Source organism: Macaca fascicularis, chromosome 8, assembly GCF_037993035.2.
Source record: "Macaca fascicularis isolate 582-1 chromosome 8, T2T-MFA8v1.1".
Taxonomy (NCBI): Eukaryota; Metazoa; Chordata; class Mammalia; order Primates; family Cercopithecidae; genus Macaca; species Macaca fascicularis.
In genome coordinates, this window is record NC_088382.1 from 89,384,274 (window position 1) to 89,528,452 (window position 144,179).

Sequence of the window (144,179 nt, forward strand, 5' to 3'; positions counted from 1 at the left end):
ATGTAGTTTTCACTCAAGTAATCCTTGGTGCTTCTCAAATGGCCCACTCAGTTTACTTTTATACATTATAAGGGATGCATGCTGGAAATAATTAATATATTATATTCTTCATATATTAGTTATCTCACCATGAAGGGTACTAAAATAAATAATCCAGAGACACCTGTTGGGCTCTAGTACCAAAAAAGTCCTCTCCTTTCTTAAGCAGGAATTACAATTCCTGAATTCCCTAACTGTGTAAAACCCTTCTCATTATAGGTAAAAGAAAAAGCTATGATTTGTGGTGCTTATCCCCTAAAGTGGAACCCTGTCATAAGCCCATTGCTTTTCTTAGCATGTCTCTTGACTCTGTTAATTCATGTTTGTTTGCACGTGATAGTGGCAGCAGCTTAACTACTTGAAGCCTCAATAGAAAGTGTTCTGGCCTCACCTCTCATACCATGACTCCCTAAGAGAGTGCAAGCCTCATTACTTTAAAATAACATCCAACACCTCCTAGCCAAACTTATTCCCACTTATAAATTTTTACTTTGCTGATTCCCATATAATAGTCAACTGTTGCTCCAATCTAAGAGCAGCTACCTTACTTTCTCTTCCTGGTAAAGATAAACTTCATGACTATTTAACTGTTTTTGATAATGCCCTATCCTGACTTGACTAATGTTTTCCTAAAAACTTCAGTATGTTTTTGTTGATGACTCATGTCTTTACAATGGTCTCTGTATATTTTGTGGTAGGCACTCTGTTACAGAAGCTCCCTTATTTAAAATTTTAAGTTAACATGCCTTAGAAGTTGTTCATGATTTCAGCTTTGTTGCAGGTTGGGTTCCTGAGAAACAAAATCTAAGACAGAGATTAGTTTGTGTAAGACATTTATCAGAGTGTACACTTGGGTTCAGCACCTCTGGAAGGGAAATGGAAAAAAGGCAAGATTGGACAGAGGATAAGATTGGGCTGTGATGCATTCTTAACCAAGACCTCAGGCAACCCTATGGAAAGCTCTGAAGCTGGGATGACCTTTCAGAATTATTCCCCATTACAACAAGAAAATCAGGCATTTTACTCCAAATCAATCAGTCACTGGAGGTAGGCTTCCCCTGAAAAGAGAGCATGACCTTGGACAAAACAAGTGGAGAGAGCAATTTCTAGGAAAAGTTGATGGCTGAGGGCCTAGGTCCTTCCGTCCTAATGAGGAATGCAGCTGCCACATTGCAGTTTCTCCTATAGGCATGACATAAAAACAGAGGTTTTCTAACTTCTTGAGATACCCCAATCAAACATAAGGAAAGAAATGACTTATTAGAGGCAGTTCTACATACAAAGGAAGTCTTAAATATGAATTAAAGCCCACACTTCTGATACTAAAAGGATTACTTTATCCATAACAAACTACAATGCACAAAGCAGTTCTGTGAGGGTCAATTTTATGTGTCAACTTGACTGGGATACAGGGTCCCCAGATGCTTGGCTAAACATTATTCTGGATGTGTCTGTGAGGGTGTTTCTGGATAAGTATAACATTTTAATCTGTGGATTCCCACCAAAGAGGGTGGGAATCATCCAATCACTTGAAGGCCTAAATAGAACAAAAGGCTGAGCCCTCTCTGCCTTATGGTCTTCAAGCTGGGATGTCAGCCTTCTGTCTTCAAACTTGAACTAGAACTTATACCATCAGCTCTCTTGGTTTTCAGGCTTTTGGATTCAGACTGAAACTTACACCACTGACTCTCCTGCTTCTTAGGTCTTTGAACTGCAGAGCTTGGGTCCTCAGTCTCCATCATCATATGAGCCAATTTCTTATCATAAATGAATGAATTAATTAATTAATCATATTTTTAGATATGGAAATATATGTATAATATATATGTGGTATTGGTTCTATTTCTCTAGAGAACTCTAACATAACTCCCTATTGATTTGTATATTCTTGGTGTTAAAAGAAAGCTTCTCCTCTAATTTCGTGACTCCAAAAGTACTTATTCAAAAATAACAGTCTTTCCCTCCAGAAAAGAAATCTCAGCATTGTCTAATGAACAGTGATGTATTTGGACATTCCCAAGACATTTACTCAATGGCACCCAAGTATATGTCCAGTCCTTCGGTGCACATGCTACATGAAATACCCACAATGGCAAAGGCAAATTGGTTCAAACTTTTCAAAAATATTTATAAAGACATTTCCCTTGAAAGATTCATAGGCGACCAAATCTTGCCTTTTCTGTAATTATAACACAGGAAAAATTGTAAAGGTAGAACAAAACTCACAACTCCACTTCAAGGATAATTTGAGTAGTTACAAATGGATTTATTTACTTACCCAAATCACAAAGCCTTTAAGCAGGCTTTAAGTTTTATGGTTAGATTGAAGCTTTCCCTTGCTGAAAGTCTAACATTTAAACTTTGCAGAGAGAGAAAGGGAGTTGTGTACAGCTGTGTACTTTATTTCCGTCTTTACAGGTGAAATGCTTAAGGGGCTACATAAAGCTTTTCCTTTAAAACAGTACCTTCATTGATTTCACTCTCAAAGTCCTTAAAGTGTAAAATGATATTTTATTTTTTATATAAACATTAAATAAATGTTAATGATTTCTATATTTCTATTTTGAAAAAATCCAAATTTATAGGAAATTTATATGAGCAGTTTAATGAATTCCTATATGACCTTCACCTACATCACATTTGCACATTACTTTATATTTCTCCTTCTTTCTGTCTTTCTTTTATATACATTCATATATTCATATAAATAATAAAGTTATTATTGCTAATGTTCATTGCTATTACCAATGGTTGCAAACGTCCCAGCCTTTATTCCTAAGTACTTCAGTGTTTATCTTCTGTAAGAATAGCAACATTTTCTTACATAAACCAACATACAGTTATCAAGTTCAGAAAATCTAATATTGATATAATATCATAATATAATACACAGTTAGCATCCCAATTTCACCAATCATCCCCAATCTTTATGTGGTTTCTTTTTCTTGATCCAGAATCCAATCCAGGATCATCTATTGCAATTAGTTATCATCTCTCTTTAGTTTCCTTTAATCTGTAATAGTTACTCACCTTTCTTTGCTTTTATGACATTGATATATTTGAAGAGTACAGGCTAGTTGTTTTGTGGACCTTCTCTCAATGTGAACTTCTCTGCTGTCCTGTAACAATTTGTTTTTGCAAGTTTGGCAGGAATACCACACAAGTAATATTGCTTCCTACTTGGTGCACCTTAATGCCGAGAGGCACATGATGTTAGTTTATCACATTACTAGTGATGCTAACTTCAATCACCTGGCTCAGATGGCATCCACAAGATTTCTCCATGTAGAATCATCAATATTTTCTTTGTGATTGATAAGCAATCTCTGGGGAAGTCCTCTGAGACAATGTAATTATCTGTTTCCCATCAAACTTTCACACAGTAGTTTTAGCATTTGTTAATGATTCTTTCCTGAGTCAATTATAACTATAATAGTTGCATAATTTTTTAACTATCTTTTCTTCTATGTTTATTACGTAACGTTATATCATAATGAAGAATTTTTCCTTCTCTCCCATTTATTTATTTAGCTTCAGCATAAAGCCATAGATTCTTATTTTATTCAGTGGGTTACCAGACATTAGTTATATTTCTGTTGATGGTTAGACTGTCCTATAATAGATTTAGCCATCAAGAGACCTTCAAGCTGGTTCTTGTGACCTTTAAACAATCTCCATTGTTCTAGAAATTCCATACTTTTGGGCACAGTAAAATGCTTCAGACTCAGGTTGAGCTTTCTGTCTTAGCTCTGGATTCGGCTATGGCTTCAAACTATTCAGAAACCATTATGTGGTTTATTTAAGTCTACCCAGAGTGTTTGTTCTCTACAGTTATATCAATAACTTTTGTCCCTTCAATATGCTCCCTTAGGAACTCTTTTTCCTATGTAATTAGATGGCCTTCCCATGTTGATCACATGAAAATGTGACCTATACTTTGACAAGATCATCCTGCCTTTCCAACATTCATCTTGCCCTAGTTTCTTTTAGTGGAGAATGGTATTTCAAAAACAAAATCTGGATGCCAGTTGTGCTCATTGTACCAAGGTGTAATTGTTTCTAAGCTCATTCAGTGAATAGAGCTAAGAAATATAGACTTTTATTATAAATGGGATATCCTTCAAATCATGAATTAAGAAATATATTTATTATTAAGAAATATATGTGTGTGTATGATTCTATCTCTAACTCCAATCTAATGCCACAAGATTCTTTCCTGCTTTCCCCAATTCCATATATGTACCTTCTTCTTCCCCAGTGAGAACACTGGCTCCCAACAATGAGATTATGTTTACCCACTTTCTTAATCCCACTAGATATATAAAATAGTTCTAGAATTTCCACAGCCATACTATACACACAAGAAACTATTAAAGAGTGTTCAAGATTTTTTTGCAGTTTTTTTTTGTCTTTAAGGGTATGTAGCAAAGCACTGTTTAAAAGTATAAACTAATAATATTTAAAATCATAACAATTAATATTTACAGAAGAATTCAATATATCTTATCTAAAATTTCCACCCTAGCCTTAATGATAATGTAATCTACATCACAAAATCCCCCTAAATTCTCACTTTCCTTCTGACCACATTACCTTATTACGTTCTGATCTTGTCAGGTGTTTTCAAAATCTAATGTCATACACAAGAGTCATACCTAAGAGTTACAAACTGAATTTCCTAAAGAGACACCAATGAATACACCCCTACAGAACATACAACCAGTAGACATTATATAGGGAAAGACACCAGTGAGAGTCAGCCTTAGAATTATATTGAAAAGGGCCATTTCAAGTGTTTCAAGCCACTACTGCTGCTTGTAAACTCCAGAATACAGGACCCATGGACTTACACTTCTTAATGCAAACATATTAAGGATCTTACAACATGAATATTCAGCCCCACTGGAGATCTAACCCTGAGCTCACTAAAAGGTCTCCAAAGTAAGAAACTTACAGAGGTAGGTCATTCAAACAGACAGTTTCCACCACTGCCAACACTGCCAATTGCACAATTTTTTATATGGCTCAGGCACTTCTAAAAAGTGTTAACTCAAACACATCTATTCCACATGCCTCAACTCTAGGTCCCTCACAGTTGCTGTTACTTGTATATCCAGAGCCTCAAAGTCACCTATGGGATGTCAGGATAGCAAGGAACAGGTGACTAATAATGCAACTTATCATTGAACTGTTTTTTCATGAATTAATTCAGAAACTTCACAACTTGTTTAAATTTACCTAGAATGTTTGTTCTTTGCAATTAGACCAAATGCATTAAGGTGGCAACTGATAACAACTGATTATTTTTATGTCCCTTCTATATGCACCCAAAAGATTATTTTTCCTATTTAATTAGATAGGTCTTTCATGCTAATGACATTGAAATGTGGCCTATTCTTTGTCAAGATCATCTTTGTAAGGACTAAAAAAAATTCTACTATTTCTCACATTTTGTGGGGAGCCTGACATGGTAACTTACCAGAAAATATACAAGACACCAAATATCACTAGCATTTTTTCCTTAGACTGAAATGTGTGATCCGCATTTATAACTAGAACCAAAAAACAAATAATGCAGCTCAAGTTTGAGAAGTCCAACCAACCAGCATAAATGTATTGGCTAGACTAATCTAACTAATAAAATTCTTCCTAACTATTTACAGGTCAACCATCTATTGAGTCAATACAGTAACCAATACCTGGATAAACACTTCAGGAAAAGTGGAGGCATTAATTTGATTTTTAAAAAAAGAAACATAAATAAGGTTGCCCAAACTAATCCATGGGACTTGTTCTTCTAGTTGGTTATAGGCCATTTTAAAACTAAATACAAGACAGGATTTCGAATGTTTCTCTTGACATTTATGATGGTCCTCATACCTTTTGCATTTTCTTCTGAATGAGATGCAATTACTTAAAAATTACTATACTGCCATTATGCTAGGCTGACACTCAGCTATATCTGAATCTATGTAGGCTGCTATGACAAAAATACCATAAACTTTATAGCTTTTAGACAACAGAAATATACTTCTCACAGTTCCCGAAGGCTAAGAATTCCAAGATCAAGGTGCTGGCAGATTTGATTGCTGGCAAGGGCTTGTATTCTGGCTCATACATGGCATCTTCTAGCTGTATCCTCACTTGTGAAAGGAGCCAAGGAAGCTTTCTGGGGTCTTTTGCATAAGGTTATTAATCCCACTCATGGGGCACCCCTGCTTATGACCTTATCACCTACCAAAGGTGCCACCTCCTAGTACTATCACCTTGGAGGTTAGGATTTCAACATATGAATTTGAGGGGGGTCATAAATATTCAGTTCATTGCAATTCTGCGTCAAAAAGACTGAAGCTATCACAGCTCACTAAGCAGACTTTAACTAAAAGAGGAACAACGTTACTATAGTAGAGAAATGGTACACTCCTAGCTTAACTAAGGTGAAGGGCTCAGCAGAAGTCCAGCAGAGTTCAACAGCAGCCACACCCAGAAATAAAACATCACTTTCTGTCACTTTTAGTAACAAGATTTCTCCAAAAACTCATATAAATAAAGTTCCCTTCTCTGATAAATGCCAGTCTGCTTTGGGAAAATGCTCTCCTTGATAGGTTTTCATTAATCAGCTTGCCCATGGACAAAAAACAATATTTCACTGTTCCTCAGGTTGCTGTAGGTTTTGTTTTTATAACTCCCCCCTTGCCTTGGTTTTATGACTGATCTCCAGCACATGTGAATAAATATCAGCCATGCTTTTAATTAAACTGAGTTATTCTTTGGTGAGATTATCCTGAATTTAATCAAGCTTCAAAATTGGCTTTCGTTTGCAGAGGGCAGGAATAAGTGACTACATCGGAAGTAGAGAGTCACATCCAAAATGTAGGAAAGTTTATAGGACAATTGACCCAGTTTCTACAAAAAGCCAATGAAGGGAATTTTAAAAATGAAGGGAGGATTGTACCAGATTAAAAGAGATTTGAGAAACACAAAAGTGAATAGAATATGTGGACCATATTTGGGTCCTGTTTTAAACAAAGCAACTGTATTCTTGAGACAATCATTAAAATGCAATTATAATTGTTAAGTATTTTAATAGAATTGTATTTATGTAAGAAAGGTTCATGCTTTTAGAGATACATGCTTAACTACAAAGGGTGAATTTAAATGATGATTGTCACTTCCTTTTAAAGATTTCAGCAAAGATGAAAAAGGAAAAAGAAACAAAAGCAATAAAGTTTTGGTAATTTCTTAACTTGACTAATACAAGTTCATTATTTGCTCTCTTCTATCCATTTGAAATAGTTTATGACAAAAATATAAGTACAATACTTCTATATTTTGATGTAAATGTTCAAGTTATTGAAATCCTCTTTCCAAAAGAGGACATTTCCTGTACATTCTAAATAAACCCAAATAACACATCTGCAAATCTCTGGGAAATTTCTTTTCTGCTGCAATAGGCAGCATTTGCCACCTAACTGCACATTGCTCTGTTTTTGCTGAACTGAACTAAAAAGATAGGTGTTGTTCAAGGAGTAATCAAACCAAAAACAGAAAAAGCCATTAAATATGTGACAAGAAAAAAAAAAAAGGAGTGGAATGGGGTTCTGTTGTCTACAGTTGAGTTCAAGTCTAATGTGTCTTTTTCTTCTTTTTCTTTTTCTTTTTTCTTTTTCTTTTTTTTTTGAGACGGAGTCTCTCTCTCTCGCCCAGCCTGGAGTGTAGTGGCATGAACTCGGCTCACTGCAAACTCTGCCTCCTGGGTTCACACCATTCTCCTGCCTCAGCCTCCTGAGTAGCTGGGACTACAGGCACCCACCACCACAACAGGCTAATTTTTTTTTTTTTTTTTTTTTTTTTTTTTTGTATTTTCAGTAGAGACAGGGTTTCACCGTGTTAGCTAGGATGGTCTTGACCTCCTGACCTCATGATCCTCCCGCCTTGGCCTCCCAAAGTGCTGGGATTACAGGCGTGAGCCACCAAGCCTGGCCAAGTTCAAGTCTAAAGTTACTGTCAAATTAAATTTTTGATGAAATTTTTTTAAAAAATACTACCTACATCCATCAATTCAATTCCACTTGATAAAACAGCAGGATGGGGGTGGTGGAAGTTCAGAGGGTCAGAAAATTAGTTAATAAATGACTAATGGGAGAATCTCCCAGGAAGGAAGTATAATAAAATGCTTTTGCTTTTCTCTTCCCTACATCCTCGTCCTCCTCTTTTTAGCTTGATTTAGAAAAATAAGGTTCTTAGGCAACTAATGTTATTGTACATATAATGCAATCCTCACAGTAGGGGTTCTGTTTAAAAAGTAAAATAAATTGAGGCTTGTGGGATAAACAGAGTGAGTCACCCTTCTCCTAGATTTCTCTTCCAGGCACTTCAGCGTTGTCTCCACTGTTTTCTCATTTGAGGGTTGTAAACTAAGATGCTGAGTGAAATCTCAAGGGGAACCAACTTCCCAGCTTCAGTGGTGTCTAACTAATGTTCTCCCTGGATTCAAGCTGTAAATCAACTCATGGAGAGAAGGAAAAAGTTAGTAACAGTAATTGCTGCCAAGATAGTGAGTAGTTTTCAACATTATCAATGTAATGTAAAGATTCAGCTCATTAAATTTATATCAAGCCCTTCTTATGATTAGAACAAGTTTATTTCCAGAAAAGTTCAATTATAAAACTATCAATAGGATTTACTAATTTCAGTAAGTCATTTTGCTTCAGGGTGAATTATACCAATTATTAATACATACAAGTCCCATTTGGACATAAAGAAGACCCTAGGTAGATAAAAGAAAACAATAATTAACTAATAATTGTTCATTTTTAAATAACCAATTTTAGAAGAAAACAATAAAGTATGTTTGTTCTGTACTTCAGAAATAACTCTAACACACTGGCAAAATCCTGAGCAATACAGAGCGCACTGCTAATAAAGAACACTAGCTCTCCCTCCTTGGAATGACTTTCCTTTTGAATAAACCGTATTAGACAGTTCTATTAAAGGACATATGATCCTTTTTTTATTAATCCTTTTTTTCCATTAATCTATAAGAATTTAAACATGGCAAAATAATCAAAATGTTAATAAGTCAACCATTTTTTCATGTGTGATTATTTTAGATGCATCTCTAAATATCTTCAGCTGTAACTATTTTATATCCTAAATTTCTAAACATCTAAAAAAAAATCAGTGGATTTTATCTCTCATACTTCTTTTATAATCAACCGAGGTCAGATCAAAACAATTAATTTGACCTTAACAATGTTTCTCTTATCACACTAACTTTTAATAATCACTTTAGGATTCTTTCCCGGGCACTTGATTATAAATAGCAGAAAATCATATGACTGTGTTAGATGGCATCAGCTAATCCTCCAAAGCAACTGTTACTCTCTGGTTTGGAAAGAAATCAACACCTCAGGCCTCCTCACAGAGATAATACACAATAGGCTGTAACCCACAATAATTAAAATTTCTGTTAGCAAGTCTTTGATTTCGACAGCTCCAGCTTACTGCTGTTAGAGAAAACAAAATTAACAAAATTAACAACGGCTATCTACTGTTGTGAGCTCCACTCATTTAGGTTCTTTGGGAATAGGGCAGGATATAAATAAATAAACACTGGTAAACAGCCTAATACCTGCTCCCAATACAAGCTAAGCAAAGGAGGTTAGAAGTATCAATATGGTTTCACTGGATTCAGCCATCTTGAATCATTTTCGACAGTGTATTATTTATTATTTCACAAAGTGTTTTTAACTATCTACCATGTGAATCATGAAACCAACCACTAGGAAGGGTATAAAGATATACACTACTCATTCTCTACCCTTCAAAGGTTTAAATGTATTGGAAACACTAAATATAGTCATAGTACTTAAAATTACTAAATATCCATGATGGCTTAGACAGTTCATACAGGATAACCCTTCAGTCTACCCAAATCCCTGCAAGACAGATACTGGTTGTCCTTAGTTTACATTGTGCAAATGTAGTACCTATTCTTTGAGTGTCCACCCATTCCCATCAAAACCATTTGCTTCAGGAAAAGCCGATCTCATCTCCAGACCTCTGGTGCCAACTGTATCTCTATGGTTAGATAAAACAGCAAGTGCACTTTTATTATTAGAGCCAGTTGGGGTTATTTTTTCAAATTTTTTCAACAAAGCGTGATCCAAAATACACAAGATCATATTCACTGCCCCAAATTAATATTTTCTTAAAGAGATACGTGTTATATTTTCCTTCACCTTCTATTTTTTAGACGTTAAGGAGAAGCTTGGCTAGCATCACAAAAGTCTGAAACTTCATCAAATAAATTATTGTTGAATAAATTAGCTGAACAAATGAATGAATAAGTGAATAACATATTGAATATGAAATAATTTTTCTATTCATATTTTGCCCTTACTTTCCCATGTGAATATGCATGATAGCATATTGTAATGATAAAAGAAAACAAAAAACAATTTGATAATGGCACAGCCATTTGAATTTATTTGGTTTTTCTTAGCTGATTGACAATTTTGCCTAACATCTTTTTATTCTATGGTAAACCATATTAACCTACTCTCTTCTCTGTTTGACATTATTTAAAAATAATTCATAACTGATGTTAGGTGGCTAACACCTAGAAAATCAGAAATAGAAAAGAGTCACACATGTGACACTTAGGGCAGTAGAATGAGGGTTCTGTTTTCCTCATAGTGATCAAAAGTGCAATCGATTTCATTCAGCAGCCAACTACAGTTGTTAAAGACATTAATGCTATGACTTAGGGCCCTTATTCTCCAAAGAAGCTGAAGAATGTATAGAGATGACACACAGCCTGAGGGGAAAGGGTGTGGTGGGGAGAAGAGAAATACTTTGAAGATATTAGTCACACAAACATGCTGAAGATCCTTCACCTCATAAGTGATAACTACTCCAGTGAGAGGTGATTAACTCTTACATTTAAAGTGGGAAATGCCTATATATACAGAGAAAATGGTTATTTATTTCCGGACCCTGTCAACTTCCATATCACTCTCTTGCTGTGTCATAGTCACAGACCTGTTCAAAGACAGGAACTGTAATTTCTAATCTTCCTGTTCAAGAAATAATTTTATTGATCTCCACTTCATCTTTTATTTTCCCCATGATTCAGCAGGTCAAAATTGTTCCAGTTCCAGTAGCATCCTATCATTCAGCAAAATGTCTATGAGGTTAAAATGTCTTACAAGTAAGTAGGAGGTGAAGAAATTTATTTCAGCACCAAGGAGAGTGCCCTGCTATTTTCAAATGGTTTTATGTGTTTGAAACTGTGTATTGTTCCAGAGGACAGGAAAAAAAAATTGAAATGTGATTGGACAGAAAGCTGCTAAAAGCTTATTTTAATAAAAAGAAAAAAAATCTATTCATTTTTCTGAAATTAAAAACTCGCCAGGGTTTCATACCTGTTCATGATTGCAACAATGTGCTCTTCTTTCAGCTTTCAAGTATGTCAGAATTAGCGATTCTTTGCTTATTTTTCTAATATTAAAATCAGTTTCTGAATGGAATTAGACTGGCTCAATAAAGTCACAGAAGTGTTAAATTAGCAGTAATTAAAAGCTTCATGCAGCAACTACTAAACTTTTTCTCACCATTTTCAGAGCTGTGCACAAGGTAAATGCCTCAGTATATATTTAAGTCAAGTGAAAGAGAACAAATGAATGACTGGCATCCATTAAGTGAGAAGGAGGGACTAATGAATGCCTTGTTTGTAATGAAAGTCATTTTTTGCAACTAGTCTCAAAGATCCTCACATACGACATTGCTCAATCCAAAACTTGAACACATCTTTCCTGGGCCTACATAAATGTAGTGTCTCTGGATCTCAGAAAAATAATGCCCCGGACCACACCTTTCATCTCTTCTAAGTTTTCCATGTAAAGCATTCTCCTTAGAGCCCTGGAAAGGTTACTAAAATTTTGACCCACTTAATCCTACACCTTCAGGGCAACATGGCATTCACCTGTGGTTTCCTTAATGCCCGAACCAGTCAGCCAACCTGGTTCTGCCCTGTTAAGAAATGGACAGGACGCAGGCCCCAGAGGTTAAACTTTCCTCCTCTTCCCCCATGTCCCCAGGTGGACCATAATTACCATCCCTATTCTCAAGCAACCAGGCAGCCCCTTCCTCTGTGCCAAGGAAAGAAAACACCATGCTTCCCTCTCCTGAGAGATCTTCAAGAGTTTAGAGATGCCTAGGTCCAGCTGTGCTAAAAGATGAAGGACAATAATGCAAGTCTGCTCTGAGCTGCCACCATAGCCAGACATAGGGTAGCCCTGAAAGACTAGAACCAAGGACAGAGCCAAAGGTGAAAGAAAATATGAAAAAGTGAAAACACAGTGTTTAAACAGAATTTTCCAAAAGCCTGCATATATTGAGGACTTCTCAAGCTTCTGAATCCTTTTCCATTGAATTGTGCAGTGGCACATGTATGAGCAAAGTCAAGACTCCTGGCTCCTAGGTAGGCACAGCCCAGTTCTTAGCTCCTAGGAAGCTTCAGGGCTTAAAGCGCCACTCTACTTGGACTGTACTATCAGGCCCCCAAAATGGGGGGAGCCGCCAGGGAAGGACTGATTTCCATTTCAAACTGCATTGTGGTACTTTGTACTCCAGCACCATTGGCCGATCAATATTTAATGCTTGGAGATTCTGACTCTGCGGGAGTCATGTCAGGGGACCTTGGGAGCCAATCTGCTTGAGCTTCTGAGTGATAATTATTCATGGGCTCCTGCCTCTTACTCTTTCTCTAGCACGGTCCCACTCTGCAGACTCAGTGCCTTATTCAGTCTTCTCTCTCGCTCTCTGCGCTGCTGTAGCCGGACCCTTTGCCTTCGCCACTGCTCAGCGTCTGCACATCCCTACAATGGCTAAAACAGCAATGGGTAAGGCACTGCGCCTCGTTCTCCGTCGGCTCTACCTGGAGCCCACCTTTCTTGAGCTCTAGAAGCATTCAGAGATATTTTATAAAGAAAAAGACGTTAATGGTAACACAGGACCAGGAAGGACAGGGCAGTTCTGGGGGAGGTGGGAGGACAGAGAAGAGGTCTATGGAAATCTAAAGCGAAGAATTTCTTTTAAAAGGTAGAAGCAGGTAAGTTGCTCTCCTGTGGGTAGAGAATTTATTCTGTTTCCATATTTAAAAATTAGTACTCAGTCCTGAGGGGAGGAAGCTACCTTAACTGTTTGCTTTAAATGGGCTTAAGGGACGTTTTGGAAAGTGCTTTATAAAGACCTTTTTTTTTTTTTTTTTTTTTTTTTTTTTTTTTTTTTTTTTTCTTCTCTAGTTTAAGAAGAAAATAGGGAAGGGGAGAAGGGAAGGTGGGAGAAAGGAAAAAGAAAATTGCAAAGTCAAAGCGGTCCCATCCCGCTGTTTGAAAGATGGGTGGGGACGGGGGGAGGGGATGGAAAGAACGGGGCACATTTTACGGTATTGTCTGGTCAGAGAAACCGCTAGTCCTGGGGTGCGGTGCAGGGAGGTAAGACGGCAGGGGACAAGGGTGGGGGCAGGACCTCCGCTCCTTTGTTTTAGGGCAAGGGAGGGGAAGGAGAGAGGAAGTCGCGGAGGGCGTGGAGGGCGCGGGTGGGCAGCTGCAGGGGCGGGGAAGCGCGCGGTGGGGAGGGTTGGAGGGACAGCGGCTTCGAAGGCGCTGGGGTGGGGTTTCTTTGTGTGCGGACCAGCGGTCCCGGGGGGAGGCACCTGCAGCGCGGGGCGCACAATGCGGACAGCCCCACCCAGTGCGGAACAGCGCAGCCCCGCCCCCCGCCCGGTGCTGCATCTTCATTCGAAAGGGGGTCGGGTGGGGAGCGCAGCGTGACACCCAGAAGCCCAGCCCTGCGGGGACAGCGGCGCCACGCCCCGCGCTCCGCGCTCCCTACTCCCCGCCGCGGCTTCCAAGAGAGACCTGACCACTGACCCCGCCCTCCCCACTCTGGCCTCATTGTTCTGCTTTTGAGAGAGATGGGAAAAGTGGGTTAACATTTTTCTTTTCGGAAGCACATTACATAGAGTGTTTAGACATAGACACAGATAAAGGGTTCTTTGGAGACCTTTGATCGTTTGCGGGAAAAGCTTCTGGAACCTAGGCATGTGTGTGTATAATAATAGAGATGACATGAAACCGTAATATAAAGCAAAAGAGGTCAAAGTCTTAAGTTGAGCCACGCGAAATTTCCGTTTTGTGGGTCAGACAGTGCCAAATATCGGCAATTTCATAAGCTCAGAGAGACAGACAGTAGAGACACAGGATGACCGGAAAAGATTCCGGATTCAGGGCCTTCATCCGCAATTGGCCTTGTGCCTTGAATGCCCATGGTTCTGGCGCTCAGTGGCCCCGGGGTGGACAGGCAGGGTGGGGCCTGGGGTCCTGTGGCAGCTGGAAGCACGTTTCCCCCGGGACTCGGTTGCAAGATGCGGAGACAGGGAAAGCTGCCGAAAGAGCTCCATCTGCGCGGCTCCGCCCTGCCCCACCCTCCGCACGGAGCTGGGGAGACCTCAGGCTCCGAGACTGGCGGGGAAGAGGAATATGGGAGGGGCAGTTGAGCTGTATGCAGTCCTGGAACCTCTTTTTTCAGTCCCGCAGTCCACAACGGTCCAAGCACCCCCTGATGTGCACAGACCCCCGGCGTGGCTCTCAGCCCCAGTACCGAGCTCGTCCCAGCTGAGCGGGTGGCTCTGCAGAAAAGCTGGCTCGAGCCCCTCCCGGCCACACAAAGGCGCGGCCCCACCCAGCCCCGGTGCGAGACCGCAGAGGTGACCCCTTCCCAGGGATTCAGGGAGGGCTCTCTCTTCTTGCCCACCCACGGTCCGCGGAGCTGGGGGCTTTTTTCCCCCAGCCCGAGCCCACCGCCCACCTCTGTTCTCTATGATTTTCCAGAATGGAGACCCCCCGAGGGGCTTCTGTAAGGAAGACCCTCGCTCCTCCAGCGGGGCGCGGCTCGGCCCTACCCCTCCCAGCTGAGGCCCAGAGCCGCCTACTGCTGGCCGGGTGGGGGCGCACGTGGGGATTGGGTGCGTGGAGCGCAGCCAGCCCTGCAGAGTTCCGCGCCGCGCCCTGCGCTCCCCTCCCCGGAGCTGGGCGCTCGCCCCCGCGGTGCAGCCGGGGAGACTGGTTTCTGCGCAGTGTCCTGAGCTACCCCAGCTTTCCACAATTCGCAGTTCACCCGCACGTCCAGAAAGGTTCTGAGAATGGGTGGTGGGGGCGATCTCGCTTCGCTTTCTGCACCCCTCAGAAAGGTTTCCGCTGCGGGCTAGCGGCTGCAAACTCATCGTCATCATCAGTATTATTATCATTTAAAATCATTATTATTATTTGATGATTCAGTAGCCTTATTTGTTCTCATTTGTTCAAAAGGGACGTGGATTGCTCTTGGTTAAGGATTAACCCTTGTTGCGTTCACTTTGCTTCCTCCAAATTGCCCTCATCCCTTTCCCCCACAAAAAGGAAATTTTGTCTCCAGATGTTCATTTTAAATTATAAAGCAAATATATTTTTGCTTGCTGCCAGCATTATGTATGTTCATGTGGCTAAGATACATGTGCAGGTGCTTGCTAAGAGCAGGGTTTGTGTGCCAACGATTGCTGGAAAATTCTCTGCAGAGAATTGTTTGTGGCTGCAATGGATGAGAATATACATATATAATTGAGATGTTGTGATCTTCAACATAAGGTTATATCTATAAATATATAAATATAGCTTATGCACAAAATTTTAATTTTCCCCGCGAAACTATTCTTCCAACTGCCGATTCTTGATACAGCCTCAATCCTACACAGATACATGGATCGTGAAATGGTAGCCTCCATCCCAATAAAAATCCCACCCCAAATACGACAAACGCAACGATCCTTTCTGGCCATAATTTAACTGCATTTGCAAATCATGAAAAGAACACTACTTCTGCAGTATTAAAATAATAGATTTTGAAATTAATTCCAATTTCAAAGACAATCAATTAATTATCAAGGCGCGTGCTTTTTTCCTGATTCATTAAACAATTACGTATTCAGCATGATTGTAAGAGGTGCATATAATACTCCCCATTATCTTTTCTAATGAAGTGGGCACCTTCTGAATGGATATATAAGTAACTAGAAATGAAAAGCTGAGGATTTGGTCAGGATTTCAGGATAAAGCTGAAAGAAATGGCAGTAGTTTATCAATTAATCTCATGTATTTAGTTTATACCAGGTGAGTAAGCTGAGCCTGCAGTACTCTCTGACCCAGTGTAACACGTCGCAGGTAGCTAGAATGACAGGATAAATTAATAGACCTGGTGGTGTTTGTCTACGCATGTTAACATTCTCTGAAAGTATCTTTTAAAATGATAATTAAGATTGGACAATTTGTGCTATTAAAATCTAGAACTTTAGTCATAATTCACAATGTTTTTACAATAATGTGACTTACAGATTTATAGTAAATTTTTCTATTCTAAAACAGAAATGAGTGTTTTTATTGTTAGAGCTATTACCTCGTTAATATTTTTAGCAAACTTTTATTTGTCGCATTGAAAGCAGTTTTAATTACTTTGGGTTTTTATTTTTCAAATTACTAATGGATAGACTGTGGAATAAGCATTTGATCATTTGGCACAATGTGACTTCCCATCAAATAGCTCATGCTCAGTGATTAAAAAATGCTACAAGAGGCTACATTTTACTCAGATTCAGGAAATATCCTTTCAGAGTGCCACAAGGCTGATTCATATAATAAAGTAGTTTTCTTCCCTATAATTTAAGATCAAGTAGTTACTTAGGTATGTAAATACCTAGCAGTATTTAAATACCTATTTAAAACAGAATTTTAAAGTTAAATATGTACAACTAACAATGAAGTGGAAGATTACACTGTTATCTGTACAACTAACAATGAAGTGGAAGAATCAATTACATATTGAATGGAAGATTTTCTCATTGATAAATTCAGACCATCTTTAGGAAAATTCCGGATTTATCAATCACCATTATTTTTTACTTCAACTGAGTGTGACTGATCATATGCTCAGGCTACCTTGCTAGCTCATTGCTCACAAGAGCCAGAAAAAAGCTGGCCTCCGAGCCCGAGGAAGCTCAAAGCACAAACCTAGGCCTGGGCGTGGCCACCGGGAGCTGCTGATAGCGAACCCCAGCTCACACCAGTTTCTTTTTTGGTCGTGGGAAGAAAAACACATATTATCCTGTTGTCACAAGATCTGTGACCTTATATGAAAAATTCTAGAATTTTTTCATTAAAAAAAGAAAATACTGAATTAGCCAGTGACCTAGATGTTTTCAGAACCTAGACTGGTTCTGTCAGTTGGAAAACCTCGGTGTCTGCATTAACTTTTCACCACACTAGAGGGCAATCATGTTCTCTAAAAAAGTAGATGATTGATGTAAACCTAGTTCCAAATATTAATTGTTTCATAAAATCTTTTCTTTTACCAGGAACATTCAAGTGTTTATTCAATAAGCTGATGCCATGCTTTACCCTAGTGGATGAACAGAGCTTGTGCAATTTTCAAGGAGACAGGATGAAATTAGTGGTCATAATCTGAAAGTAGATACAGGCCCTGGTTAATAATTCCCTGATGGTTTTACTTCTCAGTTTTATTACATTGTTCCTATAATACCATTTATGTTACTTCTGAGATTTTGTAGTGGATAAATAGTAGAAAAATGTCAGTAGTAATAGCAAAATTATTTAGCAGCCGAATATTTTAATGCTTAAAAATAAAGGAATAAATTAAAGAAAATCATTGTTTACTTCTTCATCGATCTGAAATGTGCCCCCTGTTCAGAGCACATCTGAATATCAGAGTCTCCACCTGCAGAGAACATGCAGGTTAGTGAGTAAAACAGGCAGGTATGTGATACCGAGGAGGTGTACCAAAAACTGACTGCTATTATTTTTCCCATCTTCTAAGTCTGTCTTTCTTTTCCGTTTAAAGATACTTTTTAGAATCAAATCCAACGTGATTTCAATTTAATTTTATCAGATTTCAACGATTATTGAGCATCTCCTTGTAGTGGTGTTCTGTTTATTAGAAAGTCGATGTTAATTTTAATGAAGTAAGAAGAAATATAAAGCATAAAGTAATTTGGGGTATCATCAAAAATGGATTTTTTAAATGTATGCATTGATAGAATTATTTTTCTATTACATTTTATGTAACTCTAATCCATCTGTAAAATATTTAATAGTGTCATATTACTGTGTTCCTCAAACTTTGATGTGCGTATGAATTACCTTTGATTTTCATTAAAATGCAAATTCTGATTCAATACATCTGACTTGAGGCAGACATTCTGTCTTCCGAACAAGCTCCCAGATGATGCTGATTCTGACCACCAAACACATCAGTTTTAGGGATATTAACTTGTAATATACAGGTACCCCTCATAGTAAGCTCTGGTATTATGCCTTAACATTTTTAAATCCATGGCAATCTTTACAAAATATTTTACTTCTGAACTCATATACCTAGGGATTTTATTACTCTGGGAATTATGTGTTCTGCACCATCACTCTCTCTTAATTGGATTTTTAAAATTATATTCATATTGCAGGACTCAGCAGAAGACCTTCGAGATAAAGGTAGAAAATAAGAATCTGGTTCTCTGTGTGAGCATGTGAGAGAGAGAGAGAGAGAGAGAGAGAGAAAGAGAGAGAGAGAGAGAGAGAGAGAAAGTCTGCCTAAGAAGAAATGAATGTGAATGCGCCTTGTGGGACAGTTGACAAGAATGATAAATCAATAATGCAAGTTTACTATTATTTATGAATAGCAATACTGAAGAAATTAAAACAAAAGATTGCTGTCTCAATATATCTTATATTTATTATTTACCAAATTATTCTAAGAGTATTTCTTCCTGAATGCTATGTGAGAAAATTCTTCAGAATTTATTATGACTGTATATTTGAAAAGAGTGTGTTTTCTTCTGCTTATCTAAGTCAATAAAGGATCTTCATTATTCAATTCTAACTTTCTAAGAAAGTCAACTTACAGATAAAAAAAGAGGATCTTCAAGGAATAGAATCAAAGACATAGTCAGGTCTCCCATGCAGTGACTGGCTGACCATGCAGCCATCACCACCTTTCTGGAAATGTTATGCTGCAAAAATAATACGATACCTGAAATATCTCAAATTAAAAATATAGCATTTCCCAAATAGGGCACTAAAAACATGATCCCAAATAAAACTAGCTTCAGGGTTTGCAGAATATACTGTTACTCAACACAAAGTTGGACTAAGTCTCCAAGTTAGCCATTCAGTTGTTAACAGTTCATTTCAGGGTCTCTCAGAAGCTGGGAAACTTTCCATGTTTGCAATTTCTTGTACATTGAAGGAAAGGAAGACACACTAAGACAGCATTACAAAAGTAATTCATGTTTTAAATGTTAAATTCTGGCAGTCGGGCATGGCTATCTGTATAACCTCATTTGGAGATGACAAAAATCTAAACTTGAGGACCTCGAGCCAATAAGTCTTCCTATTTCTTTACTCGAAAATTTTCCTGCAATGGTGCTTTCTTTCAACAGTTTTTCTGGTGTATTCATATATTCCAGATTCTCTATGGGAAGTAACTTTTATCGATTGATTTAACCCTTGTATAGCACATATAACATGCAAGGCAGTGTTCTAAGAACTTTCCACATATTAACTGTGTTAACCACCTAACAATCCTAAGAAGTAGGTTCTATTACAGATACGGAAACTGAGGCACAGAAAGTTGAAGTATCTTACTCAAGATCACACAGTTAGTCAGATCCAGAATTTGGGCCCAGGCCATCTGGCTTCGGAATTTATGTTTCACCAAATCCTGCTAGTCTCGTATCTGTTCCATGTTAGAGGTGCTCCCACTGCAGAGGTCACACCTGTGATACCACCATTTTATTTAAACAGACCTGAGATGGTCTTCTCCTTTCTGATCACAGACTCACCTTGAAGAGAAAATACTTCCAAATTGATGATTAGTTTTAACAGCTTATCTGGAGCTTATTCAAATAATTGTCATGATTTAGGCTTTGGGAGAAAGAGCTATGAGGCCGTGTGGGTTGTAATGTATGAGACACGTGGCATTCTGCAGGCTCAGCACAGCATCGATTTCTGGCATGAACACACTCTGATGACCAGTTCCAGAAATAACGTTGACTTAATCCCCTCAGTCCCATCACAGTTAGCACATTTCAGAATGGCTCCTTAACTACTTCCATAGGCCACAAATATTCAGTTTTAACATTTTGTTGAATAAAATAAATTTACACATGCACATTTAATATAACAGATATTATTTCAAGATTTTCTTCATATTATTACCACCGAAGCAGGCAGGCAGCCAGGAGAAAACCGTAGGAAGGTTCTGAATCCCTTGTGAAACATTTTTAATTATCTTTTAATAAAGGAATCAGGCCCTGTCATTTGTCAAGGAGACATTTGCAGTAGTAAAACTTGTGTTTATAATAACCATTTTTATTAGTCATGATTAAAGATAACATTTTGTGTACATTTGTTCTCACAAAACACTTTTATGTGAATGTAAAGGTTAATTAATGCATTTCAGCAATCATTTTGCTAGTCATCTGGAAATATAGCTTCTCTAGGAATTGTACTTAGAGAAGGAGTCACATATTATACTATAAAACGGTAACAAAAATATTTTAAGTTTTTCCTCACTTGTTGTTGACTTCCAGAGTAAAATATTTAATACTCTGGAAAATTGTAGGTTTCAAAATTTATTTATGGCAAGAAATAGATAATTACAGTTCTCATAGAGCACATTTAAAGTAATTTATTTTTATAGAGCAAGAATATTGCCTAGGACTGAATTTTTTTTTACAAAGATTGTAAAACAAGGCCTGCAAGAGTGCCTATTTAGCAGTTATTCTTCTGGAGTAATTATATTTTGGATGTTGGAGTTTGTACATTATCCATTAGGACAAGTACCCAATATAACAATAGATCATCAGGATAATAAATCTGTCTATCTTTTAGTTGTAAGTCTTTATATCAGGATAAAGAGAATTGAGTAAAATTTATCTAAACCTAGTCCCACAAATACTTTTACAAGAGAGCGTGTTAAAGTGTAAATTAAATTTTTATTAGCATTCTACTCTGTCTTTTGGAAGATTTTTTTTTTTCCCTGTGAAATGCAGCCATAAAGTTTAACTTCCATTAACAAAGCTGCTCACGGTAAACCTATTATAATAATAGTTTTCCAGTTTGGGCTTCCTAGTGAGGAGCAACCTAACTCACATGAAACAACCCCAATTTATAATATATTGACTGTTACAAAACTGAGACCAGAAAATCCCATCATGATGGTACTGTTATCATTTCTAGACTCTCAGGGGAAGAACATCAATCATCTCAGACACTGTTAAGATAGACTTATTGCAGCCTCCTTGGTAACTCTGCTTCAGAACATAATTATTTTTATTACTGCAGAGTTATTTTTATTTCCAACAAATGTATCTACTGTTATTATTTCAGTCTTACAGCTTTATCTGAGAATTTCCAATTAGTACCCTTCTCATAATTCAAATACATGAAAAATTACCAAAGTTGTTCTAGTCTTTTGATGACATATTACATGATCCTGCACTTTTGTCACTTTAAAAATTATCTTTTTATTCTACTTCTGATGATTTTTTTCTTACATAGTTTTTAAAAAGGAGCAGGCAAGCATAGAAGACTAAAAAATGTTCGAAAGAAAAATTAAACTGCATGATCTATCTATATGGGACCTTGCCTTTTTTAGAAAACATTCACCTGCTTCATCCTTTTTAATCTTCATATAATCCCTCTGAGATGGGCATAGTACACAAGTTGTCTTATTTAAAGATTGGTGAATTTAAGCTCAAATAATTTATTCAGTGGCAAGCCTCAGAGGCAGACTCGGGATACAGATCTAATGTATATTATATATATATAGTAATATATATGTATTACATATAATAAAGTTGTATATACTATTTACCTATTATAAAATATTTATATGTAATATATAAATATGTTATATATCATGTATGTGCCTATTTCATACATATATACACATTCATACAAAATAAGGTTTAGCACTGCCTCCACTGTCCTGTCATAAAACATGCACAGTGAGAAAAGCCACACACTAGGCATATTTGTCTTCAGTTTAAAGTAATTGATAGTGTCACTAACTAAAGTAAAATGGATTGGAGCACCAACTTTGTTCTGAAGCCTGTGCTAGGTATTACGAGAACAAAAATAAAAATGTTCCTCACTCTTGGTGGATTTAGTCTTTTGCAGAAAAAAAAAAAAGATCCTGTACATGTCAAATGTATAACTATAAATGGAAGTCACCATCTCACAATTTCACCATCTTAACAGTTTTATTATACTGCCCTACAATATTACAAGATAGTACATAATGATACACTAGCAATATCAACTAGGAAGTACTAAGATCCACCAAAAGGCTGAAAAATTTAAATATTTAATGAGTCCATCAACCAATCTGGCCAGATAATTCTTTAATTAAAATGCCTCCCAAATTTTACTGAGAATCAGCAGTGTTTGAGGAGCTAGCTTCCACCCCCAGAGGTTCTCACTGCATGGGTCTGAAGCAGGTCCCATGGATTTGCATTTCTAACAAGCTCTCAGGTGGTGCTGATGAGGCTGATTCCAAACCACACTTGGAGTAAACCTAAAATAGCAGTGACCTGTAAGGTCCCCAGGCAGCAGGCCAGAACAGCATGTGAGTTACCTCCTCTCTGGAACTCTGCAACAAGGCATCAAGAGGTCAGAGCCTAAGTTCCCATCAGCTCTGCCTTTCTCCACCAGTGCTGCTGGTGCTGCATGGAAGCAAGAGCCCAGAAGGGATTCTGAGTTTTAGTCTTTACTCCCGCTGACTCACCTTGGTCAGGTCAATTTTTCTCTCCGTTCCTCTAATTCAGCATCTGTAAAATAGCCATGTGAACTGCCTTGTCCATATCAGAAGGTCTTTTTCAGACTCAAGGAAACAAATGTGAAAGTGATTACTGTCTGTCAAGAATATATACTATATATATATATAAATGCAAGAAGTTGAGTTTTTAAATTGTCATTAGATATAATATAAATACCCATGTGCATGCATTTAGAATGAGTAAAGAGGGAACAAGGAGCACAATCAAAAACTGAGTCATTTGCTTTTTGAAAAATACTTTCTAAGTAATGAAAAGTGAAAGAAAATGTTACTTGAGTCCCTCTGACAACAGCATCAGACATTTTGCAGTTCTTGTGATTAGAACCCACCTGGCCAGCCCTTCTTCCTCCTAAAGAAGAGCCTTCTTCTTCTTAAATGAACGTTGGCTCAGAAGAAGCAATTAACTCATCCATCGTTTTATTATAGTCAGTCCACACCCAACTTTTCCCCAACTCAATCTGCTTTAAGGGAAGGGTGGTAAGTGGTGGCCCAAGATGGCAGTCATCAAGCTTAGAGAATCTCTGGAAGCAGGTGTGCCCCCAGCAAGTAGACACTGAAAATAGGAGAAGGCTGATAAGCCAGAGATAAAACTCAGTACTTACTTTGCTTCTGGTCCATGTCTACCCCTTCCTGGCACAACCTTGACACTCTACCCTCTGGGTCCACCTTCCTGAGATGGTACAAACTCTGCTTAGACAAAGCAGCCCATGTCCAAATATGTTAAAGTTTAGTTTAAAGCTGCGTTCAAAAGTTAAAACAAAAGTGTAAAGCACTGTGCAATTAAAAGTAATCAGCTTGTCTTGGAACTCAAAAGAATGTAAAATCCTATGAAAATTAAAAAGCCGTACCACAAGTTCCCCCCAAAAGTCCTTAGGTCAGTAACTGTTCCTGTTACAGGTAAGAGAGAGCTCTAGTGGATTAGAGGCGTGTGTGGGTATCCAGTGGGCATGGTTTTGAACCATGCTCCACTACTCACTATCTGAGAATTCTTAAGCAAATTTATTAATCATTTCTATATTACAATTTTCTCAGTTATGAATAGGAAAACAACACCTAAATCACATGGTTGTTAAGTAAGCAATTGATTGTTGAGCATTTGGTAATCAAAAATATTAATCCCCTTCCCTGATTCCCTAGGTAAATGATGAAAATACTAAATAAAAATAATAAAAATTTAAAGTAAACATCTCAATTCTTATACTTCATTAATTTCTACATGTATTACAAACCTAGAAATTACTTGGAATTGAGGAAATGATTACTGCTCAATAATTCTCCATGGTAGAGGGAGAGTTGGTATCAATCTATCAGACAGCAGCCAATGTAGTATATCTCCAAGGAAAAATCCATTCTACGCAGTGCCAGAATTTAATAGTTAAGCATTTTATCTTGGTCACAGCACAATAAGTAAGATGGGTATTTAAAATAAAAGTATATTTATCTTGCATATATTTCTTATTTCATGTTTCCCTGTCATATTTTATATGTCACCCTACTTCAAATACCTATATGCCTTCAATAAAACTGAGCCTTCTTGCTTACCCAAGAAGGTTCATCATTCAGTAGAAATAAAAAATGACTTTAGAAATATTAAAATATAAAAGTCTACACTGAGGTCTTTTGAATGCAGGAAAAAGAATTATATCACACACACACACACACACACACACATATACATGCACGCATGCATACACACGCACAGAACCTCTCGTTCTTTCTTAACATCTTATCAATCCATAAGGTTTCACTCCCACCCCATATCACCTGACTGTGCACAATATCTCATTGCCACCTCCCAGTCTCCTCCATGCCTGGCACCCTCCTGGCTCTCCTGCTTCCACTTTAAACACCCTTCCTTCAGCTAGATCTTTTCTTTCAGGGATCCTCCAGTTACTTTCTTATCTGGATCAATTTAGCCTTCCTCTTCTTCACCCATTAGAGGATGAGCACGACAAAGACACTTGAGTCAAATAATACAAACAGAATATACCTTAGAGGAGTGTGGTGACGAAAAGGATATGGATACTTAAGAGTTTAGGACTATTATCTCAACCACACATGAAAGCAACGCCTTTACAATCAATAGTGTTTCAGGTACCAATCAATAATCTGTTACTGCTATTTTTAAAATCTATAAGGTATCAGTAAAATGTAATTACTAGAGCAACAAAGATATCTTGTGGAATAAAATTAGTATTCATCTAGCATCTGAGTACAAAGGTTTAAGGGAGGATAACTACCAATAACAAAGCATTTTAAGCATTTTGTTTTGCCTCCAAAATATCAAATCATGTAAATGTATGGTACATAAACCAGGAATTATATTTATGACATAGCTGCAGACATATTAAGAGAAATATGTGCTTATACTTACTAGTATAGTACAGTTCTTTTTCATATTAGATACTGTTGATGATAATCTGCATATAAAAATCCTCAGTATTTTTTCACATTTATAAGCCATAAAATACAGGTAATAAAATATGTTCTACTCTCTCATAAACATGGAATAGTGACAAAGGAGGAGCTTTATATGAAAGCACCATTACAATTTAAACTCTCACAAGGTCATAATATATTGCACTAAGCAGGAAAGTTCAGCTTTGAAAAAAATGTAGGCATTTCTCTTATTTAAAAAAAAAAAAAATTCTAATGAGGTTCTGGAATGCAGAGCCAAAGCATAAAGGTGGAAATAAAAGAATTGCAAGTCTTAGGAACCAAAGACTTGGTTGATGATGTTTTTCAAAAAAGGTTTTGTGGTAAAACAAATAAGGTAAATGAAATTCAGTATTTAGGATGAAAAGTTTTTCTAACTTCAGAAACAACATTGAAGAAATATTGAACTAAGCGGCTTTGAAGGAATCAGATTCCATTTGTTGAAATTTTTCTGAGAATGAATTTTTTTAAGACAGTGTACACAGTTACAGTGTGTATTCGTTATGGATTGTGGCAAGCTGTATTACAACTTACCCAAGGTAAGAAATAAGGAGGCCGGGCACGGTGACTCATGCCTGTAATCCCAGCACATTGGGAGGCCGAAGCGGGCAGATCACGAGGTCAGGAGATCCAGACCATCTTGGCTAACACGGTGAAACCCCGTCCCTACTAAAAATACAAAAAAATTAGCCGGGCATGTTGGCTGGTGCTTGTAGTCCCAGCTACTCGGGAGGCTGAGGCACGAGAATGGCGTGAATCCGGGAGGCGGAGCTTGCAGTGAGCCGAGATCCAGCCACTGCACTCCAGCTTGGGTGACAGAGCAAGGCTCCGTCTCAAAAACAAAAACAAAAACAAAAACAAAAACAAAAAAAACTGGACTTTGTGTCCAGCTTGCATAGCTGAAAAGAATAAAAACAAAAACCTGTCCACTTAAACTCATTGCAAAAAGATGTCACTCCTACAAATAACAAAGAGCCATGAAATTATTCTATCCAGAAAACTATATGTTTCATCCCTTTGGATAAATTTTAGAAGTGAACTACGAATACATACGGTGAGGATAGCCAGCTAAAAAGTCAAGGAGGATTTCTCAAATTTGCTGCTCAGAAAGATCATGCTCTCCACAAAACAAATAATAGCAGGCTTTCCAAGTCAACCTTGAATCCAGCTTTCCTTGATCTTTCCTTCTTGTGAACTCTCACAAGTTTACTATCTAACAATGAATTTGACTACTAGCCATATACCATCTTGTAGCAATATTTGTTATCATGTCCCTTGTTATTTATCATTCACCTACCCTGTTTGAGCCAGCTACAAGTCACATGTCCCATGCACTTTTTCCTGTTTGATTTTTATAGCACTTTGAGACATGTCTCATTATTCCTGATTGACAGGAAAGAAATACAGAAGCCATGGAAAGTTGAGTGACTTGCTCCTGATCACAAATGTGGGCCAGGGAAGAGCCAAGTTTCAAATCTAATGCTCTTTCCACTGCACTCTAGATTCCTCATTTTGAACTTCTTTTTTTTTTTTGCACTATAGACTTTTTTCCACATTTTGAACTATTTTTTTATTTTTTTGCACTATAGACTTTTTCTTTTCTCTTATACCCAACTATACTAATGACTTCTTTTAGGCTAGAAACTTGTTTCACTTACTTTGTCTTTCTTCGCATTGCTGCATTTTTTACCAACATGTATTGGGTACTTACTGGGTCAAGTACTGTGATTGTGCCAAGTATCTTATAGGAGGATTATCATCCTCATTTTTACAGGTGAGAAAGGAAAGGAGGTAAAGTCACAGCCGACGAAAAATGGTAGCACTAGGATTTGAAACAAATCAGTCTGACCCAAGTTGACCTCGTTAAACACTGTACACATAGTCTTTAAGAGACATAGTGAGAGCTCTAACTGTGTTTGGTGATTTGATTATTATGACAAAGTAAGAGAAGCAGGGAGAATTATAAGAAATAAGGCTCCACAACACTTGGCTATAGCAAAGCCCCTTAAAACTTCAAAAGGTCACCCAAAGAATAAAGAACAGGCAGGGCTCGGTGGCTCATGCCTGTAATCCCAGCACGTGGGAGGCCAAGGTGGGTGGACCACCTGAGTTCAGGAGTTCGAGACCAGCCTGGACAACATGGTGAAACCCAGTCTACTACTAAAAATACAAAAATTAGCTGGGCGTGGCGGTTGCCACCTGTAATCCCAGCTATTTGGGAGACTGAGGCAGGGAGAATCGCTTGAACCCAGGAGGTGGAGGTTGCAGTGAGCCGAGATTACGCCACTGTACTCCAGCCTGGGCGACAAGAGCAAAAAACTCTGTCTCAAAAAAGAAAAAGGATAAAGATCAATTTGGAGAAATTAATGCTTATTAGCAATGTCTTGTACAGCACTTCAGTTTCTCAATACATTATCTAACTCAATCCTTACAACAATACCCTATCCCCATTTTGTGGATAAATATACTCATGTTCAGAAGGTTGAATAAATTATCTAAGATTGAATAGTTCCTGACCTAGAGCTCGAATCTTCAGTTTCTATCATATTCTTGCCCTTACCCTGGGGTAACTAATATTCACTCACTAGTATAGGAGCTCAAATAAGCGAGAGAACATATAAATGAAGACAAAGGAGACATTCACCTGCCTTCTCTTTTCCTTACATAGAGAAGGTTGATTATCTGCTATTGTGAAGTTTGCCTTTTGAAGGATAGAAATGAGAATACTTCCTTAAATTTTGCCTCTACGCCAAGAAATTAGAGTGGTACCACCAAGTAGTTCCATTTTCAAACTATCACTGTAGCTAAAGCTGTGTGGTGAGGGCCAAGGAAGAGAAGAAGTATTCCTGCACTTCAAAATGCACAGAAATACCAGCCAGTAGCATAATATAAAGGAATTTAGTGGACAGAAGAGTTGACGTCAGTCTGGCTCCAGGTAGGCTCTTAACCCCTACCCTACACTTCTTCATGGGGAAGCCAACTGGGCCACTGGAAGATTCAGCAGCTACCATTTGCAGCTAAGGGACAGCCCCTCCCTGCTTAGCAACCAATGAATATGCATTTATGGAACACCAGCTAACTGCAACACACACTCGTCGGTACGAGGGAAAATACAGCAAATGTTAAAGGAGATGCCTTCCCTTGCCCTCAAGAAACTTAAGTATAGTTGCAAGGAAATGATTAGCAGCAAACAAAGCCATAGAGAAGTAAGGGCTAAGGTCTGTGAAACAAGCCTGGAAAATAACCTTGTCCTTGAAAAAAACAAAAAGAAAGAAAGAAAGAAAAGAAACTCCAAACCCCTTGTGATGGAAACCATTAAGTTTGCTTCACTTCTGTTTTTAGGAAAATACAAACCCAGTCTTAATGAACCTCAAGGCCACAACTACTGGAGACATTTAGGAATTGTTACCACATTCTAATCTATATATCCTCTGTCTGGCCCTTCCTGTTATTATTTTGTAAAACTTTTGAAGATCTGAGCAATGTTTAAAACCAAGAATCCCACCTTTTTTTATAAGTAATATTTAGGCTGAATAAACAAGAGAAAATAGGACATAAAGGGGAGCTAACATTGTGCCTTCATTTATAATGTATTCCCAAGTTGTGAGTTTGGTTTATCAGCAATTTATCATGCCAAATTCCAAGTCATATTTATCTATGCAGATCAAACACTTGATTCTATTTTTGCCTTAATTTTTGGGGGGGTATGTTTATGACCAAGTCATATGGTATTTTCTGTGACAGATAAAATGCACAGGTTATTCCAATCTGACTCAGCCAGTCATAGCAACATGTAGTCCTTCTCATGTCTTAAGAATGAGTATCAAGGATTCAAATGGAGTTCCAGATGGTATCCAAAAAGCTTATATTTTATGCATCACTTATTCTGTCTAACAGTAGAAAAAGAATATTTGAAGCCAAAAATAGACCTTGCATGTAGTATGTGGAAGAGTAGAAATTGCCCTGATAGTTTAACAATTTGAAATTTGAGACATTAATTGTTTTATGAAGCATTCGTCACGTCATATATAATATTTTATGCCTATCATATATATACTTATTATGAAATATAAAGAAATTATGCATTCTATCTAACTAAGACTTTGTATCCTTGACCAATATCTTTTCATTCTACCACCTCCACCCTAGCCCCTGGAAACCACCCTTCTACTCTCTGCTTCTACAAGTTCTACTTTTTTACTGAGATCACGCAGTATTTGTCTTTCTGTTCCTGGCTTATTTCACTTGACATAATGTCCTTCAGGCCCATCCGTGTTGTCACAAATGACAGAATTTCCTTCTTAAGGCTGAATAGTATTCCATTGTGTATATGTAGCACATTTTCTTAATTAATTCATCTGTTGATGGACACTCAGATTGATTCCATATCTTGGCTCTTGTGAATAATGATGCAGTGAACATAGGAGTGCAGATAATCTTTTTGACATACTGATTCCACTTTTTTGGGATATATACCCAGTAGTGGGACTGCTGAATCATCTAGTAGTTTTTTTTATTTTTTATTTTTTATTTATTTATTTTTTTTTTTTTTTGAGACAGAGCCTTGCTCTGTCGCCCAGGCTGGAGTGTAGTGGTGCCATCTAGGCTCACTGCAACCTCTGCCTCCTGGGTTCAAGTGATTTTTCCTGCCTCAGCCTCCTGAGTAGTTGGGATTACAGGCACATGCCACCATGCTCAGCTAATTTTTGTATTTTTAGTAGAGACGGAGTTTCACCATGTTCACCAGGCTGGTCTCGAACTCCTGACCTCAGGTGATCCATCCACCTCAGATTCCCAAAGTGCTGCAATTACAGGCGTGAGCCATGGCACCTGGCCTACTAGTTCGGTTTTTAATTTTTTGAGGAACCTGCATACTGCTTTTCATAATGGCTCTAGGAATTTACATTCCACCAGCAGTGCCCAAGGATTCCGTTTCTCCACATTCTGGCTAACCAATCTCCTGTCTTTTTGAGAACAGACGTTTCAACAGGTGTGAGATGATATCTCACTGTGGTTTTGATTTGCATTTCCCTGATGATTAGTGATCTTGTGCCTTTTTTCATATAACTGCTGGACATTAATATGTCTTCCTTTGAGAACTGTGTATTCAGGAGAAAATAACCACTTCTCAAAGGAGTTTTATTTCAAAGTATCCAGGAAAAAAAAATTTAATGGAAAATTTATCCTAGAGTAAGTTGTCTTTTATATTTTGACCCTATTTGTAACATAAATTGGATGACAAAAAACTGGAATGCAAAGGCTTCAGGAGGATTACTTACTTACATTGTATATTGCCTTAGGTTCTTCGCAGAAAATTATACTCATTAAAGTTCAAGGCTATGATGTGATAAAACCTGTTTCAGGAAATGAGTCTACATCGCAAATCTTGAGGAAGTAACATTTGAGTTTCAAAACAAAAAAGCAATTTTCAATGTCATATCTAGGTTAACCCAAAAGATTTATTTCACCCTATTTAGCTGCCTCTGAGATGGATGCTGAAGATAATTACACTGTGGAACAAACAGTACGACGCTTCACACTCACCTCACAGGCTCTCTTATTCCCACGTACTGCCAGAGATACTCCAAAATAAAATCACTGCAACCTTTTGTGTAACATCAGGCAGTTATAAACCTTGACAGTATTATTTTCTATTTATATATAGTATATGTTATATTTTACAAGCATAAAATATAACATATTTTATAAATATAAAATAGAATATATTTATTCTATTCTCTTTGACACAAAGTGACCATAAGACATATTACTTAAGTATGACTAGCAAAATCATGGGGCTTGTCATTCAGGTGGAAACTCTTACCTAACTGTTCAGTTTTTGTTCACTGCACCATTTACATAAGGCAAACTAATGCCACAAACTGTGCAAAACAATGCACAGTGTTTGAATGAGTGGCTAAAATAAAACTCTAATGAATGGGGTTTGCAAAATGCAACTTTGAGGACACTGTTGAGTAAATGCTACACACTGCACATTTTACAAAATTTCATTGAAGAACACGTGGATATTCTTTTTAGGATTATGGAGGGAAGCAAAATTTCGGCTCCTACATGCAGCTTTTGTGGCCTTTGTCTGAAATAGTTATTTTCCATTAATTATTCAGATATCATTCATTTCCTAAGACAACATTTAGGGAGACTGCCTTAAGTACAATTTGTCCACTACCCAGATAAGAATTCTTTTTGGTGGAATGTTGATAAATATTACTTGGCAGTAACACCAAGTTAAAATATTTGTTTCACAGTTGATGTTAATAACTATTATACATAAAGTGAATTTTACAAGGCATACTCAGATCTAAAACAGCAATATGGAGGCTCTTCAAATCCATTGAAACTTTATACCAGCCTATGGAAGTAAGGTTTTTATGCAAATTCTCCAAGAAATATGCTCTGAACTTTTAATTCCTTAGATTAATAGAGGAATTATATCATGATATAACTAATAGGTTTGTGGTACATATTGCTGCTGCTTTAATCTAACTCCGTGTCTTCCCACTGTTCTATATAAATTAGATATTTCATTATCTGAAAACAGTCAACCCTATCCCATGGTGATAGCTCTAGGACTCCTTTTGAGTTCATTAAATCTGTATTCTCAGTCTCCCAACTTCTGGTTAATTCAAGCAGAAAAGTCAACTAGCCCATGAACTGAAATAGTGTCATCTGAATATTTTTTTATTTTGCAGTGTGATAAAAGTCTCACACTTTTTATTTCTAAAAGTTTCTGCTTTCATTGAGAGCATAATAGGCAATCCACCCTTATGTAGTCTTATATACAAAGTCATAGTCAGGCTAAATTCAAACACCCATGTGAGATAGAAGCCAAGGTTTATTTTCTGGAGAAAAGCCACACATTACAACAAAGTGAACAATGAAGCCAGCATCCTTATCACTGGTGACCAAAACATTTGTGACTCTGGGCATTGGCCCCACAAATGCAATAATCATTCTGCATAGGAAGTAAGTTTTGCTAATTAAAAATGGATCTAATATATTTTCTACTCTTCAGCCAAGAATTAAAAAGTAATAGTGAGAAATTTAAATCACTTGGGGGCTACATTGAGCCATTTTGGAGAAACAGTTCAGAGAATGTCATGGCAGCCTCAAATTGCTGCTCAGGAACAGCCCAGCTCAGAAGATTGCAGGAAGGGAAGAGCATAGTCATTCTTACGTGAGAACTGTCCTTAACCAGATGAACAGACTCTCCATTTTTCACCCTGGCTTTGTCTCATTTAAGTCCCAACCAATCTACCTATCATTTTAGGTTTTACTATCTGGTAGTATTTAGGGGCTTGGTGGGGGAGGGAACCCTCAATACTCAGAATTAGACTTGGTGATAAAAATCTTGACACATAAACAGAATAAAGGGCTTTCATTACTCCTTTAAACCACAGTGTCATTCAGTCTCCAAAAAGGACTGTAAGAATTTCTTTCATCAGGGGAAAGAAAAAAAGGACAAGAGCCTGCATGATGTAACGGAACTCTCATTAAACACAGCAGGAGCTTTAACTGGAATCCAGGGTAAGGTGAGGTACCAGGTTAGAACAATTTACTGCTTCTATTACAATTTTGATCACAAGGACTGATTCATGTCATCTAGTTTCTTTTCCTTGTCACTATCACTGGTGCCAAGAATACATCAAATTGAAATTTAAGAGCCTCATATGTTTCTGTATAACCCAGTGATGGGTTGTACTGCTTTGACCTTCTTAAATGTCCCTTTATTTGATTTGATATCTATTCCCATAGAAAAACTATAATGCTTTGCTCGGTCAAAATATTAATCTTTCAAAACCTCCCTGGCTTAGAAAACCATAATTTCTGTAGAGAGAGACGGGTAGAATGTGGACTGAATCTAATTTTATTCTAAAGCAATTAGCATTACATCATCATAGCAGAAATATCTAGAATATTACCTCATGTCAGTGATCTTCTGAGATGTTAAAATGGAGTATTTAAAAATCTGAGTTATTTCTTTTTCTTTTTAAATGTTACATCATTAATTACATATTCATCAGCCAAAATATTTTATGCTCCGAATTTGAGCCGATATAATATGTAAGAAGTGTTCAAAATGAAATTATTGGCTGGGCGCGATAGCTCATGCCTGTAATCCCAGCACTTGGGGAGGCCGAGGCGGGCGGATCATGAGGTCAGGAGATCGAGACCATCCTGGCTAACACGGTGAAACCCCGTCTCTACTAAAAAATACAAAAAATTATCTGTGCATGGTGGTGGGCGACTGTAGTCCCAGCTAGTCAGGAGGCTGAGGCAGGAGAATGGTGTGAACCCGGCAGGCGGAGTTTGCAGTGAGCCGAGATCGTGCCACTGCACTCCAGCCTGGGCATCTCAAAAAAAAAAAAAAAAGAAAAAGAAAAGAAATTATTTTAGTCTATTTTGTCTTTTAAAAAGAATATCACAGGGATGGACCTCCCAAAAGGATTTTTAAATGGGATTACATATCTGACTTTTAAAAAAAAAATCTGACCTTGAGTTATAGTGCCCCAAAGTAAGCAAACTTCCAAACACACACAATATGATCAGAATTGAGTTAAAATTATCATCAGGGGCTTAATTTCTGAAATTAAAAAGGAAATGTTATTTCCTTATGGAAAAAAAAAAGGAACCAAAAATGAACTGCAAGGTAGCTGATTTCTGTCTATGTTAAGACTTAGGTAATGGGAGAAAGAGAAAAGGGAGGACAGAGTTAGGAGAAGAGCAGGGTTTAACAATTGCAGGTGCAAGACTCAGGTGTTTTTAGAACCCATTTGCAGAGAACCCTGTTCCTCCCATTAACTGCTGCCGTTTTAAATCCTGGCACCAGCTCTGAGGACTGCAGGGTCCATAGCCAGTGCCCCACCCTACCCAGTTTAAAGACACCACTGCCTGGAAATGACAGGGGTTTTTTTTTCCTAAGGAAAGAAGTGCTTTCTGCCACTGTATATATAAGCTGGCAAGCTTCAAATAAAGTGCTTTTGTCCTTTCTGTCTATCAGAAACCGTGCAAATCGAATTGCCGTAAAACCAAGGGCAAGAGACCTCTATCCTGCATTCTTTAGCATCTGATTTTATCCTTTACTTTATCCCCAGGCACTTTTCAAAAGGAAAAAATGAGGTTGCATTTAAATTGAGTATTTAGGACTTGCCGAGAAAACCTCCCACTAGGCTAATATGATTGCAGGGAAAACAAGAGAAAGGAAAAGTGGAAAGGGAATGTGCTAACAGATCTGGGCCTCATCAGCAGAGCCGTCCTGAACACAAGGCCATGGTCAGCCATCTGGTCCTGCAAACGACGTTTTCTTTACGGTCATTAAGAACACCAATGTGTCGGGACACAAACAAGTATTCCTTTCAGAGATTATGACACATTTTCTCCCAAAGTAGTATATTAATGACATTTCCAGGGCATTCTTTACTATCTTTTATATGTGATCAGGAAGTCTAATACATATCGCTACTTCTTTTACAAAACACAGCATTAGCCAAAACTAAGGTGTCAAATAAAATTTTGCCTAGGATGAATAAACAGAAGAAATTCTTATGATACTGCACTATCAATTCCAAATTAAATAACAACAAAATGATAAGTGTTAAAATTCATGTTAATGGTTGTTCCCACACAAGCCGGAAAAAAAAAATCTTTCTGAGAAGTCTTTCACGAGTTAATCCTACCTTTCAAAGGGTTCAGTGGCTCCAAACTCAGTTACTGTTTCCTATCAGTTCTTCTTTCATTAAGTCTCTTCCCTTTTTTTTCTCTTTGCACTATTTCCCTTAGCCAGGTACATAACCTGATGTGCCTTATTCGTTTGTGTCTTAAGTTTGTTTCCTGATGACATACCTTTCCAGCAATGCCATCTGGGGAGTTTGGGCAACTGTACCACGTTAGGAGGAAACCCTTCTTCACAGGAGAGTGTGCCTTTGCTTCAGGGAAGCAATCAGGATTTACTTGGACTGTGGTTGCAGCTCACTTTTAAGGATCTCCCTAGAATGCAAGCAACTCATCAATGAGAATCTGTGCAGTGGCTGTCACTGGGTAGCATCATGCTATGTGGAGTCATAGCCTTTGATACAAATAACAGTAAAGATAAGAATGCTATTAAAGGAATCACCCACAGAGGTTAACTGGGTATTGTCTCCAGACCACCTTGAACAAGAAAGAACATTTTTATCAGTCATTTTCTTAGTTTTAGCTGCTAAAACAAAGTACCATAGACTAGGTGGCTTATAAACAACAGAAATTTATTTTTCACAGCTTTGGAGACTGGAAGTCTGCAATCAGGCTACCAGAATGATCAGATTCTAGTTAGGGCCCACTTTGGGCTTGCAGACTGCCAATTTCTAGTTGCATTTTCATGTGGCAAAAAGAGATTGAGCTAGCTCTCTGGTCTTCTTATAAGGACACTAATCCCATTCATGAAAGCTTCACCTTCATAACCTAATTACTCTCCAAAGACCCCACCTCCAAATACCATCACATTGGGAATTAGATTTCAAATACAAATTTTGGGGGGACACAAATATTCATTCCATAATAGTAATGATTATTCATTACACATAGGGCTCTAAATGTGCTGGCTCCTGACAATTTTTACTCTAAACTCTCTTTATTAGCTTGTCAAGCATAATTAGGGCAGTGACCTTAGTGAAAATTATTGAATTTCATTTCCTAAGGACAGATATTGAGGAGTTTTTCTTCACTAAAAATTCATGTTCTGCTACAGCTTTCATCTGTTCCTATTTTGTGAGATGGAAAATCTTTTATTTTATTTTTATGTTTGGATTGACCCTTCTTAATAAAGTCAGCATGTAATATGCTTCATATGCTTCTAATATGTGCTTAATTTTGCAAAATGTTTTGGATACCAGATTGCATTTCTCTTCCAAAAAAGGTACCAGCCTACAAAACCTTGCTGTTATTGTTTTCAATTAGTTCATGGAATTAAATGTATTAAATCACCAAATGTTTTATCCTCTGGCAGAAATTATGATTCTCACTGAACATCCATATGAATCTGGATCTGGCTGGGCCTTTATTAAGTGACACAATTTCACTAACCGAATAAACAAATGATACAAAGAAATTTGGTTTAGCCTTCTAAAATTCCAATGGTGTTCAATAAAGTATCTCAGAATGGGTGTTCCAGGACTTTTATGGCACAAGACAAAATGTATTGCTTATTTTAAGAAAATAAGCTAAATAATGAGGAGATTCTTTTAGCAGATCCTCAGGATGTGCTAGGTTGAATCATAGGCAAATGATATTTGATCTTTGCACCTGTTAACACATTGAACCTCACCCTAGAAATGTAGAGCTAGAAGAAAGCCTTCTGGCAGTTTTAAAATAGATTGATTTACTGCAATTTATCCAGAAGCTTCACCGTTTTCACTGGCTACATGTGACTTTGGCCTCTGTGGAGCTATATCCTCATTTGTAAAATTGGTGGTGAGGTAGGTGGACAGTTGACTAAATAATCTCTTAGAATAATTCTAATATCTGTGGATCTAAAGCATCCAGGGGTTGAATATGTTTCTTTCTGGCCAAGGAAAGATGGACCTGTCAATAATACCCAAACTCATCTTCCGAAAATCCTCTTTCCCAAGATACCCACTCTCCCTTGGGTTATATTACTGTAATGACCAGAAGCCCCTGCCAAGAGGCAACTGTTAACCTGGGAGGTCTATATTTTAGGTCACAGCCATCTGCTTATACTTTCTCACAAGTTAGTGCACAGTATACCCATCATTTTCTTCCCTTTTCCTTAATTTATTAATTTTACTAATTGCATAATTAATAAAGATAAGAAGATTTTACCTGCTTGCCCCCATCTGGTAGTTTGCAGATACCTGGCCTGATGACAACAGACAGTGATGAGATACTCACCAAGTTTACTGGGGCAGGAGGCCTCCTAGAGGGAAAATGAGAAAATGAAATGGGGAAGGGGAGTGAAGGACTAAGGAGGTAACAATCTGGACTCTCGCAACTGCATGGCAAGATTGGCACCCAAGCTGGATTGCAAGGGAGGGAAGGAGATCCTTATCAGACGTAATCAGAGCTCAGATCCAGGGCTTTGGTGTGTGTAGAAAGAGGGAAAGACAAAGAACTTAAAACAGAGCTGCCATTTGACCCTGCAATCCTATTACTTGGTATATACCCAAAGGAAAATAAATCCTTCTACTAAAAAGACACGTGCGCTGGTATGTTCATGGCAGCACTATTCACAATAGCTAAGACACGGAATCAGCCTAGGTGCCCATCTATTTAGGTTGGATAAAGAAAATGTGGTAAATATACAGCATGCAATACAACATGGCCATGAGAAAAAATAAAATCCTGTCCTTTGCTGCAACATGGATGCAGCTGGGATCCATAATCCTGAGTGAACTAACACAGGAACAGAAAACCAAATATAGCATGTTCTCACTTATAAGTGGGAGCTAAACACTGAGCACACATGGACATAAATACGAGAACAATAAATTCTGTGGACTACTAGAGGGGAGAAGGAGAGAGGTTTGTAAAACTACCTATCAGATACTATGCTCAATACCTGACTGATGGGATCTGCACCCCAAACATCAGCATCAGTAATATTCCCATGTAAAAAGACTTCACATATACCCCTTGTATCTAAAATAAAACTTGAAATTAAAAAAAAAAAAAAAAAAGAGGCTGGGCATAGAGGCTCACACCTGTAATCCCAGTACTTTGGGTGGCAAAGGTGGGCGGATTGCTTGAGCCCAGGAATTCGAGACCAGCCTGAGAAATCTGGTAAAACTCTGTCTGTACAAAAAATACAAAAATTATCCAGGCATGGTGGAGCGCACCTGTAGTCCCAGCTACTGGGGAGGCTGAAGGGGGAAGATCACTTGAGCCCAGGAAATGGAGGTTGCAGTGAGCTGAGATCACACCACTGCACTGCAGCCTGGGTGACAGAGCAACTCTGTCTCAAAGAGAAAGAGAGAGGAAAGAAAAAAGAAAAGATGGACAGATAAGAAAATGCCCTTGGAGATTAAGAGAAAGCAGCAACATAGGACCCTGGATAATGTGTTTGTTTAATAACTATCCTGACGAGTTCTCTGACTATTCCCAAATGAGTACGAGGCAATTCAGGCTGAATCAGCAGATGAGCCCTCCAGAATCTTATTTATGTACAACAGACCTGCATGCACATTTACTAGAATGAGCCCCTCTCTCTGGTAGTCATGTCTGTTTCCACTGATTCCATCTGTTTCCTCTCTCTCCCTCCTATCCTGCTAGATCTTAATTCCTTCGACCTTCCCTGTTTTTCTAAGTCCCTTTCTTTCCCTTGTTATTTAACCTGCTATACTATGCAATTCATGTCCTCTGCAATAAGGAACATGCACTTCAGAGTTCTGTTGACATCTTGTATTCATTTATATTTAGTGAAAGAATGCAAAGGAGTCTACCTGGCAATATTCACTCTGCAGGAAGCAATAATTATTATTCAAATTAAAAGAAGCAGTAAAGGGAAATTCAGAAAAAGTGAAATATACTAATCTTCAGCTTTTCATTTCAGCCTACAAGGAAAAAATGAAGGAGCTGTCCATGCTGTCACTGATCTGCTCTTGCTTTTACCCGGAACCTCGCAACATCAACATCTATACTTATGATGGTGAGTTACCTATGATAGACATGCCCCTGCTAGCTAGATCATTAAGAAAGGTTGATATATATTTGTTTCTCACAACTCCTGATATAATCACATCAATATTTTGTAGATCTCACTATTGACTTGCTGTGTCTAGCTATTATGTCCAATTGATTACCTATTGCTCAAAACAGTTTGAATTTGGTGCTAATAACAACACATCAATGTCGGTTAAGAAATGTGGATGGATTCTTATTAACAGCCACATACAGCATATCAGCATCCACAATATGTCTAAGGCCTTTCTTTGCAAATAATATAATAGGCTAAGACATAATTGGAGAAGATCATAATTTATAAGAAAATGCTTTATACTTAGAAAACTCAAGAGAAAGAATCAACAACCATCACTGTTTTTGCTTTATTGTAGTCTTTATATAGTTTCTATATTTGGTGTATACATGTCAACAAGCTAATGATAATAATAATAATAACTGACTCAATAAATAAAACTGACTTACAACTGAGGCCCTAGATAAAGAGGGTCTGAAAAGAAAAGCCTAAAGAATTAGCATGGCAATTAACATTATTGAGGTGCAACTCTTTAGTTTTGATTTATCCTGATTCATTTTGCTTACTTCGGCTCTGCCACAATCCACATGACATTGGGCAAATGGATACTTGGATTATCTGAGTCTCATTTAACTCTAGCATCTTCTTCTTGAGGTTGTTGTGAGATTTAAATGGTTTAATGTAAGTCAAATACTCAAAGCCAAGCCTAGCTCATTATATCACTCTACAATGATAGCTATCATTATCAACATCATCCTTACCTAATTGAGTCAATTTAACTAAAATATTTTATACAGTTCTATGTATCTTAGATATCCCTAAGGCATATTTTGCTAACTCTCAGGCTCACAATTATTTTTCTTTTCCACATATGTAAAGAAAGACATTAACGACAAGACAAACTGACCTTGTGGCAGTTAACCCCTTCTGTGCCTTTAAAGCCTATTCGAGGACTCAAAGGCATTTTCCTTCCAAAGTTATTCTATCATGGCACAAAAATCATAAATGCTAGTTAACTGTTCCATAAGGAAGTGTCCTCCATGTGAAAGGAATTCTGTCTCCAAACAAAACATTCATTAGAATGCAGGGCCAATGCCTACTTTGTACAAATTCATTCGGTCAGCAAATAAATTAGACAGATCTTTATTATTTGCTAGATGTAGCTGTGACGAAGGATCCAGCTATGTTTCTTACAAGACTCTAATGTCTAACTATGGATTGTCATTGAGGATCCAGAGTTCAATACGGCGTAGTCCTCACCTTCAAAGAATTCAGGGCTTAGTAGAAGAGTCTTACATGAACGACCAGAATGTAGAACACAGAGTGGTTAGGACAAAGGAGCCAGGGATGGTTTTTGCTCGGTTAGGGATTGAAAAAAGGGGAAGAAAAAATGTGAAGTTATGTGTGAGCTGATTCTTGAAATAAGCTGTTTTTATTTGCCTGTGTTCTCTCATAATCCTTTTCCACAGGCTTCTATAATTTTTATTGAGCTATATTTAAAGTTGAAGTTGAATAGATAATTCAACAGTGCTTGTAAACTGTGCTTCCTAAAAGAGTCTGTAGAGAATTTGAAATTTCTGCCGTCTTTAACTTGACCTGATATTTCTACGTTGGATAATAATGTGACTTGTTTATTACAGGCAAACATTATAACAAGAAATTATTATTATTGTTTACATTTGTAAGCACTAAGTATTTGGCTTGTGCTTTGCATTCAGCATCCTTTATCTTTTAATCTTCACAACCACCTTAGAAAGAAGGTACTCTTTTTACTTCCATCTTTTAAATGAGGAAACAAAAGCATAAAGAAGTTAATTAACTTACCTAGTGTCAAACAGCTATTAAGAGGGGCTTACTATTTGGATGCAAATATAGGCAGTTCTAATTCCAGAGCCTCTAACCTAAGCCATTTAAAACACTATCACCTTATCAAATAAGCTGTTTTTATTTGCCCATGTTATCTTATAATCCTTATCCATAGGCTTACATATTTTTTATAAAATTGTATTTAAAATTTAACTATAATCTTGGATGCCATCAGGAAAATGAAAAACATTTTTACATTTGTGAAGGAAAAAGCCCACATCATTTTCAATATACTTATTGAGTTAGTTTTATCTAGACTATCTATTAGCAGCTAAGGATCTGAGGTCAAGTCCTGCCAGTCTGGCATTTTACTTGGCCACAGCCTCTACATGCACTAACCAGGCTGCTAAAAGAACATTAATGGGGACATAACCTGCTGGCTTGGTTGCCACAACTTTAAAAAGATATTAATAAATTAGAGAGCACTTAGAGGTTAGGAAATAATACGGTGGTAAAGATCTAGAAACAGTGTCATTCTGGGGCACTTGAAGATGTTTAGCCTGGGGGAACAACTTGAAATGGAACATAACTGTTTTCAAATACTTGAAAACTGGTGGTGCACCACAGAGAACGGCCTAATCATGGGTAGCTTCACACCTCAAACAAGGATCAGTGGGCTAAAACCAGAGAGATGGAGTTTGGTACTCAAAAAATGCTCATCTGAAATTGAGGGCTGACCAACGAGGTTCTTTTAAAAATCATTATATTTTACTAAATTGTGAGTTCTGTAATTATAAATGTCCTAGCAGGTGCTAGTTATCATCTTTTCTATTATAAATTATACTATTTTATATTATAATTTCTATTATGCAGGCTTAAAACATAAGAGTCTGATAATCTGCTTATCTTTAATACATAAGCCACTGATAGAAAAAAAATGGCTAACCATTCTTCACTTCTTTTTCTTAATTGACAAATAAAAATTGTATATATTTGTGGTATATGGCATATTTGGAATTATGTATATATACATTAGAGAATGGCTAAGTCAAGCAAATTCATGTATGAATTACCTTACACACCTATCATTTATTTGCGATGAGAACAAAAAATCTACTCTTTCAGTGATTTTCAAGAATACAGTACATTGTTATTAACAATAGTTAGCAGGTTGTACAATAAATCTCTTGTGGCCAGGCGCAGTGGCTCATGCCTGTAATCCCAGCACTTTGGGAGGCCAAGGCAGGCAGATCACGAGGTCAGGTGTTCAAGACCAGCCTGATCAACATGGTGAAACCCTATCTCTACTAAAAATACAAAAATTAGCCGGGCGTGTTGGTGAGCGCCTGTAATCCCAGCTACTCAAGAGGCTTAGGCAGGAGAATTGCTTGAACCTGGGAGGCGGAGGTTGCAGTGAGCCGAGATAGCACCACTGCACTCCAGTCTGGCAACAGAGTGAGACTCTGTCTCAAAAAAAAAAAAAAAGAAGAAGAAGAAGAAGAAAAAAGTATCTTGCATTTGTTCTTCCTGTTTAACTGAAATTATGTATTCTTTGACCAACATCTTCCCAGTCTCCACCCCTATCCCCTGGTAACCACAATCCTACTCTGCTTCTCTGAGTTCAATTTTATGAACAGTCCACATGTAAGTGAGATCATATGGGATTCATCTTTCTGTGCCTAGCTTATTTCACCTAGCATAGTGTTCTCCAGGTTCACCCATGTTATCAAAAATGACAGGATTTCCCCCAACTTTTTAAAGGCTGAATAGTATTCCATGTGTATGTGTACAAATTAGATTAGTCAATGTTGCCCCTCCCTCCTCCACCACAGTGGCTCTTTCCCTGGCTCCTAGCTCCAGCCGAGGTACACTAGAGGAGGATATTCTAAGCAGCAACAACACAGGAGCAAAGACATTACAATGGGGTGTTGGCTTATTGCCCCCGTTAGACTGTAAGCATCTTGAAGACAAGGACCCCATCACAGAGTGATGCTGTCATCCCTGGAGTGGACACTGTGCATGATTGATGACTGGAAGCAATGAATATACAGAAGGGCAAGACAGAAATCAGCAGGATGCTTTGCATATCAGCAGTGACTTTGCCAAATATGCCCAACTGTTCAGGGAGTTATATTGGTTCTAACGTAGCTCCTGTGATTCCTAAGCACAGGAATGGTGATAATACATATAATGGTGTATGCATATATATTCATATCTATATAATGATATCTCATTATATGTGAGAACTGGAGGACTCCGTTATTTTTCTCGTCTAACCAAAAAGTGCCTACAGCTATGATAATTTCCAAAAAAAATAAATCTGTGCTGCTTGATTTTCATGCAAAGCTCATATTTATTCAAAAGGGAAATAAAGCTTAATTTAAAATCAATTTAGGCTAGGTTTTTCTAAGTATGCTTACCATTATTCAACTCCCTATAGGTATTGTCAAATTTCCCAATATTGTAAATATTCTGTTAAAATATATCCATAGTTATACTAAAGACAGAGAGGTCTTATATGTTCTAAACAACACAGAGTAAATGCTCATAAACAGCATTTTATTCCTATCTCCCAGAATAACAACACTACTTCCAATTGCTAGAATCTCAATTATTAAAATAAACCCATGCTGCAAACTTTATATGCTTAACATTTCTCAAATGTTCATTTTTCAGATATGGAAGTGAAGCAAATCAACAAACGTGCCTCTGGCCAGGCTTTTGAGCTGATCTTGAAGCCACCATCTCCTATCTCAGAAGCCCCACGAACTTTAGCTTCTCCAAAGAAGAAAGACCTGTCTCTGGAGGAGATCCAGAAGAAACTGGAGGCTGCAGAGGAAAGAAGAAAGGTAACTTTTTCCATAGGTTTTCCTTCACTCTCTCCCTCCCCTGCTCCTCCCTCTCACACATGCGGGCACACACATACAGAGAACAATGACAGCTGAACCTGCACCATCCCAACATGTATAGGTTTTCAGTAAACACAGAGCCAGGCTAGTTGGGGTAAAAACTGTAGATAATATGCTAATTTTAGGCTAGCCAAACCAGAGCTCTCAGAAACCCAAAGAGCTTCAGTGCCCTAGTGCCCCTTCCCCTATACTGAATCCCCTTATTACAAAAGCCTCCCTTCCCTAGTCCATCAGGCAGACGCACTGTAGAGAAAACACAGCCCTGTCAAACTCCAGTGGTGGGGAGGGGAAGGAGTGCTGCTTCCTCCCTCTCAGGATCTGTGTCACCCCCTGTGTCAGGCGTGGTTTTCCTTGGAATTACAAATTACCAGATCTTCCCTCCAAGATCTTTCCTGCCCGGATGCTGTTCTCTTGTTCTCTTGGCCACAGGGTAAGGGCCAAGAGCTTGCCCCTTTCCTCCTCAGAGTCCCACTGCCTGCCCTGGAAGTTGGTCCTTCCAAGATCAGGACCTTCTCTGAGAGCTTTGAATATGTTCTTTATCTTTTTCTAAGCCTTGATGATTTTTTTTTCTCTTTTTGCCATTGGTCCCTGCTTGTATTAAAGAGCTTTCCTTTTGCCAAATTTTTAATTTTCCATAATCACATGGCTAAGAAGAGCCAAGGATATTAATATTTGAGAACATTCAGGTATCCTAGGGACTCTGTACACAGACAGAAGTTGTCTGAATGTGCCTGTTCCAACCATGTGGTTATGGTAGTTAATCCCATCAAGGTACTCTTGATCATCCAAAAATGGAATTATTTTAGGTAATTAATCTCCTACGTTGTATTTCCCATTACTTTTTATGATACAATTTTAGAATCAGGTAATCACTAAGAACATGTTCCCTGCTTTTATGATGTTGTTTTTTTGATGTTTTCTGTAATTTTATATACATTTTATATACTATGCATCTGTATAGTTTTCTGTGATAGAACACTATGCTAGGTGAAATAAGCTAGGCACAGAAAGACGAATCCCATATGATCTCTCTTACATGTGGACTGTTCACAAAATTGAACTCAGAGAAGCAGAGTAGGATTGTGGTTACCAGGGGTTAGGGTGGAGACTGGGAAGATGTTGGTCAAAGAATACATAATTTCAGTTAAATAGGAAGAACAGTTAAATAGAAAGTTTTATGATGTTGTCTGTAAAAAGTCAGCCAACACTTTGGACACTTCTATGTTGGATAATTAAAAAGAGAATGAAGATAGTCCTTCTCCTAAAGATTGAATTCTCCAAGAGAGAATGCAGGACAAACACAGATGTGCTGTGTATAGTATATGTGCATATATACACACATATATGTACACAAATATGTGTATTATCAAATAATAAAGCTCAAACGTTAGAAATCCTTAGATTAAATTTTCTAAACAAGAAAACACTAATATTTGTAGTTGAAAAAAAATCCTCCTATGATGTGTAACATGCTGATCTCAATTTTTACCTAAGAGTGATGTTCTCCAAATGTCTGATGAGTATTTCATATATATATATATAAAATTACAATGATAATTGGTATATAGAGATATCTATATTATAGATATATTATATATAGCTATCTCTATATATTAGATATACCAATTATAGATATAGATATAACAATGGTAACTGGTATATATGTGATGTGTATATGTGTATATGTATACTGTAATTATATATTAATATTGTATACATATACCATAATTATATATTAATATTGGTGTGTGTATGTGTGCATGTGTATATATATATAAAATACTAGTTATCATTGTTCTAGATTTAAAAAGCAGGAACCTGAGCTACTAACTCAACTATATATATATACAGGAAGTAGTTGCTTTAAAACATATCAGTTTTTTGTTGTTATTTATAGTTTATTCTCATAGTAAAGCTAAAATAAATTATTCAAAGTTATCAAAACTTTGCTGACAACAGATATAAGCAATGCCTAAAACAGTGGAGAGCATGTTGCACCCAAAGTAGTTTAAGTTCTGACCCAAGCACTGGCATCTTATAGGCAATAGGTAGAGATATGAGTCATAGGTTGACATATATTGAGATGCTGTGCCTTGATTAGAATACAGAGCCAGTGACTGAGGTGAAATTAAAACTCAAACCAAAATTCAACATCCTGATTTAGGATGTTGCTGATGTTTCTAGGTAATATACTTAATTTGAAAGAAATAATTGAGGATAAAAAAAGAACTGGGATCATCAAAATTAACTAGGTGTTCTTATAAAAGTCCCTGAGGTTACTAATTAATGAATCTGATAAAGCTCCTGCACCCTGACAGCAAGAAATTATCAATGATTATACATTTAAATAATTGAATTGAACTAGAAACCGGCCACATGGTTAAAAGACATTTACAAATGTAATCATCCAGTGTTATGATGCCCAGAAAAAAAGTATTCCTTGGAACACTTTAAAAGCCATATTCCATCACCTTTCCAGTTATTTGTTAAAAATTTTGTAATGCAAAAATCACCATACAGATTATGTCCTAGTGGTCAAGTTTTATTTTTATCTTTTTATTTTTTGTTGTTAATGGTAGAGTTTTAATTAAAAGAAAATACAACTAATTAGCAGAAAGTGCCAACTTTAAAAAATCACTAATTGATTTTACTCTTTTGGGTTATACTGACTTAATTAGCACTAATTTAAAGAACTATTAATTCTCTTTCAAGAGTCTTTAGCAAGTGCATATATCTCCGTAATTATGTTAGTAAGGACATGCCTATAACCAAAACCCAACTCAACTAGTTAAAACAAAAAGCAAATATGGAACCAAAAAGTCTAGGAGTGGCAACAGCATTAGGAACAGCTGGATCCAGGGATCACAGTATTATCAGAAAATTTTCTTTTAATCCCTGTCATCTCTTCCTGCATTTAATTGGTTTCATTACCAAGAAAGTTAAATTTCAATAGTCAGTTCCAAATTATTATTATTATTATTATTATTTTTTTTTTTTCTGAGACGGAGTCTGGCTCTGTCGCCCCGGCTGGAGTGCAGTGGCTGGATCTCAGCTCACTGCAAGCTCCGCCCCCCGGGTTTACGACATTCTCCTGCCTCAGCCTCCTGAGTAGCTGGGACTACAGACGCCCGCCGCCTCGCCCGGCTAGTTTTTTGTATTTTTTAGTAGAGACGGGGTTTCACCGTGTTCGCCAGGATGGTCTCGATCTCCTGACCTCGTGATCCACCCGTCTCGGCCTCCCAAAGTGCTGGGATTACAGGCTTGAGCCACCGCGCCCGGCCCCAAATTATTTTTCTTGCAACTTAGTGACTCTGGCAGAAACAGAACTTCTTTTTCCCAATATTTAACGAAAGTCCTGAAATTGAGTTTCAATGGCCTGACCTGGATCACATGTCCAACCTAGAATCAATCATTGTGGCCAAGAGGATGTAGTAGTTTGATTTGCTAGCCTGAATCACATGCCCACCACTGACCTGCAAAGGAGTTTAACTAAGATCTCTGGGGTAAGAATTGTGGAGGGTAGTTCCCCAGAAGAAAATCGAGGTGTTCTCCCAAGAGGAAGGGGTAATGGATCTTAAGTAAACAAAACTATAGATGTCTACATTTTCTATCTATAAATGTTTAGTGTTCCTATAACAAGTAGAATAATTATTTAGTTCATACTCTATTCAATTTGCAACACTCTTCTGTTGCCCTGCTACAGTTATTTTCTTATAGATGGAATGAAAACTATCAATCTAGGCAGCTCTGTGAAACAGTACTGTCCAAGGAATATAATGTGAGCCAGGCCGGGTGTGGTGGCTCATGGCTATAATCCCAGCACTTTGGGACGCTGAGGCAGGTGGATCATCTGAGGTCAGGAGTTCAAGACCAACCTGGCCAAAATGGCGAAACCCCACCTGTACTAAAAATACAAAAATTCACTGAGCATGGTGGCGGGGACCTGTAATCCCAGCTACTGGGGAGGCTGAGGCAGAAGAATTGCTTGAACCCAGGAGGTGGAGGTTGCAGTGAGCAGAGATGGTGCCATTGCACTCCAGCCTGGATGACAGAGCAAGACTGCATCTCAAAAAAAAAGGAAAGAAAGAAATATAATGTAAGCCATATGTGTATTTTTAAATTTTCTGCAAGCCACATTTTTAAAATAAATGTGAAATGAATTTTAATAAAATATTCTTCACCCAATATATTCAAAACATTATTTCAATATGCATATAATCAATATAGAAGTATTAATGAGCTGTTTCACATTCTTTTATCATACTAAGTATTTGAAACCCAGTGTGTATTTTACATTTACAACTCTTTTCAGTTCATGTTAGATATATTCCCAGTGTCTAGTAGCCAAAGGCAGCCAGTAGCAGATACAGATATTAAAACAGAAAACATCTAGGGAATAATGGGGAAACTTTAGGCCTAAGTTTTTAAAATCAATACCAGATAATTATTCAGATTCAACTTTACTTTTACATATATATGTATTCTTTAAAAATTACATTGATATGGGAACTCGGAAAGTTCAAAATACATTTCCATTCTATGGCTTTAATCTTTACATCGTCAGAGCTAATGCAAGTGTGAAGTTTAGGATGCACTGTAAGTAATAGGATCTTCTAAATCTCACGCCCTCTTTTTCAGCTACCTACTCTATTTCTATTTCAGTTCCTCACTGTGGGGAGGGGACTTCTCTGAACCTGGGTTTCATCTCTTACTCTCTTTCATGGTAACCAGGTTTTCCTTTGTAGCACCTAGCACAATTAGTAAGTAATTAGTATTTATTGGCATATTAGTATTTATATGCATACGTATTTGTTTAACCCTATGTCTCCCACTAGATTATAAACTCCATGAAGATAGAACTTGTCTTTTGTTTAATAGTGCTTGGCAATAGTTAGTACTACAAAAAATATTTTTCTTTCTTATTCAACTCCTGTTAGCCATTGCCTGAGTTACTACAAATGTTTTTAAGTGAATAAATAAATAATAACTTACAGGGCCAAATGTGAAAGTGGCAATATATAGCTTGTTTTGATTTTTTATTCCATCCTCCCATCCTAAAACAATTATAGGCACTAAGTTTCCAAATGACATCTGAAACAGTACTAAGGAATTCCTAGTCTGGGCAAAATCACTCAGTCAACAAATATTTATCAAGCACTTACTATTTGGTAGGCCCCGTTCTAGGCACAGGGGATACTCATCAACCTTACATTCGAGTGGGGGAGAAAGAGCTAATAAATACATACGCAGCATATTAGATGACACAAAATTAGCAGGACAAAAAGAACTGGGGGTGTGGGGGTGAAAGAAGCTATAATATATAATTATTACTATATATAATAATATAATTATTGGATAGTCAGAAAAAACCTCTTGAGTAAGAGAACATTTGAAAAGAAGCACAAAGGTAGCAAGGGAGTAAGGCAGGCAGCTCTTCTCTGGGACCTGAACATTCAAAGTAATGAGAGTAGCAGGTACGAAGGCCCTGAGATAGCAATGTACAAGGTGCGTTTGAGAAATAGCACACAGGCCAGCGTGGCTGAAGCTGAGACAGCAGGGGGAGAGTGGTAGCAACTGAAGTCAGAGGTAGCAATTAAGGACTTTGACTTCGCATGAAATGGGAGATTATTAAGGATAATAAAACGATTTCACTACTTTATGTGAGTCGCAGCATCTTTTTAAAGAAGTATCTGTTTTTTAAAAGGGGGAGATGACTAGAAAAATAAATAGTATTAGATAAATAGAGAAAACATGAAAACGTTCTAGATTAAGACAGTGATTCCAGAACTAAGGATCCACAGAGGCAAGAATGCAGAAAGTGTGTGTTTCAGAGAAGTGGGTAGACCAGTGGTTTGGACTAGTGGATTTGGCTAGGGAGTTTGAGAGTAGTGAGGTGAGATTAGGGAGGGCTATGAATGCCAGGTGAGTGCGCAAATTCCATTATATAAGCAGTAAGGAGTCACTACAGACTTTCCAAAAATACATACACGTTCCACCTGGCCCACAGGTTAGCAACATTCCATTGCCCTGGACCTATTTCCTTTCCTATAAGTTACAGGTTTCTGAAGATTCTACCTAGCGAACATATTACTTTTAAACAAGTATTAATAAATTATCTTACCATGATTATAATCAAAGGAATCTGTAATTGCTAATTATTTCTGATTAAAAGATAAAAAGTTTTGCACTGAATTGACATAATTCTAACTCAAAGTAAATATACAGATAGACATGGATATAGATGTGAAGTGTGATTTCTGTTAGGGCGTTTTAAACATAAAAAACCTTATGAGTTCTCCTCCCTCCCCCTACCCTTAATGCCTTGAAGGCCTCTTCCTGGGACTTCAGGGATCCCTTCAGGGAACTAATGACCTAGGCTGTGTTTGGGGGGCTTTCTGGATTTATAGCTGGAAGGGTGCCACAGAGGCGTCTCTACTTGGGCTCAGATTCACTTTGTGTTCAATGTTTTGGCAATTTCCTCACCTCCCCACTCCATCTGTTGACATTACTGCAGCACTGACCATCTGGTTACTAGGTTGGAGGATACTCCCTCAGGCTTCTTTGAGGCAGAATTAATGCTCCAGTGATTAGCTAGTAGAAGAAGCTTATCATAAAAAGAATAAGCCCTTTCCCTGCTTTTTCTCCATTCTTTGGTTATCGCTGGTAGTCGGTGATAATCACTTCTGTGAGTCTGTATCAATCTCATCTGGGCAGCTTGAAGCTCATCTCCTGAAATCAAAGTTTCCATAATGCAACTGACCCACAAGGGTGAAATGACATGAACACTTTAACCATCCATTTATCATTTATTCATTCATTCAACCAACATGTATTTGGCAAGAGGCAGCAGAGCTAACCTAACTATACATCCCAGTTGGCCCAGGACAACTCCAGCTAACTCTTGTTGTTTTGATACCATTATTAATTATTTCTCTTTTATTCTCATAAGTGTTCCAGTTTGGACAATCAATTACATGGGCATCCTTAGCAGGGCACAGTGTTTAAGAGCATCTTTAAAACATTGTCTTTAAGAACCTGTGGTTAAGAGAATATCTGTGTTCAAATCCTGGTTCCACCACTTACAAGCTGTGTGACCTCAAGCAAGTGACTTAATCTCCCTATGTCTTCTTTCATCAATCTGTAAAATGAGACTAGTAATAGAACTTATGTCATGTAGTTAGTGTGAGAATTGGAAGGTTACTCTACATAAAGACATATAACCGGCATGGTAAAAGGGTTAACAATTACTATGTGAAGATGCATCCAGTTTCTGACCTCACAGAGATTACCTAGCAAACTAATGACTTTATAAAGAAAAGAAGTTTCTCATTAACAGAGACTGAAATGCTACCATACAATACATTCCTTTTTTTTTTTTTTTTTTTTTTTTTTTGAGACAGAATCTAGCTCTGTTGCTCAGGCTGGAGCACAGTGGTGCCACCGTAGCTAATTGCAACCTCCACCTCCCAGGTTCAAGCAATTCTCCTGCCTCAGTCTCCCAAATAGCTGGGATTATAGGCATCCACCACCACACCCGGCTAATTTTTATATTTTTAGTAGAGACAAGGTTTTGTCATATTGGCCAGACTGGTCTCGAACTCCTGACCTCAGGTAATCCACCCACCTCAGACTTCTGAAGTGCTGGGATTACAGGCATGAGCCAGAGTGCCCAGACAATATTTTTAAATATTATAAAATATTCTTTATCAAATTGCGTAGAAGAAAAGAAAGTTTGATAGGTAATAGATATACAAATAGGTCAGGCCAATTAAAAGTGTCTTGAAAAAATTAATATTGTGAAAACGAAAGGATCTTAATGACATTGATAAAATCTCACCCTAAAAGAGATTAAATTAAAAAGCACCCTACTCGAACCAGTCCAGCGAGATTTCATTAGCATGCTCTCATTACTGGCATAATCAGCTTCAAAGTCACTAAGCCTCTGAAAGGAAGATGTGTTGCTTATTCTTAATAAAATGGCATAAAAGTGGATCATTAGTCACCAAACATGATAGACTTACCTTTTCCATTTGTTGGTATCTCACATTGTAGATGGCAATTAAAATGGAATCCAGGGAAAGAGGGGGTGGTTTGTATAGCAATGGATTATGAAACAAAGTACTGGATTATTCACAGCTTGACATTCAGGAAACATTCTGCTCCTTACAGAATATGGCACGTGGGCCACAGAGTCTTCCTGTGTGCTACCTTCTTGGTGAAGAAGAGCACCCCCACGTTTCTTTTCCTAGGAGCTAACCACAGTAAACCCATTACACACTTTAGCAGAAGGGCTCATTCTAAAGGTCTTTGGGTTTTAATCATTTTAAATTTCCTGTTATGCTTCGGGCTCTTCAACACAAAGTGAATATTATACTCTTTGGTTTTACATAATTATATTCAATTGTCATATTTCAACAGGACATTATTTGTGACTTTAGATGGGTCATAATGGTTTTTCATTGTTAGCAGTAAAGTCAATAATTACAGACACACCACCTAACCTACTTGTGTAAAGGCATTTTTGGTACTAGGAGATTCAGTGTCTGATCAACGGTCCTGGATAGCAAGTAATGTATCCCCCAAATAATGAAAAGTGACAAGAAAATAAATATGTTTACTTCAGAAATAAATGGAAAATTAGTGCTATCTAAAATGTAGTCTTAAGTCTCATCTGTGTACATAAAATGAGTTTTATGTACCAGTTACTCAAATTTATCTTCCACTCCATTTGTACAGTTTTATACTCAGTAATATAAAAAAGTTTTATACTCAGTAATATAAAAATTGGTAATTAACCTCTTTGCAAAATATTAAAGTGCTCCTAAATGTACAATAAGTCTCCTTCCCTGTCTCATTGTTTTTCCCTTCATGTACCTCTCATGTAATTATTTCAATGATTGAGTTCAGTGTGAGGAGGTTTATGCCTAGGAAAGGTGCTCACCAGTAATGTGCCTCAGTTCCCATAATAGCAAGATCGAGAAGGTTCCTTAGTCTCCCGGAATGTCACGTTGAACATCTCAGTTCTATATTTTGCCCTGACATTTGCATTATATCAGCTGATCATTGTCTTGCCCTAATTTTCCATTTTAATATTTTAGTGACCTTCTATGTTAGGTACAGGTTATTTAGAAGTGTTCCTCCAAGGCCAGATACTTTTTCCTTGGACAATTTATTTTTAACAACTTTTAGTGATTCTCTCACTTCACCACCCTCCCTGTCATAAGTCCATGCAATCCCAATTCCTTTCTGCTAATCTGCACTGTCTGCACAGTCAAGATATAAAGTAAGAATACCTATTTGAACATGTAGTGAGAACTTTACTTCTTTGCCAAAAATGAAGGAAAATGCTGCCACTTTTGTATATCTCATGTTTTTTATTCTACAGCCTCACTCATTTCATGTCATGTTTTAGTGCAGTTTTCTGGACTAACTGCTTATTTTCTCATTGATTAAACTGCCTATTTGCTCATTGGAATCAGAACCAATTTTCTTCCTTGAGGATCTGACTAGAAGATTAAATTATGTTCATGTGAGAATCAAGTTCTACCTAAGAAATGAGTTAGAGGAGTCATGGGCAGCAATATCTATCTGGATGCTACACTGTGAAAAAGGAAGGGAGGTTATGCCTTTCTGCCCCGATGGGGTAGCAGAGACCTTAGGAACTGAGGTAGATGTCCCCATGGTTATTAGCTCCACTGAATATTTTGTTCAAAAATTGGCTGCCGGACAGGTGTCGTGGTACACGCCTGTAGTCCCAGCTACCCGGGAGGCTGACGCAAGAGAATCTCTTGAGCCCAGGAATTTGAGGCTATACTAAACTAAGATCACACCACTGCACTCCAACAAAGCAAGACCCTGTCTCTAAATTTTAACAAAATTCAGTGCTTATGAATAGAGACTAACATAGGAAGTTATAAGTATTTCCTCAGGATAGAATGCTTTCCACCATAATTGACTTCACATCCTGTATTTTTGTGTGTGTGGACTTAAGCTTTAAATATTTGAAACACAGACAATGATTAGGTCCTGCAAATGTGTGAGTCGAGATAAAAGTGGATATAACATTCCCTTCCAGAGTGTAAGAAAAGGCACCACAGAAGTGAGCAGCCCTGAAGCACAGCTTGGCCCAGTTTGGCAGGTCTCTGTGAGTTAGCAGCAAACTCACGTGACCACACTCTGTAGTGCCTTCTGTTTCTGTTTCACCCCATTAATTGTGCTAAAGAAATGCACTTGACACCTATGCTGTGTAATCTCATTTAGCCCCAATAGCTACAAAAGTACTAACCCCATTAAATTGAGGCATTTCAAACTGAGCCAAATGTTGCACTCCAGTAAATGCAGTAGGCATTGGTTATAATGGGAATTCTCCATTATTCATAATGGGAACTGCAGGAGTTTGTTCATGCAGATCAAATGTGTCCCACCAAGGCAAGAAATATGGAAAAGTATGTGTTGCTGTATTACCTTGTAATTTCAAAGCCTTCCCGTCTGAATCTTATTTCCATGCTGTTTCCTCTTGACTTTGGTTCTTTCACAAAGGAAAATTAAGAACGCAAATGTAAACATTAAGTTAAAACACAACTGAACAAAGTGCCAAAGTTAATTGGAGCATCTGAAAATGAAACATTTGGCAGTTGCAGTGGCCTCTTGATAATAATGCGCAGTAACTCTCTGTAAGCTGATCCTGTCTGAAGAGCAGCAGGCGCATGGCCCCTGGCCATGAAGTCTATCTCAAAGCGCCAGGGTCAGCAAAGCAGAATACAAACCCAGGCTTTCTGAATACCAGGTTAGGGCTCATGTCACTGTGCCACAGGAGTTTCTGTGGAAAGGCTACTTTTAAAAAGTGGCCATTAAAAATCCAGGTGGATCCTATCTAGGGCAGTAATGGAAACACTGATCTATGAGGAGCAGGAAGGAATTGTTAAACCACTGAGTAGAAATGTTACATTGCGCCCGGCGCGGTGGCTCACGCCTCTAATCCCAGCACTTTGGGAGGTTAATGCGGGTGGATCACGAGGTCAGGAGATCGAGACCATCCTGGCTAACACGGTGAAACCCGGTCTCTACTAAAAATTCAAAAAATCAGCCGGGCCTAGTGGCGGGCGCCTGTGGTCTCAGCTACTAGGGAGGCTGAGCCAGGAGAATGGCGTGAACCCAGGAGGCGGAGCTTGCAGTGAGCCGAGACCGCACCACTGCGCGATTTACACACACACCTCTCTCCCTGTAACAATTTGGTAGTCCTGATAACAGCAAATAAGCAAAGTCTAAGTAGGATGCTTTACTGACAGTCCCACCTAGAGGCAGGAGAGTGAACCAGCTAGAAAATATTTTATTCATACTTCTTCCAGAAAGGCTCCACTGGAGTTTGAACTCAATTTATGTTATACTTTTCTTATTATTTTTGTATTAGTTTTCCTGAAACTAATACAAGGTAAGAAAGTGTTGGTTCCACTAAAAATGTCCTGAAACCTGCCAAGCACAGTGGCTCACACCTATAATCCCAGCACTTTGGGAAGCCAAGGCAGGCAGATCACTTGAGCCAGGAGTTCAAGACTAGCCTGGGCAACATGATGAAACCCCGTCTCTACTAAAAATACAAAAATTAGCAGGACATGGTAGCACACACCTGTAATCCCAGCTACTCAGGAAGCTGAGACATGAGAATCGCTTGAACCTGGGAGACAGAGGTTACAGTGATCAGAGATCACGCCACTGCACTCCTGCCTGGGTGAGAGAGCAAGACTCTATCTAAAATAAAAACAAGGCCGGGCGCGGTGGCTCAAGCCTGTAATCCCAGCACTTTGGGAGGTCGAGACGGGCGGATCACGAGGTCAGGAGATCGAGACCATCCTGGCTAACACAGTGAAACCCCGTCTCTACTAAAAATACAAAAACTTAGCCGGGCGAGGTGGCGGGCGCCTGTAGTCCCAGCTACTCGGGAGGCTGAGGCAGGAGAATGGCGTGAACCCGGGAGGCGGAGCTTGCAGTGAGCTGAGATCCGGCCACTGCACTCCAGCCTGGGTGACAGAGCGAGACTCCGTCTCAAAAAAAAAAATAAAATAAAATAAAATAAAATAAAATAAAATAAAATAAAAACAAAAACAAATAAATAATAAACTGTCCTGGAACCATTATGGGGTTAAAGCAAGAGGCAGGGCTGGTTTCCAGGATTTTCTGTCTAATCTCCAGTGAGCCACAGACCTATTCCTGATCAACTTCAGAATAAACACATCAATAAAGAAATGTAAGGCTGTCCGACCTTACCATTTCTGTAGAATTTTATTTGAAGAGAAGTTTCTCCTTTCTCCAGGCCCCATATTGTTTATACAACAAGACCTTTCCAGTAAATGCCCACAACCACTACCATCAACTAAAATGTTTTCCCATTAATGCTTTCAATGGTAATCAGTATTTAACAGGGCACTTAGGAATATTTTTTGATCAACCATTGTTTAGATATTCCCATTTATAATTACTCTTGTGAAGGATTGCCTCAGGGTATCAGCTGATCCTAAGAAATTATCCAGGAGCCATGAGTGTGTAATAATTTAGTCTTAAACCTGGATAGGTCAGTATTGGGTAGGACTTTTCTTAGCTGCATAATGGGGAGAATAAAAAGAATATGGAAAGAAGTTACATAACACATCCTGGGTCACAAACAGAGGTAAGACTTGAACACAGACCTGACATCAAAGCCCATGCCAGTAGGACTTAAAAAAGGTAGACTGGACTACCTGCGTTTGAATCATTAGTGATGCTTATCACTGGGCCTCACGGAAGAACCTTGGAATCAGAATCTCTGGAGGTAGATGCCAGCCACCTGCATTGTTATCAAGTGCTCCAGTGATTACCATCCACTGTACAGAGCCATACAGCCTCCTGACGCTGGAAGAAAATTACAGTGCTCAAAGTGCGGGGCAGGGTGTACATCTGGATCTAAATCACTGAGCAACCACAGGGTTTCAAGAGAGGGTCAAAACAAAGACTTTCTGCTCTCTGTGGCTAAGTGAACACTAAGTTTGCACTGTTCTCAGATCTCCAAAGAGACTTTGGTGTATGGGGGATGGGGGTGGGGGAAAGGGAGTGTGAAATAAAAGGAGAAAGTGAATTTGATGATTTGATTGATGAAAGTTGAAAAGCTCATTGTAAGGCCTAGCCTACAGTTGATTAAAAAACAATGGATCAGGAAGATTAGAACTTGCCTCAGTCCTCAACCATTTTCCTCAGGCTTTAATGGGATATTGCCATCCAGTAATTCATTATAAATGAATTTCTGTTGCATAAATGCTTAGCAACAACTTCTTTTTAAAAAAAAATTTGTAACTCCTCAATGAGGATTCAATGCTGCTTCTTCTAAGACAGTCTGAAATATATTCACAGCTGAAAATTCAGCTAACCGCATTTCCCAACTAGCCACATTCTATAGAAAACTCTAAGCCCTGCAGATGAGTACAGACTTGACAATAGTGCTCAAGGCTGGAAATACTATTCATCGGAAAAGAACGCTCCCTCCAATTGGTGGGCTATTATTCTGCTAGGTTTGTGTTTGGATAATTATAAGATGGCTATGTTTTTCTTCCCCAGTCTCAGGAGGCCCAGGTGCTGAAACAATTGGCAGAGAAGAGGGAACACGAGCGAGAAGTCCTTCAGAAGGCTTTGGAGGAGAACAACAACTTCAGCAAGATGGCGGAGGAAAAGCTGATCCTCAAAATGGAACAAATTAAGGAAAACCGTGAGGCTAATCTAGCTGCTATTATTGAACGTCTGCAGGAAAAGGTAATCTCAGCAGAGTCCTGAGCAGATGGATATATTCATATGCAACACAGCTGGGTGAACTTCCATATGCCTGGGCACCAGAGACTAAGTCAAAATTTGTTGCAGGTGTGAGGACAACTAACTCCCATGGGCAGGGTCTCACAGTGCAGCAATGACTTAGCAGGGGGTGCAACATGGTAGAGGAGTGGGAATCCAACATTAAGGCTGGAATTTTTTCAATTTTTCCCATGATGAGTGGATTTAGGGAGGCTGATTCATGCTTTTGAAATGTGTAAGACTTCTATAGAAGCCTCACGAGGCAATCTATAAGAAAAATGTGACGTCAGAAATATTAATGTCAGTATATTATATTGATATAAATAACATTTGATTTAATATTTATATTAAATTTAATATTTATATTTATATGGCTTTAAATAGATATATTTAATTAAAATATTAAATTAGAAAAATATATTTGCCAGGAAAGGCCAGGGTATTTATGAACACTGGTAAGCCATTGGGTATAACAGCATCACATGGGACCATAGCAAAGATTGGCTCATAGGGGATGTTTCATCCAGTTCTGGTATCCTGGTGCCCTTCTCCTCAACAACCTAAATGTATACTCATTCCCATGAGTCAGGAGGAGCTGTGCTGGAGTTGCTCTGAAAAACGCTCTCTTTCACTTTTGTACTCTCTATGCTGTTTCCCACCTATCCCCTCAAAACACCTTTCCTTTGAAAATATACAGTATAGCTATGAGTAGTTTAGTTGTGTCCATTTCCAGAAATTGGATTAAGCATTGAGAAACAGGATGTTTGAGAAAGATGCCTCAATCCTTTTCTGAGCAGTCAGTCATGCTTCCCGCCAGTAGCGAGTGCCTTTGTGTGATAAGCATTGGAGATGCAGAGCAAAACAGGAGTGTGCCTGTCATCAGAGCCCTAAGAGTTTAGTCAGATGAGCCTCCTGTTTTCTGACTATTTCTCAGAGTTTCATGTCTTCTATTAGAGATGTCCCATCTCATCTAAGGTTCAAACAACCTTATCCTAGGGTTCTGATGATTCTGTTTTCATTCTCAGTCTCTGACTGCAAATACCCAGCTAGAAACAAAGGAAATCAGGCATGAAACCTTTTAAGGATACAATTGCATGGAGTCTTCATTTGTGCTCTTGAGGAATTTTTGAAAGCATTGCTGGGGAAGGGTGTGTGGGCTCTGATGCGGCAGTAAGACACTGAGGTTCTCAGAGGTACATGGACGAGGACTGCTGACTTGGGCAAGAGCTGGAATAGTTATCTGATGCCTGATCCAAAACATGAAAGTTTGGATTAAATTTTTATTTATAAGCTGGTATTTTTATACTCTCAGAACAATGTCATTGCTTTTCACCCAAATGAGTCAAGTCACAATTTGGAAGAGGCAACAGAATTTGGCTCTCTCCAGGTGATTTATGGTGGTATAGGAACATATGTTTTACTCAGATACAGGAGAGCAAAGTTCCATTTGCTGAAGTTTACTCCCATGACCATAAACCAGTCAGTCTTCTGCCATCTGCCCGCATTTTGCACTTCTCTAGAGAACTAAGGATGTTCCTGCTTGACCAGTGCTCGTAACATGGACAGCAGAGGGCCACTGTGTGATCTCTTTGAGATCACTGTGACTCAACCTTCATCTCACATCCTAGGCCCTAAAAAAATTAAGTGATGTTGCTAGGAACGGTACCTGCTGATCTCATTGCAGCATTCTCAATTAGGCCTCAATGCAAGATTTTTATCACTGGAAGTCCCAGAGCATTTTTATTTTTCAAATTGCACATACCCAAACACAGGGCATAGCCTCCTTTTTTTGTTTGTTTGTTTTTTTGAGACAGAGTCTCTCTCCGTCACCCAGGCTGGAGTGCAGTGGCACGATCTCAGCTCATTGCAATCTTTGCCTCCTGGGTTCAAGTAATTCTCATGCCTCAGCCTCCCAAGTAGCTGAGATTACAGGCGTATAGCACCTCGCCCAGCTAATTTTTGTATTTTTAGTAGAGACAGGGTTTTGCCGTGTTGGCCAAGCTGGTCTCAAACTCCTGACCTTAAGTTATCCACCCGCCTTGGCCTCCCAAAGTACTGGGATTACAGGTGTGAGCCACAGTGCCCAGACAGGGCATATCCTTCTTGATTTCAATTGTAAAATAGTTCATAAAATTTCCATATTTTATCTAGTATTTCCAGAAGTGCTAGCTTTTAATAGGCCATTTTTTTCTTCTCTGTGTGTTTTTCTCTTTACACAGCCCAGCCATGCTCAGCTCGTTTTCTCAGTCTTTCCACTCCCACCCAAATTTAGTGCCCTCCCCCATACATACATACATGCACACCTGCAGACCACTTTTCCTGCAAATAATCAACCCAAAGAGTGCTTAAAATTCCTGACATCAACCCGCAGAATCTCCAAGGATGGGACCCAGCTTCCATGCATTTTGAAAACTCTCCGTATGATTCCAATATGCAGCCAGATTTGCGAACTAGTGGTTTGTAGCCTATTCTGATTTAAATCTCAGCTGTCAGCATTCTATCCCATATCAAATAATGCAGCCAAGATAATTTCTAGGACCACATTTTTTTCTGGTATTTCATACCTAATGAGGTGTTTTTCAAATCTAATAGGATCTTTGGCCAGTGTCAGTCAAGATCTTTTATCTCCTCAGTAAAGAGGAAATACCAAATTTACTTTTATTTGATGTATATCACATAGGTGGATTTAGTACAAAATTGTTGTTTACATATTGTGAATGTGTTTGTGTATACTAAAACTACTTTGCTTTTTCCTAAAATAAGACAAAGTTTTATATTATAAGCAATATTTAGCATTTTGTTTGAATGAAGTTATTCCTATGAAACTAGAAATTTAAAAGAGGGTCAGTAATAACAGTAAAGCCAAAAGGCATGAAACTGCCAATGTAACATAAGCTGTTCTGAAATCTACCATATCAAAAGATAATTATGCTGGGCATGGTGGCTTACACCTGTAATCCCAGCACTTTGGGAGGCCAAGGCAAGAGAATTGCTTGAGGCCAGGAGTTCAAGACCAGCCTGGGAAATATAACAATACCTCATCAAACAAAAATTTAAAAATTAGCCAGCAGTGGTGACACATGCCTGTAGTCCTAGCTACTCCAGAGGCTGAGGTGAAAGGATCGCTTGGGCCAAAGAGTTCGAGACGGCAGTGAGCTAATATCGTCCCACTGCACTTCAACCTGAGAAAGAGAACAAGACCCTGTCTCTAAAACAAAAAGAGAAAAAAAAATGACTACTTCTGAAATGATACCTATTAATGAGTTAATCATTCAATGAATATGTCCTGAGTCCCTACTATATGCTTAGGAACCTTTGTAATATCAAAGGTATTTACCAACCATGTCTTTCCCAACACAGACAATAAATAATTCAACAATAAATAATATAGCACCAACAATTAGAGAATAAGACAACATGTAGTATGGTCCAATATAGACAGTAAATGCAAAGACACTGAATAATATCAGTAAAAGCAAATTCACATCAAGGTAAATTCACACCATGCGCCCACCCTTTTGATAGCCCTCACTGGCCCTATCAATGAAGCAAGAGACATGATACAACTTTGTGCAAGCTTTTCCACAATCTGCCTACCATTCAGCACTCAGTCCCTTTTCCCTTCAATTAAGAGAATTGAGCATTCAAGCATATTTTCACCATGATGCCCATAATGGTATCTTCAATGTCACTGACAGACAAATTCCCATAAACTCCTCAGAGCCCCAGCCATGTTAGCTCAAAGCCTTTAGCTCAAACTGAAAGCCTAAAGCAAAAGCAGCCCTGGCTGCACTTCAGAATCTACTGGACAGCTCTTTAGGGATTCTGATTTAATTGTCTGGAATTGGGCCAAGGACCTTGTATTATTTTAAAGGCTCACTAGTAGGCTCTAATAGTTAGCCATGGTTGAGAACTACTGTGCTAAATGTTTCTTAAATATGGTTTGTGATGTCATCATAAATTGTATGTTAGTATTTTTTGTCTTTGTTGCATAAGTGTTCTTTCTTCCTCCAAAGAAGAATGTTACACTCATTTTTTATTTCAGTTTCCTGTTTTTATAGCACCTCATCTTAACACTCCAGGCTATTACATAGAAAAGAATCAAATGCGGAGAAGGCTGTGGGAGAAGGGATGCGTGTGCCACAAAGACCTGCATTAGCTGATCTATTGATGTCACATCCAGGACCCAAAAGACTAGTCAGTGGATTATGACTGATACACTGGTGAAGTTAAAAATGTTCTTATTCTTAGAGTGATATGAGAAGTAGAAAGAGGGAGAAACGGAGAAGGGGAGGAGAGGGGAAGAGAGGAAGCAGAGAGAAAGGAAAGAGAGGGAGGAAAGACACTTGTTCTTGCCATACAGGAATGATTTAAGACACTTTCTTCCTCTCCTGATGTGTCCCTTTCTCCCCTAATGCACTACGCAGCATCCTGCAGGAAATTCACCACCTGACCCTTTTAGGAACCCTGAGTAGCAGGAGCTCCAAATGACCCAGTCAGGAATTGCAGTGAGACAGTTAGTTTTGAAAAATCAGTTAACATAGGTATAACCATTTTAACAACAATACCTCTACTCACTAAACATATAATTTTAATGTCAAATATTTAAATGTAAACTTATTGACCAATCTTTTGATGTAGTTGGGCCCAATATCTTTTCAAAAAATTGATCAGTTAATGGGAGTTCTATGGGGGTTTCTTTTCTTGCCATTATTCACACTCATGTCACATTAGCTATGATTTGCAGTTTTAATTTCTTTAAAATAGGGCAGGGACTAAAGCCATTTGCAAAATAACCTGGATATAGACTTTTTACAACTTTTCCATAGCTTTTATAGTTTATTCACCCAATATCTACTAAATAGTTCACTTTCTCACGTATTTCCAAAGGTTTCTCTCGACCCTCACAATTCTCCATCAGTGTAGCATTTAATTAAATTAGATAGTTAAATTTTCAAATGCAAATTGCTAAACAGGTGTGGAAATGCCATTGGCAACACAACCAATGAGAAGGAAAGTATGTGGCGATACTAGGGAAGAGCCTTTTCCTCTCAAGCAACTCAGCCTTTAGGAGCCATCAGACAGCAGGACAATGGAAGGAACTGAGAGGGTTAACATGGCAAGTCACTGAAGAGGACCTCTACTGAACCTTGTTTAATTCCCCACTTAAACCAGATTGTATCATAGCTTCTTTCTTTTGTAATTCTACTATATCATCTTAGTCAGTGCCAAGACTTCCGAGCTCATAACATGGTAACAAATACTGAAGGAGCTTTCAGTATTGTTTAGGAAGGAGAGAAGCAAGTAACCCAGACAAACTTGACAACAGCTTTCCCCTATCCAACCATGAAGTACAGTACTTAGGAAATAAAAGAAATTGTTTCACTATAATTCATCATTTCACTTCTAATATCTAGAAAATGTCAAATGAAAATATTATAGCCATTATTTTAGTGGCAATAGTAGAACATAATACAATGTAATTTAAAATGATAAAAATATTTTCAGGGAATAAGATTCTGTGATTCTTTCCCTAAGAAGTAATTTTGATAATATGTAACTCTTCTATAAATGTCAGTAGTCTTGGGGACACAGGTGGTGTTTGGTTACATGGAAAAGTTCCTTAGTGGTGATTTCTGAGATTTTAGTGCACCCGACACCCAAGCAGTGTACACTGTGCCCAATATGCAGTCTTTTATCCCTCGCCCCCACTCCCAACCTTCCCCCACAGGTCTCCAAAGTCCGTTATATCACTCTTACATCTTTGCATCTTCATAGCTTAGCTCTCACTTATAAGTGAGAGCATGTGATATTTAGTGCTCCATTCCTGAGTTACTTTACTTAGAATAATGGCCTCCAGCTCCACCCAAGTTGCTGCAAAAGACACTATTTAGTTCCGTTTTATGGCTGAGTAGTACTCCATGGTGTATATATACCACATTTTATTCATCCACTTGTTGGTCAATGGACACTTAGGATGGCTCCACATCTTTGCAATTTCAAGTTGTGTTGCTATAAGCATGCATGAGCCTGTGTCTTTTTCATATAATTACTTCTTTTCCTTTGGGTAGACACCCAGTAGTGGGATTGCTGGATCAACTGATAGTTCTACTTCTAGTTCTTTATGTTTTCCATAGTGGTCATACTAATTTACATTCTGATCAACAGTGTAAAAGTGTTCCCTTTTCATCACAGCCATGCCAACACCTATTTTTTTTTTTTTGGCTTTTTAATTATGGCCATTCTTGCAGGAGTGAGGTGGTATTTCATTGTGGTTTTAATTTGCATTTCCATGATGTTGATAATATTTAACTCTTTAGTTATAGATTTCAGCTATTATCAATTTACAACTATTGTATTATTTTCATCTTTTGTTTTCCTATGGTTCTGATTCACAAATAGCATTTGTGCAACCACTTACTATTGAACATATCTGATGAATGAATAATGAAATAGGAAAATGGATTAAAACTAGCCTTTATTAATTGTTTGCTATAGGCCAGACATTTTTGGAGGTACTATCACATTTCGTCCAAACAACAACGCTAGAAGAAAATACTGTGATTATCCCCATTTCACATGTAAGGAATCTGGTCTTTAGAAAGGTTAAGTCATTTGGCCAAGATCACAAGTAGACCACAGAGACTAGATTTGAACGAAAATCTCTTTGACTCCAAACCTTTTTACTAGCTGCCCATGACTCCCGATCACCGTCATCTCAATGCATGAACATGTGCTTTCTTAGCTCACACAACTCACTCCTGACCCCTCTTTTATATTGCAAGTGCATAGTCATCAGTAAGAAGAAGGATTTTTGATTATATTGACCTTGTCTTGAATTTAATTAGGCTCATATGACAGAATTCCATAGATGAAATTGGCATCCTAGGTCATATAGTCCAAGTCCTTGTTTCTATTTGATACCTAGTGAGATTAAAGGGACATTAAAAAGTAAAGAAAGAAAAGACTCCATATTTCTTACCTTCCAGGAGAGAAACCTTTCTATGAAATTAGAGGAAAGAATTAGAGGACCAGAATTTTTCCCAAAATCAACTTTCATACTTTTTTTCATATAAAAGGCATAGTTGCACACAATGCTAACATACTGCATTACATTTCCTTTATATGGATGGGAGGAAGGGGGTAAATTGCAGAAAACATTGTAAATTTAGATATGCTTGGGCCTCTGACAGTGGCTAGCAAATATCAGGAGCTCAATAATGAAATAAATATTATCAAAGAGTAGTCTTCTTGATGAACCTTCTCTGAGTATCACAACTGCCTTAGGAACCTCTGGATTCAAGGTCTGATAATTGCGAACAGTGAGCTGATAAGAAAAACAGACTGTGTGGGAAATTATATGCTTCCTGCATGACTGCCTTTGGTTCTCCCACATTTGAAATAAAGTCACATTAACATTTCATGAGTAGATATTTGATAATGTGAATGTAAAGTGTTCGAATAATAGAGTGACTAAAATGCCTGAAAACAAATAATTTTTAATTAGAAACTCATAATTATTTATTTTCTCTTTTTCCACATTATTTCAAGCTCACAAATTATATTTATTCTTTCCTATGGCAAAATCCATTTCGTTAACACTAATTTTGAGTTTAACAAGAAGTGTACTCCAAAGTAGTCTAATAATACTAATTATAATGTTTCCTGCTATGTTATCATTTGAATTTACATGAATCTTTAGACTTGAGGCTTCTTTTTCCTAGCATAGTGATGGTCTGGGCTTTTTCTCAATTTTTGCCAGAGCTCAGCTCTCACTAATTAGTTTCTTTCTGCATGAGAAAAGAATTTGCTTCATCTTTTTCCTCATAATAGCAGAACAAAAAGAAGAATCAGCGGCATCCATGCTAATTTCCCCTGTGACATTTCCAAACAGGATTTGATTTCTCTATACATGCCTTTTTCCTTCTCTTCATGGTTTTTGAACATACGCAAAAGCTCATTTAAACCAATTAAATAAAATTGTTTTTAATCTCTTTCTCTAGAGTCGACTTCCTGCTTACTCCAACTCTGTATCTTTGAAGGAAATGTAGGGTGGTTATGCCTTTTTTTCTCCCAGAATCTACACTTGAAAAGACACATTTTTCCATGCAACTATAAAATGTTCTCCTCACTCAACATCGAAATTGTATAGCAGCGATTAAGAGGGTGAGCTGTAGAGCCAGGTTCCCTGGGTTTAAATCCCACTTGTTAGTATCATGAACATGGGCAAGTTACTTTACCATTCCTGTGTTTCAGTTTCTTCATCTGCAAAATGGGGACAACAATAGAATGTCCACTATAGGATTATTGTGAGGATTAAGGGACCTAATACGGATAAAACCTGTACTGATGCAGGTCGGGTACATATTAAGTGTCTAATAAATATTCATTATTATAATATAAAGAAGCCTATAAATATAGACCCCTTGCGATTAATAGAGTTTAATGATAAGATTTACTTTATAGCTGGTCAAGTTTATTTCCCCTGAACTAAAAGAATCTATGGAGTCTCAAGTAATTTCTGGAGCTTCAGAGGGAAGGAGAGAAGCAATATAAACAACATTCTAAACAGAAATATAAATAATACCAATAATAATTAGCATCTTAAAATTTCAATTCGATGAACATTTATTTAGCACCTATGATATATGCAAGACACTGTGATTTTAGTCATCTGAGGTATAGCCATATACTAAAATATACTGGGGCCACATTTTCTCCATCAGTTCCCTCCTCAGGAAGTTCAGTTCCCAACTCAAGGCTAGTACCTTGGTTCCTTACGTAAATAAACATCCACCAGTCACATGCTATCTGCAAAGCTCTCTGCTAGGCCCTGCAAATGGAAGAAAAATGAGAAAACATAGTCCAGGCCCTCAATGAGCTTACAGTCAAACATAACAGAGGAGACAAGAACAGAGAGGGTCATAATAGAAGCTAGAATAAAAGGAAAGACTTATGCAGGTGTTCAAATGGAAAGTGAGATAAGTTTGCAGATTAGTCTTTGCAGTCTCACAAAAATCTTTGTGGAGAAAAGGACAGTGGTCATAGGGTTTAAAGAGTAAGTTTACAAATCCTGACCAGTGGAGATGAAAGACTAGCATTGAAAATTGCATGACAAGACAATTCCACTACACTGAAACATCAAGTGTATGTAGGAAAAGATGGGGGTTATGACTGGAAAAGTCACTTGGACTGTAGTTATGAAGGACCTTGACAAACAGGCCAAGAGTTTAAGAAGCAGTATAGAAAGTCTTCATCCTGAATCTAGCCCTCCCAGAGTGTCCGTCAGGATTATAAAGTCCTTAAAATATTAGTCAAAAGGAATGACATCATTAGAAATGATAGAGAAACAATAATGTGATGTTTTATTGCCTTTCTCTGGATTTACACTGTGATCCTAATCTTCAAAATTATCTTAATAACATGAACTTTTGGTCATAGTTTTAAACAAAAACAGTGTTAAATATATTTTTTAAAACACGGTAAGTCTTATAAGATCTTTTCTAACATGACATTTTATGGGGCCTATATTTTCCTCTCTTCTGAAATGAGAAAAGCTCCTAAAAGTAGACAACAAACTGGGTTACTTCTAGTCAAGCACATGGTACGCAAAGGACCAGACAACAAGGGCCTATGACATTTCTTCTTCCTTTTGTGTTTTTTAGGAGAGGCATGCTGCGGAGGTGCGCAGGAACAAGGAACTCCAGGTTGAACTGTCTGGCTGAAGCAAGGGAGGGTCTGGCACGCCCCACAATAGTAAATCCCCCTGCCTATATTATAATGGATCATGCGATATCAGGATGGGGAATGTATGACATGGTTTAAAAAGAACTCATTATAAAAAAAAAAAAAAAACAGAATCAAAAATTTAAAAAAATCAATGCGGTCTCTTTGCAGAATGTTTTGCTTGATGTTTAAAAAATACCTTGGATCTTATTTTGTAAATACTTACATTTTTGTTAAAAAATACAAGTATTGCATTATGCAAGTTATTTCATAATCTTACATGTCCTGTAACAGGCTTTTGATGTTGTGTCTTTCCACTCAAATGAATTTGCTAGGTCTGTTCTTTTTGAAGCTCCCCATGTCTAACTCCATTCCAAAAGAAAAATGAGGTCAGTAGACAGTCTATGGTGCTAGAAACCCACCATTGCCTAATGACCTAGAAGGCTTTGTTATCTCTGAGCTTGACTAAGACCATACCTAGATCACAGGTATTATGACTCCACATGAACCTTCACATTTGTTCGCTCATAATCTACTTACTGCCTAAAAACTACAAAACCAGGCTAAGAAACACCACCAGTTAGAGCATTTACTTCTGCTTCTCCTGGATTATGTGCTACAAATGTGCTTTGACTTTAGAAAGGGATGGATGAGAAGACAGATCTGAGACCAATCTGGGTAGAAGCAAAAAGTTGAACCTTTGAAAGTGCTGAACACAAATCCAAATTCGAATGGTTCAAGTAGCCGTGAAATCGCTCTTCATAAAGTGGGCTTAATTCTCTAGTTTAAGTTCTTTTGATGGAATGAATTAATTAATGTGTCAGGTGGCTTATTTGTGGATGCCATGATTGATGATGTTCATTTTAAGCTCTTACCTATAGTACAAGTACATGATGCTACTGAATATTTTTCCACTTGGAAACTGTGAGCTGGTTGTTGCATTAAAACACACATACAAACAAAATCAAAAACACTGCGGACTTTCACTCAAGCTGGTCTTTCTTCCCCAGTGTAAGGCAATCCTGCCTACTAACAACACCAACAACAAAACACTCCATCTGTGAAGCTGACGCAGTTAAGGGGGCTAGGCAGGGCATTTGTGCCAACTAAGAATCACCAGATACCCAACATAAGTACCTATCGCAGTTTTGAAGTCGTTTCTCCCCAACTCCCAACTCCTGAAGGTTGCTGCCTGCATATTTACTCTTCATTAGTGCTATTTTCCTGTATGTCATTGTGAGCAAGCTGTGATTAATAAAGAATTGGAGTTCTGTGAACTAATAAAGGTTTGGTCTGTTCTCTTGCCCCTTGGTGTGTCTGACCCTGGCGTTCAGATTTTAAAAGGGTGGCCACTGAATTAGACAGTCTCACAGGCAAAGAGATAATAAGGAGAGTTTGAAGGAAACCAGTGCCCTGCTGAGTCATTCCCCTTTGGGAGCAGCAGGCCGCATCTCTTTTCTCGTGCCCTCTGATGGACCAACACAGTGGGAGAGGTCTTCAATCTGTTCCCCTTAAAAATATACAGGACTGAACAAGGTACCGCAAGATTCAGACTGATAATTCTGAGGGAGAGAGCCCTTTTTGAAACATTGAAGGTTCCTGGCATTATCTCAAGTTCTCCCCTGTGGCCCACAGAACTCCTCCCCCAGCCTAGGCCGTCTGTTAAGATGTGATCCCTGCCGTACTGCTGAATTTTGTACTGCCAATAAACACACGGCACACATGGGCACAGCAGGGTCCTATCAGTGACCCAGATGGATCTTACAGGACCAAAGGAACCACATCCAGTTTTAGCAGAAAATCATAAATAATTGAAACCACACAGACTTGTGAATAAGTACTGTGGGCTGTGGTCCATAGGAGCTCTAACAAGCCAAGTTTAGGGTTGCGGCCACCTGGTGTCTATTTTGAATATCCTTTAATATTTGTGGGAATCTAACACTGCTACAGACGATGCCCATGCTTGATGTGATACACATGAGCTTCCAATTAGCATGACATGAGCTGTCTCTTCATACTGGTTTTATATAGCTTAGTTTGGAAAACATTACTCATTGGGTCAGACCCTGTCATAAGCCCTGGAAACATGAACTTGAATGACCACAAGAAGCTCACAGTCCAGTAGCTTATTTGGGCCCCAAAACAGCAAACACAATATGTTGGTCAGCCTCTGCAGCATATTGGGGGGAAATAGATCATTTCTAAGAAGTTTCTGAAATATTAGAAATAGTTGACAAACTTCTCACAGTACCTTGTATGAGAACTGAAACTGCTGACCAGTCCAACTGCCTAATCTCAAAGATGAAGAAGCAGGCTGGGCACGGTGACTCATGCCTGTAATCCCAACGCTTTTGGAGGCCAAGGCAGGCAGATCACTTGAAGGGAGGAGTTTGAGACCAGCCTGGGAAATAAGGTGAAACATCATTTCTACAAAAAGTAGCAAGGCATGGTGGGGAGCACCCATAGTCTCAGCTACTTGAAAGGCTGAGATAGGAGAATGACCTGAGCCTGGGGAGATCAAGGCTGCAGTGAGCTGAGCTCGCACCACTGAGTGCGCACCAGCCTGGGTGACAGAATGAGACCCTGTCTCAAAAAAAAAAAAAAAAAAAAAAAACAAAGAAAGTGAAAAAGCAGAGGAAGGAAAGGTGAGTGGTTGGCTCCAGACCACAGTGCCTACATCTCATGACTTCTCCCCTTATTTGAGGTTCCTCAGAAGAACATCTCCAAGTTGGGTGCAGCGTATACTGCTTGGGTGATGGGTATACCAAACTCTCACAAGTAACCACTAAAGTACTTATGTAACCAAATACCACCTGTTCCCCAAAAACCTATGGAAATAAAAAAGCAAAAAAAAAAAAAATTAATAAAAGAGTGTAATTCACAGTGGGGGTAAAAAAAGAACACCTCCAAACCCTCCAGACCAGGGAGGGAGAATTGTATCTAGGAAGCTTCCCTAGATCAGGGGGCCTCAAATGTCAGTGTGCTTATGAGTTACATGAAGGGTTTGTTAAAAAACAGATTGCTCAGTCCTGCCTCCAGGGCTTTGGATTCCTGAGGTCTCTGGAAGCCTGAATATGTGTGTTTCTAACACATTCCCAGAAGATGCTAATACTGTTGTCTGCAGCCCTCACTTGAGAAGCCCTGCTGTCAACAATGCAACTGATCCAGGTGTGTGGATTCTCTGTGGCTGCCACACTGAGGGCATCGTTTCAATTAGGACATGTTCCATTGGAGGCAGGGCATGAAAAGAAACTCATTCACTCTTATTCAAAAATGTTTGGGAGTGGGAGGATGCAAAGGAATCCAAAAAAAAAAAAAAAAGCAAGAAGAACAGCTGTGTTTTGCAGGATAATAAAACAATGGAAGCAATCGTGCACCCAGGGGCTGGAATAGAGCTGAGGTGGAATCAGAGTACCAATGTCTTGGCATCTCTCACACAACATGATTTCAGTAAGTCTCAAAAATATGAAGATGCTCCCCACCTTTTAACAGTGCTTTTTGCGAGGATTTGCCATTCTGTGAATTACCCAGTTTGTTAGCCTGGTTCCATTTACAGATTTTTTTTCTTTTTTTTTTTTTTTTTACAGCGTCTTGGCTTCTTCAGCACTGTGTTTAAATTGCATAAATGTCTTTGAAGTGTTCTGTGAAAATTCACAAAGTTCCATTGGTCTGATGATTCACCCTCCTCTCCTATCTCTTCTACACCCAAAAATGTATGGAACAACTGAATGTTGACAAAGGTCATTCTCTTTCCTAGCAAAAGTCTGGCCTTTGTGCTCTTCATTAGCCTTCACAACACTTGAGAGGAGAAAACAATGGGGGGAAAAGTGCTAACAGGCATATTGTGACCCATCTACCCTCCTCCCCCGAGGGAGAGGTTGAAAAGAGGGAGACATGACTTCTGTGGCTTTAGCAGCCAAATAACCGATCATCTCTCTGTTCCTAGCCCCTGGACAGGACATCCTTGACGTCTAATCAGGCCGTTTGCTGAAACTGCTGAGGCAAGCACAGAGCCCAGAGCAAAGATAAGGCCCCCAAGCTCCCCCAAATTACGTGAGTCGTCTTGGATTCCTCACTGTCCCCCATCACCCACCTCCAGTTGAGTATCAAATAGTGTCAATATGACCTCCACACTGTCCCGCAGTCCTTGCTTCTTTTCTACTTCCAGAACCACCGTCTAATTTGGGTCCTGGTAGACACTTGTAGCAGCCTTCTAACAAGTCTCCTTTGCTTCAATCCACAGCCCCGACACATAGTGATCAAGTCTCTCCAGGACTCTACTGCCCCTCCCCTCTATCTGCAGAATGCAGTCTGCACTCCTCTATATGTCACTAAAGTGCTCATAAACCATCTCTCTTTCCTCAAGAACACTACTCTTGGCCAGGCACCGTGGCTAACACTTATAATCCCAGCACCATGGGAGGCCAAGGCGGGAGAATCACTTGAGCCCAGGGGTTCAAGACTAGCCTGAGCAACACAGCGAAAACTCGTCTCTATGAAAAATTGAAAAATTAACTGGTTGGATGTGGTGGCTCACACCTGTAATCCCAGCATTGTGAGAAGCCGAGGCAGGTGGATTACCTGAGCTCAGGAGTTCGAGACCAACCTGGCCAACATGGTGAAACCCCATGTCTATTAAAAAAAACAAAAAATTAGCTGGTCATGGTGGCATGCACCTGTAGTCCCACCTACTCAAGAGGCTGAGGTAGGACGATCACTTGGGTCCAGGTTGTCGAGGCTGCAGTGAGACATGATTGCACCACCACACTTCAGACTGGGCAACACAGAAAGACCCTATCTCAAAACAAAACAAAACAAACACTACTCTCGTTGAACCCCAAACTATTCTCTCTGACATGCCAATGACATGACACTTCAGGCTTTCACGCACACACTGTACTCTGTGTGAAATTATCTTCACTACAGTATAACAGGAAAGGCTAAGTCAGGCTGTCATAAAACCCCCAAATCTCAGGAAATTAAAACCACAAAGGTTTATTTCCTACTCCTGTTACATGTCCAACCTGCTCACTGTGGATTCTTCTCTATGCTGTGCCTCACTCTGGAGCCAAAGGCGATGGAGCTGCCTTTATCTGGAACGTTGCCGGTCACTGTAGAAGAGAGAATGTGCACGCTTGTCAAATCATGTGCTAGCTCTCTTAAAGTTTCTGCCCAGAAGTAGCACACATCACATCTCATTGGCCAAAGCAAGTGCTATGATCCCATTTAACTCTAAATGGGTTGAAAAGTGCAGTCTCATTGTAAGTTCAGGAGGAAAGTCAGAAATATTTATTTGATGAGTCATAAAAATGACTGTCACACTGCTAGTCACTAAATAATTCACTCTCCTTCCTCCATGTAATGTACACTCACATTGTCCCCAAGATATAAAACCTCCAAGTATCATTTGGTCATGGCATCAAGTTCAATGTCTTGGGTGGTACACAGTTCTCTCTCTCTCTCTTTCTCTCTCTCTCTCTTTCTCTCTGTCTCTCTCTCTCTCTCTCTCTCTCACACACACACACACACACACACATTTAGACATGGGTTCTTTGAACCTGAGAAACAAATAAATCAAAAAGACAATATTTCATTCCCTGAATATTCAATACGTAATGGCAAAATGGGACAAGATAATCACAATAAACACGCTCATTCTAAAGGATAAGAATGAGAGCAGCACCACATTTACTGATCATATAAATTCTGGCATTCCACTGGCCAGACATTGTGAGGCCCCTCTACCCTTGAGACGGGACACATTCCTTGACTCTGTCTCCATTATGTTCCCAGAGAGGAGCTCCTCAGTCCAACATTCTTCTTGACTCGTGGCTCTGTTCTCTAAGCAATCTTCCTATTTCTTTATTCTCCTTGGTCACATTACAAGGACATTGAGAAATATGCCTGCTTGGAATCTGAATCTCCTTGGAAGCAGATTTCTCGGCCTGTTCGCCGTCCACCAAACCTGGGGACCCAAGAGTCATTAAGTTTTTACTGATCACCGTATTGGTTTAGATCCTAGCAGGAAACAGAAGGCACAGTAAAAAAAGAGTGAATAAAGAAAATTGAATGACAATTATATTAAAGGGTGTGTTTTAGTACATTTTGTGTTGCTATAAAGGAATACTCAAGACTGAGTAACTTCTAAAGAAAAGAAGTATATTAGGCTCACAATTCTCCAGGCTGTACAAGCCTAGTGTCAGCATCTGCTCAGTTTCTGATGGGGCCTCAGGAAGCTTACATTCATGGCAGAAGGCAAAGGGGGACCAGGCATGTTACATGGTGAGAGAAAGAGCAAGAGAGAGCCCCCAGGCCCTTTTAAACAACCAGTTTACACGTGAACTAATAGAGCAAGAACTCTCTCATTACCATGAGGAGGGCACCAAGCCATTCATGAGGCATCCATCCTGCTGACCCAAACACCTCCCACCAGGCCCCACCTCAAACACTGGGGATCACATTTTAACATGAGATTTGGAGGGAACAAACATCCAAACTATACCAGGGTGTTGGCAGATTAAGAGAAACCAACAGAGGATGATGAAGCACTGCCTGACCAGAAATTATGACCTTTAGGAGAGGAACTCAGCCTCCAACAAATGCAGTCTAGCAATGAAGGATTTGGGAATAAATATCTAAATATCTTTCTTCCCTCACCCTTCAATCTCTAGCCAAGGTTTCACACTGGCCAAATCCAACCAGAAATTAGAGGGCAAGGGAGCCCAGTTGTCCTGTGTATAGAAGTCAGCCTCTGAGGCTGAGCAGGATGAAGAAAAGCAGAGAGAGAATCTGAGGGGCAAACAGAGTGTTTCCTCTCTCTCCCCTGAAGACACTGCCCCATCTGCAGTCTTCTCAAGGAGGTATGCTGAGTATCTTCCTCGCTCTCATATGTGACTTTTAGATCATTCTAAGTCCTTTCTAAGACACCCACTCTTGAAGTTCATGTCTCCAATCTATTCAACCACTTCGCTTCTTTGTTGGTGTTCACTAGTAAGTATCACAATGCTTCCATTATCTCCATTCCATGCATGCCAGTTTCTGACCAACATCTCCTGCCTCTCCAGCCAAATTTCTTGAGTAGCTTGACTCCTATCCTTCAACCTCACTGGGACTCCCATCAATTTATAGAAGCTTTCCATGTCCTTTATCATCCTTAGTCTTCCCTCCTTACACAGATTAAATTCTAATCATTCCATTATTGTAATCTCTCTCATATAACCCAATAACTCCCTTTCTTAATGTGTTGTTTTCAGAAAGTCAAACCCATAATGCTAACTAAATTAACTCTCCACCTAATCCATGCCTGTACCCATGCAGATGAACATAATTGTAGAAATAAAATAGCTATGCTGACTGGTATCTCTTTAAATTCATGAACATGAACCTCAAGTGAGCCCTTAATTTTTCCTGGCAATCATACTATATGTCCCTAGTCTTATACTCTCTTAAACCTCCTCAAACATCCAACACCTCCTCTCCTATCCTCAGCTAATGACTTTTCTTCCTACTTCACTGGGAAAATGAAGCAATTAGAAGATAGTTTCCACAGACTCCCTCCAACACATCAACCCACCTACCACCACCCTTATGCTCTGCCTTCCAACTACTACTGCAGATGAGCTCTCTAAAGCCAGTACTTCCTCTTTTACATTAGATCCCATCTCCTCTCACCATCTCAGGTGTATTGCTCCAGAAACTCTCTTCTCTCCCTCCCATTTCATCATTTTTCTTTCTACAAATTCAGCATAAAACATGCTATTATTTTTTGCACCTTAAAAAAATTTTGGATTCCATTTTTCCCAGCAGCTGTTGACATACTTCTCCAGTTCACTTTATAGCAAAACTCCGAAAGCATTGTCTCCATTCTCTCTTTCATTTATTCCCTCTCCTTCTCTCATAAACCCTCTCCAATAAGGCTTTTGCCTTCATTCCACTGCAGCTACACTATTCTTGTCAGGTTACCAATGATCTCCATGGCACTAGATCCAATGGTAAGTTCTCAGCCCTCATCTTACTCTACCTATTATTTGACATAACTGATGAGCCTCCTCTTTGATATCTTTCTTCACTTGGCTTTTCCTACCCCACACCTTCCTGGCTTTCCTCTCATCTCAGTATTGCTGCTTCTGTCTCTTCTTCGCTGCCTCTTGTTCTACCCAAACTCTAAATGTTGGCATGCCCCAGGGATCAGTCTTTGGTCTCCTTCTTTTCTATATCCATGCTTACTCTTACTTCATTGGATGATCTACACCCATCTTACAGTTCAGACATCATACATATGCTGCTAGTTCCTAAACTCATTTTTCCAGATTTGTCACGTGAACTCCAGTCTCATGTGACGAACTGACTACCTAAACATCATCATTTGTATACATAAGTGGCATCTCAAAACACATCCAAAACAATGCTCCCAACATTCCCTCCCAATCTCTTGCATTTTCATTCTTCTAATTGCTCAGCCAAAATTCTTATAATATCTTTGATTCCCCTTATTCTCTACATGCCCCAGAGACAAACATAAGAAAATTCTGTTGCCTCTATTCTCAAAATCTGCCTATCTAGATGGAGCTATATGTATAGATATAGACCCTATCACTTCTGTCTAATCTACCATCATCTCTTGTATGGGTTATTGAAATAGCTCCTAGCTATTTGGAAGCAGCATGACGTGCTAGACAATAATTTGGACTTTTGAACAAAATGCTGGATTCAAAGTCCACCTTTGTTACTTAGCAGTCATGTGACAGTAAACAAATAGATTAATCCCTTTGGCCTCTGTTTCCTCAGATACAAGGAGGAGGATAATAATAGTACCAACCTCATAAAGTTTAGTGAGAATTAAATGTATTAGCAACTTGAAGCACTAAAAGCAATGTCTGACACCTAGTGAGTCATACATACTATTATACTTATAAAGTATTCATTATTTTTGTTTTTATCTAAAAGGAACTGAGATACAAGCTCTTTAAATATAATTTCAACTTTATTTCAGATTCAGGGATACATGTGCAGGTTTGTTACATGGGTATACCACGTGATGCTGACGTTTGAGGTGCAAATGATCTCATCACACAAGTCCTAAGCATACTACCCAATATTTAGTATTTCAGCCCTTCCCCCAACTCCCACCCCTATCTGACTAGTACTTGGTGTCTACTGCTGCCATCTTTATGTCCACGGGCACCCAAGGTTTAGCTCCCACTTACAAGTAAGAACATGTGGCATTTGGTTTTCTATGTCTGCATTAATTTATTTAAGATTATGGCCTCCAGCTACATTCATGTTGCTGCAAAATACATGATTTCATTATTTTTTATGATTGTGTAGTATTTCATGTTTTATGAGTACCACATTTTCTTTATCCAGTCCACCACTGATTGGCACCTAGGTTGATTTCATGTTTTTTGCTATTGTGAATAGTACTGTGATGAACATGTGAGTGCATGTGTCTTTTTGGGTTTGCGGAAGGTGATATGATTTGGCTGTATCTCCACCCAAATCTCACCTTGCATTGTAATAATCCCCACAAGTCAAGGGTGGACCCAGGTGGAGATAACTAAATCATGGGGGCAGTTTCATGGTAATGAATAATTCATGGTAATGAATAAGTCTCATGAGATCTGATGGTTTTATAAATGGGAGTTCTCCTGCACAAGCTTTCTTGCCTGATACCATGTAAGATGTGACTTTGCTCCTCCTTCACCTTCTGCCATGATTGTAAGGCCTCCCCAGCCACGGGGAACTGTGAGTCTATCAAACGTCTTTTTCTTTATAAATTACCCACTCTCAGGCAGTCCTTTACAGCAGTGTGAGAATGAACTAATACAGGGTGATTGGTTTTGTTTTTTTGCTTTTGTTTTGAGACAGTCTTACTCTGCCGCCCAGGCTGAATGCAGTGACACAATCACAGTTCATTGCAACCTCAAACTCCTGGGCTCAAGCCATTCTCCCACCTGAGCCTCCTGAGTAGCTGGGACTACAGAGGTGCACCAACATGCCCAGCTGATTTTTTTTTTTTAATGTTGTAGAGATGGAGTCTCACTATGTTGCCCATTTAACCCCTGGGCTCAAGTGATCCTCCCACCTCAGCCTCTCAAAGTGCTGGGATTACAAGCATGAGCCACCACACTTAGCATTTTTGGTAAAAGAATTTATTTTCCTTCAGATGTATACCCAGTAATGGGATTTCTGAGTCAAATAGTAGCTCTGTATTAAGTTCTCTGAGAAATTTCCAAACTGCTTTCCACAGTGGACGAACTTATTTACATTCCCACCAACAGTACATAAGTCCAACAGTACATAAGTATTCCCTTTTCTCTGCAGCCTCACCAGCATCTGTTATTTTTTGTCTTTTTTAAAATAGCCATTCTAACTGGCAGGAGATGGCCTCTCACTGTGGTTTTGATTTGCATTTCACTGATGATTAGTGATGTTGAGCATTTTTTTCACATGTTTGTTAGCCATTTGTATATCTTCTTTTGAGAACTATCTGTTCATGTCTTTTGCTCATTTTTTCATGGGGTTATTTGTTTTTTGCTTGTTTGGTTGTTTAAGTTCCTTGTAGATTCTGGATATCAGGCCTTTGTCAGATCCATAGTTTGTGAATATTTTCTCCCATTCTGTAGGTTGTCTGTTTAATCTATTGATAGTTTATTTTGCTGTGAAGAAACTCTTTAGTTTAATTAGGTCCCACTTGCCACATTTTGTTTTTGTTGCAATTGCTTTTGAAGATTAGTCATTAATTCTTTCCCAAGACTGATGTCTACGATGGTGTTTCTTGGGTTTCTTTTAGGAGTCTTATAGTTTAAGGTCTTACATTTAAGTCTTTAATCCATTCATCTTGAATTAATTTTTATATATGATTAAAGGTAGGGATTCAGCTTCCTTCTTCTGCATCTGGCTATCCAGCTATCCCAACACCATTAAATTAATAGGGAGACCTCTCCCCATTGCTTATTTTTCTTGACTTTGTCAAAGATCAGATGGCTGTATGTGTGCAGTTTATTTCTTTGTTGTCTCTTCTGTTGCATTGGTCTACATGTTTGTTTTTGTATCAGTACCATGCTGCTTTGGTTACCATAACCTTATAGTATAGTTTGAAGTTGAATAGTGTGATTCCTCCAGCTTTGTTCTTTCTGATTAGGATTTCTTTGGCTATTCAGGCTGTTTTTTGGTTCCACATGAATTTTAGAAAAGTTTTTTTCTAATTCTGTGAAAAATGACATTGGTAGCTTGATAAGAATAGTGTTGAGATGCAAACTTTTCTTTCATGAACTTTATATTAAACTCATTCCAAATAGCTATTCAAAATGATTTTTATAGTTATAGCTAGACAACTTACATTCTCTTAGAAGTTTTATTAGAGATTTAATTTTCAAACACATATTTGCCTGCAATGAGAACCTATATATATGTGTGTGTGTGTGTGTGTGTGTGTGTATGACCATTTTTGGAACATAGTAGGGTATAAATAAACATATTTATTCTCACAATTTTTGTAGCCATAGAGAGCAAACATATTAGCCACATACCTTTACTCTGATGAAGGAATACATCACCCAACAAAGCATAAGAATCAGTTACAACTTCAAACTGTTGTCAACAACTTTCTATATGTAATTCATTTGTTTACTCACTAACAAGCACTTACTCGGAAGCAATATTTTGCTTCTATAGCTCTTTCATTATCTACTGGAAGATGAACAATTAATGGTAAATTATATACTCTAAGGAAATAGTGGGAGTAACAGAATGACTCAAGGATTCTCCCAAAGTTTCACATCTTGAGTAATACCTATCTTGGAAACTATTAATGTTCACACATTCAATATGAAATTAATGGTTACAGAAGAAAGGACATAATTTCTAGTATAAGGCTATAAACTAAGCATAGTTATATATTACCACAAAAGAGATGGGAAAAAATCTATTAAACGTGAGCAATGTCTACTGTTACAGAATATATATTACAGAATCAAATGCAACCTTCTTAATTAAACTAGATTATATTTTTTGGCTACGTTTTCATTTTTGTAAAATGATGTTAATACCAAATGTATGAGAAGAGCAAGAACAAAGTGCTAGAAACAAGGCAGTCTTTTGGAAAAAAAAAAAAATTACCCACCTCCAATCTGTTCCACGCACTCTAACCAAGGAGGGAGAGAGGTGTCTAAAATTGAAATCTGATTGTGTCACTTCTCCACTTAAAATATTTTGGGAGATTCTCATTGCCCTTAAGATAATTTAAATTCTGTAGCATAATTTACAAACTTGTGATCTCACTGCTTTCATCTCTTACCAGAGCCTCATAACCTATGTAGCAGCCTCATTTCCTTTGGTTTCTAGAAAATACTGTGATTTGCTATTCCTAACATTTAACAGAGTGCCTAGTTTATAGCAGAAGTCTTATAAATACTTATGGAGCAAATGAATGAATGAAAATGAATGGATAAAATAAAGAGAACACACACTTTTTAAATGGTTTTGATATTCATCTTCTCTTTTCATAGTTGTAGCCCACAACCATAGCCAGTGACAACTTTTTTTAAGTGTCTGGGTAGTAAAAAACAAAAGAATCAAAAACTCAGATTTAAAAGTAATCTCAACAGATTAACAAGCTGATTTTTCAGTCACTGGGCAGGTCTGCATGTTGTAACACTTCAGAGCAGACAGAATAACAACTTTGTAATTTTGGTGCTGTAAAACAAGGATGATAATTTTGAATATACACGTTTTGAAATCTAATTTTTCAATTAAAATGTTTAAAGTCAATGGTGAGTTCCTTTCATTTCAGTGATACTATAAATGATTTAAGGAACAAAATTTTATCACTTCACGGCCTTTTGGCTAAGATTAAGTGAAGGAACAAAATTTTTAAAAATCATAATTGAGAAGTCACCAGTTGGATCAAGATGTAGGGCTGGATATATTCATGTATCACTGCCTCTGCTCAAAACCTGTGAATTGGCGTCAAAGATATTTAAAGATAAAATAATTCCACTGCAGTAATGGAAAACAAAGGTTCTATAACCAGGCCAGAAATTTTGAGCAACCTCCGAAAGACAGATGGACTCAGATCTATAGAGAAACCCAGCTGGTAGAAGCCATGTATTGCAGAGGTATATGCAATCTGGGGGAGCCCTAAGCCCAGAGTCGAGAGGCAACAGATGCTAAAGCAATCAGATATCAGAATGCGTATTTAATTAAGAACATGTTTCCTGAGCATCCAGTCCAACTGACTCCTTTCTCCTTTCCAGGTTTTGCTGAGCATCAGTCAGTGATCACTCTTTGGACTCACACTAAAGCAATCCTAAGAGTATAAGCCCTAAGGACACAGATGCAGAGTAGTGCCTCACATAGCTACTCACACCAAAGAAGCGTAAGAGTACACATATCCACAAACAAACCCTCTCTCTATACAGCACACCCTCCCCGTCTCTATATTCACCACATGAAGTTTATGCTAAATAGAAATGGCATTCAACTGCCGGCAAACAAAAGCTCAGAAATAAAGAAGAGCATGCCACAGAGAATCACAATATTTGAGAAAAACAAATGCCATAAAATAGAGACACTAAAATAAAACAAACAGAAACAAAAACAAATGAACAGAAAATCTGAGATTGGCTTAATGAAGAAAACAGAGGGCTTTGAAATAAGAATAGCTAATACCCTTAAATGAAGAACAAAGCATATCACTCCCATTAAAAGAAAAGTTAAAAAAGAAGGAAGGATGGGTGGAGGGTTCCAACATTCATCTAAAAGCTCTTCTAGATCACTTAGATTGGAGAGGGGAAGTTCGTGTACAAGTTCATGTACAAAATAAAGAAATAACAGAAGAAAATGTTCTAGTACTAATGCAACGTGAGTCAGAAAGAACCCACCAAGTGCCAAACAGAGTGAACAAAAAAAGACTATCCCCATACAAATGCTCACGTTTGAAACTTCAAATCCTTTAAATTTCAACAGAGGTAAAAATAACTTACTTATGAAGTAACAAAAATCAAATTGCCTCTGAACTTTTTTTGGCAACTCTGAATGCTAAAAGATAATGGGGTAGTATCTTTAAAGTCTTGAGAAAATAATTTTGAACCTAAGATTCTGTATCCATCCAAATAATCAATCATATGTGAGTTCAAAATAAAGACAGTTTTAGACATACAAGAACTCATAAAAGTTACTTTTCAATTTCTGAAAAATTAATCAAGGTATACTGTGTTGATATAAAAAATCTGTAAGATTATAACTATTTTAATTATTATTGATGAATATGCCAGATATTATCTAATGTCATTCAGCATCATTCCCATTTCCTCCATAGCCTTCCCAGAGACTAGAAGTCTGTGAACTACATTTCCTTGTCTTCTTTGCTACTGGCGTTTCTGATACTCTATAGATTCTTGCAATGCCATGTACCTGCATCTGATTTGGAAGATGGAAGGGGACCAGAGGCCTTTCTCGTAATTGGCAGTGAATGTGCAGATTTCAGCAAACATGGTCTTTTAAGTCAGCGATGTTCAATCTTTTGACTTCCGTGAGTTACACTGAAAGAAGAATTGTCTTGAGCCACACATAAAATACACTAACACTAAGGATAGCTGATGAGCTTTAAAAAAATCACACAAAAAACTCATGATGTTTTACGAAAGTTTATGAATTTGTGTTAGGCTGCATTTAAAGCTGTCCTGGGCTGCATGCAGCCCATGGGCCACAAGTTGGACAAGCTCGTTTTAGGTAGTTATGTTTCCCTGACTACCTGTCACTTTAGGACAACTGTGCCATGGCGGTGGCCTTTCCTACCATCTCCTGGTTCCTGGGTGGCAGCAGGAACTTCCTGATTTTCTGGATCACAGTTAAAGTAGTTGCCTTCTGACTTTCACTTTCAGCACTTCCAAAGTTCTAGTAAAGCACCAAATTTCTTCTAATCTCTTTCTGTTTGACATAATTAGAGTAGTTTCTGACATTATTGTGATTGCTACTTGTTTTTTTTGTTTTTTGTTTTTTGTTTTTTTTCTTTTTGAGACAGGGTCTCACTCCATCAACCTCTGCCTCCTGGGCTCAAGCAATCCTTCCACCTCAGCCTCCCAAGTAGCTGGGACTACAGGCGCCTGCCATCCCACCCAGCTAATTTTGTGTCTTTTAGTAGAAATGGGGTTTCTCCATGTTGCCCAGGCTGGTCTCAAACTCCTGAGCTCAAGAGATTCACCCACCTTGGCCTCCCAAATTGCTGGGATTACAGGCGTGAACCACCACACCTGGCCATGCTAATCGTCTTTTTAAAAGCCATAACTATTTGGAATTTTTTTAAATGCCACCCAAAAATTATTTTCATAAAGAGAAACTCTCTGGAGTCTAAATCCAAATCAGACTTCTTTTCCAGCCCCACACCAGGCTTCTCCCACTCTGTTATCACTAAAGAATTCTATACACTTAAAAATATAAGAACCCTCACTAAAAACAGATCATTCCTTAAGAGTTTTACAAAATCCATAGTATTTGTAAATTTTTGTGCTGGATTCTTAAGTTTTCATGTCCTCCAGCAACTGCAGTGAAATCTAGAAAGGTTTTTGCCACACAGTGAAACTTACTCTTATGTAATATATTTATTTTAAAACCCATGAATTTCAATGTCTCTACAAAGAGAAAAACATGTAAAAACTACCCCAAAATGGGTTTGACTCTGTCTATAAATTTAAGATAAAATTCTACCCCATGAATGAGCCAAAATTTAATTTTTATGACAGCACACCAAGAACAAAACCTATAAATTTTTAGGTAGGGGCCAATTTCTGGAAGAGATACCCAAATTTCAGAAGAGTTTCCTTACTTATTTCATAGTTGAAACCCTATGAAGTGTAAGTTAAACCTAAGCAAATCAATGGTCTAGGTCTTTGAATGGCATATACAATAAGACACTACAGAATGAGCAATACAACAAGCCCAGGACAAAAGTAGAACTTATTTAATGCAACTGGCTCTGTGCCTGGCATGCAGCAAACTTTGTAGAATCTGTAGAATTTCATTGCAACAACTTCAGCTCCATATTTCTCTAGTAACTAGCTCTAAGGTTCATTGATTCATTCAACAAGCATTCATTGAGGATCTACCATGGAGTTTACTCATTGGGAGAAAACTTTCACTTTCATCTTCTATCCTTTGCTCTTTCTTCTACATACAAACATGTGCTCATTCTGCTCATTGTCTTATCTTCTACTTGCAATATACCATCCCCATAACTGCCTTTATTTCACTCCTTCTCTTTCAATTTTTTTTTTTTTTTTTTTTTTTTTTTTGGAGTGCAATGGTGCAATCTCGGCTCACTGCAACCTCTGCCTCCCAGATTCAAATGATTCTCCTGCCTCAGCCTCCTGAGTAGCTGGGATTACAGGTACCCACCATCATGCCGGTGGCTCCTACCTGTAATGCCAGCACTTTGGGAGGCTGAGGCAGGCAGATCATGAGGTCAGGAGTTCGAGACCAGCCTGGCCAACATGGTGAAACCGCATCTCTACTAAAAAAAACACTCCTTTTCTTTCTAATTAATGTTTGCATTCAACATGTATGTAGTGCTCCCTGCATACCAGGCCCTGCACGTAAATGAATAGAACCTGATCCTCAGCTTTGAGGCCATGCAGATGGTGATCTGCCAAAAAAAAAAAAAAAAAAAAAGCAAAGCTAAAAAACAAATGTAGCTATCTCATGCTCTTACAAAGGTTTCCAGTTACCCACTGGAAAGTCTTAAGCATGGCATACGGGAATTTCCACAACCTGATCTCTGTCCTCCTAGCCAGCTTTACCTCCTACCACACCTCCCTCAAACTTCACCCTCCCACATTACCAAACAATACTCACAGCTCCCATATACTCCATGCTCTTCCTCAGGCCCGTGCCTTTGCTCATGCTGTCCTCTCTGCTTGGGATGATTTTGCTCCTCCTCCTTGTTTGCCTGCCTCCTCCTGCTTCTCAGACATCCAACGGCCTCCTTCAGGAACCTGTCTTGAACACATCTCCATGCCCCCCGACTTCCCCGAGTTGGCTGGCTCTCCGCTCTCCTTCTGTAACCCTCTGCGTTTGCCTCTATCAACAATTATCACATTGCAATTGAAATGATTTAGGTTTTACCCATTCACTCCACAAACTTTATTGAGGAACTGTTAAGTGCCAAATATTTGTCGAGGTGCTTAGTACATCATAGTGATCAAAATGGACATGCTCCTTGCTTTCATAGACGTCAAATGATGAGGGGAGGTGGACAGGAAATAAGTATAATCATTCACACAACTTGGGGAAATGGCCATGAAAATTATGAGAACCATGCTCTATTACAGAGAAAAGGGAGAGATCAACTAAGATGAAGTGGCCCAAAAATTCCTGTCTGAGGTGGTGACAGATGCCTGGCACGTGGTAGGTACTCGATAAATGTCTCCTTGACTATAAACTGAACAAGTAAGTCTATACAGGAATGAATGATAAAAGTGTACATGGCAGATGTGAGGTGTAAAAGAACGTGGTGGATATGGGAAGGACAGTAAGTAGGAAAAGAAGTGGTGGTGGGGCAGAGAAAGGGGAGAGAGGGAGAAAAAGAGTGAGACAGATTGGTCTGTTTCCTTTGGATTGATTCCCTTTCTTGAGAAAAATGTGAGATCACTTTTGACCACCAGGGGGCAATGTCTGATCACAGGTGACAACCACACTTTTGGCTCAGGCCATCATTTTGTAAGGAGGCACTCCCGTGTTAAGAAATAGAGGACTCAGACCTAAAATGTTATTCATTTCTTTTACATTACTAACAAATACAAAATCCTCAAAGATGACAAATACTGTATTTGGATTTAAATGAATTAAAATGGAAGAAAAAAAGGCATTTCATATTCATGGTTCTCTAAGTGTCCTTATCTGATGGAACAAATCTCTACTTCCTAATCATTTATAATTTCCATCACTCAGCTATAGGTCACAGCAGGTATTAATACTGGATGAGAAGGAATTTTCTGGTTTTTATTCAGTACTCATGCTGTTCAAGCACTTCCAACCTGTGCTTCCTTCATATTGAACAGCCTTGTTTAGCTTCCTCATAACTCATTGAGATAGATGAGAGGCGATTATCATTTTTGTTTGGCAGATAAGGAAACACCAAAGAGCTCTCTGCTGGTTAAGGCAGAATTGAACATGGCCACCCAAGTTTGACAGGCTGCCCGGGAGTCCCTTTCATTCACCACCAGCCAAAATGAGCAAGCCCTGGAGCACTGCCATTTCTTGGAGAAAGTCAATGACCGGGTGCTTTCAGAGTGATATCTGAGACACTTAGAGATGTTATTCCTGTCAGAGCACATCGGGACCTGTATAAAGAACTTAGAGCCTGTGCTGGGCCCAAAGAGGAGTGTTCCCAGAGGCCTTGGCAACATTTTCACCAGAAACGATTAATAGGAGAGACGAGATACTGTTCCATCAAGTAAAATGCCATAGAAGTTGGAAGGAAATAATCCAGACTTTGCTACCTGGTTATTCAATCAGTGGTCATTCATTCAGCAGCACTGCATGAGTAACTGTGGGGATAGCAATGTATAAAAGATTGCTCTGGCCGGGCGCGGTGGCTCAAGCCTGTAATCCCAGCACTTTGGGAGGCCGAGACGGGCGGATCACGAGGTCAGGAGATCGAGACCATCCTGGCTAACCTGGTGAAACCTCGTCTCTACTAAAAAAATACAAAAAACTAGCCGGGCGAGATGGCGGGCGCCTGTAGTCCCAGCTACTCAGGAGGCTGAGGCAGGAGAATGGCGTGAACCCGGGAGGCGGAACTTGCAGTGAGCTGAGATCCGGCCACTGCACTCCAGCCTGGGCCACAGAGCGAGACTCCGTCTCAAAAAAAAAAAAAAAAAAAAAAGATTGCTCTTGGCCGGGCGCAGTGGCTCATGCCTATAATCCCAGCACTCTGGGAGGAAGAGGCAGGCGATTCACTTGAGACCAGGAGTTTGAGACCAGCCTGGCCAATATGGTGAAACCCCGTCCCTACTAAAAATATAAAAATTAGCCGGACCTGGTGGCACATGCCTGTAATCCCAGCTACGTGGGAGGCTGAGGCAGAATTGCTTGAACCCCGGAGGTGGAGGTTGCAGTGAGCCAGGATCATGCCACTGCACTCCAGCCTGGGCAACAGAGCAAGACTCCATCTCACTCATATATATAAATTGCACCTATCCTGAAAGAATGGAAATCTAATTATGAGAGCATAGTATATATGTATTAAAACATTTTCAAATAATACTATAAAACACTTTCTGAGAGGCAGAATTTCACAGAGATTGTCAATAAATATTTATTGATCACCTACTAAGTGCAGAGCATGAGTGAGATGAAAGAGTATGGAAAAGGCACTGTGGTTGCCCTTGCAGACTTTGTACTCCAGTTGTAAAAAGTATGTTTGTTCTGTTTATTAACTTATTCAATGAATATTAATGGACCACCCACAACATGTAAAGTACATGCTAGATAAGAAGAATATTAATAACCCACAATTACCTGCAAGAAACTCATGGTCTGGTTGGGGGCTGGTAGGCCTATAAACATACCGTTTACTTTCTTTCTTTTCTTTTTTTTTTTTTTTTTGAGACAGAGTCTTGCTGTGTCACCCAAGCTGGAGTACAGTGGCACAATCTCAATCTTGGCTCACCATAACCTCTGCCTCCGGGGTTCAAGCAATTCTCCTGCCTCAGTCTCCCAAGTAGCTGAGATTACAGGTGCGCACCACCATGCCTAGCTAATTTTTTGTATTTTTAGTAGGGATGGGGTTTCACCGTGTTGGCCAGGCTGATCTCAAACTCCTGACCTCAGGTGATCCTCCCACCCTGGCCTCCCAAAGTGCTGGAATTACAGGCATGAGCCACCGCGTCCAGCCCAAATCATTTACTTTCAATGCAGTGTGTGTGTGTGCGTGTGTGTGTAGTTATATATACATATATTCTTACAGCGAGATAGAGAAGGAGAAAAAATAATTTTTATATATATACACACACACATATAATTTTACAACAGTGAAGATTGGACTATTAGTTTATAGGTAGGTAGATAGGTAGGTAGGTAGATAGATAAATAGATGGATGGATGATAGTCATTAAGGTGGGCATGAGAACTAGGAGAACTATCACAAAAAGGTGACATTTGAGGAGAGTCTTAAAGGTGTTTTCCAAGTAGACTAATGAGTGAAGGATCTTCCAGGTAGAAGGAACTAAGTGTGCAAAATACAGAGTGAGGAAATGGCACCATGCTTCAGTCATCGCTGAAAGTTCAGTCATGGGACATAATCCCAGTAGTGGGTAGAGACCAGATAGCAAAAAGGAGGGAGATTTCAGCTTTATACAATAGGAAGCCTTTGACTATCAAAAGAGGAGACTCAGACAATCACATTTTCATCTTCAAAAAATCATTTTAATTCCTGCAAGGAGTATTGTTTGCAGTGGAACATGATTAGAGGCAAGGAGATAATTAGGAATGTATTTCCATAGTCCAAACAAAAGCCAATGAGAGGGATGGAATAATTACTTAGGAGGTAGAACCAAGATGACATGGTAGCCAATTAGTGTGGAGAATATGGGATGAAAAGTGTCAAGGACAATGTATCTCTATTGGGTGTTCTTAATTTCTACCGGATCTTGATTGGGTGTCGTCAACTCATACCCCGGTTGGCATCAATAGGAGAAAAACTGTAGGAAAATGAATGGGAAAAGTGAAAGTTAAAGTCCTCAGATTTAAATACGTTGCACTCAAGGTGCCAGCAAAACAGCTGGTAGAGATGACCCACTAGTTGAAAACTAAGGTAGCCATAGAATACTTTCTGGAAAAGTTTGGATCACACTAGGCCCAGAAGAATCGGTAGCATTTGTACAGGGAGGTGCAGAGGTGGAGGTGGAGGGTGGTTGGCAATGGAGAACATTCCAGGTAAAGGAATATTCTTATATTCGTAAGGAAGTCAAAGAGGTAGCAACAAGGATAGCATAGGAGACCAACCTCAACAAAGCAAATTGTGAGGAAAAGATGATGTTCACAGACAGAATGAATCCAGGGTCAAGTACACTCTGAGGAAGGATATTCTGGTGATCAGATGCAATCTATGGTTGCAGGGTGTCCAAGGGAGAGAATACAGTCATGGGTTCTTAGTTTCTGTTTCCGGTTGGGCCAGTAAAGCCCCTTCCTCATCCCTCTTTCCTGCTTATCACTAGAGACAGAAACTATAAGCCATGGCTTCAGGCTGCTAAAAGCCTAAAACAAACAAACAAAAAAACAGAACAGCAGCAACAAAATAAGTTAGGTTGGAGAAGCTTGGTTTACAGCCTAGAAAATCTAGCGAGGGTGACAAATGGGAGGTTAGTATATTTTTCAGGGCATGAAGGATGTAAAAGAATGTCATCTTCCTTATCAAAGTAAACTGCAGAATCTCCAAAATGTAGTATCCAAAGCATAGTCTCCTGTTACAAAGGAGAGGTGATATAATAATGATACTTGCTAATATTTACTATATGCTAGTCACTGTGTTTTAAGGACTTGACATATTAATTCATTTAATGTTCCCAGGAACCATGAAGTAGATATTATTATTAGTATTATCATCTATGGATAAGATAACTGAGGCACAGAAGTGTTCAGAGACCTGCTGAAGATTACTGTATTAGTCCATTTTCACACTGCTGATAAAGACATACCCAAGACTAGGTAATTTATTTAAAAAAAAAAAAAAAAAAAGAGGTTTAATAGACTCACAGTTCCACGTGGCTGGGGAGGCCTCACAATCATGGTGGAAGGCATGTCTTAAATGGCAGTGGGCAAGAGAGAATGAGAGCCAAGCAAAAGCAGAAACCCCTTATAGAAACATCAGATCTCGTGAGATGTGTTCACTTCTATGAGTACAGTGTGGGAATGGGAGAAAACACCCCCATGATTCAATTACCTCCCACTGGGTCCCTCCTACAACATGTGGGAATTATAGATGCTACAATTCAAGATGAGATTTGGGTGGAGACACAGCCAAACCATATCAGTTACACAGCTAGCAAGTGGTGGAGCCAGAATCTAGTTGTGCAGCCTGCATTCTCCATTGCTTCACTGCATTGCCTCTCAAGTACTTAGCTGCTCTCACTCAGTACCTTCCCTTTCTCCTTGAGCTCATCCATCAGCATCTTTGTTAACACTACCATGCTGATCCCAGTAGCGGTCTGCTGCCCTGTCCCCCTAGCAGTGCTGACACAAGCCAAAACTTGTTTTTTAGTTTTCTTTTAAAAAAAAAAAAACAAACTCATAAATGAGAATAAAGTGGAAACACAGGAAGAATACTAAGAAAACCAATTCGACTTATGAAACATAAATCTCTAATCCTTTTCTAGCTTGCTTACCCTGTTCCTCATGATCTCCTCAGAACACGATACTCATTCCAAGAGCTGATATCCCTGAATACTTCTTGCCTGATATCCTCACCTTCCAGCCTTTTTCAGGTGGTAAAACCATCTTTAAAACATGCAAAATGGGAGCAAGTATCGAACTGGATATCAAACTTAGAGAAGATCCTTCTTAGTGGAAGTTCTTTCTCATTTCCCTGGACATCCCTAGGACTCACCTGCTTCCCAGGTGGTTGGCATCACACATGACTTCATTCTTCCAGTGAGGTTTCCTGTCCAGGATCCCCATGCCCACAAATCTCACCCTGAACCATGTTTTTAACTCTTCCAAGCACCAGAGCATTTCCTAATACACTGCACCAAACATTGTGTCCATGTAGGAGGAATCACACACCTTAAAAATGGAAGTATTTCCTCACAAAGTGCCAGGTATTAGACCAGGGAGGAGGCATTGGGCAGAGAGAGGAAAGGACTGGGTTGAAAACCCTTATGTGAGTTGGATAAGAGTTGAAGACCCCAAAATCGCAAGTCCAGGTGACAGAGAACTAATTATACTGAGAAAAAATATAGAAGAGGAGTTGGTGGGAAGAAGTGCTTTTGGCAGGGGGTTAAACAAAGAATTTGCTCTTACACAAGCTGTCTGTGAGGTGAGGGAGAAAGATCCAAGTGTAGATGCCTCATGGGGAACTGAACACCTAGGACTAGAGGTTGGTGCTAGAGTTACAGATAAGGATGTCGTCAGCATAAAGGTGAGAAATGACACAGAATTGTTCCAAATTTTGAGAGAAGAAAAAGAAATATCAAGAGGGCAGAATTCATAGCTCTGGATACCATGATAAAAAAAGAAGAGGAAACCAGGAGACAAATGAAAAAGGAAGAGTGCAGGAGAGAGGGGAAAACAGAAATATTGAAGCTGCACAGATAATAAAAAGATTTCTGAAAAGAGAGAGCATGTGACTTAAAAATTCTCATGTGGCAAGGGATGCCACAAATAATAGAAGATAAACAATAGACTAGGAGAAAACATCTTGAATTAGTCCTTTTGACCTGCTATAACAGAATAGCTTAGACTGGATAATGTATAAATAACAGAACTTTATTGCTCACAGTTCTGGAGGCTGGAAGTCCAAGATCAAGGCACCAGCAGCTTCAGTGTCTGGTGAGGGCCTGTTCCTTGTGCCTTCTATGTGTCCTCCCATGGTGGAAGGGTAAACAAGCTCCTTTGGGCCTCTTTTAGAAGAGAATTAATCTCACTCATGGGGGCAGAGCTCTCATGGCTTAATCACCTTCTAAAGTCCCAACCTCTTGCAGTACAATACTATTGCATTGAGGATTAGGTTTCAACATATGAATTTGGCGGGGATGGACACCGACATTCAGACCATAACACATCTAAAGTACATATAGCAAATGAGTTAATATTAACATGAAAAAATCTGCCATAGAAAAAGACCAAAGAATATGAACAGTAATTCACAGGAATGGAACTCAAAACAGTCCGTTCACATCTGAAAAAATACTCATAATCTTCGGTGATCAAGGAAATGTAAATTAAAACCTATCAGAAGTATTGACAGCATCTGTGGTAGCCAGGGTGTGGGGAGTCCGGCTCTTTAATACATTGCAGGTGGGAGTGGAAATGCCTGCAATCTTTTTAACAGTTATCTTGTGGCACCTAATACATTCCAAAATGCACTGACCCAATGATGTGCCTCAACTTTGAAAAACTGTCACATGGAAATAAAAGCACCAGTATATTTAAAGATAATTGTATTTGAATGTTGGTTGTAGCATTTTTTTTTTTTTTGTCAGTGGTGAGTGGAGGGAATAACTTGAAACATTGAATCCAGGTAATAAAATAATTGCATAATTTATGGTATATTCATACTAAGAAATATTGTGTATCCATTAAAAATAATATATGTTTTAACCTGAAGGGATGTGCTATATTTTAAAGCAAAATGTAAGTTGCAAAGTAATATTTATAATATGATTTCCTTTCTGTAAAAAATAAGGGGGAGAAACCCATATTTATGCGTGCACAGTTAACTGCATTTGCATATGCACAGAGAAAAGAGTGGGAGTATGCCACCAAACTAATAACTTTGATGACTGAAGTGGGACAGGATTGGAGGGGAAGGGAAATTGATTAACATTTTCTTTATACACTTCTGGATATAGTTTGATCTGTCACTATGTACATATATTTCGTGGGTTTTTTGGTAAAATCCAGATAAGTAACTGTAATCAAGAAGTTGTAAAAAGCATCAGAAGCCACATTCTTCTAGAAGGATGCACACTGTAATGACCAGACGGGTTCTTCCTGTGCACTGCACAGAAAATACCAATTCACTGTGCAGCAGAGAAAGAGTTTTATTAATTCGAGGTCAGCCATGTAGAAGATGGAGTTATTATTCAAATCAGTCTCCCTGAAGGCTCAGAGGTTAGGACAATTTAGTGGGCAAGGGACTAGGAAATGGTGCAGCTGATGGGTTGGGGATGCAATCACAGGGATGTGGAAAACTGAGTCCGTCTCTGGGTAGGGGACTGACCACAGGACCAGTTGAGTCATGAGTCCAGATGGAATTGGTCTGAAAAACATCTCAAAAGACCAATCTTAGGTTCTACAATACTGATGTTATCTATAGAAGCAACTGGGGAAGTCACAAATCTTGTGACCCGTGGCCGCATGACTCCTGAGCAGTAAGGGATTAGAGAAACTACACCCACATTTTAGTAAAATTCAGGCACCTCCCATAATCTCATGGCCTTTCATTAGTTTTACAAAGGCAGTTTTGGTCCCTGAGAAAGAAGGGGGTTCATTTTAGAGAGCGACTATTATCCGTGTTTTCAAGTTAAACTATCAAGTAAATTCCTCCCATGGTTAGCTTGGCCTAGGCCCAGGAATGAGCAAGGTCAGCCAGCCTGTGAGGCTAGAAGCAAGATGGAGTTAGCCATGCTAGACTTCTCTCACTGTCATAATCCTTGTAAAAGCAGCTTCAACACAAAGACAAAGCCACTGGCCATAGCAATAAGGAGACAAAGCTCTTTAGGAAGCTCCTTAGGAGAGCAGGGTTCAGTAGATGAAACAGACAGCAGGAAGAATCCTGGTTTCAAAATATTCCAAAAGAAGTGAGTAGTAGATAGATTCTTACAGAAAGTTAATATTCCCATGGGGGTTGAATACTTAGTATATATATTTCTGTTTGCATAAAGTTTCCCATTTTATGAAAATAAACACACACTGTGGGAGATTTCACACCAATAAATAAAAAGAAAAGAAAAAAATGCACACAATAACTTGTTAAAAGCTTTAAAAGACTTTCTGGTGCATTATCCCATTTGGCCCTCACAGGAACCCGGCCCTGTCATCAGGATTGCCTTCCCATTCTACACATAGAAAAACCAAATCACAGACAATAAAGTGACTTTCCCGAGACACACAGCTGCTAAGGCGCCACGATGGCCCAACAATCAGCGCTCCCGGATTAAGCCTCTGTATTTCATTTAGCAGAAGCCCCAAGTGCAAAAGTTCCTTCTGGCCTCCAAGAGAAGCAGGCTGGAATACGGAGAACTCATTCTCATTGTTGAATAAAGAGTAGATAAGGCGAACCCTATCTGAATCAAAAATAGTTTCACCGTACCCAACCTGAGGCAGGGGGTGGTAACAGAGAAGGCAGCCAGATGGAGGCTTCTATTCCTTTCTGCCATGAGCTCCCCATGACCTCAGGAAAGTAACTTCACCTCTCTCTAAATGGGATACCCTGTCTTCCTCCAAAGAGAAAGGGTGCTGAGATCAATTGGCCTTTGTCTACAAGGGCTTTGAACTTGTTAGTAGAGAGTACTACACAGGTCGCCTGATCCTGCTCCTTTAGAAGTGACTCTTTGAGAACATGTTCAGGAAGATGATTTATGGCCTGGTCATTCCACCCTCATTCACCTCATGGTGTGAATAAGCCTGCTAAGGGCGTCTAAGAGACTAAATATAAATTGAAACCACGCCTGCTGAAAGCTGCTGGGTGCCAGGAGCTGTCAGAAAAACCTGATATCTTTAGTAGTCACCATTTGTGTGAAAGAATGTGACAAACCAAGGCCAAGGCCAAAGGGGACTCACCTTAACCAAAGAAAACCGTGTGTGTGTGTGTGTGTGTGTGTGTGTGTGTGTGTGTGTGTGTGTGTAAAATATAGTCATGCAGATAGATTCCAGTTCCACTAAGGAAACTTCATTTATCTTTCCTTGATTCAGGAAAACAAGTAGTAACAGCCTCAAAACACCTTCTTTGGGGTTACTGAAAAGCTAAGAATGAGTAAGCAACAATATATATCATAGGTGTTGAGAGATGATGGGTTTGTGTGCATTTCCTATTCACCCAGCAATACAGTAAACTCCTGAAGCAAAAAGACCTTTCTTGAGATGGTCTATTTGGTGTCTGCTCTTCCTCCTGCCCTGCCCACCTCTCACACACGGTGTCTGAGGCAGGGCTTTGCACACAGAGGCTCATTCAACACTGACGTTCTGATGCTACGTGTTCACAGCTTAAAGATTTTTTGGGCATTCTACAGAAAAAAAAGCTGACAAGTGACAGACATTGAATTCTAACGTATGGGATTATAACTAAAATATTACCCAAACTAGTAGCACATGTTTAGATGGTTATAGCCTAAGCACAGTAGGAGTCCTTTTGTTATTAAAAATAAAATTTAGTAGAATAAATAGATTACCTGACATTCTATGCCTCTCTACTTATATACACACTCAAAAGCAACCCAGAGATGTTTATACACATAAAAAATCAACCTTCTCATTACTTATCGAGCTCAAGACACATACTATGGGTTATTTTGCTATACGGTACCCAGTATGTGGAACCGAAAGTTTTGGAGAGGTTGCTTGTTCGTTTCAGGAGTGTTTGCTCCTTTCTTCCAGGAGGTCACAGAAGGTTGAAGGAGACCAGTAGTTGAAACTAATATCTTATATGTCCACTGTTAAAGTTGAATGAGTATCCACTTTATATAAGACACTATATGAGACTCTAGGGCATGAAAACGTATTAGGTAAAGCCTCTGCTTTAGGGTCTCCATGGATGGTTACATTTAGTTTTAAATACTTGGTACACCACACCTTTCCAAGTTTTATTTCTTGCCTATCAAATGCGCCACCCAAGGTAGTGGATGGCACAGCTACAAAATGAATAAAGCCAAACACCATTTTTCCTAATCCCTAGGTCCATAATCCTTGATAAGCATCATAAAAGAGCAATGCAGTGTAAGTAGAGCACTCAGGGCATCATAAAGTGTAATGAATAATTTGCACAGATCTATTTTTCAATGAAGAAATAACTTTCCTTGGATCTTTCACATTAGGACACAAGAGAGTTATAATAAAAAAAGAAGAAAGAGAGGCAGCAGAGCAGGGAAGAGAACAAGGAAGAAAAAAGAAAGAAAAAAAGAAAAAAATCTTTCTGTTGTTTTGAAAACTGGATCAATTCTTTCTTTTTTTTTTTAATTATATTGATTCTTAGAAGAAATGAAGTCACTGGATCACGTTTCTGCTTATTTTAGAGCCACAGTAGTTTTGTTGCCAAAGTTACAAGCTCTTCCTCCCATTAGAGGAGTCCTAGGCTCCAAACTCATTATTACTTCTCTCCGTCCCTGAGTTTGTCCACAGAAGTGGCCTCCCATCCCTTGCTTCTGTACCTGTGTGATGGAATCAGTGTCAGATTTCAACTTGGAAACCTGGATAAACTCAGAGGCTGTATTAATCCTGTTTGAAATCTACCAACCATATGACTTAAAAAGAGGATGAGAAACTAAATTCCTGGTTGAATGAGTTGAGGATTTCCATAGCACCAGAGACAAAACAGACTGAGGAAAACAGAAAACATCTCTAGCATGTGGCTAGAGGCAGAACAAGCCCTAACATTTAGACTTTGAAGAACCATAGCTGGGCCTATGGGACAATCTGGAAGTGAGAACATCAGGCTCTTCAAAGAAGCTTCTGTTAATGAAGGCTGCTGCAGGGCCAGGCTGCAGCTCAGGCTGTAAGCAGACCGTCAATCAACACTTAGTTCTCCTCCTGGGCACCTGACACTTCACACATCAGTCCAGTTTAGGCAGGCTGAGTATTCCTAAAATTAAAATGCCTGTGTTACACTGACGCTGAAGATAAAGGAGGGGCAAGAGAAAGAATGAAGAGGCAGAAGGACTCAGGTATAGGACTGAAATCACTGGGCAAAACACTGCCAATCTCAAGATCTGATTTCATTCCCAATGTCCAAGTCACAAAGAAGTTCTTCTGACATATACAAGAAGTCCAGAGTAAAAATTCCAGGAGATGGAAGCATGTTCATTGCCAAAATTGAATTCCTTGGCCATTTTAACTCCTCCTGAATTTTCGCCCTCAGAGCATTCAGGTTTGCAGATTGGCACCTGAAGCACAGGAGCTCATCAAAGTCTTGACAATTCTCCAAAGATCATTGTTAGTCCCTGGTGACAATACCACTAGTGGGCACAGAGCTACAGAGTCCTAAATGTAAATGAATGATTTTGTTTTCTTTGGAAATATTGATCTTGAATGATCAGGGGTCCTACAGGCAGAGGGGGAAGAGATCTCAATGTGTGTTTGGTGGCTGGCAAATCAAGTAAGCACCCAGTTGTTTTCTCATAGGGTTTCTGAGTTCACACCATGTGGCAGGAGGCACTGTTGCAGCTCTCGGCTCCAATTTCCATCCCCTCTGTGTTACTAACTCCTGTTAGCATCACATCTAACCCTTTAATTATTTAGGAATCTCGTAAAGCATTATTGATCAACCACTCTCATTTTACAGAAATTTTAGTTCAAATACATATGAGAGTATGGAGCAAATACCACATTATGTTATACACACACACACACACACACACACACACATACATATACACATGTATATATATATGCAAGTGAAAACCATCAGTTCTTATCATGAGAGGGACCCACATCCTTATTTGCTCAGTTAGTTTAGCAGGTGCTTGACACTGAAGAGAAATGAAGCAGAATTTAACTTCTTTTTTTTTTTTTTTTTTTTTTTTTTTGAGACAAGATCTTGCTCTGTTGCCCAAGCTGGAGTACAGTGGTGCAATCATAGCTCACTGCAGCCTCAAACTCCTGGGCTCAAGCAATCCTCCTGCCTTAGCCTCCCAAGTAGCTGGGACTATGGGTGTGTGGCACAACTCCTGGCTAATCTTTTTTTGTTTGTTTGGTAGAGATAGTGTCTCCCTATGTTATCCAGGCTAGTCTCGAGCTCCTGGGCTCAGGCAATCCTCCTGCCTTGGCTTCCCAAAGTGCTAGGATTACAGGAGTGAGCCATTGTATCCAATCAGTTTAACTTCTTAACCCATGTTCTACTTCCTCAATATTATGATTCCTCTACTCCTTATTATATATGCCTTGTTTTCTTCCACCATTGAAATTGCTCTCCAGAGTTTCCTCCACAATCTAACATCCTGTGGGCAGCACTGAATTAGGTATTCTTAAATGACTTGCAGACCTTGGCCTGGAATGACCCAGAACCTCCCTAGGAAAGGCAACTGGGCTTCGAGCAGCACCTCTACCCTGCCTTTAATCACACCTCAACCCCCATGACACAAACCCTGTAACTATTGCCCAACCCTTGCAATCATGTCAGGAGTTGTCCCAGGCTGTTGGGCAGAAGTACTCCAGCACAGAGTTTGGTATTATAGCTTTGCTCATAATATATTCTGAGTTCCCCATGAAGTTTCCAGGCAGAAAGATGACAAGATAATGAGGCATATGGGGTCTGGAGGTGATGAAAGAGCTACTAGTGATAAGGGGATTTATGAGACTCTTTCCACTACTTACTACTCTCCCCACATGACTAAGACAAAGTTCTGGTGAACTCTCCTGCAACATTCTGGCCCTTCCCAGTAACTCATAGGCCACAAAAAATTATAAAATAGCCATAGTGCATCTGTCTGATATGCTCTTTTCTCCCATTGCTGTTCACAGCACTGTAATGTAATTTTTCTTTTCTTTTCTTTATTTAGACAGAGTCTCATTCTGTCACCCAGGCTGGATTGCAGTGGCACAATCTTGGCTCATTGCAACCTCCACCTCCCGGGTTCCAGCAATTCTCCTGCCCCAGCCTCCCATGTAACTGGGATTACAGGCACCTGCCCCCACGCCCAGCCAATTTTTACATTTTTAGCAGACACAGGGTTTCACCATGTTGGCCAGGCTGGTCTTGAATTCCTGACCACAAGTGATCTGCCCACCTCAGCATCCCAAAGTGCTGAGCCACCTCACCCGGCCCTAATTCTTTTTTTTTCTTTCTTTCTCTTTCTTTCTTTCTTCTTTCTTTTCTTTTTCTTTTTTTCCTTTCTGTCTTTGTTTCTTTATTTTTTTGAGACAGAGTCTCATGCAATGGTGTGATGTCGGCTCACCGCAGCCTTGACCTCCTGGGCTCAAACGATCCTCCCACCTCAGCCTCCCATGTAGCTTGGACTACAAGTGCCTGGTCAATTTGGCTTTTTTTTTCTTTTTTTGTAGAGATGGTGCCTCACTATGTTGCCTAGGCTGGGCCCAAGCAGTCCTCCTGCCTCAGCCTCCCAAAGTGCTGGGATTATAAGCATGAGCCACCACATCTGTCCTTGTAATCTAATTCTTTCTAAGGAAGAAACTATAGCAGAGAAGGAGAAAAAGAAGAGATGGAGACATCTGTTAAAAATATCCAGCGTTGGAGATTTCCTAATCTACAAATTTATAACCTCTAAGTGTTAGAAAGAGCATAAAGAATATCTCCTCGGCTGGGCACAATGTCTCACACCTGTGATCCTAACACTTTGGGAGGCCAAGGCAGGTGGTTTGCTTGAGTCCAGGAGTTCAAGACCAGTCTGGCCAACATAGTGAAACTCCATCTCTACTAAAAATACAAAAAAATTAGCTGGGCATGGTGGCACACGCTTGTAATCCCAGCTGCTTGGGAGGCTGAGACATGAGAATCGCTTGAACCCTGGAGGCGGAGGTTGCAGTGAGCAGAGATAGCACCCATGCATTCCAGCCTGGGTGAGAGAGCGAGACCTTGTCTCAAAAAAAACAGAAAAGTATCTCCTCAAAGAACGCTACACTTGTACTTACATTCCTCTGCCATTTTCCTGCCCAAGAATCCACGTCCTGCATGTGACTGCTACTGAAGAAGGCAACACCCACTGAGCTGGCCATCCCTTCCATGCCAATACAGTTCAGCATCTCAAAAGGGGACGACCCTGAGGCCCAATCTCAGCTATCCTATTACCATTAAAGTGTTGTGTCAGCATGCAGCCTGAGTTCATTTTCTGAAGTACAGCTCTTCTCTTCATGTTCTAAATCAAATACAAGGGACTCCTGGCTTGGTCTTATTGCTGACATCTTTCTTGTTCCTTCCCAGGTGAGCTATGCATGATTCTCTCCCTATATTTCTCATCATAAACCAATCCCTAATTCCTTAAAGTATTAGCAGCTACCTAAAGGGCTTGTAGTGAGGACCAAATTAAGCATAAATAGAAAGTATGTAGGGTGGCAGCCAGCACATAAAAAGACCTCTACCAATATCGACTATTATTAACTATCATTATCTATGTGCATTTATCTTTATTCCACCCATATAAGCATCTTTTGAGAAGAGGGACAAATGAGTCTAAAAACTGGACCTAGCATTCTCAATGCAATGGCACCTAAAAGACTCAAGAGAAGGACTGAACTTCCCTCCTCCATGAGACATTCCAGCCAAAATAGCCCTGCCCTTTCCCACCAGGAAGTCACATTACACACATGGGTCTTGTTAGCATTTCGTTCACCATGACTATTTTGACATTTCTGTTGTTGTCATTGCTCCTAGATGCTTAATATATGCTTTGAATTACTTTCCTTGAAAACAAACAAAAACTCTCTTTACACAGGTTTTGATTGGTTCAAGTCCTTCACTAGTATTTGCTTCTCCTTCAGTTTAGCATTACCAACAAGTTGTGATGTACTAATTATATTTCTTTCCTGAGGATTAAAAGGCACTAATTGGAGTAAATACGCATGAAGGCATCTGTAGGAATATTTAATTAAAACACATCTGGGCAGTTCATTGATAGCTCGGTGAACACACAGAGCACTGTTTTTGAGAAACACAATTGAGACTCAATATTTATTGATTCTACCATGTGCAAGTTATTATGGCAAGTTTCCTATGTGGAAAAAATGTAATTTTATGGGAAAAGATGGTTGTTAATTGAAATATATGTCTATATACAATGTGTAAGATGCATAGAACAGACCTACTATAAAGAATCACCAGAGGTATTTCTTCATCAAGCACCAGCAAATACCTGACATTCCCTACACTGAGCTCACAGCAGATATCAGGAATGCATCATGGCTCAGCCCAGACAAAGCCCTGGAACCCTCCTCAACACAACTCCTTAGGAAACCTACATGAATCAATCAGAGTTTATCTAGTCATTCATTTGCTCAGCAAATATTTATTGCTCACTTACAATGTGCCAGGCATTGTCATAGGTGCTGTGCTGTAGCAGTAGACAATACAGAATTTGGTCCCTGCCCTCCTGGAGGGCTCATGAAATGAGGCTGGCATTCAATACAAAAGGTTTTCCCATTCCTGACTTAGACTATCTTGTACTATTATAATTTGTCTATTAAAAGATATAAGACAAGAGAAGGAAAGCACACAACTACTCTGTCTATAATTTCCAGGATCCAGGACTTGAACTGGGCCAACAAACTGGAGCAAGAAAAGTATTCTAGATTATGTGCTAGAAAGCGGGTGTATTAGTCAAGACCTCTTTGGCTACAAGTTAATAGAAAGTCCAATGTAAACTCATTTTAAATGGGAGAGAAATTTATTGCTTCACTGTTTCGGAGTCTGAGCTGTTCCCCAATATCTCATAATCATATAACTCCTAATTATTACCTGGGCATGTGGCCACTAAAAACTACTTTTCCAAGCCTCCTTCACACTAAGCTTTAGCCAAAAAGATATAAAAAGAAGTCGATTTGGCAGCTTCTAAGTATCTTCCTCAAGAGACAGAGTGCACATACACTTCACCTTCTTTCTTATGTCTTCCTCCTTCTAGCTGCCTGGAAAACAGAGGTTGTTATCTTGGACCTTAGGATAAAGGTCATATCCTGGGGATACTGGAGTGATGATCTGGAAGAATTCGGAGTCTATGAGGACTTTACCAAGTGGAGCTGCCACACTAGCCCTGTCCTGAGTTACTCCAGACTTTTACATGAAAAAGAAGCATCCATCCCACTTAAGTCATTGTTATTTTAGGTCCACATGACTCACAGTGAAGCCTGATCCTAATGACATACTCACATGATGGGAAGTCCTGCATTAGGGTGGGCCTTGGGAATGGTCTGCTCCAGTGACTCTAGCTCCATTCCTCTGAAATACTCTTGGCCTCTGCTCTCCTCCATGAGCAAGACTCATCTCAGACTGGTAATGACATAGGTGAAGTGGTTCTAGACCCACTACATCTGCACATGACAAGATGTAAAAGAAGAGGGTAAACGTTGCTTCCAGAAGTTTTCCCAGAAAAAATAAAACAAACTAAGGAGTCCCCAACAAACCTCTCCTCTTGCATTTGGACCTGAATTGAATCCTGAAACGATCAGTAGCAAGTGGACAAGATTACCCTTTGACCAAATAGAACCACTCATAGAACTTCCAATAAGCTTATAAACTGGTGAGAGAGGGTCAGATGGTTGAGCAAATCTGACATTGTGATAGAAAACAGGAAAAGTAATGATCAGCATAACAAACCATGCAAAACGTGGTGGTCTAAAAACAACAACTTATTTAGCTTACAATCTGCAATTTAGACAGGGACAACCATCTCTTTTCTACATGGCATTGGCTAGGAAAGACAGGTTGCTTGATAATCAGTGGGGGCGCTCCTTACTCCTCACTCTATGTGGTGTCTCTACATGGTCTTTCCAGCATGGTGGCTTCAGAGTCACCAGACTTCTTCCACGATGGCTCAGGGTCCTGGAGGCACATGTCCCAAGATAGTCAGGGGAGTGCTACTATCTTGCTTTTTCTAACTTAACTTCATTTCCATTACATATATTTGTAGAAGCAGTCTAAAGGCCCACCCAGGGCCAAGGGATGGAAACATAAATTCCATATATTTATGGCTCAGCGGCAAGGTTCTGAAGAATATGTGACACTGGAATTATTGTTGTAACTTCTTTTGGAAAATGAAACCTGTCACAAGGAAAATGGGAGCTTGATAGGCCACCAAAAATATTCACCGCCAGTAGATAAGTCCTGTATACAAACACCCACCTGCTTGCTGTACAAAGTGATAGGTGCTTTAAGGCATAAGATGCAACCACAAAAATATAAGTATGAGAAGTAATGCTTAGGTTAATTATCTAGATTTAGCCATTTCACAATACATATATATGCCAAAACATCATGTTATACACCATTAGTATATACAATTTTGTCAGTTTAAAATAATAATAAAATAAAAAAGTATGCAAAGTGCTACAACAGTTCAAAAATGCAAGAGATTATATTTCTGATTGCAGGGGTGTGCAGAGAAGACAGCATTTGTAAGTGAGTCATGAAATACAGGAAAGGTGCGTATATGGGGAAATATAGATAAGAGGATTCCAGTGACAGATCAAGTAAGTAAATCCCAAGATACAAGAAAGTGTGTGAAAGACAGAATTCCAGATTAAGGGACTCCCATAGGTAAATCCAGAGGAGGAGGTGCCTAAGCAACAGTGCTAAGTTCATTCAACCAATTGCTCATCTCTTATACTTATTAAAGATTTATAATAATGTTTTCCTAAGACTCTCCTCTGAAAACTATTGGCAAAATAATATAAGTAATTGAATAACAGGTAAGCAGGCCAGCAGACAGGAGAAAAGAGAGGTGATAGGGGGTGGTGGAGAGAGAAAGAAACAAAGTACATCCATAGTAGGCACCCTCTGTCGGAAGCCACCAGCTTACCTGATTGACTTAATGGCTGCCTACACTGACTTCATGGCACTTGGGCTGATGATCCATCTTAATTGATTTTGTGCCACTATAACAAAAGACCTGAGACTAGGCAATTTAGAAATAACAGAAATTTAATTCTCACAGTTCTTGGGGCTGGGAAGTCCAAAATCAAGGTGCCAGCAACTGGTGAGGGTCTTTCTGCTGTGTCCTCACAGGGAAGAAGGCAGAAGGGGCAAGAGAGAGAGTGATCCCACTCCTGCAAGCCCTTATTATATCAGCATTAATTCATTCATGAGGGCAGAGCCCTCCTGGCTTAAACATCTCCCAAAAGGTCCCATCTCCTAACACTGTTTCATTGGAAATCAAATTTCCAACACATGAGTTTGGAGACACATTCAGACCATAGCACTTTCTATAAATGAAAGGGATGATTTTAAAACCACCAGGTGCTCTCAGCCTATTTCACATAGAAAATAATCATATTTCTTCACAACCCAGATAAGCAGGATTGAGGGCCAGAGGTGACCTGCTCTTGCACAGGGGCTGTAGCCCCCTAAAAGCTGAGAAGATCAATATCCCACCACACATATAACATGGTTTATGTTACAGTGGGTCCCAGCCTCAGTTGCATGCTGAAGTCCCTTTATGAATTTTTATAAGATTACTGATATAGTGGTCTCTCCCAATATTGTGAATATAGCCAGGCCACAGAATGTTTTGAATATTTGCTTCATGGTTTTTGAATACATTGATTCAAATACAACCTGATCATCAAGAACTCTCTAGAATTGACTCTTACATAATGAAGTCTTGAAGGCTTAACAGTTCAGAGTTCATCTTCACAGTTGGAGTTTCTACCTTGTAATAATATTTAATCATTTCTCTACAAAGGAACAGGAATAACTCTGTGAGTGGAGGGGAAAAGCTCACTCTAAATGTTTGTATTATGCTAAACTTCCAACTATGTAGAAGATCTGGACAATTTTTTAAAATTTCCTATCCAGATGTGTGATTTTATTTAGACTCCCAGGTGAAAACTCTTTGTTTCTGACATTCCTAATAAGAAGAGACATTTTTGTTATTAGACATTGAGGAATTTGAGCATAAATAACTCAGGCCGGGAGTGCTCTTTGTGACTCAAATGTATGTATCTCCAAATTGGTCTCTGCCCATGATAAAAACAGGGGAAAAAACTGCCTAACTGCCTATGACATGAGATTTTCACTGACTTGGCAATACATTTTCCAATAGAGGAGTCAGGGGCAACTTAGGTAATTTTAGTAGCAAAAGCCCATGGGAAGTTTCCTACCATGGATTATATTCTTTAGTCCATCACCACAATCATATCAAGAGTTAAGAAATGCTTTCAGCCACCAACCAACAGTGAATTCACTTCTCCTTCTTGGGGTCTAGGCAAGCCTGCCATGTGCAGCTTAGATCCCTCCGCCTCCACCAGAAGGTTCCAGTTTTCCAGATGAATCTCAGCCAGCTGCACGCTGTTGTCATTCTAGTCTGGTGAAAAGCAACATGTATCTCTTTTTTTTGTCACCTGAAATACAAAAAGGATTATGACGTTTTGGGTACTGTTGCAGGTTACTGGCCATAGATGGATATAGCAGCTCTGGGGTGACTCTGTAGTGAGGCTCAGGAGGAAAGGGGGCTTTCTGCAGTCTATAACTTGGGTTGAAAGCTGTTGATGATCATTTGAAGTCAGACCACCTAGGTTCAGGTCCCTGCTTAACCAATTGTTAGATATATCTTGGGCAAGTCATTGAAACTCCAGACACCTCGTCTGTAAGATGTAGTTTGATCATGATTAAGTTTTGCCAACTATCTCAGAGTCAAAAATACAGCAATTGGAGCAGTTTGGTTTCAATAGTAAGCCACTCTAAGGGTCAACAGTCTATAGTGCAAAGTATATGGGGTTTTGAACCATAAGACACGGATAAGGCTCTCAGCTGCTCTGAGCTTCAGTTTCCGCCTCTATCATATGGGTAATGTGAATCAAAGATGGTCAGTCAGGAAGCTTGGGGTCATAGCCAGCACTTGCACTTGGTAGCCTTAGGCAAATTACTTAGCTTCACTGAGCCTCAGTTTCCTTCACTGTTCAGAGAAACTAATATCTACTTTTGTATGTAACTGTGATTTTTAAATGGAATAATGAACACATATAAAGAATCTTGTAGGGAGATATCTAGCATATAGGAGGCACTTAACAAATGGAAACCATTATTATTTTTGTCATTATTTTGTCATTGCTATAAAGAACTACCTGAGACTGGGTAATTTATAAAGGAAAGAGGTTTAATTGACTCATGGTTCCACATGGCTGGGGAGGCCTCAGGAAACTTACAATCATGGTGGAAGATGGAGGGGAAGCAAGGCACATCTTACATGGTGGCAGGAGAGAGAGAGTAAGGTGGGAAAGTGCCACAATTTTAAACCATCGGATCTAATGAGAACTCACTATCACAAGAACAGCAAGGGGAGAATCCGCCCCCATGATCCAATCGCCCCCTACCAGGTCTCTCCCCTGACACACAGGGATTACAATTCCAGATGAGATTTGGGTGGGGACACAAAGCCAAGTCATATGAGTCACTATATGTAAATGTATCTTGTAATTGTGTACAAGGCTATACACATATCAATTAGTATTAATTTATCTTTTCCTCCACCATGCCTAAGGATGCCAACATAGTGAAATGCCTAAAAGTATTACCTTATAAAAGTAAATAAGTTAGCTTGGAATCAGAAACAATAATTCAAATAAACATATTTGAATAGTCAAGAGCTTGGGAAAGGAATCAGGCTTCTTAGGCTAAATCCCAGCTGTGTGCCCTCAGACAAATCACTTAGCCTCCCTGTGCTTCAGTTTTGCTATCTCTAAAATCGGATGACAATTGCAGCAATCTCATATGGCTGTTATGAGAATTAAATAACTTTAATAAATTAAATAGTGAAAAGTCCTTAGAACATGTCTAACTCATAGTAAATTTTCAGTAAATGTTGACTTTTATTTCTGTGTGCCAATGGCTATGCCAGCCTAATTCTTCACAGATCTTCGCAGATCATTATGCCAGCCTAATTATTCTCCTGAAGGACTCACAGTCTAGGAAGACAATAGCTTTGGGGCCACCCCAAAATAACAGCTTTGGGGCCACCCCAAATGGCACACTGTGTGAATTTGAAAAAGCTGCCCCTTTATCAAGACATTTTTTTTAAATGTTTAATATTTGTGAGTACATAATAGGTGTGTATATTTATGGGATACGTGAGATGTTTTGATACAGGTATGTAATGCATAATAATCACATCATGGAGAATAGGGTATCCATCCTCTCAAACATTTATCCTTTGTGTTACAACAATCCAATTACACTCTTTGGGTTATTTTAAAATGTACAATTATTATTGACTAAGACACTTTACTGCCATCTGCCAGAAATTTTCAAAATAAATATACAATAATTATTTGTATGAATGACGCCCCCCAGCTTGTGCAGTGCACAGCTTTAACAGCCACATATGTGGACCTTGTATAACTGTACATTAAAAATGCATGCATGCACACAAGCACGCGTTTTTATTAGCAACAGAATAAAGAACCAAGGGAAAGGGGGGCACTGGGAAAGAACGAAGGAGACTTTGTGGAGAAAGTGACATTTAAATTGGGTCTTGAGGGATGAGTAGAAATTTACCGGGTGGAATTGAGAATGGGGGAATGAAAAGGAAAATCCAAGCAGAGGAAACAAAATAAGCTAAGTTCAGAAGCATACGCTCATCTACAGACTGGAGAGAGGAGTTTAATTCGTGAGCAGAGAAGAGGGAAAGGGTAGGCCTGGTGGGAGAGGGTAGGAAGCGAAAAGAAATTGTAATTTAGACATTAGCTCTCAAAATGTAGGTGCCACCTGCAACAGAATCACCTGAAGCATGTGTTAAAATGCAGATTCCTGGGGCTCACTCCAGACCTCCTGGAGGTAAAGCCTGGCAATCTGCATTTTAATAAGCATCTCAGACAACTTTCATGTTTAATAAAGATTGAGAACCACTATTGCAGAAAGCAGAGAGCCATCCCAAGTTCTGAAATGGAAAAAGACCCCATAATAAGTTAGTTTAATCTGATGCTTTTCTTCCATTGGATGGAAGGGAAGATCTCCATGACATGAGGTTGCCCAAGTGTGCTCATTTAGTCCTTTATGGCATTGCAGGGACAATGTGTGGATACCAGAATGGCAGTGGTTAGTGAGCAGTAGTGACCAACTTCAGGAGGTAGGAGAGAGAAACAAAACTAGAAACAGTATACATGTTCATCAAACCCAGAAGGGCTAAGTCAACCACTGTGTATAAACCACACCAAGAAAACAACACGATAGTTTTAAAGAAAGGAATGAATACATATATATTATATACATGTATTTCCAGGAAATATTGTTGATTGAAAGAAGCAAGTGGCCAAACAAAACAGATAGTACAGTCTTCCTTCTTGTAAAACAAACACAAGTACATACACACACAGGGATGTCCCAAAGCGCACGTGCATGTACGTAAATGCACACAAAATGTTTTCAGAAGGATCCCCAATGCACGGATGGTAACAGTGACCTCTGGGAGGGGGAAGACCTGCGAAGAATGATCAAGGAGACCTCAGACTGATCCTAACATTCCATTTTCATAAGAAGAATGTATTTGGGTACTACTATATAATTAAAAATTAATTTTGAGACAAGATCACAAATTAAAATAGATCCGGTCTGAAAACAAATTCAGCCCACTTCCCAATTTTGCTTCTAAGGTAGCATTGACCAAGCTCTCACATATGTCCCACCTCCATCAAGTCAGAGCTAGAGATCAGGCAAGACTATACCAAGGCCTTCTGCCTCCCAATAATCCAGGGCCAAGCTGAAGCTACTAATCTGAATAAACACAAGAAATAGAGGATTCTTAAGTGCGCCATCCCATTCTACACAGGATTTTCTCTGTAACCAGCATGAAATAGTCCTCACGTGCTGAAGTGCAGCTGTTGCTGAGCAACCTAGCAGGAAGGATTTTCACTGCAGCAAAAGCTTTATGGCTTTGGAAAAAGGAGAGCATGACCACTCCACTGAGATAATAAAGAACGAAAAGCCCAAGTGTGCATTTTTCCCTCATGTGTTTTAAGTTCTGTCTCTAGTATCATGGAACTGGAAAGATATTCTGCTAGGAATAGCTCATGGAGAAGCAGGTCTTCCATTGGGATTTGCACCAAGGGATATAGCAGTATAAATACCGAGGTAACACTTAATTTTCTCTGTGCAACCATTGTTAATTCATGCAATATCCCTTAGAAATGCCCGTAGTCAACTGAAGAAAACCTGTTGAAGTCACACACGAGAAACTGCCTAGAAGCCAAACTTTGTTGTTAAATTGAATTAAGTGTTTTATGTGTCGCTTTTTGAAAAAGAAACTGCATGACACATTTACCAGACCAGAAACTGCAAAAATACTTGAGTTGTTGCCCTCTCCCAACTGAAACTAATGCATGTCTTGATTCTTCTATAGCAGTATGTTTTCCATTGAAAGATCACAGAATGGATTATTTAAGGTAAATATGGGTTATCATAAAATGGGTCAAATAATGCTGTCTGGTCAGTGATGCCCAAGGCAGAGTGGTAATGCCTAATGAGCCCCCAGAGGTGACACATTACTTTGCAAATTCTGTTCTCCCTGTGTGACTCAGCATGTCACTCATTGCTCACAGAATTGTCAGCAGCATTCCATTTCTTCTTCTTACTCCTCTGCATGTTGCAACAGAATGGAACAAAATAAAGCTTTAAACAAGAAACCATTCTGAGTTTTCCATTTTAAGTTATCTTAGTTCATAGTTAAGATGGGTTTATAGATAAATATCAGGCTTCTCAACACACATATAATACAGTATAAAAGATGCAAACACATTATACCAGATGGGGCACTAGTAATCGAAAAAGGTAGTAATGAGAGTTTTAGTATTCAGGGTTGGGGTTGAGATGCAGAACAGTTGAGTACTTTAAAAGCAAGATCCACCTTGGTGATGAGATCGCAGACTTGGACTCAGTAAAGGTTTTGAAGCAAGATTTAAATTACGTGAAAAAAATTCCAGGTCAGTTTAGGCTGCTGGAGCAAAGGTGGACTCCTCTACTCAAGAGCCCGTGGAAGCTCTGATCTCCCTTTCAAAGGGCACTTCCTTAATAAATAAACTATAAAAAAGGGGAGTGTGGCTAGAGAAAAGGGATATATAGAGATACCCTCCAACTTTTGTTTTACCTTTCCTCTAGGGAATATGTTCATAAACAACATTTATTGACTTATGTAATAACTATCATATAGCATCTACTGTGTAAGTGCTGAAGATATAAGTGTGTGTTAAACGCAACTCCTGTCTCTGGGGACTTTATGATGTATTGAGAGAAAAAAGAACAAGTAAACAATGAGTGTACGGTAGACGTATGCAGAACTTGCTATAAGAGCTCAGAAAAGAGTCCTAAACCCATCTTGGGGCCCTGGGAAGAGGAAATGCCATGTAAGTAGATAAACTGAATTTAGGAATGCTTTCAGCTGCAAGTAACAGAAACTCTAACTTACAGCAACTTTAACAAATAGTAAGAATTCTGGAGGTAAGTAGCTGCTACATTTGGTGAGAGGTTGACAATGGGTTGCAGGCCATCTTGTGTATTTCTTGACTTTTTTTCATATTTGTTGCCACATGGTTGAGGAAGGCTGCCCCAGCTCCAGGCATCACACCAAGGGAGCATGGGAAAGAACTGAATCAGCTATATCTGTCCCATTTTCATCAGGTTAATAAAAATCTTTCCCAGAAGCACCTCCCCAATAAATTTATTGATACAATCTATGTCTCATAATAAGATTACATGGCTTTCCTTAGCCACTAGGGAAACTTGGGGGTATAAACATTAAATAATTTAACTTCTAGAGTGGGAGATGGCAAGGGGAGATGGTGACTTTATGCATCAACAATGACTGCCACAGACAAACAGCTATCAGTCAGGAAAAAAGTGCAGATATTCCAAGCAAAAAGAGCAATGTGTGCAAAGGTCTGAAAAATGACAGACAGTGTAATACAACCTAGGAAATGAATGTATTTCCAAGTAGTTCATGGTAAGATGCAAATAGAGGCTGCAGTGTGGGATAGGGCTGGAGAGGCAGTATTCTGGACTTTATCTTGAGAACAATAGGAGATATTTAAAAAGTTTCGAATCAGGAAAAGTCATAATTAGGTGTTTGATTTTTTTAGTGTATTATTTAGAAAGTTTATTCCAAAGTTCAAAGTGGGTTAAACAATAAAATAGATACATTGCTTCATGTAAAAATCCAGAGAGAGAACAGGCTGAGGCACAGTTCTATCAGGGGTCAAACTCAATTTCTCTATAATTGTCTTGGTTCTGCCATGCTCTGTGCAATGGCCTCATCTCAGGCTGGCTTTCTTCAAGGACTCAAGGACTGTGACGAGTATCTACAGCTATATGCAAGCTCACTCAAATGTGGCAGAAAGAGATGACTATCTCTTCCCACAGCCAAAGGTTTCATGTTCATCACATCTACCCACAGCAACACCTAGATTAGTGTTTGATTGAGAAACTGGGTACTGTAGCCTGATGAAGTTGACACACAAAACTGTCCATCTCACCTGCAACAGGAAAGAGTTGCTAAAACACTTTTCTCTAGGACCAAGATTCTTTTTGTCCCTCACTTTGGAAATGGCTAGAAAAACCAAGTTATTTACCATAAGTATATCTACCATAAACATTCCCTTAATGAACCATCCCCTGTGTGCATACAGTGTGAAGCCAAGGAAAAAAGAAAAGGATTGGATCTAGCCTTTCACAGGGAAGGTTTACTGCAGAATCAGAACAAGACAGAGGCTATCAGACGGAAAGAAGTCCACTTATGGGCAGAGATATGTTATTCCTTCATATCGGGTTAGTAAAGATCTGTTTAAATATTAACACTCATTCTACAGATAGAAATGTAAAATAGTAAACTTTTTTTAAAAACCAATTCAATGCTATGTATAAAAAAATTTTGGCATGGTTCATACCACTTAACTCATCAAACACTTCCAGCATTCTATTTCAAAAAATAATCAGAGATTCAAAGAATGAAGTGAGCAAGAATGTTTATCTCCGCATTCTTTATGGCACCAAAATATGTAAACATCCTTAATATTCCAAAATTGTGGTCCACTGAAAGACTAAATACTACACAGCCATTAGAAAGTTTTTGTTTTGTTTTGTTTTGTTGTTTTTTGAGACAGAGTCTTACTCTGTCACCCAGGATGGAGTACATCGGCGTGATCTCAGATCACCGCACCCCCCACCTTCTGGGTTCAAGCAATTCTTCTACCTCAGCCTCCTGAGTAGCTGGGACTACAGGCACCCACCATCACCCTTGGCTAATTTTTGTATTTTTAGCAGAGGCAAGGTTTCACCATGTTGGCCAGGCTGGTCTCGAACTCCTGACCTCAAATGATCCACCCACCTCGGCCTCTCAAAGTGCTGGGATTACAGGCTTGAGCCACCGCACCTGGCCAGAAAGTATGTTTTAAAGTAACATTTTATAAAATTAGAACACTGTCAATATTAGACAGATCAACGAGACAAAATTAACAAGGATATTCAGGACTTGAACTCAGCTCTGGACCAAGTGGACCTAATAGACATCTACAGAACTCCACCCCAAATCAACAGAATATACATTCTTCTCAGCACCACATCACACTTATTCTACAATTGACCACATAATTGGAAGTAAAACACTCCTCAGCAAATGAAAAAGAACAAAAATAATAATAAACAGTCTCTCAGACCACATTGCAATCAAATTAGAACTCAGGATTAAGAAATTCACTCAAAACCACACAACTACATGGAAACTGAACAACCTGTTCCTGAATGACTACTGGGCAAATAACAAAATTAACGCAGAAATAAATAAGTTTTTTTAAACCAATGAGAACAAAGACACAACATATCAGTACCTCTGGGACACAGCTAAAGCAGTGTTTAGAGGGAAATTTATAGCACTAAATGCCCACAGGAGAAAGCTGGAAAGATCTAAATTCAACACTCTAACACACAATTGAAAGAACTAGAGAAACAAGAGCAAACAAATTCAAAAGGTAGAAGACAAGAAATAACTAAGATCAAAGCAGAACTGAAGGAGACTGAGACACAAAACACCCTTCAAAAATTCAATGAATCCAGCAGCTGGCTTTTTTAAAACATCAACAAAATAGATAAACTGTTAGCCAGACTAATAAAGAAGAAAAGGGAGAAGAATCAATAGACACCATAAAAAAATGATAAAGAGGATATCACCACTGATCCCGCAGAAATACAAACTACCATTAGAGAACACTATAAACACCTCTACACAAATAAACTAGAAAATCTGGAAGAAATGGATAAATTCCTGGAAACATACACCCTCCCAAGACTAAACCTGGAAGAAGTTGAATCCCTGAATAGACCAATAACAAGTTCTGAAATTGAGGCAGTAATTATTAGCCTACCAACCAAAAAAAGCCCAGGACCAGATGGATTCACAGCCAAATTCTACCAGAGGTACAAAGAAGAGCTGGTACCATTCCTTCTGAAACTATTCCAAACAATAGAAAAAGATGGACTCCTCCCTAACTCATTTTATGAGGCCAGCATCATCCTAATATCAAAACCTGGTAGAGACACAATAACAACAACAAAAATTCAGGCCAATATCACTGATGAACATCAATACAAAAGTTCTCAATAAAATACTGGCAAATCAAATCCAGCAGCACATTAAAAAGCTTATCCACCACAATCAAGTCAGCTTCATCCCTGGGATGCAAGGCTGGTTCAACATGCACAATGCAATAAACATAACCCATCATATAAACAGAACCAATGACAAAAACCACATGATTATCTCAATAGATACAGAAAAGGCCTTCAATAAAATTCAACACCCCTTCATGCTAAAAACTCTCAATAAACTAGGTATTGATGGAATGTATCTCAAAATAATAAAAGCTATTTATGACAAACCCACAGCCAATATCACACTGAATGGGCAAAAGTTGGAAGCATTCCCTTTAAAAACCAGCACAAGACAAGGATGTCCTCTCTCACCACTCCTATTCAACATAGTATTAGAAGTTCTGGCCAGGGCAATCAGGCAAGAGAAAGAAATAAAAGGTATTCAAATAGGAAGAGAGGAAGTCAAATTGTCTCTGTTTGCAGATGACATGATTGTATATTTAGAAAACCCCATCATCTCAGCCCAAAATCTCCTTAAGCTGATAAGCAATGTCAGCAAAGTCTCAGGATACAAAATCAATGTGCAAAAATCATAAGCATTCCTATACACCAATGACAGACAAACAGAGAGCAAAATCATGAGTGAACTCCCATTCAAAATTGCTACAAAGAGAATAAAATACCTAGGAATACAACTTACAAGGGATGTGAAGGACCTCTTCAAGAAGAAACACAAACCACTGCTCAAGGAAATAAGAAAGGACACAAACAAATGGAAGAACATTCCATGTTCGTGGATAGGAAGAATCAACATCCTGAAAATGGTCATACTGCTCAAAGTAATGTATAGATTCAATGCTATCCCCATCAAGCTACCATTGACTTTCTTCACAGAATTAGAAAAAAATACTTTGAATTTCATATGAAACCAAAAAAGAGCCCCTATAGCCAAGACAACCCTAAGCAAAAAGAACAAACCTGGAGGCATCATGTTATCTGACTTCAAACTACACTACAAAGCTACAATAACCAAAACAGCATGGTACTGGTGCCAAAACAGATATATAGATCAATGGAACAGAACAGATGCCTCAGAAATAATGCCACACATCTACAACCAGCCGGTCTTTGACAAATCTGATAAAAAGCAACAATGAGGAAAGGATTCCCTATTAATAAATGGTGTTGGGAAAACTGGCTAACCATATGCAGAAAACTGAAACCGAACCCCTTCCTTACACCTTATACAAAAATTCACTCAAGATGGATTAAAGACTTAAACATAAGACCTAAAACCATAAAAACCCTAGAAGAAAACCTAGACAATACCATTCAGGACATAGGCATGGGCAAAAACTTAATGACTAAAACACCAAAAGCAATGGCAACAAAAGTCAAAATAGACAAATGGGATCTAATTAAACTAAAAAGCTTCTGCACAGCAAAAGAAACTATCATCAGAGTGAACAGGCAACCTACAGAACGGGAGAAAATTTTTGCAATCTATCCATCTGACAAAGGGCTAACATCCAGAAGCTACAAGGAACTTAAACAAATTTACAAGAAAAAAACAACCCCATCAAAAAGTGGGCAAAAGATATGAACAGTCACTTCTCAAAAGAAGACATTTATGTGGCCAACAAACAAATGAAAAAAAGCTCATCATCAGTGGTCATTAGAAAAATGTATATCAAAACCACAATGAGATAACATCTCATGCCAGTTAGAATGGCAATCATTAAAAAGTCAGGAAACAACAGATGCTGGAGAGGATGTGGAGAAATAGGAATGCTTTTACACTGTTGGTGGGAGTGTAAATTAGTTTGATCATTGTGGAAGACAGTGTGGCAATTTCTCAAGGATCTAGAACCAGAAATACCCAGCAATCCCATTCTTGGGTATATAACCAAAGGATTATAAATCATTCTACTATAAAGACATATGCATTCATATGTTTATTGCAGCACTATTCACAATAGCAAATACTTGGAACCAACCCAAATGCTCATCACTGATAGACTGGATAAAGAAAATGTGGCACACATACACACGAAATACTATGCAGCCATAAAAAAGGATGAGTTAATGCCCTTTGCAGGGACATGGATGAAGCCAGAAACCATCATCCTCAGCAAACTAACACAGGAACAGAAAACCAAACACTGCATGTTCTCACTCACGGTGGGAGTTGAACAATGAGAACACATGGACACAGGGAGGGAACATCACACACTGGGTCCTGTCAGGGGGTGTGGGGCTAGGGAAGGGATAGCATTAGGACAAATACCTAATGTAGATGACTGGCTGATGGGTGCAGCAAACCACCATGGCACTTGTATAACTATGTAACAAACCTGCACATTCTGCACCTGTATCCCCAAACTTAAGGTATAATTTAAAAAGAAAAAAGAAAAAAAATAACATCTGGGTTGCAAGGAGAGGGGAATGGGGAGTTGTTTAATGGGTATGGTCAGTTTTGCAAGATGAAACATTTCTGGAGACTGGTTGTACAAAAATGTGAACGTACCTCATGCTATGAAACAGTACACTTAAAAATGGTTGATTGTAATTTTATGTTATATGCCTTTTAGCCACAATTAAAATCTTTTCAAAAACAGAAAAAAATATTTATCATTAAATGAAAGGATACAAAACTGCAAATATGATTCAAGTTTTACAAATAAATATGTTAAAATCTTAGTATCTCAAGTTCACGTGTTTGCAAATTATTTTAATTTTGTTAATTTTTAGCAATGAGAAAAATAGCTAGTGTTTATGAAGCTGTGTGTTTTTACATTATCTCAATCCTCATAACAATCCTACGAGGTGGTGACTATTAAATACTCATTTTACACATAAGAGACAGTGGTACCATCCAAAATTGCACAGCTAATATGTGACTGGACTACAGTTTGAACTTACGTCTGTATGAATGTGAAATGTACATTTTCTAGGATTTTTACAGTCATAACACTACTGAAGGTACAATATGAACTATTTGGCATTTTTGGGGTTATCTGTGAGTGAGAAAGTCAAAGTAAATATATATTGCTTAGCCTACATCAAATAGGCTGGATCAGAACAAGTGCTGGTTAAATAACCCAGACGCCAAAATTGAATGTAGATAAAAATGTTTCAGCTAGGATTTGCAATGATTATGGACACACTGGGATAGTGCTAAAGCCTCAGGGAAACCCAAGAGACACTGGATGTGTCCAGAATCGGTGGGTTCTTGGTCTCACTGACTTCAAGAATGAAGCCGCGGACCCTCGCGGTGAGTGTTACAGTTCTTAAATGTGGGGTGTCTGGAGTCCGTTCCTTCAGCTGGTTCAGATGTGTCTGCAATGTGTCTGCAATTTCTTTCTTGTGGTGGGTTCGTGGTCTCGCTGACTTCCGGAATCAAGCTGCAAACCTTTGCAGTGAATGTTACAGTTCAAAAAGGCAGCGTGCACCAGCTACACTTACTGTTAAGGAGTGAACAAAAGATGCTTCAGCAGTACACAGGAAAACTGGAGTGGGCTACCACTGCACGCTCAGGCAGCCTGCTTTTATTCCCTTACCTGACCCCACCCACATCCTGCTGATTGGTCCATTTTACCTAGAGCTCACTGGTCCATTTTACATAGAGCTGATTGGTCCATTTTACAGAGAGCTGATTGGTCCATTTTGACAGAGTGCTGATTGGTGCATTTACAATCCCAGAGCTAGATACAGAGTGCCAGACAGGAAAGTTCTCCAAGTCCCCACTAGGTCAGCTAGACACAGAGTACTGATTAGTGTATTTACAAACCTTGAGCTAGACACAGAGCCCTGATTGGTGTATTTACAATCCCTTAGCTAGACATAAAGGTTCTCCAAGTCCCCACTAGACTCAGGAGCCCAGCTAGCTTCATCTAGTGGATCTCGCAGCTGCACTGCAGGCGGAGCTCCCAGCTAGTCCCTCACGGTGTGCCTGCACTCCTCAGCCCTTGGGCAGTTGATGAGACAGGCACAGCAGAGTAGGGGGTGGCGCTCATTGGGGAGGCTCCGGTGTGGTGGGCTGCATGTCCTGAGCCCTGCCTTGCAGGGAGGCAGCTGAGGCCCCCTGAGAAATCGAGCACAGCGCCGGCAGGCCAGCACTGCTGGGGGACCTGGTGCACCTTTTGCAGCTGCTGGCCCAGGTGCTAAGCCCCTCACTGCCTGGGGCCGGCAATGCCTGCCAGCCACTGGGAGTGTGGGGCCCACAGAGCCCATGCCCACCCAGAGCCCGTTGGCCCATGAGCGCCAAGTGCAGCCCGGTTCCCGCCCCCGCCTCTCCCTCCACACCTTCCTGCAAGCAGAGGGAGCCAGCTCCCACCTCCGCCAGCCCAGAGAGGGGCTCCCACAGTGCCATGGCGGGCTGAAGGGCTCTTCAAGCGCCGCCAGAGTGGACTCCAAGGCTGAGGAGGTGCCGAGAGCAAGGGCTGCTAGCATGTTAATACTTTTCAAATAGACCTGAAGATTTTGTGGTACAAAACTAATGGTCAGGAGGCTTATGAGATTGTCTGGTGGAAAAGATATGGGTGGAAATAGCTTTACTAGGGTCGGGAGTGGAGACATGGGAAATAGCTTTTAATGTGGGGTGTCAGAAATACAGCCTCTGGATTTAAGTCCCAGCTCACTGATTCTCTCTTACTAGCTAGGTATCCATTAGGCAAGTTAATTATCTTCTCTGCTCATCAGTTTTTCTATGTGTAGAATGGGAATAATCTTCTCTTCTCTTAGTCTGTTCAGGCTACCTAATAAAATACCATGGAGTGGGTGACTTATAAACCACAGAAATTTATTTCTCACAGTTCTGGAGTATGGTAAGTCCAAGATCAAGGTGCCGGTAGTCTTGGTATGTGGTGAGGGCTCATTTCCTGATTTATACACAGTGCTTTTGTGCTGGGTCCCCACCTGGAAAAGACAAACAAGCTCTCTCAGGTCTGTTTTATAAGGGCACTAATCTTATTCATGAGGGCTCTGCCTTAGGACCTAATTGCGTCCCAAAAGGCCCCACCTCCTAATACTATCACCTTGGGGTTAGGATTTCTACATATGAATTTAGGGGGGACACAAACATTCACACCATAGCACACCTCATACGGGTTTTTGAGGTTTAAATAATCTTTGTAATGCATCTAGCATTGTACCTGATTATTACGATAACTAATTTTAGCTATTATGATTATTTCTCTTAATCTCACTGTTTTAGTTGTCAATCACAAAATATGACCAGTCAACTTTTAGTTGTTACATTATTTCACCTTTAAGTGACTAATAAACAGTGGTGTAACATTCAGAGAAAAGCCTGATTTGTAACATTTGAAGATTATCTGCAGTGTAAATATTCCTGAAGTGGTAGGTTTAATGACTGGCTCTCATAATTCCCAAATATTTAATAAATCAGCTCTAACAGGATGGTGCAAGCTAGCTCCAGATGGCTCTGGAACTACCATCTTATTTTCTCTGCCAAGGTTTTCCCCTGTCAAACATTCATGACCAATAATGGCCACATAATTTGCTGGCCCTCATTAAAATAAAATTTAAAATATGAGTCCCTTGTTCAAAAATCACTAAGAATTTTAAGATGGTGACAGCAGAGCATTAAAACAAATTCGGGACCCCTGTGAGCCTGGGACCTGTGCAACAGCACAGCTTGTACACCTGTGAAGTTGACCTTCTTCATGACTTTTCTAATGTTCTCCACTACCTTCAGACCACTACTTTTTTTAAGGGCTATAGGCCATGGGTAGTTCTAAGGGATTCAACTTCCATATCTCAACGTCCACTTTTCTAAAACTGATTTGTCAGGGAAGGTCTCCATGGTAGAAGTCATCCTTTCCCAACTTCCCTTTCATGAATATTTTTTGGCTCATTTCAAAACAGTCTTACCTCTTACCTTTCCAGCATCTAATCATGCTGTATAACCCAAAACTGTTAAAATAAAGAGATAGTCAGACACTTATTTTAACCAGGGTGCCATAAGTATACAACAGAGTCAACTCATTAAAAGTTGTGTTTCTGAAGAATATTTGCTTTTATTTTATTAAATTTTTAAAGTTATTAAATTATTTGTATTGTTTTAACTGCAATAATGCCTATAATGATAATCCAATATGAAAGGTCTTTTTTTAAAAAAACACTTAGAGCCTTTTATTCATAGGAACAAAATACACATATGTTGCTAAGAAATACAACAGGGTGATCAACAGAAAACTTTCAAGTGTAAAAGTGTATGACATTAAGATAAAGTTATTAGAGAAAAGAAGAGAGATCCAAGTTCTAGGAGAGAAAGGAATGATGTAAAATATTTGACTGATATAGAAGAACCTATTTATGCATTTTTAAATGGGTCGTGATTCCATTGGATTATATGCCACTTGGGTTCATTAAAATGAGGGACACATCAGTTTCTGCTAATTGTCAATATGTATAAAAGGCTAGTAACTATTTAAATGCTAGAATTGTTTGATGTTTCAAATTCAGTTAATGGGGATACAAATAAAATGTTGAAGACTGATGCTCAATTTGAAAAACTACGATCCAAGAGATGTAAAGGGAATTTGCTGCAATAAAGAGAAGCTGATAAGCAGGACATCTACCAATAGTACACCAACAACACAAATCAAAGTGACCTTTATTCAGCACAAGAAGGTCATATTTAACAAAGTTCAAGAGGTGAAGAAGGGCAAAAAGGCATCAGGACCTTCCAATGAATGGTAGCCCCAGTCGCTACAGAATTTCCAGGTATCCAGCAGTTGGCATCCTTCATCTCATGTTTCTCCAGGAAAGACTGCCCTTATTTAAAGTTTCCAACACTTCAGTTTTTAACCTATGACTTTAATAAATTTTTCACTATGTGCTGCTAATTTACTTCATATTGTCTCAAAAATAACACATTTATAAAATTTTAGATTTACGCTAAGGAATTGTATCCTTAAAATAACACATTTGATGTGCTTATATATCTAATACACCAAAATACTCAAACTTAAAAAAACAAAAGTTCTCACACTGTGCCAATTAAACTCATTTTGTGTTCTCACTGCTGAACCTATCAGAAACCACCATCCTGACTGAACCTGCTGGTGGCCTAAGCCTTTGATCTTCCAAAAACTGGTGGATATAACTATTTGATTATTTAGGAAGGAGTTAGGCTCTCTCTTCAACCTGAAGGACTTGAGTCTGTCTCCAAGCTAGAGAATGTGTCTGGTTACAGGAATTCCCAAAAGTGACCAAGAATGTCATTTTTTTCTCTCTCAACAAAGAGGTAAAATGATATCATTCACAAGCTTCATGTAATGCATTTTATTTGCCACTGTGCAATGAAAATAGGCAAATGACCTGTTATAAAACTGTTAGAACTCTTATAACCAAAGCCAGCTGAACTTTAATGACACCAGAATAAGGAATGGAAAAAGCTCCCAAACATTTATTTAGCAATATTTGGGTTTGAGTCAATCAAATAAGAAAATAATTTGCATATAGCCAAAAGTTTGACTGTGGCTTTAGGCTTTTAAAACTCAAAAAGAAAGAAAGAAAAACAGAGAGATAAGCAAAGTAGTAAAGAAATAGGAAATAGGATATATGCTAGGTTTCATGACTCTATGGAAAATTTATTAGAAATTATTAGGTCTAGAAAGTTATTTCTTTACATAGGTATTTTCTTCCTGTTTACTACTACACCACCAAATAGCTTGTCCAAAAAATTTGAGACAGTCTATTTAATAAATAAATGTGTAGACAGATAGATATTAATAAGACAGATAAGTAAATAAATCTTGGAAAGGGGAAATAAGGGTAATGAAAATAAAACCAGAATTTAATTCAATATATTTAATACATCTCATCAAGTGCTTCACACTTGCTAGAAATAGGCTATGACTTTAGCTTCAGAAGCCTAGCAGCCAATACGGAAGAAAAACCCCAATCAGGGAAAATGTATCAATCCCATGGAGGAACTTGCAGTCGGAAAAGCCTATATTTGAATCCCAGTTCTAACCAGCTATGCAGCCTTGAGTGCAAGTCATTGAACATTCTAAGCCTCAATTTCCTCTTCTATATAATGGGAATGATAATACCCGACTCTCAGAGCTGCAAACTACACAAGTCAAGTCTCCAGCAGAACACCTTACATTCAGCAAATATTTAATACGAGTCATCAGTTAAACAGTTCACACTATCAACAGAATAAAAAATAAAACCAGTTGCTGGGGACCAGCTAGCAAATAGCTAACCGACTAGTACCAGCAGCAATCCAATGAGACTCAAGTAAGGAGAGGAAAAAGATCCTACACACTTTAGCAACACTGGAGGTTTGAATCAATTACTGTAAACAATAAAATAATGTACACATGGACAGAAATTCGGCAGTGATTTCAGGCTTCAACATACAGCATATGGACTTGGTTGTGTGCGTGCACGTGTGTGTCCACGTGTATGTGTTATACTATTGTTTTTAATTTAGTAGTCCCTTGACTAAATTATCTCTTCACAGATTTGCCCAGGTAGCTTCAACACTGACCTTCCTTTTTCTGTTTTCTTTTCCTTTTTTTTTTTTTTTTTTTTTTTTTTTTTGAGACAGAATGTCTCTCTGTCACTCAGGCTGGAGTGCAGTGGCATGATCTTGGCTCACTGCCCTCAGCCTCCCAGGCTCACACAATTCTCCTGCGTCAGCCTCCCCAGTAGCTGGGATTACAGGCGCCCTCTACCATGCTTGGCTAATTTTTGTATTTTTAGTAGAGATGGGGTTTCATCATGTGGGCCAGGCTGGTCTTGAACTCCTGACCTCAAGTGATCCGCCCACATCAGCCTCCCAAAGTGCTGGGATTACAGGTGTGAGCCACGGGCTGAGCCACAACGCCCAGCCTTCCTTTCTCTATTTTTTCTTCTTTATAAGTAAACTGGGCTTCCTGGCTCTGCACTCCTCTCTCCCACCTTCCCATCCATCAATGGAGGCTGTGAGCTTTCTCTAGCAGAAAAGGCAAGTGGGTCCATTGGACATGACTAACATAATTTTAATGAGTCAACCAGCGAGAAGTGCTGGACTCACTAACCAGGTGGCGGATTTCTCTACTCGATCTCCCAGACTTCATGTACACCAGGCCCCTTTGGCCCAGCCACATCTTTCAGCTGGATTTACTGGGATCCCAGTCAGCAGGCTCATGCCTCTCATTCTACCTCTGAAATCCTCAATTGCTGAGCCATGATGATTTTTCCACACCTCACCCCAGGGTGTGTCAGCACACAAAGCCAGAGAGTTTGAATCTTTTGAGCTCATTAAAATAGATGTGCAACTGGGGTCTGCTAACCCTGCTCTCCAGTGTCCACAACTCTGGCTCCCCACACTCTGCTGTCCCCTAAACTCACAACACAACTAGATCCCATTAATAAGGGCACGCTAGCTGTCCCTAAAGGTCTGGAAACAATAAGGTCATGCTTATTCCCACTTGAGCCTGATTTGACCTGCAGTGGGGCCATAGCCTGTGCAGCCTCCCACGTTAGCACTCCTCGGAGGCCATAAAATACACCAATTAGAGGCCAAATCACACTTTCCCTTAGGGGCCAATGTTCCCGTATTTCTCAGGAAACATATTATTTTTATCCAAAACTGATACGAAATACTCCAAAAAAGAAACCTTTAAATGTATGATCAGAAAAGTAGAAGTAGAAAACAACTAAATGCCCTTTACTAGGAAAATTAGTACTGCTTGGGAAAGAGACAGATTTGGTGGGGGAGGGAATCTCTGGAGCTCAGATAACAGCAGCATGGAAGGAATATGTTTTTATTATCAGAGAAGTTAGAAAACAGTAGGGAAAACCCAGTTAGGCAAACTTGACAAAAAAGCACATCACATCAGTCAACAGCAAGATTTGAATACCTGCCAAGCACGACTTGTGATTAGACAGGGAAAACAGCATCTGGCTTAAGACCTTGAGTTTTGGTGTCAAGTTGATTTGGGGATCATGTTCTGGGTTCTTACTGAGGGTTGTTAACCTGGCTCTCCCACCTACTAGCTGCAGGACTTGGGGTAAATAACTCAGTAACTTAAACCTCAGTCTCTTCTTCTGTAAAGTGGAGCTAATCATATCTCTTCCATAAAACTGCTGTGAGTTTAAATAATTTAACTTATTAATGTGCAGAGACCAGGGTTGGCCAACAAATATTTACAAGTGCCTGTTATGATCTAGACAGTTGTATAAGAAATAGTTAGTTCTCTCAAACGGCACATAGTCTAAAGAAGAAGAAAAGGACAAATGTCTAATTATAACATAATGCAATACCTGTTCTAACTGAGGTTGAACAGACTGCTTTGGGAGCACAGAACAAGGGACATTTTCCAAGTGGAGTCAGACGAGGATGCTGGTTGTCTGAGCCCAGGCCCCCCCGCCCCGTTTTCAGCATCATGTCCTACTGAAGGAGTCTTTGAGCACCAAAGGTTCTGATAATCAGTCTGGCTCCCCACCTCGCATTCAGTGTGAAAAGATTCCAAACACGACTGGCCACCTTCGACCACCCTGTTGGACCCACTGAAACCAGTCATATCTGGATCTATGCTCTTTTCAAAGACTATCATAAAACAGATCCTCTCTCAAAGGACTTCAGCCACTTCTTTTATTTTCTTGAGGGCCTTTGAGTCCACTCCACATCACAGAGTCCTTCAGCTGCAAAGCAATTCTTCCATCAGAAGCTTCCTGTAAGGACAGAAATGTCAAAATCAATTTTCTTGAAAAGAAACAAAAATGACTTTTTTCCCCCAAATTGTCTTTATGGTAAAATTTATGAGAATAGAAACATATCCCAAGGGGTGCGATGGAAGGCTCATTTGAAGGATTATTTTAATCTGGACTGGAGAAAGCCCTGGAGAAATCAGTACCAAAAACTCTACTGATCCCCAAGGGACAGACTAAATGTCTGAATGTGTCCGCATCTCTAACAGCTACCGTTCTTTTGCAAAGAGCTTGTTGTATCTCACAACTATTGTTTTAATAAGAAAACCGAAATACCTGGAGTCACGGACAGAGGCTGGCACAACATATTGCAGAGAGCTCCATGATGGGAGAGGCATGCCCAGGTGCCAGGGATTCTTGGAGAGGCCCAGAGCCCCATTTAGCTGTCTGGAGCTACAGGGAATGCTAAAATCTTACTGAACCATATCTGAGAGCACGGCCCACTTTAACTTAAATCACTACACAGAGCTCATTACAGAGTGGTCAAAATGTGATCTGGTCCCTTTTCCACAAAAGAAGACGAAGTTCTGAAGTAAAAATTAGAAAACACTCTCCCTCATTCTGTCATTACCCCCACTTAAATAATTTAAACAGAATTTAAAAGTTGTCAGCATAGCCAGGCATAGGGGCAAGTACCCATAGTCCTAGCTACTCCAGAGGCTGAAGCAAGAGGATGGCTTAAGTGCAGGAGTTCAAGTACAGCCTGGGCAACATAGCAAGACCCCATCTCCAAAAAAAAAAAAAAAACAGAAAAAAAGAAAGAAATTGTTGTCTGGGCACAGTGGCTCATGCCAGTAATCCCAGCACTTTGAGAGGCCGAGGCAGGTGGAATGCTTAAGATCAGGGGTTTGAGAGCAGCCTGGGCAACATGGCAAAGCACCATCTATACCGAAAATACAAAAATTAGCCAGACATGGTGGCACATGCCTGTGGTCCCAGCTACTCAAGAGACTGAAGTGGGAGGATCACTGGATCCAGGGGGGCAGAAGTTGCAGTAACCCGAGATGACACCACTGATGTTCAGACTGGGCGACGTAGAACAAGACCTTGTCTTAAAAAAAAAAAATGTTCGGCTTTAGAGATGCCAAATCTCTATCCTTCTCCTGGCCCCCACTCCCTGCAGGCAACTGTTACTGAGTCTCAGGAAATAGAGCACTATAGGGATAGCTCAGGCAAACCATGAGGGCTGATCAACAGGAGCAATCACAGCAGTGGGCAGGGCACAGCAATGGGAAAGCAGGGTCCACTTCAGGAGAAGCCCTGGCAAGCAGGCCGGTAGCATCTGGGAAGGCAATCAGGGCTCAGGTTTAAGGACATCCACAAGGACACAGTGAGACAAGTCCCAGTCAGAAGGGCAATGGCAGTAGAGGCTGCAGAATTTCAATATAGGAAGAACTTACAGGGAGCATTTTGGTTGGAAAAGAACTAGAGAAGCTGTATTTGCATAATACTCTACACAAGACTGAGAAAATGTTGATTATCTATATCAAAAAATAGGTGTACCATGGAGAGTTGAGAGGAGAGCTAAAGCCTGCAGGCCCAAGAATTTTCCTGGATTCAGAATTCTCTGAGGTCATCCCCAAGCAGAGTGGTGGATTCAGAGCCTGTGGGGGCAGGCTCTGGCTGGAGAACTCAGCTGCAGGTGCTCTGTCCCAGCAGACAGGAGGCAGGGGGACAAGGAGGGCTTGTTGCCACTCCCGGTGTGATGCAGCAGCTCAAGCATTAGCAGAGGGACGTGCATGCTTGGTTAGCAAGCAGATCCATGAGGATGTCTGGAAGTAAGGAGGGACTTGATAGGTCTGCTTAATTGCTTCCTGCCTCAAGCCCAGATTGGTCTGGGAAAGAGGCAGGGCCCATTCTGCAGGTGGGAGATTGCATGGCCAGCTGTGATGAGCTGGAGAGTCTGAGTAAGGGGAAATGGAAAGGAAGGTGGGGGTGGGGAGAACATGCTGAAATAAATCCCTGAATGTCCTGGTGCGGGAGCCGGGTCACTCAACGTGGGGAAGGAACTTCCTTCCCTCTTTCGTTATTTTCCTTCCTCTCTCTTCCTCCTCACAGGCAACCAGCTAGAGGCAGGATGAGCTGTCTCAAGGAAGAAGAAATCAAAACAGCCTTTAAATTACTGGAGGTCATGTCCTGTTTGAAACAACAACAAGAAAAGAGAGCAGAGTGCTACCTCTCCTGCGGAGACCTTGCTGCCATGATCTCTAGCCAAAGAGGTTACATTAGTTCCATCTTCACAGCCCAGGGACTGAGGCTTGAACCCACAAGTCTCTCTTTCTCACTCCTTTAAAGAAACTGCTAACCACTTCCACGCCAACTGCTGAAAGCATGTGTTTCTTCTACTGCAGACATTTCTGCAAAGCCTTCCCCTGAGAGCTGAGCACGGATGCAATAGTCCAAGAGGTGGTGGCTGGTGCTCTTTCATCCTTGACCCGTGATCTAGAATATTTGGCTTACAGCATAGAGAGGAGATTCCCAGCACAATAAAATAGCCCGGGAGGGAACATTATTATAGGTTCCCTTTTCAACTCAAATAGTTTAAGATTGACTGACAACCTAAGAAATATTCACCACTTTTTCATTTTCAGATCAAACATAACTGTCTTCAGAGTGTAAATCCTCTGAAGCCTGCCCTTCTTCCATCCAGTCCCTTGGGTGGCAGGTATTAAGTGACTACTCCATGTTCTCCATAGGGAGGCAGGATGCCTCGGCAGCAGAGCACACTGTTGTCAGTACTCAGAGGCTCCAGGAAGCCACCCTCATCTTAAAATAAAAGAATCGAGATTGAGCTTGGAAAGACAAAATGTAAAATCAGTGCCTGGAAAAATAGGTCAAGTCACCTTAAGAGTCAGAATACCTCCATGAATATGTCAATCATTTGCAGTGTTGAGTGGGGACGTAGCACAGCCGGTCAACCGGCCACAAGACTATGGTAATGACCTTCCAGCACATGAAGGGGAAAGGGTGACTGCACTGAGCACTTGGCTCCTGTGGTTCCAACAGCATGCAGACCTATGAGGCAATAGGTGCATCCAGCTGATTGTAGTTCAAGGGCATAAAACATGTAGATTATTTAACTTACCAAGCAACCGCTAATGATAATTGGGACCTCCTGTAGGCCCCCAGAGGGAGCGTGCACCAGCCAAGAGCCAAGAGCACTGCTTGAGTTTCCTCAGTGGTTCTGGATCTTAAAAATGGGCTTGGTTGCTCAGTTTACAAATGAGCTCAGTTACTGTAAGTCTGCCCTTCAGAGACTAAACCTGCTGAGAGAACAAATGAATAAAATTAAGCCTCTGAGCCCGCAAAATTGAGGGTTTGACTCTGAGCCATGGAAAGTCCCTCTAGGCAATGCCTTTCTGTGAGCAGCTGGAGAGCTATCCTACAGATCTTTCCTGAGCTCTGAACCACCCTGCCATGGCTCTTTGGTGAAACCTGCTCCTACTCTTTCTGACATAGACTAACACAAATGAAACCAGCTTTTTGAATTGGGGGAAAAAACTTCCATACTTCAGAGAATAATATAAAACAATAAATAACTGCTAAATTGCAAGGTTCATGGGGAGGACAGCAGGAGCAGCTGAGAAAGGGTTGATGGAAGCGATGGCTTGAGTGGGCCTTGTAGGTCTACATGGGTGGACAACTGATTCAGCACACTCCAGATAGGGATGGAACAGGGAGACCCAGAAAGAAGGTAAGACGACGTCACAGAGACAGTTCAGGTTTTGATGTGCTGGAACACGATACTGGAGATTAAAGGACTGAGCAGATCTTGCAGTGTCTGAAATGCCAGCCTGTTGCAAGTTCATGAAGCAGAAATGGGTCTCAGAACACTGACCTGGTAATAGTTTATGGGCTGCTCAGACAGGAGAGGGACTAGAAGGGGGAGAACCACTAATAATCAATGCAGGTGTGTGACAAAAAGGACTATTGCATTTATATTAAATTTCCTGAGGCCTGTCAAATTCTTCTCTTATTATGCCTCCAACATAAGTTCTTGGAATAGTGAGGGCAATATATTCAGTGTGAGAAATACAGCTATAGGGGTTGGGGACAAAGATGCTAGGTCCAGGGAGCATTAAACAGTAGAAGAGTGTTACTGTTACACAAATAATCACCAACCTTGCACTCTTGTGTGAGAGCACAGCTTGTCCAGAGAACGAAGTTTTATCTTTAGATTTGCAGAATGGAGATTTCTGTAATGTTTTTAAAGGCCATCCCGTGGAGTTATCTGGCTTCCCTAGAACCACAAGAAAAAGACTGTCACTGGTAAAGCAGACTCTTCTGCACACTTTGTTTTATTCCTAAATGGGCCAGTCAAGTCTAGGGTTGAGGAGGCCTTAGAAACTTTTCAGGGTCAGCATTCAGGCATCAACAAAGCCGTTCTGATTTAGAGAACTGATGAGATAAGAATCAACTATATTCATGATTTCCCAAACTTGGCCAATTTAGAGTAAATACATGCAAACAGTCTTGTAATCGTGGTTCCAAATTTTCTGATTATGCCAGGAATAAAAATCTGCAGAATTTCAAAGACTTACCGTTTCTGACACTTTCAAAATAATGTAAGATCTTTTTCAACTTAAACTAACTTTGGACAACCATTGTCAGACACTTCTGCATTTAGGTAAACAATGCCAGTTCACCTCTAAGTAAAACAGTGACCTATTTTTAGAGACCAAGGGTTTCAGTGTTTTACCATTCCGGAAATAAACATCATCATCATTCCTTCTATTTCAATGAGCACAGCTGTCTGGGTGGGGATGTAAACATCCCCTGGCCATGTTGTGAATCCAAACACAACAATGTCAGGCTGGTGTGTGAGAACCAGGAAATGAAGCTGACTACAAATTGCACAAGCTCCCATCTATTCTCATTATCTCATCTAAATGAAGCAAGACCTACAAGATAGACAACATGCTTAGGTCTCTTTGCGAAGTTAGCCCTTTTCACTGCTGGTTGTTAAATGTTCATTTTTAAAAGAAAACAATTATTTAAAGAAAGAAGTTAGCCCTTTAACTAATTCCTACTTCTATTGGAAGTGCAAAATCCCTGATGGAACTCTATATTAATCATATATTTTTTGAGACAGAGTCTTGCTCTGTGGCCCAGGCTGGAATGCAGTGATTCAATCTTGGCTAACTGCAACCTCCACCTCCTAGGTTCAAGCAATTCTCCTGCCTCAGCCTCTCAAGTAGCTGAGGTTACAGGCATGTACCACCAGGCCCAGGTAGTTTTTGTATTTTTAGTAGAGATGGGGTTTTGCCATGTTGGCCAGGCTGGTCTCAAACTCCTGGCCTCAAGCGACCTGCCCACCTCGGCCTCCCAAAGTGCTAGGATTACAGGTGTGAGCCACTGTGCCTGGCCAATATTTTTTATTTTCTATATTTTATAATATTCTCACATTTTGGAGGGTCCAGTTGGTCAGGGAGAGACTGCCCTCCCATGACCAACTTATTTCCAAGATAATAAACTAGCCTTACTCTACACCCTTCATATGCAAACAGTGTCCTGAGTCCATACCCCACAGCCACCTCCTTTATTTACCCAACAACCACCTCCTTGACCTCACATGTCAAGTCAATATTTCCTCTGCCCAAAATCCACCCAAAGCCAGGTACTGGACAACTAAGGATAGCCCCATTCCTAAAACCCACTGGAGTATCAGAAGTAGCCAATCCTAAACTGTTTCTCCCAGCTACCCTACCTTTCCTGCAGAAAACACAATAGAGGCTCTGGCTTGTGCTTCACCCTCACTCCGTTCTGTCTCCTGACCAACACTCCTGTGTCTGAGTTCACCTGGACTACGTGACACAAATACCATAGGTTGGGTGGCATAAACAACAAACACGCATTTCTGACAGTTCTGGAAGCTGGGAAATTCAAGGTCAAGATGCAGATCCACTGTCTGGGGAGGACCCACTCCCTAGTTTGCAGATGGACATCTTCCTGCTGTATCTTCATACAGTAGAGAGAGAGGGAAAAAAAAAAGAGAAAAGAAGCAAACTCTCTCTTGTCTCTTGTTATAAGGGCACTAAACCCACCATGAGGGCTCTACTCTCAGGACCAAATTATCTCCCAAAGGCCAAATACCTTTCCAAATACCTTCACCTTGGAGGTCAGAGTTTCACCATATGAATATTGGGGAAGACACAAACGTTCAGCCCGTAGCATCATGTGGCTCTACGTGGTATGGTGTGCCCCTTCCTTGAAACCCTTCTTTAGGAAATGTAAGTAATGAAAATCTTTCAATGTTAGCCTCTGATGAGTATCATCACTCAATCACCTCTATTATAAATTTAAATCCCGCAGGTACAATCACTGATACAAACTCCCATTCACTGGTGCTTCTGAACATGATGCTAAATACAAATGTGCAAAGTCTCTATTCTTTCCATGTCCATCTTCCAGTGAGCCTGGACCGGGCTGTGAACAATTGGGTTGACATGATATCTGACAGGGGAAAAAAGATTTTCTCAGTTATACCAGGGTGTCAGAAAAGCCTTATCTCCCAAGGAACCAATATAATTATGCCTGGCTTTCCTTTTATGCTAAGAAAAAGAGGGAGGTTCCTGACATACAGCAGAGCTCTCCTAACTTCTCACACCCAGGATGTAGGCCCAGGCCCTCCTTACCCCCTGCCTGGGCCACTATGGTGGCCTCTGAACTGGCCTCCCTGACCCTCACATAGGGACAATCATTGATGGTCTGCAGGCCAAGTCCAGTCCACAAATGTCTCTTATTTGGCCATCTTAGTATGGGTTGTTTGTTTGTTTTATAGGAAGCTAACTTTATTGATGGAAATGTTATGTGTTCCAACAAAAAGCTCCCATAACCTGGACTCTGTAATCTCCTGTAGAACAAACATAAAAAGTTTAAAGTACGTTGGTTGGGGTTGGACAACACCACCCAAAAAATCAAAGAGGAAAAAGAATCCTTTGCTTCTCTGCTATGGAAAGAGATAGTGAGACCAGATGTCCAAAACCAGATGTCTTCTGCACTGGATCAGAAGGAAGGGAAAACCAGAGGAGAGAATCAGGGGTGAGGGGGTTACCTGAATGAAGAGCAGGGTATTACCATAGTCCCTGATATGGTTTGGGTCTGTGTCCCCGTCCCCACCAAATCTCATGTCGAATCGTAATACAATGTTGGAGGTGGGGCCTGGTGGGAGGTGATTGAATCATGGGAACAGATTTCCCTTTTTGGTACTCTTCTTGTGATAGAATTCTCACAAGATCTGATTGTTTAAAAGGCACGTGGCACCTCCCACCTCACTCTCTTTCTCCTGCTCTGGCCATGTAAAACACGGCTGCTTCCAGAAGGCTTTGTCTTCCACCATGATTGTAAGTTTCCTGAGGCCTCCTGAGAAGCAGAAGCCTGTGCAGCCTGCACAACCATGAGTCAGTTAAACCTCTTTTCTTTATAAATTACCCAGTTTCAGGTATTTCTTCATAGCAGTGAGAGAATGGACCAATACAGTCCCAAACTGGAAAAATGCTGAAGGCTATGTCTAAGGGGGTTATAGTTTCTAATTTGAGATAAAAATTTTAAGATAATTTTCTGAATCACACCACTCCCTCACACTGTATAGTATAATAATGGTACCTTAAAATTATAATTATACAGTGTGCTAATATAAAACTACTCCTAATATTCATCTTTAGCTGTTCAAAGAAATCAAGCATCAGTCATTCCTTATAAGCAATGTAATGTTACGGTTCTTATCACTTTGTCTAACTGAAATCCTAATGCACAAAAGGCAGCTAAAGCCAAATTAAAGAAAGAAAAGGAGAATTGGCAATGAATTGGAGGGAGGCATAGGAATCAATCACAACTCATGACAACACTTAATTACTTCCCACGAATGGTACCTTATATAACATCATTATGTTTAAACTCATTTAAACCACCATTTAACAATCAAGAGATTTCACATGAAAATCTAGGTTTCCAGCTTCTTTTAAAATTTGAAATTTTTGGTGACAGTGGCCTGTTTTCCTACATGGCAGCCACCAGCTAGAGCTGAGGCAAGGTTGCCTCTCAGCTAGGGCATAACTTCTCCAGCCTCCCATGAGCCCTCCACTGAGATTCTGGACACTGAGGGCAAATGTCAGTGGCCTTTTAAACTTGTGCTTGCTCAGTTGATTAGCTTGTAATCTAGGCACTTTTTCTACCCTCAATTGCATCATGCAATGGTGAAGAACAAAGGGCTCTGGAGCCAGGCACTGCCTGGATTCAAACCCTCGGCCACCATTCTGATCACAGGTTTGGCCTCAGCCAGCTTCACTCATCTCCCTGTGCCTCAAAACCTCATTGTTAAAGGACAATACCAAGCTTGTGGAATGGTTGTGAGGAAAAAAGATTTAGAAGCACTTAGAATAGTGTCTGGCACAAAGTAAGGGTACAATTATTGTTAACTTCTAAAATCCATGTCTTTATTCAAAACAGGGTGAGGGGATGGATTGAGAGGGCCATGTGTTTTAAGAAAACTGAGACAGAGAGAGAATATTTCTTTGTAGAATAAAGAAAATTCACTCAGACATGTTTAATAAGCAAACCACCAGCTAGCTTCAGTCAGTCACTGCCTGTCTGAAAGCTCCAGACAAGCCTATATGATAGGGTACAGCTCCAGGCTCTCCCATCCCTGATCTAATATGGGAATGCCTTTCAGGTTAACTTTTCTAGAGCGAAGCTCCACTTATTTCCCTCAAAACCTTTAAAGCAGCCAGCCTCCTTAGCATCAAGGTACTTTATAATCAGTATTCACTTTATACTTCCTACGTTCTTACCAAATAAACTACCAAACAGCTCCCCAGATGAACCACCAAACCTCCCCCAAAGAACCACAAAACACCTCCCTAGAGGAACCACCTAACCTCCCCAAAGAACCACCTCCCAGAGGAACCACCAAACACTTACCCAGAGGAACCATCAAACACCTCCCCAGAGGAACCACCAAACATCCCCCAAGGAACCACCAAACACCGGCCTAGAGGAACCACCAAACCTCCCCAAGGAACCACCAAACATCCCCCAAGGAACCACCAAACTTCCCCCAAGGAACAACCAAACATCTCCCCAGAGGAACCACCAAACACATCCCCAGAGGAACCACCAAACACTTTGAAGAGGACCTACCCCCCAAAGGGACCACCAAACACTGCCCCCCTGAGGAACCACCAAGCCTCCCCCAAGGAACCACCAAACACTTCCTCAGGGAAACCACCAAACACCTCCAAAAGGATCCACTAAACCTCCCCAGGGAACCACCAAATACCTCTCCAGAGGAACCACCAGACACTTCTTCAGAGGAACCACCAAAACCTCTCCAGGGGAATCACCAGACACCTCTCCAGAGGACCCACCAAACCTCTACAAGGAACCACCAAACAGTCCCCCAGAAGAATCACCCAAGACTTCCAAGAGGACCCACTAAACCTCCCCAAGAAACCACAAAAAACCTCCCCAGAGGAACCACCAAACATCTCCCAGAGGAACCACCAAACAACTTTCCAGAGGAGCCACCAAACACCTTTCAAGAGGAACCACCAAACACCTCTCCAGAAAAACCACCAAACACCTCCCCAGATGAACCACCAAACCTCTCCAGAGAAACCACCAAACACCTACCCAAAGAGCCACCAAACACTCTCCCAGAGGAACAATCAAATATCTCCCACACCTACAGCACTCACTGCTACCTCTGGACCCAGTATCTGCTATTATTTCTTGGCATGCCCTTCCTGCCTCATGCACAGCTTTGTCATATCCAATCCATCATTTGAGGTTTAGCACAAATGACAATTCTTATGAAAACTTAATCTCTACAGTTGAAAATAAGCTCTCCCTTGAAATTCCCCTAATGTATTAGGTCATTCTTGCATTGCTATGAGACTGGGTAATTTATAAGAAAAGAGGTTTAATTAGCTCACAGTTCTGCAGACTGTACAGGAAACATGGTGCTGGCATCTGCTTCTGGGGAGGCCTCAGGAAGCTTACAATCATGGCAGATGGTGAAGCAGGGGGCAGCATCTCATATGGGACAGTGGGAGCCAGATCTCATGAGAACTCACTATCAAGAAGACTTCACTAAGCCATGAGGGATCCACCCCTATGACCAAAACATCTCCCACCAGGCCCCACCTCCAGCATTGGGGATTACAATTCAATATGAGGTTTGGACAAGGACAAATATCCAAACTATATCATTCTGCCCCTGGCACTTAGCAAATCTTATATCCTTCTCACATTGCAAAATACAATCATGCCTTCCCAACAGTTGCCCAAAGTCTTAACTCATTATAACATTAACTCAAAAATCCAAACTCTCATCTGAGACAAGTTTCTTCTACCTGCAACCCTGTAAAATCAAAAACAAGTTAGTTATTTCCAACATACAATGGAGGTACAGGCATTGGGTAAATATTCCTGTTTCAAAAGGGAGAAATCAGCCAGAAGATAGGGGTTACAGGCCCCATGAAAGTTCAAAACCCGGCAAAGTAGTCATTACATCTTAAAACTCCAAAATAATCTCCTCTGACTCCATATCCTGCATCCAGTGCACACTGGTGCAAGGCTGAGTTCCCAGGGCCTTGGGCCATACCACCCATTTGGCTTTGCAGGGTGCAGCCCCCACAGCTGCTCTCGTGTGTTGGAGTTGAGTGCCTGTGGCTTTTCCAGGCACAGCCAGCAAGCTGCCAGTAGATCTACCATTCTGGGGTCTGGAAGACAGTGGCCCCCTTCCCACAGCTCCACTAGGCAATACCCCAGTGGAGACCCTGTGTGTGGGCTCCAATCCTACATATCCCCTCAGCACTGCCCTAGTAGAGTTTCTCTGTAAGGGCTCTGCCCCTGCAGCAGGCTTCTGCCTCAACATCCAGGCTTTCTCACACATCCTCTGAAATCTTGGTGGAAGCTGACAACCCTTCACTCTTGTGCTCTATGCACCAACAAGTTTAACACCATGTGGAAGCTGCCAAACTGTATGGCTTATGTTCTCCAAAGTAGCAGTTCAAGCTGTACTTGGCCCCCATTGGGGCTGGAGTGGCTGGGATGTGGGAGTCAGTGTCCCAAGGCTGCACAGGGCAGTGGATCACTGGGCCTGGCCCATGAAACTATTCTTCCATCCCAGGCCTCTGGGCCTACAGTGGGAGGGACTGCTGAGAAGATCTCTGAAACACCTTCAAGGCCTTTTGGGACATTGTCTTTGATATTAACATTTGGCTCCCTTTTAGTTATGCACATTTCTAGCAAGTGGTTGCTCCTTAGCCTGCTTAAATTCCTTTCCTGAAGAAGCTTTGTTTTTCTCTGTCACATGCCCGTTCTGCAAATTTTTCAAACTTTTATGTTCTGCATCTCTTGTGAGTATAAATTCCAACTTTAAGTCATTTCTTTGCTCCCACATTTGAATATAGGCTGTTAGAAGCAGCCAGGTCACATCTTGAATGCTTTGATGCTTAGAACTTTCTTCTGCCAGATACCCTAAATCATCACCCTTTAGTTCGAACTTCCATGGATCCTTAGGGCATGGACACAATGCAGCCACACTCTTTGCTAAGGCATAAGATGTGGCCACATCTTACGTCTTACCTTTGCTCCGGCTCCTAATAAGTTCCTCATTTCCATCAGAGACCTTGGCAGCCTGGACTTCACTGTCCATATCACTATCAGCATTTTGGTCACAATCATTTAACCAGTCTCTAAGAAGTTCCAAACTTTTTAGAGGAGTTTAGATAAGTTCCTTATCTTCATGTCTTCCTCTGAGCCCTCCAAACTTTTCCAGTCTCTGCCCATTACTCAGTTCCAAAGCTGCTTCCACATTTTCAGATATCTTTATGGCAATGCCTCGCTCTTTGGTACCAATTTTCTGTGTTAGGCCATTCTTGCACTGCTATAAAGAAGTGTCTGAAAATAGGTAATTTATAAGAAAAGAGGCTTAATTGGCTTATAGTTCTGCAAGCTGCACAGGAAGCATGGTACTGGCATCTACTTCTGAAGAGGCCTCAGGAAGCTTACATTCATGACAGAAGTCAAAGAGGGAGCCAGGATCTCACATGGTAGAGCAAGAGCAAGAGAGAGAGTAGGTGGTGGGGGGGGAGGTGCCACACACTTTTAAACAACCAGATCTCATGAGAACTCACTATCATGCAGATAGCACCAAGCCATGAGGGATCCCATGACCCAAATACCTCTCACCAAGCCCCATCTCTAGCATTGGGGATTACAATTCAACATGAGATATGGAGCTGGGCACAGTGGCTCATGCCTGTAATCCCAGCACTTTGGGAGGCCAAGGTGCACGGACCACCTGAACTCAGGAGTTCAAGACAAGCCAGGGCAACATGGCAAAACCCCATCGCTACAAAAAAAAAAAAACAAAAACAAAAACAAAAATTAGCCAGGCACCATGGCATGTGCCTATAGTTCCAGTTACTCAGGAGGCTGAAGCAGGAGGATGGCCTGAGCCTGGGAGATGGATGTTGCAGTAAGCCAAGATCACAATCACTGCACTCTAGCCTGGGAGACAGAGTGAAACCTTGTCTCAAAACAAAAAAAAAATCAACATGAGATTTGGGCAAGGACAAATATCCAAACTATATCACCAGCATCTTCTCTTATAGCATATCACACTTTCTTCATTGAATTACAGTTATGTGTATATGTGTCTTCTTTTTTCAGTAAACTGTAAAATTCTTAAGAAGACTAATTTTTTAAATTTCCCTGTGTATTAATCATAGTAAAATGCATTTAACCTAGATAAATTAAGAGAATAGAGAAATACTATTTTTCTTTCCTTTTTAAAATATCTTTTCAAGATATATTCTGGGTTTTGGTAAAGCACAGAATCAGGTTAACAGTTAGAGACAGCTTCTCCTAACTTCCCAGAAAAGTAGCAGGAGGTGAGTCATGGGGGTGGAGGTGAAGAAGCCAGTGGAGGGTAGGGAAGAAAGGAAAGCATAGCATATTGAAGATGGGGGCCACATGCAAGTGACTGCCAGAATAGGGAGGCATTTTCAAGTTCTTCAAGACCAGCGGAACTGGATGTAGAAACATGTTTCCTGGCCCACAAATGCAAAACCACTTAAAACAGAATAAACCTGCCCATCTGAAAGAAGGTAGGATGATTTCAATCCCTCCTGCTCTCTAACATCAGGTCATAAATGCAAGTTATGAGAAAATAGCACTGCCATTATGAGATATCTTTTAAACAGAATGCTATGTACACCTCTATATGAGATAATTTTGAAGTCTCTATAAAATTAGTGTTTGTCCAGGAAAATTTAATTACTGATATTAACACAGGAAAAGTAACAACATAAAAAGAATGGAGCGATAACTGTGGAATAAATTAAGAAAGCTGTCCATAAAATAATGCCATACTCTAAAAAGCAAGTGCAATGCAAATATAGCAAAAAGTTGAGATTTTCAAGATTATGAATTTCCCTCTCTTGTGCTGATTTGTATTTCCTAATTTTTCTAGGACTGCTTTTGTAATAATATAAAAGTAAATACTATTATTAATTTTAAGGTTTTAAAATACAAAATAAAATGATATATCATTTTGTCCATTAGAATGGCAGAATAGATCTTTTTACTAACAATAATTCTTCTTCTTTTTCTTGAGTCAGAGTCTCACTCTGTTGCCAGACTGGACTGTAGTGGCCTGATCTCAGCTCATCACAACCTCCGCCTCCTGGGTTCAGGCAATTCTCCTGCCTCAGCCTCCAGAGTAGCTGGGACTACAGGCACACGCCACCACACCCAGCTAATTTTTGTATTTTTAGTAGAGACAGGGTTTCACTATGTTGGCCAGGATGGTCTTGATTCCTTGACCTCATGATCCACCCGCCTTGGCCTCCCAAAGTGCTGGGATTACATGTGTGAGCCACCGCACCCAGCCTACTACCAATATACCTAATATAAAGTCTTACTATATAGCGAATAATGTGCTAAGTGGTTTATCATTGCCTCATTTAGTCCTGTCAACTCGTTTACAGCTGAGAAACTGAGGTTCACAATTAAATAACTTGCTTCAGGTTCTACAGCTATGAAATGGTAGAGGCCGGCCCACCCATACGTCTCAGGTTCCATTGCTTCAGCTGTGACCATTAGGTATACTGTCTCCTGTCCTGCAGATGGTGCTAGGAGACATTATCACATGCAGTGGCTGGAAGAGTAAACTAGTACAATCTTTTTAAAAAGCAATTGTGCAAGACATGTCAAGGGTTTTAAAAATGTTCACATTATTTGCAAATAATATCTCTAAGAATATATGCTGAGAAAATAACCTGAGATGTACTCCAAAATGTATGAACAGGATGTTCACAGCATCATTATATATTCTAGTTAGAAAAGTGAAAAATCAAGTCAAAGAAGGAAAATGGTTAAATAAATTACACTGTTTCTATTTAAAATGGTTTTCAATGACATGGCAAAATCTTACGTAAAATAAGTATGATATGAAAGTATATTTCATATGGCTGGGGGCAGTGACTCATGCCTATAATTCCAGCACTGTGGGAGGCCAAGATGGGTGGATCACTTGAGGTCAGGAGTTTGACTAGCCTGGGCAACTTGACATGAAACGCCATCTCTACTGAAAATACAAAAATTAGCTGGGTGTGGTGGCACGCACCCTGTGGTACCAGCTACTCAGAAGGCTGAGGCATGAAAATCACTTGAGCCCAGGAGGCAGAGGTTGCAGTGAGCTAAGATCATACCACTGCACTCCAGCCTGTGTGACAAAACGAGACTCCATCTCAAAAAAGAAAAGTATATTTCATATAAATCTGCTTTATAAAAATATAAAAACCTGTTTACAATACATGCATAGTAAAAGCACTGGGAGAAATAAACACACAGTTGTTACTCAGTGTTATTTATTGTGATGAGATTACAGATCTTTTAAAAAATTACTTCAATGCTTTTCATATTTATTATGAGCACATTATTTTCATCATCTTAAAAAATACATTTTCTTATACATGATTCATTCTTCAAAAGCCTGATTTCTACTCAGCTTTCTAGATTGCACCTGTTGCATCAAAAACACCTTTGTTTATTTTAGTTTAGTTTAGTTTAGCTTATTTATTTGTCTTGAGACGGAGTCTCGCTGTGTCACCCAGGCTGGAGTGCAGTGGTGTGATCTGGGATCACTGTAGCCTCTGCCTCCCAGGTTCAAGCGATTCTCCTGCCTCAGTCTCCCGAGTAGCTGGGATTACAGGAGACTGCCACCATGCCTGGCTAATTTTTTGTAATTTTTTTTTTTTTTTTTTTTTTTTGTAGAGACCTGGTTTCACCATGTTGGCCAGAAAAACACCTTTATTTAAAAGGAGTGTTTTCACATTTTTAGTTTAATTCCTAGAACATATAAGTAAATTTTAAAATGTTCCTATGAACAATCTTAATGTTAGTAATGTAACATAATAAATTTAACTCTCACAGAGCCCAGTTAAAACGTAATTAGTATTAGAAATAATATTAGAAATTGTTTTATTTGCAGCAAACATCTGTTTATCTTGAATCCAACCCACTGGAAAACTAAGATAAACATAATTATTCCATGCTGCACAATTGAAGGGTAATTACTGTTCATAATGAGGACTCTAAGGCATTGCAAGACCCCGAAATGCCTTCTAAGCCACCAAAGAAAGATTGCATTCCATTTAGCATAGCTTCCTTGCTAAGACTGTTTTATTGTGCTGAATTCTCTGGAAATTGGCTAACCTACATTTGGCAGGTATAGTTAGTTTCAGTATGCTAAAATTGTCTATTAATCAGGATGCTCTATTCCCTGATGCTTTTGAGTTAACTATATAGTCATCAGAATTGTTCAGAAAGTGGGGAGTATAAAACGCCTCTAGGCTTCCTCGCTCTGAGCTTACCCTTTCAATGTGGGGGCTGGGAGTTACAGAACAGAATTCATGAGACTGGTAAGAAGAGAAAGAAATCCTGCAAGGCTGGGAGCTATGGCTCACGCCTATAATCCCAGCAGGGAGGGAGGGAGGTGGAGGCGGGCCGATCATTGAGCCCAGAAGCTCGCAACCAGCCTGGGTAATGTGGCAAAACTCCATCTCTACTAAATATACAAAAAAAAAAAAAAAAAGAAAGAAAGAAAAGAAATTAGCTGGGCCTGGTGGCGCGCACCTGTAGTCCCAGCTACTCGGGAAGCTGAGATTGGAAGATCGCTTGAGCCCATAAGGCAGAGGTTGCAATGAGCCGAAATCACACCACTGCACTCCAGCCTGAGCGACAGAGTGGGACCCTGTCTCAAAAAAAAAAGAAAAGAAATCCGGCAGACTGCTCAAGAGTACCTGAGAATGGCCCAGTCTACAGATAAGTCAGGTTAGGTCTTTCCATGAGCGAAGAATATGAAGGGAAACCAGCACACCTGCTGCTGAAGAAAGGTTGGAAGTCAGAAGAACGTTGGTAAGCCCTAAGTGCAGCGGGAGTCCTGCTGTGGGAGCTGCAGGATGCTCTCTGCAGAGGTCAATGGCAGCAGGAACTATTCTTGGTGGAAATGCAAGGCACCCTCACCCTGAGAAACAAAAGACAGGACCACAGGGGTTTCAGGTTTCAGGTCAGCACCCTGTGCAGGGATCACTCACGTTGTCCTTCTTAAGAGTTCCTTTGGGTTTCCTGAAATCACATGGTTGCTGCTTGGGAGGGGATTCAGAAGAAAGAGTTGAGCTGACCAACACACAGAGAAGCTGCAAGCAGGTGGGTGTTCACCTCTGTCTGAAGTCCAAGAGCCACAAGGGGAAAAGGCAAGGTAGTCAGCATTGCAACTGGCTTGTGCATTTCTAGATCTACCCATGGGCAGACTATGACTGAGCTGTTAGGCCAGTACTTATCCTGGGAGATAACTGTTGAACTAAGAAATCCGAGGCTAAAGACAACGTATCCATTTGTGCTGTGCTGTCCACTAGAGGAGCCACTAGCCACGTGTGGCTATTCAAATTTAAAATAATTAAAATCAAAACTCAGTTCCTCAGTTACTCCAGCAACATTTCAAGTGCTCCATAGTCACATGTAGCTAGTGGCTACATATCAGACAGTGCAAATATGGAACATTTCCATCATTGCAGGAAGCTTTATTGAACTTGTATTCAAGTCAACATTGATATATGATAGAGCGGAATACCAGAGCCTCATGAATTTTAAGAGAAGAGACAAAACTCAAAGAACTTTGTGCTTATACCTGGCTGCTTTGAGCCAAGTGTACCTCACAGTGTACCAGTTTATCCTCCTCTTGCTGGGAGTGCCTCAGCAGGAAGTTCAAGAAGCATTACGTTTATGGGTTAGCACCCAGACCATGGTAGCAGGCATCTCCCTTGTACCCTGCTTATCACTTTCATGAACCAGAGAAGTAAGATTTTGAGCTAAAGACTATTCTCGTGGGTTCCTTCTTTTTTATATAATTTTATTTTTTGGTTTTTATTTGTATGGGTACATTTTAGGTGTATATATTTATGGAGCATGTGAGATATTCTGATACAGGCATACAATGCATAATGATCACATCAGGGTAAATATGAGGTATCCATCACCTCAAATATTTATTATTTATTTGTGTTATAAACATTCCAGTTATACTTTTAGTTATTTTTAAATGTACAGTAAGTTATTGTTGACTGTAGTCACCCTATGGTGCTATCAAATACTAGATCTTATTCATTCTGTCCAACTATATTTTTATATCCATTAGCCATTTCCACCATCCCCACCCCTTTCCACCCTTCCCTGACTCTGGTAACATCCTTCTAACTCTAGTCTCAATGAGTTCAATTGTTTTCATGTTTAGGTCCCACAAATGAGTGAGAATATGCAAAGTTTGTCTTTCTGTGCCTGTTATTTCACTTAACATAATGTCCTCCATTTCCATCCATGTCGTTACAAATGACAGGATCTCATTCTTTTTCATGACTGAATAGTGCTCCATTGTGTATATGTACCACATTTTCTTTATCCATTTATCTGTTGATGGACACTTAGGTTGTTTCCTCATCTTGGCTATTGTGAACAGTGCAGCAACAACCGTGGGAGTGCAGAATACCTCAACATAGGGATTTCATTTCCTTTGGATAAATATCCAGGAGTGGAATTGCTGGTTGGGCTCTTTCTGTTTCTAAGCAACTTCTTGCCCACAGGTAATACTTAGCCACTCTCAGAATGAGAAAAGTAAGTGAAATTTTTTTTCTACCCCAGGTCTTCAAGACCCATTTGTCTCAAATCCCTCCATTCTTTGGCTGGGCCAAACCAAAAGGCAGAGAATCATAGGCAGCCTTACCCAGTTCCCCCCAGTTTGAAGCTATGTCAACTCTGCTCAGAAAGGGGCAAATGTTTATGACTCAAAGAGCTCTTTCCAGAGTAATTTTAGCATTTATTAGTCATTGTGTGCTCTAGAATACACGAGTGTCTCTAAGGACCTCCTGCTTCCTGCAGCCGCTGCTTTAACCTCCACCCCACCTTGGTGAGGTTCATGCTGCTCGGGAAGAATGCTCTCTAACCCAACAATTGACTATATCTCAAGCACAATAAGTTGATCTTTAAAAAAAAAATAGGGCTGAAAGTCAAACCTTGTACAATAATTCAGACATTTTATAGTGTTGTTCTGATTACATACAATTCCCACAAGAAGGGAAGTACCTTTAAAATAAGGACTATTCAATACTAGTACAGGATTTCCTCTTGTTGTTGATAATTTCCTCCCAACAGAAGACACAACGCAGTCCAAAGCAAATTCAAAGGAGTTATCCAGAGACAACGCGGCATCTACGTTCTGCAGGGAACATTGTTCAATCTAATTGATGTTTTCCTTGCAAAGCAATAGAGTGAGTAGGACTATTTTTATCCAGAACAGAATAGGTTCCCCCTAAACTTTTGATTCCCCCACCCCCAATAGTCAGAATCACAGCTTGTGCCTTTCCAAAGTCAAAGTTTCCATGAAATAAGTCATAAACAATAGGACAACTTAAATGCCAAACTATGTTCTCACTCAGCAGGCAAACCGTTACTAGCTATCACGTTTTGAATTGTGGAAATTCTGGAGCAATCATTACATTTTCAATGGATTCTATCTTATCAGCAGGGATGGTACATAGAAAAGAATTCTCAGCTTTCATGAAGTTAAAATAAGTTCCTCTTTGCTAGAACGGTGATGCAATATTCACTAATCAGTATAAGTTACCTGTACAGGCGGATGATTTTCAGTTATATATGACTGAGTTCTCCAAGCGGACAATAAACCTTGACTCTTATATATACAACGGCAGTTAATCAGTAAGCACGTTTTGGCAGAACATTTTTTCAATTTCCTCCTTTCAGTCAGAGAGGCACAATTCAACCTTTACAATTTGGCCTGCTTTTCTGGACATAAACTAAGGTTACCCTTGGTCCAACTGCTTAAACATACCCAATGAAGAAGGTGGTTTCTACTTCAGAATGAATTGGGCAAAAGCTACGATTATGCAAAATAAAAATGCCTAGAAGGGAGAAAATGTAACAAATTCATAATAGGAAACATCTAAGAGCTCAGCTATCACATGGATTTTTTAGAATTTTAACATGAGAACTCCTTAAAGTGGAAGGATAGCCCAGAGCTTCCACCAGTCAGCATAGGCCACAGCTCAGTTATAGGCATTCAGTAAACGTTTCGAATGAATGGATGTATGATCACATTAGTTTTTATAGTAATATTATATGTTTTCCAGGTCATACCAGCAGTCTGGTGGTGAAAATAAATTTGCAATAAGAGGAACAAAACACTATTTCTTTGGCTTCATTTGCTCCCACTACCATGTAAATAGCAGTTAAGAAGGTGGGCTCAAGATTAAGACATACAGGTTAGAATTCCAGCTCCAGTACTTACTAGGTATGTGCTAGTTCTAGGCAACTTACTTGCTTTCTCTGGTTTCCTCATTTGTAGACCAGCTACAGTAACAGAACCTACCTCATTGTTCAGGGAAGGTTAAAGGAGATGAGGGATACAGCGAGCTAATCTAATGCCTGCCCCGTGGCAATCATATACTGTTATGAACGATTACATTATGATATGGTATAGATTATTAAACTATCATCATCACGATGTTGTTGTGCCAGTTGTGGTCGTTACTCTCAAGCCTGATTTTTCTGGGTCAGTTTCTTTTAGTGGCCCAGGGATGGCTCACATGTTCCTCTAGCCTCAAGATGATGTTTTTCTTCTCTCCTGCTTAGCAGCTGCTACCGAGCTGCTTGTGTCACCTCAAAGCTCCAGAGACCACAGGGGTGTCTTGTCCTCCCTGAATCCTTTCCAGATCCCCTGTGCTCAGAAGACTCCATTCTCGGGATCTAGGCTATTCCATTCTCCACCCAGCTCTGAGAGTGACCTGTGGAGAAAATACCTTTCCTCTCAGATCACATTAGGTTGTGGTTCAGCCTGGGGTTTGCAGCGCCATACGGTCCTAGTAAAATGCCTTTTAAATTTTCTGGGCCTTCTTTGTTGGAGGCCCTGGCATGCATCCCTGGGGACCGAGCTGGAAGAGAATCGAAACAACAGGCACTGGTTGTATTCTAAACAACGCCTCGTTTTCCAAGGCTGCTTGTCCTTGTTTTTCTCAGTTCCCTCTCCTCTTGAGTGCTTTCCGGAAGGTGCCTGAGTCCTTTCCATAAATCGGCTACTTCCCCTGCCTGCATGCTTGGGCAGAGCCAGCTGGGGTTATCTGACTGAGGTCTCTTGTCCCCACCCGACCCTGCAGCAGAAATGAAGAGCAATTCCTCAAGCCGGAAATTTTGGGTTAACGTATTATTAAAATACTATGTGATAAAATGCCAAAAAGCTAGCCGAGATCCCTGCACAAGATTTAGAGGGTTTTAGCAGGTGAAAGATCCAAGCCTCCATCCATTACTACCTTTATCCAAGGGG

General features: G+C 39.7%; 1 protein-coding gene across 1 annotated transcript; it reads left to right on the forward strand.

Moving 5' to 3' along the window:
- The first annotated feature begins 12,849 nt into the window (after positions 1–12,849).
- Positions 12,850–68,668, forward strand: STMN2 (stathmin 2). The gene is made up of 5 exons (XM_045398420.2): positions 12,850–12,947; positions 38,987–39,082; positions 43,613–43,785; positions 57,430–57,621; positions 67,323–68,668. Exons 1-5 carry the CDS (start codon positions 12,929–12,931, stop codon positions 67,380–67,382), a joined length of 540 nt encoding a protein of 179 aa, XP_045254355.1. The 5' UTR covers positions 12,850–12,928; the 3' UTR covers positions 67,383–68,668.
- The last annotated feature ends 75,511 nt before the right edge of the window (positions 68,669–144,179 follow it).

What these genes read in the sequence shown, in the direction of transcription:
- STMN2 (XM_045398420.2), top strand. An exon ending in CAACATCTATACTTATGATG is followed by an intron (nt 39,083 to 43,612) that starts GTGAGTTACCTA and finishes TTCATTTTTCAG; the next exon opens with ATATGGAAGTGAAGCAAATC. An exon ending in CTGCAGAGGAAAGAAGAAAG is followed by an intron (nt 43,786 to 57,429) that starts GTAACTTTTTCC and finishes TTTCTTCCCCAG; the next exon opens with TCTCAGGAGGCCCAGGTGCT.